Here is a 128492-nt window from a genome sequence, read left to right as displayed (position 1 = left end):
CAGGATCTTTCAAAAGTGCATGCAACTTGAACCTTAAAGAAGCTTTGTCTGAGTTCAGTTACACCTCCCTTGTAACGCAGGAGGAGAATTGCTATCATTTCCCATTTGGGTCATTCAAGAGTCATTAAGCACCATTCGAAGGTAACATAATCTTCTCTATTTGTACACAATGGCTGACTCTCAAAACGTTCCTGCGAGGCCTATTCACTCAAACTCTACTCTGTAATGTGCCTTTTAAAATTCTTGTTAACTGCATGACTGGCAAATACATGAAACAATGGCAGATGGCTTAGTCTTGGAAAGCATCCATGTAATGTTCACCTCTCAGATACACCCATTCAGATAAGACAGACAGAACGGTGTCACACCATGTCAATATGCAACAACATTTATTTTCCACAAGAAAAAAAATATATATACAAGATGGTCATAAGACAGCGACAAATCAAAGCTGGTTTCTGCTTTGGTGAGATATGATTGTGGGAAATACACCTGCACTTGGTTTGTTGTCAGCTGTGGGTAGTGTGATTCAGTTAAAAAGCACTCATGTTGGAAATCCAGGGCAGTGTGGAGTGGGAAAAAAAAAGTTTGCTTGGTAAATTCCCATGCCGAGTAACTTTTTCAAAATCCACCAGTTTCCCTTCCCCCACAAACTAGCCTTTGCAAACACAGAACATTTTTTTTCCCCAATGCATTTCAGGAAGAACATGATTTGCGTTTTTCTTTTTTCTTTTTATCAAGGACTGTTTTTGATGACTCATTTTCATACGTGGGCACCTAAGACCTCTCGGTCTCTCTTGGTCTCTCCGTCTTTCTGTCCGTCTGTCTCTTGTTCTCTCTGGCACACACAAAACACAATATGGTATGTTAAACCATAATTTATTACCTTATCTTATTCAATTTTATCCTAAAAGTGTCCCATTTCTACTTTATTCAGGACCAATATTCAGCTTCCACATAATTTCCTAATTCCCTCTCCATCATTATCATACATGCAGGATATTAGAAGTTTTTAAACATAATGGAACATAGAGCATTCTGCTGAACTCCTGATATTACATAAAAAGAGGCATACACACAATAACTAAATGACCACAGATAATATCTGGTAAATATACATGGAGCTGGTGGAATATGACCAAAGTTTTTGGCAAATATATTCACTTATAATAAAAAGGCCTTTTTCGGATGTATTTGCACCAGAGCACCCTGGCTTCCTGGGGACAAGCTCTTCATGCATCCCAAGGGCCTGGGAACAGAGAGAAACAGGCTTGATTTATGGATCAATGGACAGCTCAGGGATTAATGAGGGGTTTAATGGCTTGAGAAGGCTGGATGGAGGTAAACATGACAAGTGATAGGAGGAATACTCAAAGTATCCGTGTCGGGATTAAAGGACTCGATAGTGTGGAGATTAGACGTCCCACCCCAGCCTCCCACTGCAAGCAGCCTCCCACCCAACGGCATCCGCAACACCTAGCCGTCATCAAAATGACAGGGCGCAAGACACAGTGCTGTGTGAACCAGAGCCTCCACCTTTGGCTAACGTCTGTGTTCGAGGTGACAGCCCACTCTGAGCCAGCTTCTCTTCATCCCAGTATTCACAAATCGTGTGAACAATTGGTGCGTCCAAACGATTCAACCTCTGGTGATTAAAAGTCTTTTCAAACGGCATTAATATATTCTAACTGTAAGAACCTGCTGCAACTACAGGACTACACTGTTAGAGTGTTCTAATGGCTAAGACTCTAAAAGTGTAACACTCTATTTTAAGAGTATTTTCTAATTGTAAGAGTTTATTTGAAATGTAAGATTCTATTATGTCTGTAAGTGTATTTTCTAACTGTAACTATTTTAACCCTAAGACTATTTTCTAATTGTCAGAGTCTGTTCTGACTATAAGACCATGGTTTCTCCACTCGGATGTGGGTGAGGGAACTCAGAGAGGTGCACCACGGATGTTGCATGTGGGGCCACTGCTTCCCGGGGCTCTATACGGGGCCATACCTGTACATATCAACATGCTCAAACTTTAGCACAGTGCTGAGCACCAGGTACAGGGACAGCTCATCCTGGCTACCGGGGCCATATACAGGCAGACCAGGACGAAACAAGCAAGCAGCGCATGGGTGCATATGGGTGTCATGAACCCGGCTACAGGTCAAAGCACTCGACCACAGAGCGCAACAGCACAGGATGGGAGAAATGTTGCAAATGTTATGCTGGGGATTTGTTCATCTGTGCCATGTATGCTTACTGTGTGCTATGATTTTATTAGACATAGGGACTCAATATGGCATTAATGTTCAGCATTGCTATTTTTCATTTTACTGAAAACCATGTAACCATGCCTTAAGCATAGTTGTATTAAGGACCTGCTGAAAAGCTGCGTTGTCTGAACCCTGAAAACAGGGGAGAGAGGTCATGGGACCTTCCTGCAGATGGCCTTCTCACAGACAGAAATAAATGGCAACAGAATCATTTTTAAGCTTTTCTGGGAAGGTCCACTTATGAGATTGTGTGTGTGTATGTAGATTGCGTGGGTGGACACATGCCGTAAGCAGAACCACCACAACCCTTTATTGACTGATTCAAGACAGTTTATTTCAGTATACACAAACAATGGAAAACCATATTTTAAAACCAACTGTAAATCAGAACTCTCAAGTGTAGCTCCCAAAGCAAAAGGTTACTTCCCTCATGTAAAATGAGAAGGGCAGTTGGGCAGATGTTGGGCAACAGTGGGCCAGCTGTCTGCACGTGTCATTGCCCATCTGAACCTAAAGGGCATGTCCGTCTGTGCCCACACAGGACGTACAGGTAGCCATCCAGCACAGCAGCAGCTGCTCCTGAGTGAGGCTGGCATGTGGGGGACACTTTAGACCAGCCGTTCAGCTCTGGGTCATACCTGGGGACTGAACGGTATCAGAGAATGCACGAATGATGGTTCATTTCCAGCTGCACTTTCTCATTCAGTAACCTTATTTGGCAGCCGTCATGATTGTGTGAATCATTAGTTCTTTATTTGTTTGTTTTCTCTCTCTCTCTCTCTCTCTCTCTCTCTCTCTCTCTCTCTCTCTCTCTTTCTCTCTTTCTCTCTCTCTCTTTCTCTCCCTTGAGCTTGAACCTGTTGTTTTTTGGGAAAGACTGGCGCACAGTCCATGGCTAGACTGTAGAAAACATTTCTCTAGAACTCATTTCATCCATACACCATACACTGCTTCACTGCACAAAATCTTTCACACATTTCACCTTAATGGTTTTCGATTTTACCCTGCCTTTGTAATTCTGCTTATATTAATACACAGTGCCAATGTCAAAGTCCCCAGGGCTTCATCTGTTGTTAATAGTTATTGTGTCAGGAAATAAAATATTTGTGAGTGGCAGGTGTCAGCTAGGCACGCTACCTTTCCACCGTGCTGGTCCAGGAGCTGCCATGGTGACCCCCGAGGGCATATATGAACCCACCCATCACCACCACACGTGCCCTGTTGTGAGGGGAACGCAGTGGCGCCACCTGGCTAATAACATTCGTCCACGTCCGGGTCTGTAACTGAAAAAAAAGTGCAAAGAACACCATTGTTATGTTTCCGCCCCTCACTGATAAATATCTGGAAAGATTCGGGTTGTTTCCCACAAAGAAGTAAGGAGACTATAAGGGAGTGAGCAGAAAGTGGAACAGCATGCCATGTCTCTCTGATTTGTTGAATTTGAGTTTGAACTCAGTGCACACAATGTGGTCGTGAGAAACACCCACCACTACTGAAACCAGACTAGGGATAGCCAATATTTCTAACAGTCAGTGTAACATGTCTGCGAATGTATAGTCCAGTTACAAATGAGAACCTGTACTGTCAAATACTGTAAACACTTTTTTTGTTTTGTTTTGTTTTGTTTTGTATGTGACCACTTATTATCAGCTCTAAGAATAATACTGTATCAAAAACCAAGCATACAGTCAACAGGACAACAGTTGAATAATTGTTGACATTTCCAAAATTGAAAGTGACACACTAATAAATAAGAAGGTTGGGCTCTGTCGGTCAATACACTTCTTTTTCTTTTTTTCTGTTTTTTTTTTGGTTTTGCAGAATCAGAAAGAAATGATCCCTATATGTGGAGCAGTGCATCACGCCATTACTAGATTGGATTATTCTCTGATCAATTGCAGCCTGAGGAGTAGGAGGCAGAAAGCTTGTGTGTGTGTGTTTATGTGTGTGTGTGTGTGGGTGGGTGTGTCTCCTGTGGCTGTCATTTACTGTCAACAGTCCATCTACAGCTTCTGGTAGCTAATTGAAAGTCCATCATCCATGCCAGAGCATAATTTTCTCTCTCGTGCACACACACACACCCACAAACACACACACACAGATGCCTTTCAGCACAGCCTGACCAGCACAGCCCTCTGGCCAATCTATCCTTTTCCTCCCACCATGAGCAGCAAGTCCTCATCATCTGATTAAGCACTGTTATGTGCTTTGACCAACACAATCTCTTCTTACTATACCCACGGTTGGCATATACTCACAGCCGGCGTCTATTCAGAGATTTTATATATATATATATATATATATATATATATATATATATATATATATATATATATGCAAGAATCTCAAATAAAAGGGTCTGAAGTAATGATGTATAAACTTTTCATACCAGCTTTGTCGGATGACACTAATAAGTTCTCCTTTGGCTGAAAAAAAAAGGTTTTAGGTTGGGAGACAAAAAATAGGACACACTAATGCATCATAGCACAAAATATTTTCTCCACAGCCTTAATGAATAGTCCACTTATCCTACTGCCACAGTAAAGAACCTTGAAGTTGCTTTATCTGTTGAAACCGAGGTTGTAGTCCATATAATTGATATTTGCCATCAAACTGATGCCTATTTTGTGCTTTGCTTTTTAATGGCCACTGAGACTGTGGGTATAAAGCTCTGTATGATGATAAAAAAGGCCATGCCAGGGTACCATATATATCTTCCGATCTTATTCACAATTTGCGAGCTTGTTAATCAAGCTCTGACATTCCTTTCTAGAAGGAATGTGCTAGTGTGCTGGGTTCCTCTCTGAATTTGAGATTTGTGAAATCACGCCATGACAGATATGTGCTGCGTAGCAGTGGGGCGCTCGGTTGGTCGTGCAACTCCCAGAGGACATCACTCATGTTAATGGTGGGGGGAGGGAAGAGTGAAAATGTGTTGATATGATGAAATATCCTATTTGGGCCACAAGCTCACTAGGCTGTAATCCACGCCTAGAAACATCACAAATGTTCAAGTCATTACTTCTCCACGCTGCCAAAGGAGGTAACATAATCTTGCCCGCCCATGGCATATATCATCCTACCCAGGGCACAGACAGCCATGTCTCCACAGCAACTGACCACTGGAGTCATCAGCATCTATTCATTCTAAAATGGGTAAAGGCACTCGACTGGCCATGATGAGTCCTTCGGGGTCCAGCCTCTGACTGGCACCAAGCCAGGAGAGCAGGATGAACATTAGAATCGAGACCGCTGCTATAAAATCAAAGGTCTGTTATCCACAGGGATAAATTACAATAAAGACATGCAGGCAGCCAGCATAAACCAAGAGGAATGTTAAAAAGTGATAATCTCTTCAGATGAACCACATACTCCATAATGTGATGTGCGGCGGCAAAGCAGGATGCGGGGACGTGCCGTGTCTAACACACGAACATTTATTTAACACATAGACGCCAACGCGGTTAGCGAACTAACCTGGTTCAAACATGGACAACACCTATATTCAGACACAAGACTTAGATGCATGCAGACAAATGACACAAAAGATGGAGATTCCATTCAGGCACTAATTTGCTTGAAGCATGCACATACGCCCTGCACAGCAGACATCTTACGAGGAGAGCTAAAGATGATGGGAGTGGCCCTCGCACCAAAAACAATTAGTGAATCTTTTGATGTGGTTTCACAAATTGCTATGCTACCACAATTTGCTGGTCAACACAAATTTAACAAAGTCATATGGCTTCAGATGTCCTATGTTGTAAATGTGTGTCTACTACACACTGAATGGTAAGAATGTAATTTTGTCAGTCATTTCAAATTGAATCTATTTTAAATGTATGCAATTATCATTGTCAAAAAGGCATCCTCTGTTCCTATTGTTGCCGCGCTACAGTGTAATTACAGTGGGGCGAATGGCATGTACATCAGCCACACAATGTTGCATGAAAAGTAGCAACACATTCCCTCATCAAAGCCAGTCGCTGTACTGTTGTTGAGCAAACAGCGATATTTACCCCTTCTCACAATATATCCTTATCTGCATTCAGCAATGTGTTTCACAAATGTCCTCTTGCTGATCACTTGCTGCAAAGTGATTAAAAGTTTTCACCTCCCTCTTAAATGTGTGGACTAGCACCACTCCCTCTTCCCCATGATTACAGCCAGTATCTTCAAGTGTGTGTGTGTGTGTGTGTGTGTGTGTGTTTGTGTGTGTGTTTGTGTGTGTGAAGGACTATTAAGCCAGCATCTCCACTCTAGCTTCTGCCTACTGCTTGTCCCAGATACTGTGGGTCACAGATATAATGAATAAAACAGAATGAAGGGGATTCCTATAGTGCATCATTCCAGCAGGAACAAGCTAAAATAGTCGGGAGGGAAATAGTAGGCTGGGTGGGAGAGAGAGAGAGCGAGATTTAACGACAGAATGAGGTAAACGTGTGTGTGTGTGTGTGTGTGTGTGTGTGTGTGTGATGTTTTAATAAAGCACCCTAAGAACATTCTGTGCATGGTAAATGTCACAGATACATTTTACCTCATTCTGTGATTGTTTACTAAGCATGAGCACATTTCTAATGGTGATTGCTCTTTGTAAATGGACCCATGTGGATCCGCCTGCATTCTTTGATATTTGGCCAATTTACTTTACGTTTTGTTGAAATTCTATTTGAACTTTAATTTAGGAGAGAGAGAGAGAGAGAGAGAGAGAGAGAGAGAGAGAGAGAGAGAGAGAGAGAGAGAGGTAATGACAGAATGAGGTAAACGTGTGTGTGTGATGTTTTAATAAAGCACCCTAAGAACATTCTGTGTGTGGTAAATGTCACAGATACATTTTACCTCATTCTGTGATTGTTTACTAAGCATGAGTACATTTCTAATGGCACTTGCTCTTTGTAAATGGACCCATGTAGATCTGCCTGCATTCTTTGATATTTGGCCGATTTACTTAATATTACACAGAAATTTAAAATAAAAGATTTGCATATTCCATGTTTATATTAACAGTGTCTTAACAAAGTTTTACAGTATAATACTAGGCACAAGTTGAAAATGTTCTACCAGTTTTCCCAAGATTTGCTTACTGGAGTTCCTATGTATTACCATTCCAAAAGCCACACCCCTTTGTAAACATCCTTTCTGAATAACCCAACACTCAAATGACCTCTCCTGGTTATAATATTGTTTTTGTTTATAGTATGGTACAGGTATTTGCTGTAAGGAAACTTGCTAAACGTTATCATTATTATTACTGTTAAAATTATTAATACTTTCTTTTGACTAACTTTTTCTCCTCATATTAGAAACAGTGTAGAACACTGTCGTCTTTAGGCTGCATAACAGAATCTCCTGCAACCCACGGGTGATTACTGCCAAAATACTGCAAAGCAATAAATCTCCTTTAGCAGAGAATCCGACATGTGACTGGTTTATTGGTATGCCCAGCCAACAGGAGGAGCATCTGACAAAAAGCATCTTACCTGCTAAATGACATGTGATATAACAACTCTGTTAACAAAAGAGAGGAATCTGTCAACAAACAAGAAGCAGCTTTTGCCAAGAACTGGGCAAAAAAGTTAGAACTATTATCACTGGTCTGAAAGGTTTATTCCCTCAGTGTCCCTTCTAAAACAGTAAACCTCTCCACTGTTACCTCAGAATGTGTCATTAATTTAAGCGTTGTTAAATATACCACTGAAATTTGGCAACTCCTCTTTTAAGCATCACATCATCGTCTTGACTCATAAACACAGATCGTCGGAGCAAGAGTGAAGGTGCCTTTAACGCAGGGTTTACGTACACCATGCAAGGACTTCATTTGCTACTTCAGGATATCTCTCGAGTCCCTTTAAAGATGTGGCTAAAGTTTTCTTCACCTCCATATGTAGATGTGATTTCATTTCCTGAGCAAGTATGAAATAAAGCAACAGAAATCAGAAATCAGTTTCTCTCAGTCTTTTATTCGTTAGTAATAATAAACTAGTTTCCTTCACACAAATGTTTTTGTCTTTGTGAGCAAGAGCAGATGTGTTTAAGGTACAGTCTGGGACCGCTGTGCATCATAAACATATGTTTTGTGCGAACAAACACAGATCCACAATATGCTCGTCCGTGTCCATATAAACATATGAATACAGATATAAATAATGAATATTAAAGAAATATTAAATGTTACATATTAATACAGGAAGGTATCTCAAAAATAGGTAAAGGGAATATGGAGCAACACTTAAATTCCAAAGTCAGCAGTTTCAGTGTAGTGCTCTGATTTAACCTAATGGCTGATTGGATTTTGCCACAGTTCAAAATTTCAGTCTTGTTTCTAATCTTGTTTCTCCAGTGTAAAATACTTTTGGTCTATAGGCAGTAAACGCTGACTTCACTGACCCATGTCTTGTACATTCATTGGTCTTGCATACTTTGCTTATCTTTAAAAATGTTTCATTCTGATGATAGCTAGTGTCAAAAAGTAAAAAATGAGAAAACAAGCCATCAAAGACAATAATGAAAAAGACAAAGACAGTTCAAGCCCCACTGCTGCTAAATTGCTACTCTTGGACCCCTGAGCAAGACCCTTAAACCTCAATTGCTCAAGTTGTACACAGTCACAACTGCAAGTCGCTTTGGATAAAAGCATCAGCTAAATGCTGTAAATGTAAATGTAATGTATTCAGTCGTAATTGTAAGTTGCTTTGGATAAAACTGTCAGCTAAATGCCATAAATGTAAAATATAATAATATGATAGCTGCATAAAATACAGATTCATTGACACTGGATGCTAATGCATTAATATTTTTGGTTTCAACATATTTTATAGTTTTATTTTGTTAAGCTGCCATAAATGTTCAGTGATCGGGGTCTGCATTGTTAAAATACTTGGCGACATCTGATCTACTGCAACATAAGTATAGTTAGGGCATTATTTGCAGTGGCAGCACACCATCCTGTGATATGCGAGAAGTATGTCAGGGCATAGGCCTCACAGCACCACCCTAGGCCTCCACAGCTGACCCCAATCACTGCTTGATGTCTTGAGGGCATCTCATAACTGCACAAAGTCATATGAAAGGGGGCAGTAAATTGAATCAGGGCAGCAGTTACACCTTCCACATCTGTGTTTTTGGACGCTGTAGGGCATGTGGATTAATAGGAGCTGGCAACAATTTCACGCTCGGCTTAGGAGTCAAGCTAGTCACCTGCAGTGTTGATGACCGGTGCGTATGTTCAGGGTGTTTGGGGAACATCACGTAGTGTTTTCTGTGAGCAGTAGCAGAGACTCCTGTGGGGAAAGGGGGACATCATTTAAGAAAACCATCTCTATGAGGTTGTGTCCTGCCCTCGTGTCAGAAAGTGGCACAAAAAGCTAATTTTGTCCTGCTTAGCCAATGCTATAAAAGGAAATTAAGAGCCACTCTTTGGGTGGCTATTCTGACAGCATCTCATTATCAGACTAACTCATGCCAACATATTTAGCATGTCAACTGGGCAATGCCATTCTACATGATGGCTAAAGAACAGGATTTAAAAGGATTAACTGAGATCATACAGAAAAGCTGAGGAGACTTGGCTAGAACAAGCCACAGCATCTTAACACAGGCCTTACTGGGATATACAGCTGCTTGTAGCAACACAGACATGCCACTTCTGAGTTACACATGCTTTTCAATATGAAGTCCAAGGTCTCAGGCTGCTTCAAACAGGAACATTTCATTCAATTTTCCTTTGATAAGAAAGTGGGTCACTGAAGGGGATTTCCTCTATTTTTATAACGTTTTACACTTTAGTCCCTCACATCTATAATACTGAAGGTACACAAAGTTCTTTGGCATAAGATGGCCCAAAAATGCCAGCTGGGTGTGTATAGTCCCAAGAGGGGTGTGATTCCTGTGCTGTGATTGCAGGGACAAAATCAAAAAGGGAGTTCCACATTATAAACGCTTGCCTTCTCCACAGCATCAAGGCTTGACTTCAGGAACACTTTGCTCAGATCCCTGAATTCCCATGTTGACTCAGCCAGGTACTCTTGACTAACAAAGCGGCAGGTATGAAGGGGTGTTACATCATCTGCTGTAATAGGGTGGAAGACAGGGACCAGCACCATTTATCAATAATCCAAGCGTCATCGGGCAAACACGGGTGATGTAACCCCACCCCAGGAAAGAGCAAAACCCACTAATACAACAGATGTAACCCCACCCCAAAGGAACGACACCCACTAATGCTAACCAAATGAATGACGGGTCCCACACACTCTCCGCTGACTTTGCCCTCCAGCCTGAAGATGCCGGGCCAAATAATTGGGCCCTTGGGTGCTGATGACATTATAAATAACATAATTACAGTGAAATGCCTTTCAGCAAGTACATTTGGTGGCATGTCAGTCTCATGCATGTTCTTTGAGTTTGAAGGGCATGTTTCTACATACCAATAACTCCTGCTATTCCTGTGTGCAGCCTGGGCGTGATGTCACACTGACGCTAAAGAGGCCGTGGTCATGCTGGGTCAGGGGAACCTGGGCACTGCATTTTAGTCTCGATAACTGAGAGCTTGGGAACTGGTCTGGGAACAGCTATGGTGCAATGACCATGAGGAGGTAGTGTGTTCTCTTTGATAGGTCCTATTACTCATAGGCCTTTTGATATGCAGGCAGTATCACTGATAACTGGTAAAACAGTCTCGTCTTACCACATAGTGTCTAATTGAATTAACTGACCTTTGACATCCAGTAGTGATGGCTTGATTGTAGGGCCTTGACTAAATTTCTATAAATTTAGATGAAACGTTCCCCCTAAATTCACTTTGGTCATTGTGCAGCAGTTCTGTCTGTGTCTCTCCCTGTACGACTAAATCTAGAGCTCTGGCCAGCATTGCAGACTCTAGCTGGGCCTTAATTGGGTGGATTTTTTGTTTTGATAACAATAAGCCCCCATGGCTTATAACAGCAATGCGATGTTGGGCTGGCAGTTGCGGGAGCAGTGTGGCATATGCTGGGAGCAGCAGGACGATGAGGCTCGGAGCGCTCTCCTCCTGCAGTCCTGCAGCATAGGACGCTTAGCCACACTTCCCTCTTATCGGAGAGCACACACAGGCTGGATTCCACATTTGTCAGCCCCTTTAACTTTAACAGTCATTCTCCTTTGTTTGAGTTTTTTGTGGAGAGGAGGAGAGGGGAACCTTCTACAGTCATACGGAATGTGCGATTTATTCTCAGTCCTTTGTGGCAAAACTAGCAAATTACTTCATTTTATTATTGCCATGCATGCCAAAATAGATTCTGTGACGCACAGAGATTCTCTCTTCCACACTTACAACAAGCAGCCTGCAGGGTGAATATACCAATGATGACTCGCTATTTATTGTTTTATTTTTTTGCGCAACAAAATATGAGTCACTATCAAATATAGAAGTGTTCAGTGTTCTGTGGTGCTCCATGCAGCTCATAACATTAAAGGAATTTATATAAGGGAGTGGAGTGAGTGTTGTAGGGTGCACTGGGAGCCCAGTAGGACAAAGGTACTAAATCATGCTGCTTCTGTGGTTTGAAGTGTGAGAGAGACATTCCCAGTAACTGTCTCTGAGTTGCTGCACTTGGCAGAAAACAGAAGGAAGATGGTGCACAACAGTTTCCAGGGGGAAGGAGCATATGAGGCCATTAGGATGGGTGCTTGGAGAATGCTGCACCTCTAGCATCTCCTGCTGGTTCAAGTTAGTAATAACACTGTGTCTGTTAAATTATGCAAAAAAAATGTAAACTATCCAAGGCTCACTCTGCATATCCTTCTGACTCCTCACTGTTTTGTGCAATGCTTAGTTAAGATATTCATACATAAACTGTTCATGATATGATATATACATAGAGTATTAAAGTGCATTAGTTCTAAGCACGCATATTCTAATAGTTAGATTCTAATGTTTCTCTAAACTAAAAATTAGGATAAGTCCCAGGTACATGCTTCATACCCATCTTTAAAATCCACTCCACTGCCAAAGTGAATCAGAATCCCCCTACTCAAACAACCCAGACTGACTCTGTGACTCTCCACTACCGCCATGTAATGAATCACCGCCCTCTGCTCTTCCAGTGATTGACGAGCATCTTGCATGCGAGTGGCAGGAAGCGTGGCTGCTACTGCCAAGTACAATAAGAATCCAGGGACAAACTGGATGGGTGCAATGGGTCCCGCGGACAGCCAGAAGCTTTCCTGCAGCTAACAGAGTGTGTCCATTCCAACCAGGTACACTTGAGGTGGAGGAAGAGGCCCAGAAGTGGCCTACAGTGATAGCACTTACAGAGATCCTTGCAGGGAAGGGGCAAATGTGGAAGGAGCAATTGGAGCGAATGCCCCTGAAGGGACATGAGCCTACAGAGCTGCAGGGTTTATTGATTTCCCACTCCTACTGTAACACTTAACTCTTAACACATAACGCTCACACCGGAATATATACGTTGTTTCCTAAAGGCTACCCCGAAGTCAGCACCAAACAATGGGAAATACAGTGCAAGCAGTCGTTGCAACCACAAGCACCTAATGCATTATAGCAGAGCCAGGCCAGGTCTTCCCTTCTCTGAGAGGTCCTGCAGGAACCTGTTCGAGGTGTAGGCTGACGTCCATTATAGATTAATGAGAGGGCAGGGTAGAGTGAGCCCGGGCATCAAAGCTGTCAGCCTCTCGGATGTCACCTTGGCGCAGGACTGAAGCAGGGAGACAAGGATCAATTTGGAGATGAAAGATCGCATCATCACCACTCCACCTGCACGGACCATTTTGCTTTCTCACAAAGAGCGGCAGGTAAGACATTGTTTTTGATGTACAATTCGAGGAATCACATGTCCAGAGTACTTACACCTAAGATGAGATGCAGGCTGAAAAGAAGCATTGTTACTTGACACTGCATAGATTTTTCCTGGAATTAAGTCTAAAAGACAAGGTTGTTGTGGTTTTGTAACAGCTAGTCATATGTTCATCATAATGTGTATATATATATATATATATATATAGGCCTACTACACAATGGAGAAGAGTTATCTAAAGGTCAGACTTAGAAAGAAAATAACTAAAAACAAAAAAGCATATAATGTGGACAATAAAATGTGCAAATGTGATTAGTTAAACCATTTGATTACTGCAAAACTGAGTTTCACAAGCTGTAGCCACAATCAAGTTGTTTTCATTTATCTCTCACTAGTGAAGGAGCAGTCCTGAGTGCTCTGTGGTTGTACATGCATTATTTAATGCGTTTTTCAGGAGCATGGGGCCATTTCCCTGCCTTCCGCTGCTAGAGCTCCTTGGATACCATATGACATGACCTGGACTTTGGATGCTATTGTGTTATACAGACGTCTTATTCATTTGTCACGGCAGAGCTGATCTGGAGCAGAAAGGCTCCTAGTCAGTCCAAGCTACCACTGCGTTCATGATCCATTAACAGAAGTGATTGCATAAACAAATATAAGAGTATGCCATTTTTGTGGGCCTTTTTCCAGACTGACAGATGAGACAGAAGTGATGGAAACATATCATAAAGTGTCCAGTAAGCACATGCGAAGACACAGCCAGAGCATACTTCAGGACCTGGTTAATAAACGACTCCACTCCGAAGTAAAGGACGCATACGTATGTTTCAGCATCCAGTGAATAAGCTGAAGGGATTTTCTTTCTAAAAGAAGATAAAGCTAATGAAAAATGCATTATCTTTTTCTCGTGTTTGATCTCAGGCTCGTCCCCGAGTTAAGAAGGCCAAGGGCACTCACACACCTACGCTCTTGTGTCCCCTAGCCATGGGCAGCCTCATCACACGGCGAGGCAGTCTTGTTCTGACAGACAGACCCAATGCTGTTGAGGTCTACAGGGTAGGTTTCAATAATGGAACTGTACAAGACTTCAAAATTGGTTTGGCTTCATTTAAAATCATGGCATATATTTTTTAATACACATCTGATTTCTAAACCCCAGGAAACAAAGCCTGCAGCTTTCCAGAGCTGCACATGCTATGGATGTGTAATGAATAGTTTTCTGACAAAGTTCACTGTCTCTGTCTTTAATTCTCCTTTTTTATTACACTTCACTTCTGCCTGGTTTTCCACGGGACTCTCCATATTCTACCCAGCCTAGTGGAGTGAGCCAGCAGGTGAGCGGAGCGCGGCTGTCTGATATTTACCTGCCCATGATCACAGGGAAGATGTCAAACCTGCAGTCGGCCCGGCTGAACCTGAGCCATTCCTGTCCCTATCTGTACACCAGCAGACGCCGTGGGTCTACCTCCTCTGGCATCTCCCAGAGAGCTTCAGACGTCGGTGCAAAACAGGTGAGCAGCCTGGCAGACAGCAGTTCAGTTTCAGTGGCAAGTCTGGTACAGTACACAGTTAGTGATGACATGGGCAAGGTCAGTGCAGAGTTATAATATTTCATTCGCTTCATTCGGTGTAAAGCACTTTCCATTTCTCTGAATATCTTCATTTTCATTCAAGTCAGGTTTAATGTAATTTCTCCCTATAGTTTGTATACACTGTAATGAGATGATGTCGATGTCTTTTCATCTGGTTCGTGGTGCAACATACAACAACAGTGCAGCAGCACAGTACAACATGAATGTGTGTGCAAACACAACAGAGTGAGATGAATTGTTTAAAAAGCACAAAGCAGAAAATACAACAAATACATTATAATAAAAACACTGGACATTAGGAATATTGGACATCAACAAACACACAGGACAGGGCACACCGGTAAGTCAAGGCAACATTTGGTGGCTTATATGTCATCTGAAGAAGTCTGTAAACTGTAAAAACTGTACCCTCTCTGTCCAGAAAGACTGGATGAGGGAAACATCCCCTGTAGCAGCAACAGACTGGATTCTAAGTGTCTGTAGCATACTAAGTATTGCCTCCAAGGACATTACAGTCCAGATAATGTGGTGATTTAAAGTGTAGTGATGTACAAGGAAAGTTGCATGTCCACTTAGGATGGGTGGTAAGATTAGTCTTCATGGTCCTGGCGGTGATGGAAAAACTCTTGATTAGTCCAGGCAGGTTGGAGGGCAGCAATGTGTTACGTAGTCTGTCTGAAGCTTCTGTGGGGTCTGGCAATGGTGACATAGATGCTCTAGTACTTTCTGCTGGACAACAGGATGGCGTAGAGACTGTGAGAGGGGTGGGAGGGATCATCCGTAATGCCTGTGGCCTTGCAGACAAGCACTTGAAGTAGGAGGTGTTAATGGTGGGTACAGCTTTTCTCGCAATCTGCTATAGGGACTTGCAGTCTGAGACAGTACAGTTCCCATACCAGATGGTGAGATAGCTGGTCAATATGCTCTATAAGTCAAAGTCAAAGTCAAATTTAATTATGTAGTAGTTTTTACAGCACATGTTGCCACAAAGCAGCTTTAAAAATATTTAGGTCCACATCTAAAATGAGCAAGCCAGTGGAGACACTGACAGGAAAAAACTCTCTAGAGGGAAATTAGGAAGAATCCTTGGGAGGACCAAGACTCAAGAGGGAACCCATCCTCTCTACTGTCCCTCTGTAGAAGGTGCTTAGAATAAAAGGAGGTATGCTTGTTCTTCTTCCTGTCCACCACAGGTAGTGAAGGGATTTCTGGGTTGTCTTGATTAGGCAGGTGATGCTCAGGGTCCAGGTGAGGTCCTCCATGAAGGAACTTAGTGACTCTCTCCACAGTTGTGCCATTACTGTAGTGTCATCAGCAAACATGATGATGTGAACTGTGCTTTGCCACACAGTCATGGGTCAGTAACATGAACAGCAATGGACTGAGGACAATGCTGCCAATCCTGGGAAATAGAGGATGCTGCCAAGTCCACAATTCCATTGTAGATCCTAGCAGGCTCAACTTTTCTGTACATTGCTGGAAAAAATTGTGTTAAATGCTGAACTGAAGTCTATTAACAGTATTTACACATACATGTTCTTTTTATCCATGTGGATCAATGAAATGTGATGACAGAGGATACAGCACCTTTTGTTGAATGGTTGGAGTGATAGGTGAACTGAAATGGGTCCAGTGTGGTTGGGAAGCTGCTCTTTATTTGTTTCATGGCTAAGTACTTGAAGCACTTCATGATGGTTGGTGTGAGAGCTACAGGCTGATAGCTACTGAATCTGCATGGGTTCCAGTTCTTTCCTCCTTAAAGTATTTGTGTGTCTTTAAATAAATTGGTTTTGTGGCAGGGAGGACGTATAAATTCTGGGTGCGTTAATGTAAAATACAAGACTGGCAGTGGTTTTATCATTTAACTCCAGTTTTGCAATGTTAAGGCATCAGTTGCAAAACATTTTGTGTAAACAAATATTTTCTTGTTTCATGCAGTATTTATTACCCTCTCAGAGTTACCTTAAAGAACAAAAAGATTCAAGGAAGTCCAATGTGTTAGTGACAATGACCTACCTGGGTCAGGGCAAGCCTGGGCCCACCCAAGATGAGATGAGGGTTCTCCAGCAGATCTGTGGAGGAGAGAATGTCTGCGTCTTTAAAGGATCTGTCCAACCTGGAGGTAATAATAACCCCAGACGCCACACACATTGTGGAGCAGTGGAGTGGAAATACAATAATTCAAAAATAGTAACGGGGGACAGATCATTTTCTCATCTGGCCTCTATGATACAAACAGTCTCCTATGATATCAAATCTTTTCCAATGCAGTAGAAATTACTGTCTGGTCTGTTAGCCCACTGATACGCATAAACAGAATCTTTGCCATCCTCTGCAGACCAGTTCCAGTTCACGTCTCAGAGGCACCTCGGCTACCCCTTCAGTGCCACCTTCTATGTCAATGGCATAATGGCAGGCAGGATCAGCTCGTGCTGCGAGTATCGCTACATGCCCGGCTTCCAGCAAGGCCGCAAGGGCTATTTCCAGCTGTGCCGACTGAGTGGAGGGAAGCCCTGCTACAAGTGAGAGCCGCACATAGCTGTGATTGGCTTGAGATAAATATCTCTTTATAAAATCCCTACTAAATTAACGTGATGATTACTTTTCGATCAGATGCGTGAACTCCAGGCATGGCATTGGCCGCGAAGCAAAAAAACTCAAGGATGACAATTCCCAACCTGTCCAGTCTAATGAAGGTTGGAATAAGTGCCTTGTCAATGACAGCTATCAGTTTCCCAACTATGGTGAAAATAATAAGTATAGACATAAATAACCAATAAGCATTATTAAATATCTATAGGTGTACTGGAGTCCCGTTCTTCATCACCTTTATTCATCCCTCTTGGAATGGAAAGACCTGTACAGAGGACAAGGACACTTCACAAAGATGCCAGTGTGGTATCTACCGACAGCGAAGACATAAATGGCACTGTGAACGAGAAGAAGCGGCACAAGCATTGCAAGGGACGCCGCAACCGCCGGGGCCACTGCCAGGGCTCTGAGGAGTCTCAGGTCAAAAGAGACAGTAGAGATGATGATGCCAAGCCACCAGACTCCAATCACCAGTCACCCCTCCTGGAAAAACTGGGAACTGTCAAGAAACAAGGCAAGGAGAAACCAGGGACAGACAATCACGTCCGAGCGCCAGGTGAACACTCATGTTTTTTTGTGTTTTATCCGTTTACTGTGGCTGTGACAGAGGTTGGTTGGGTTTGCTTGGACCACGTTGCACTGCTTTGAAGTTATGAACACCTTTCTCTATCCTTGTAAATCTCAGGGCTGTATTTCATTCAAAAAAAGAAGTAAGTAACAAGAGATAAGGACAGTTGTATTTCTTCAAGATTCATTGCAGGACAGAGAAAGCCTGAGTAAGCAGAATAGAAAGAAAAGGCTTGATCATCTAGAGTCCAATGGCAAAAGCAGAAGCAGGGAAAGACTGAGAGACTTCTATGAAGAATGCATTGAAATGAGCGCTGGTCTGGAGTCGGGCCTAGACCAACAAAAGTGGTTCAAAGCAAGCAGTGAGTAAAGAACTGCCAACCATGGCTCACAGACAGGCTCCCCTTGAGTCTTTTAAACTGATTCTCAGCAATTCAATCATTTTAACATTAAGCATTTGACACTGCAAAAACTGAATTTATTTAATAAATTGACATGCTTAAGGTATCTGGAGAATAAATATAGCAAAAAAGAGATGACTATTAAAACTGCATTTGCATCTTCTAAACCTTCCACATAGCTCAAACCAAAAAAAACTTATTTTCTCATATGGGCTACTGTAATCTATGATACTGTTCTTTAAACTAACTCTTAAAAAAACAAATTGGGCAACTGGAAGAAAAGACAATACAGCTATACAGAGAATCTATTGTGACAGACTGTAGGGATAAAACAGCAACTAAAAAAAAAAATATATATATATCTATATATATATATATATATATATATATATATATATATATATATATAGTCTCTTTATTAAGAATACAGGAAATATGTACATAACATTAAAAAAAAAACAGAATAAATGGCTTGCACAGGCAAAAATCAGCATTTAGTGAGGCACTAAGCACATCTTGAACTCTTTTGGGGAAACTGCCCTGATGTTTTTCTGAAGTAATATTCTGGTTCTATTCCATTCAGGTTCCATTCCATTTAGCTTTAAGAGGGCCAGGTTCCTACTGTTACTCTAGTGTAAGGGGAGGTCACTCTTAATACTCTCCAGTGTATCCTATTGAAGCTAGGGGTACCTACCACATAGAAATTTCCTGGATTTTCTGGTTCTAATAAAGAGACTGAGAAATATTTATGTATGGTCATTGTACCACTGCTAAAATAACAAATATAATGTACAGAATACGAGAGAAATAAGATTAAAGAGCAGATCACCTTGGATCCTCATCTTAATGGCTCAGCCTCAGAGGTGGAACTCAGTGAAGAGAGTGACAACAGCCTCCATCAGTCAAAAAGAGGGAAGAGCCAGATGAACACAAACCAAGTTGATACACTTGGCCAAGGTTGGTGTAAGAAACCTGACATTTCATCCCATGGAAATGTTAGCCTTTAATGAACATGCTACAGTCCATTACATTGCTTTGTATGGTTCTGCTCAAGTGTCTTCATTCAGTTGTGCACTAATTTTTTAGACATCCCAGAGAACAATGCATCTGAGAAAGAACAAGAACTGCAAAAAAAGGTTGGTCCAGTCTTTAAAGCATTAAGCCTTATAACTGAAGCTGATGTCATTTGGAATCCATAGCCAGAGGTTTAACCTCCAGGTGCTACAGGAGCATTCTGCAGGCCACTGTGACCCAGACATTCTGCCCAACTTTGTCTACAAAGATAAATGAGGGAGGACCCAGTTTACACCTATAGGTTGTAAGCTGGAGTTGAAAAATTCCACACTTTTTATTAGAGGCACATTCACACCGACAGAAACATCAGTGCGTGTCTGCAGGACCTTGCTACAGTCCAAGACATACCTCACAAAAGTAAGGACTGTAAAACACTGTAAATGTTTCAGATCCCTAAATGGATATATGCTTGCACTAATGTTAAATGCTTACACTTATGCTCAGATTTTTAATTAGAGGGCACAGAATTCAGTGCATATATTTAAATTAAAATAATTTGAGATGCACAATTTTAATTCCTATATCAGAACCCAAATGCTTTTCCAGATTTTTTTTCCTTCATTGGTGAACAAGTTAAAATATGTTTAAAGTGTGACCTGGTTTATAAATAAAAAAAAGTCTTAACTAAATCTAAATACTTTCCAAAATATCTTATTGTTTAAATGAAACTTCTCTGTTGTTATACAGTAATCTAACAAGTTATGATTTTTAACTGTATTTTCAGCTGTGCATTATTTATTGACAGGACATTATTTATTACCATTCCTCCAAAAAGAAGCATATCAAGGCTGCAGATAATAAGTTACGATAAGGAATGATTTCACATGAAGATGGCAGAAGAATCATTCAAAGAATCATTCATTTACAGTTTTAATATCTAATTGGCTGCTGTTTTTCATAATTCATAATTTCCCAAGTTATGAATCTAAAAAAATGAATTTGAGAGAGTAACTAGCATTTAACTATCCAATTAATAGTTTCATTATTCAAAAAGCTGAAACTTGTTTGGTATTCTACCATACTATAGAACATGTTAGAGCTCTAGACCTATTCCATTTCATGCTTCAGAAATGTTCCTGTACATCTGATGTATAAATGTGATCCTGCATATTTGAATCCTCTTGCCCTCAGCTGGACGCTATGACAGAGGTGCTAAGCATATCAGATGAGGTGGAACAGCTGGTGCTGAGGAACACAGGGATAACAGATGAGCTCCTGAAGGGTTTAGCTGCAGCACTGAAGAACAGCCTGTCTGAGGTCACCATGATAAACCTTAATCTCAACCACATTGGACCTCCTGGGGTTCATGTTCTACTTGACCTTCTAGAGGCCAAGCTTGGAATCAAGGGATTACTGTAAGTCACCTCAGATGTTTGCCGGCCCTGTCACACTAACCTAAATTAGAGTTAGTCTGTGTCATTTGATAACATGAATGGTATCCTTTTTGACATGTTTGTAGAGCCCTCTTTAGATAAGAAATAATACTAATTTCTTTTATTTTTAGATTGTTTGGAAATCAGCTAGGTGATGCTGGAGTTCAGATTCTACTTAATGGAGTGGCTGACCTCCAAGACAAGACAGCATCACCTGGAGTGCCAGAACAATTCTACCTTCCTGCGCCTAACTTCACACTCGTAGAGCTGGACTTGGGTGGGAACAGGATTGGCAGTGAAGGACTGAGAGTACTAGGCACCTACATGAAATTTCACTCACATCTGCAGTATTTGGGCCTGGCCCAAACATCTTGTTCTAACATGGAGGTCTGGACTATCCTGTTTGAAAGCCTGAAGATGAACACTAATGTAGCTCATATTATTCTAGATGAGAACAATCTGGGAGACCAAGGAATCAAACTGTTTGCTGAGGCCCTGAGAGTTAACGGAAGCCTAAGAAAAGTAGACCTGGACAGTAATGGGTTTGGCGAGGCTGGAGGTAATGCTATACTTGAGGCACTTCTGTCTAGGAGGTTTTTTCTCAAGCACTTAAGCTTGGAAGATAACTACATCAGTACAACACTGATGAGCAAGATACAGCAGGCGATTAAATCTAATAGTGATGCCCCATAAAATATATATGTAAAAGTCATACATATATATTTACATTGTGCTTGTATCACCAAATATTTGACAGAAAACAGTAAATGAATCTGACCACCAACAGCAAACAGGAAGAAATCAAACTTTGTGAGTTGTATGTGAGTGGTTTCCAGTAATTCCAAGTCAATTGCTTTATTCATGTGTTTGGGAGTTTAACATAAACTTGGCCAGTAGAGGAAAAGATTCAGAGGAGTTTTTACCTCAGCTCTTGACCTGGCCTTTCAACCATGAGCTGACTGGTTTGCCCCTCAGCTGGATGTGGCTGTTACCATATCTTTGAAGTCAGTGACTTGTCTGTATACCCCACAAAAGCTGATACATTTAGTCATTGGCAATGAACTTGCAAATCAGAGACAGCCCTCACTGTAAAGTTTAAAGAGGTTCACCCAGAACACAGAAGTATTTATTTTTTATACGAGCATGAGCACAAATGTGACCACCATGTCTCTGATGTTTTTGTTTCTGGGGAGGGGGAAGTACACTATGGAGCATTTGATGTTGGTAATAACCCTCAGTTCCTAAATAACAATACACAAATGTGACCATTTATATAATAACTTGTTTTTCCTATAACTGACAACTGTTAAACATGATTGTGGAACCAGTGGTGTTGACAACCACCTTATGGGAATCATTAAGTCAGAAGGCTGCTCCACATGTGGCTGTGTAGTGACTTTAGAATATGTTGGGGGTTTTTTAGATTACCATGTGCCCCTTACAATATACACTTTTGTTATGATGAGCTCATATCCTAAAATAACAATGGCCCAATAGACATGAGTAAACTAATTACACTGGAAAAGAGGCAATGAAACTGCCTTGCTCTGCAGGTATGCTATGACAGGGCCCATAAATGTTATCATTGCCTGTCTTGTGATATTTCACATAATGTTCTTTGCTCAGCAAGCTTTGTAACTTTATATTATATACAATCTGAAAATAAGAGAATTGTTCATAAAAAAAATTTCTCCAGTCTTTCCAAAGTAAAAAATAAAGTTATATGATACAATTAATTCTCATACACTAGTAGTATTAGCAGAACTCAATTAAGGTTATAGGCAGTGCCCTGTAGGAATTTGGGGGGGGGGGGGGGGGGGGGGGGGGTTTGGACTGCTTTCAGTGGCTGATTTACAGGTTACCAGCTTCCTTTAAAAAAAAAAAAAGTTTAAACATGAATGGCTAAACTGAGCAAGTACAATTAATATCCATGTATGTTTCCAGTTAAAAATCATATTTTTAACTGTATTGGGGTTTTTGGGGTATGTTTTCCCATAACAAATTAAAGTGTAGTACACAAAGTGACCACTCTTGAGCACAAATCTAAATGGGAACAGAGGTAGGATTGGACCCTATTCCATGGGTCTCTTCAATGCCACTATTCTGTATGACTTTGGCCTTAGGAAGAAAAAAAAACCTATTTATGTGAATATACATGGAAACGGGCAAACCCTATAAAAATAATAGGCAAAAAGAACTCTATACAGAGTCCACATTAGGGTAAAGTATAGTGTTTTTTTATGCTATTGTGTAAGATTTCATATGAATCATGCTAATCAGATACTATATAATGAATCATTCAGAGTCCTGTTTTTGAAGTTACTTTAGCTGGCATTTGTGGAGAGGGACAAATAAAGCATTTTGTTCCAGAAATTTGAAATAGAGTTATAATATGCAAGAAAACTGGTAGAGCATCAGATATCACAACACAGGATTTCAACTTACGTTTTCCCCATAGAATTGTCAATAGAAATATCAAGGTATATTATTAAAGAATAGAATGCACTGATATACACATAAGTGATATTGTGTATTCTATAAAACCAAACATTATTTGATAGTAACCAGTGGGCTGGAAGGTGCGAATATGCAGTACAATACTTTCATTCACAGACTGGCAAATTTGTTCCATGCAACCCATGTTACCGCAGGGTATGGCATCATTCTATCATCAGTAACATTTGTGAAAATGCTGATCAAAGCTTTTCACAAAACTAATTTGTGCTGTGGGTTGTAACTGAGCCAGCCCAAATCTCCCAACCCTCTTTGGACTGTTCGGGTGATCTTTTCTCCCTTTCCTCTGATAGGGATCACTTCAGCACTCCAAGGATTGAGAGATGGTAAAGTACACCGTGTTTTTTGTCCCACAGAAGAACAGTGCAACATATACCATGTGCCTGGACACTGGCAAAGATCTATTTCCAGGAATTTAGGAATTTATAAATGTAGCTACATTAAAGTCATATTGGCTTTAATAAGGCAACTTCATAAGCACTGATTGCCCTCTTAGTTTTCCTTAAAAATGCAACAAATTTCAAGAATCTACTGACAAAAAATGCTTGTAGTGAAAGGACCTCTAGTCTTCTGAGGTATTCCTGGACTGAGATCAGTGACTTCTTGTCTTCACACAAATGAGATTTCAGTCTATGCTGAATAGAATGCTGTTGTAAGGTTCTTTCAACCTTGCAGCCCGGAGCCACCTGATAATAAACCTGGCATCTTCAAGGTGCTCCATACTTGAAAATGTATTTCGATCCACAGAGTTCAGAGTTTCACAACAGGACATTAATTTTTGGGCTGTGTACATAGAAAATTATGAAGTGAACTTTACCGCAGTGAAATGTTTTTTGGTGCAAACAAGCAAAAACATGTCACTAAATATAAACCAATGAATTCTACAATAAAAAAGTAGATATTTTTATTTATGTGTTTTCACAGTCCCTAACACAGGCTTAAATACACTGGGTAAGACCAAACCTCAAAACTAGACAAAAAGGCCATCTGTGTGTAAAAATATAAACAACTTTAATATCTGAGTTTCTTTCTGTCATCGTCTCCTAACAGCAGAGTGTGATGACATGGAATGGATGTCATCCACCTTTTTGGTCAATAGACTGTTGTATGTGTGAGATGCTTTAAGAGTTTTGTAAAAAAAAATCCACTCAGACAGAAGCAGGTAGCAGACAACTACAGTGCCCTAGTAGCAAGAGGCAGGGTGATTTTGGAGGGTGTGTTTGCAGAGACCACAACTAGTAGACTGGTGTCAGGACAGCAAAGCTTGTGTTTGCTCCTTTGGGTCAGAGCTTTTAGCCTAGGTAAAGCTCATTTGTTTTTGTCTGGTCAGTATGAATTAGATTCTGTCAGTAGTTCAGGCCTGAAGGAGGCTACAGTTCTCTTATTCAGCTCTAGATATTTACCTTAGGTGTATGTTAAATAGTGCAGGTGCCAGCAGTATGAGCAATGGTTAATCATTTAAATCATATTAGATTGCTCAAGTATGAATTAAAATATAAACTTAAAGATGTATTTGCTTACTTTCCTCCCAATATAGGCAACAGGTTGGTAGGTCAGTTTTCCTAGCAGATATAAATGCTAAAAAAGTAATTAATTCTTGAAAGCAAGTCTTAGATACTTAGCAAAAAGAAATGTATCTTGGAGAACTAATAAAGCTTAGGGAAATGCATTTTAGATGCAAATGGACCTGACTTGTAACTCACTCGCTCACTCACTCTCTCACATTTAGCATAAGGAATCACTGGTAGCACTGAAATAGTTTTGGTGCTTCTCATTAATGACTCTGTGTCCTTGTTTACTCAGCTTTGATTTTGTTACTTGCCATTGTAAACATTTACATGAAACTCTAAATCTGATATTTCTAGAAGTGCAACCACCCTAAAGAATGTCAGATTGCTGCTGTTTTGGCAGTGCACTGCTTTCTAGTAATTGTATATTAACTTGATCATTTTCTCACCACACATCTGATGTCATTTACAGTCCCAGAATGCAGAAAATGCAAACATAGGCCATAATTTCAGACAGAGTGAGTCCAAGATTCACCAGGGTCAAGTGAAATTTCTGAAGTGGTTTACTGTGAAAAGTTGTTGCCAAGTACAGACAAGCCATTTGTTGTTCAAGGTGGGTCACTTCCAAGCCTTATCTGAAGTTCTGAAATACTAAAGCACAGAGTGAAACACTTTAAGAAACACATATCTGACACAGCTGGCTTTTGTGATGTTAGTGTGCTAGTGAAATTATAGTTTCTAAGTATTTTAATGTGCTCAGTAGCAAAGTGATCAACAACCTCCAAAAAGAAAGTGAGAAGGCCTAAGACATTTAGAGACAAACGCACTGTTGTATCAGTAAAGTCATTACCTGGTTCACTGGTGATCTCAAATAGTTCTCTCAAAACCCAGGAACCTAACTAAAGATATGCACGGAGAGTTCCTCCTCTCAGGAAAGGATTCAAGGTGGGTTTGGGTGGGGATGAGAGAAGAACCAGGTAGCTGTGGCATGTGTCAGCCCAGTGAGATTCCCAGCGGCTGGGCTCTGAGGTTTCTGGAGGAGGAAGCAGAGTAATGATTTATGATTTATGGAGTTATCAGATAGGTAGCAGTAGCCAAATGATGGCATACTACTTCTGCCTCAGTGTGTGTCCAGTTTTCTAAAAAAGGAAACAAATCCAAAGCCAGTCTTTCTTACGTTACAGGCTTGCAGTGCTTGCAGCATACAGCATGAAATGACTATAATTCTCAAAACATTATACTTGGTAAGGTGATTTTTTAAATTGTGAAATATCTGCCAATAACTGTTTCTTTATTCTAGTGTGAGTGAATGAGTAAGATGAATTCAGTGTACTTGCAAAAGAATATCTCATGGACATTTGTCTGCTATCTGACATTTTGAAAAAAGACCATAATTTCCTATTTATTCGTCATGTTGTGTTCCCTCTGGGAAATGTCACAGCGCTGTCGCTCACAATTAACTGAAATTTGATTTGTGACTGATGGTGCTTAGAATAGACATATTCAATTCAACTTTTTAAAAAATATAAGTTGACTCTATGACACATGGATGTGAAGGCCATGAAAGACACATGTCAGATTTCTGTGAACAGGTTTATTAGCTAAGGACACTGACTTGCCCACATAAGTGACAGAATGTAAATATATATTTAAAAAACAACCCACGATTGCAGTGAAACATACAAATCATACAAAGGACCATTCTACTATCATCACAAAAAATACATTTAAGTACAGCCTTCATGAAACAGATGTTTGGACACTTTCAGCATACGTGATCGAGTCTTTCCCATCATGTCTTCTGGAGGCTGTTATGGGAAAGGCTCTCTCCTCTTCTCTAGCAGGCTCCTCAAACCCAAATCCTGGAGAGTCACAACACAGCAGAGTTTAGTGTTGTATGAGCTTCAATCCATCTGTCTCCTTGTCTATATGATTGTAGATGAAACAACTGCACTGTCAACTCTGTTGGAGCTGCCTATAATGCCATGAAGAGCTGCATAATGTTTTGTTTGTATGTCAATGCATAGCCCATCTTCATAAGCACAGGGTCAGCAGTTTTAAATGTGAGCTGATATGACTATACTAATATCACCATAGTAAAATATGTACCGTAAATTTTAGAGAAATGTATTTGCAGCAGATAAACAATTTATTATGCTTGATAGATACTTGTGCCTATACTAATACAGCAGTTGGGAATGCTTAAGTTTATGAATAGTTGGTTGCTTAAGGAATTACTTCATAGTGGTTGCATAGCGGTTGTGTTTTCTAAAACAGATAAGAAATTTCAGTAAACTAACTGTAAAATTTAGTCCAGTTGTCACAACCATAAGCAAATCCACTGCTATAAAATGAGCCACATTCATCGTATTTAATTTTGACAAACTTGTTTGAAAATGTTTTTGGTTTAATGGTAATTTTATATTTAACTGTAAACTACCAATTCCAATTTTCTTTTTACTTCCTTTCAAGCATGATACAGATTTCGTACCAAAGCAAAAAGACCAACCTCACACTAATTTTTCCATTCTCCAATTCTGACAGTAGGATATGTGCAAATACCTCTCACCTTTGTATGATCAATATGCTTCACTTGTAACTAGACCATCTTTACTGTTTGACAGCTTGAGCTTCACTACTGATGGTCAATGATGGCACACATATGAATGCAAAAAGAATCTTGAACATCTGTTTAAGTAATGTTGAGGTTTTTAGGCCTGAGGACAAGGGTAAATTTATGTCAGACCTGTAAATGCCTTAATCAGAAACACATTAATTTATGCTGGAGTTGATGATGAGTGGAACGATAATTAGTCGTGCTGATTATAAAATATAGAGTTCAGGTTTATGACTCATTGACAGAGTTTGTAAATTAAAGAGATGGTGAAGTTATGCCATGCCACAGCAAAACATTCATGTCCCTTGCAAAAGAAAATTTCTGTAATATGTGACATCCAAAAAATCCATGCATGCAATAGAATATTTCAATAACATATGATAACCGAATAAGAAATCAGGTGCTGGCTGGCATTTCCTCTCAATTTCCTGTTTGCATATGGATAACTTCTCATACTCGAATAGGAGCTGTGTTACCAAGCCCAGCTGGAGCTAAGACAGATATCTCCACTGTGTGGGAATTCTGAGTGCAGTCTTTTTTGACAGGCCAGGTTTCTATTGAAGCCAGAGCCTTGAGTAACCAAGTGCAGTTTTCCAGGAAAACATCTGGTATCATGAAGCTGATAAGGTTTACTAATGATGGGAGATACCAGATGGCAAAATCATGTCCTGGAGCTTAAGACTTCCTCACATATTAGCAAGCATACAGTAGTCATACCATTAATGGATGCCTTCTCATAGGGCTTTGATCTGTATGAGGTTCTGGTCACATCACATGCGTCTGTAGGAAAATTATCTAATTTCCGGGAGATTCTGAACTCGCGATAACTGCTGTGATAGCGGGTCATAAAGAGCATCTGAAGTTCATTAAGATTCACTACTTTGGAATATGACACAATCTGACTCAAATGAAAGCCTGTAAAGTGCCTCAAGTGCTTTATGTAGTACCTGTTGTTTTACTATATGTTTACTATATGTTTACTATATGTTGTTTTACTATATGCTGATCAGTGACATACCAGTGACCAGTGACATAATTTTTGCTGTTTCGGTATTAAAAATTGCCCATAATTGACCACATAATTGTGAAAACAATCAAATCCATAGATTTTGAACCCATAGATATTGAACATCAAAACCAACGTGGAATTAACCACTAATAGAGTTAAATATAGAGTCAGACAGCACAAACTCCAAGTGGAGGTGAGATGCAAGTGGCCTTCCAAAGTGTAGTGTGCACTCAGCTCTGGCTTGGGACAGAACTGTGAGGGCTCTCTGTGCACAGCGGAGGGATCTAGTTGCATTGGGCTGAATTGGTGCTCTGTTGGAGCTCGACTGGATACTGTCACTGGGTATTTGTTGAGGGCAGGTCAATGACGGCTCTATATGGAAGGAGGAATTTCACAGTGCACGACAGCACTAGTGAACCCGATTCAGAATGTACTTGTTATAGTGGTAATATGATGTTTGTTTTACTATAATATGTTCTCTATATGTTTTTTGTCTGTCACTGTTTATCATTCCCTTAAATCCAATAAAATACATTTAGGCTAATTTAATTCATTTGTAACATCTTTAATATCATTGGGAAAATTGAATTCATTTTTAATATCTGAACAGTAAGTAAGTTAACAACAATGGAGAATAAACTTTTAAGATTAGTATGGTATTTAAGTTAAAACGTACTAAAGCACATATAATTAGTGGTTGGTTTTTAAAGTATATAAGTGTTATTATATAAGTGTTATAATGATAACAGATGACTAGATACAACAGATTAATATAGCGAAACAGCAATTTCCTGTTGCCTATAACATACATATTTTACAAATTAGAAATCAATAGGCTTTCACAATGGTAGACAATGATTTGTTAAACGTGAACTTGTGGATTAAGTCGTAAATTGTCAGGGTAAATGTCGATGAAATATGAAAACCTTCTCTGGCTCAGATTTCCGTTTTGATACTTCTGAATCTGCATAAAAACCTGTTTTTATGGCATTTTCTGTTTTGAATGTCGAAGAGATACTGCGCGTGAATAAGCCAAAATCTGAGGGGAAAGTTGAATGGTTGTGCGTAAAAAAGACACACCTATGGAACAGCTTGTAGTCACAGAAGTCAGCGGTGTCTTTCTCGCAGTCAGTTGAGGGCGACAGAGGGAGGTGTGCTCTAGTGTCCTACAAATCCTCAGAATTCCTCTTTAGTTTGATTACAGACGGCGAGTTTGCAAGGAGTTTGTCTTAAATTAATGAACTCATGCATGTACCGGACTGGACTTAACTCTTTAGAGTTCATCATCGTCTACTGGTTGCAGACTGGTTTCTCACAAATGGAGTCCTTCATGTCACAGTTTGTTGGACATCCCCTCAAGAAAGATCTTGATTTGGTACTTGAAGGGGAGTACGACTTGTACTAACCTACCGTGTCGCACTTCACCGTCACCGCCTCGAGACACTCACCAAGCATTTTGGGATGATTTGCAATGGGAATAATTCGCATAACTCTGTCATGTCTTGACTATAGTAAACACTCTCAAGGAAGAATGAAGTAACCGCGATGGAGCCGGACAATGCCCCGTACTCCAAACTCAAACCAGCTGGAGTCGGGGGGTGAGTAAAAATCAGGACAAATAACATAATTTTATAGTTCTTGAGTGCAGTGAATTCTAACGAGTATAGTTGCCGTCGTATAACATGAATGAACGAAGTAAACGGTTTTGTCCAGTGTCGTGAACTGGAAACTAGCGTTCGCAATGAATGAATGGGATGTATCACAGTTACCCGAACTCCCACAGCGGAGTTCACATTGTGTCAAGGGGAATTTAGCGTTAACTTACAAAGATGTTGGACCTCCTTACTATGAACCATTTTCTCACTTTTATAAGTTTATTTCATAGAGCAATTTTATCTTCTGTTTCGTAGACTAATGTATGAATGAATCGAAATTTAACCCTAAAAGTGTCCGACTCCCCTCCCCAACTAGACGTTACAGAACTACTGGGGTATGTTAGACAACGAAATGGAATGGGGTTATACACGTCATGTCATGTCACCCTGCGTTATAGCTGATGCTGATAAAAAATGATCTAACCTCCGAATTTCTATTATAAAATTTTGCACAGATTTCAACGTCGGCAAAGTCTGTTTGCTCAAAATTTATCAACCCCCCCCCCCCCTTTGGTGATCAAAAAAGTAACTAATCTACTTTCAGACACTGAGTTACATATTCCGGAGATCAAAGCATCTTGTAAATTGTAGGATATGCCTTTTGGCTGTGTGCAAGGGGGCGTGGTGAAGGGAGAGAGTGAGGATGGAAGAGAGAGGCATACAACATGCATGAGGATATGGCAGTGTCAAAGCGATGATCCATACCGAGTTAGCCTGTCAGCTTACAGATAGGAATAGAAATGTAGTGTCACATTAGGGAGAGGCTTTTGAAATTCTTATGCTTCCTTGCTTGGATTAATTAATTTAGATGTGTGTGGGTGTATGTATGTATGTATGTATATATATGTGTGTGTGCGTGCATGTATGTATGTATATAATTACACACACACAATAGATTGACAGTAAATGCCGTCACGGACATTAATTCCAAATGTGTCAATGCTTAACGGTGTGTGAATTAAAAAAAAGAACTCGTAATTGTCACTGGTATGTGAGGTGCCTGGCCTCAGGTCAGTGGTATGCGAGGTTCCTGGCCTCAGGTCAGTGGTATGCGAGGTGCCTGGCCTCAGGTCAGTGGTATGCGAGGTGCCTGGCCTCAGGTCAGTGGTATGCGAGGTGCCTGGCCTCAAGTCCCCTCCTTTTGCCATTGCCCTGGACAGGAGCCACGCACTTCCTGCTTTGAACATCACAAGCTTTTGGATTCTGGGCAGCTTGTACAGATCTGCCTGCCCTGTGAGAAGCCACAGCTGAGTGTGCTTTAACCAGAGGGCTGGCTTGCGGGTGCCTAGCACTACAGACCCCGAGGCAGGTGCCCCAGCATTCTTGGCGAGGGCTCCTGGAGTGTGACTCCAGGGTAACTGAGATGAATGCGGACTGGAACAGTGTGTCCTCGGGACTTTGATGCAGCAGTCAGGATTGCTTGGTGGTGCTGCGACCTCCTTTCCGCAAACCATGGCCCATGTGACTTTCCATGGGTTTGATGAATCTTCATATAAAGTGCATTGGTTGCAAACATGAAAACATTGATGACACTTGCAGCAGGAATCCCAATACATTGTTTTTGCAGTCAGTCTCCAGCTCTGCGAAAGCATAGGAACAAAATGCCTCTGTTACTGCATGCAGGACTGCATGCAGTGTAGGTGAGCTGTAGTCAAAAGATACCACAACAAACAAAACAACAAAAACAATAATAAAGATGATGGTGATAATAATGGCCATATGATTATCATTTCATTAATTACATTTCTGCCTGACCCTGCACCAGTTTCCTATTGTTCATCTAGCCTTCCTCTACTGCAAAATGAGCACTATTTCAGTTTGCAGTTAGCTTTTATTTTCCTTATAAACAATTGACTAAAAACCAGCCCCCTGAATGTATGCACTACAACCCAAAACAAATCAGACTGTGTGATTTCTACTGTTTTGAAATTCTTGTTTTGTTTTCCTGGAGGCAGTAATGATTAGCAGCTTGATTGTAATATGTGTTATACCCCCTGCATGTGATGTTTATGATGTACTGCATTTGAGTGACTTTTTGTGCATTACATGAGGGTTTGGCAGTTGGTGAGGTAGACTGTAAAATGGGCACAGAGTTCATTTACATGAACATTTACATCAGTCTGACTAATTCAACGTCTTGTGTTTCAGAAAGGTCAAAGAATCTGGGGGAAAACAGTTCATATGTGTAGAAAGTTATCTTAAAACTTCAGTCACTTTTGCTTGTTGTTTGAGATGCTTGATTGAAATTGAGTATTTTAGTATGTCAAATCTTTGTCCTGTGTAAGTTATGCATCTGCAAGATAGGGACAATGATTGATTGTCTATGATTCATATCTTGAGATGCCAAAAGACCACACAGAAGGAATGTTCATTTAATGTTAAAGTTTTAGGGTTGATCCAGAATTGCTCTTGATCTATGAATAACTGATGTATTTGTTCTTACAGGAGAACACTATTTCTCTGCACTGTCCTCTACTGTACTTACTGTCTGGGGTTGGCACAAGAACAACTTGAAGGTAAAACTTTTTATACTATCTTTGAGTGCATTTTTATGCTGTATTCCTATTAGGTAATTTCAGCTTTGATCTAATACTAGTATTTACTGTGGAATTAGTGTTAACAAAAGACTTTTTGTGAAAGTGGAATCAGTTGGTACTGTATGAAAGAACTCTTTGGTTCACATATGATTGTCATCTTGCAGCAGTTTGATCACAATCATTTGATCAGTCTTATCATTATAATAGTTTAGTTTGAAAATATTTTGTGGATTTAGGACACAATGGTATACATGGTAGACATACCTTTCCAGATTGTTGTAAAATTTCTTTAACTGAAACTTGATCAGCAAATTGATCAGATTTTCTCTATTTATCTGTGAAACTGGCCCTTGTTCTTTGTCAAAATGTTACTTGACGGGAATTGCTGAGATCATTTAGGCAAGACTCTTAACGTTACAAGTCTATTGAATTTTGCCATGAATATGAGGTCAGCGAGGCGGCCAGTGCTACTGTTTAGCTGTGGACGGGTGCAGTCCGTATTTGCCAGAACTAACAGCTGTCTGATTTATGCCGAAGTCTCAGATCACTGAAATAGGTTTGTTCCCAGCCTATTTGTTCAGCTCTGGAGCTTAAAAAGCCATTGTGTCAGTACAGATATGCTATCCATCTATCGAAGGCTGGTCTTAAGCAGACTTGTGCTTAAGGTCTGATGATAAAGGTAGAGTTGGGTATTTGCAGCATCATCACTATATGTAGCAGAATACAAGGATTCTGGTACAATAATGATATAACAGCACAACAGACATATGCATTTAATTTTTTACATTTAATTTTTAAAATTGTAAATATGTGCTGTTATATATGTATGAAGTTATGCATGCTCCTCCATACATCTTTTAAAGAGGTATTTAATTTTGAAATGTTTTGGAAGGAAAAATTACCAGTTCATATGTTGTGAGGTTAGTGCACACCTCTGTGCAGAAATTGTCACTAGCTGTGGGAACAAAACCACTTGTGCCTGGTATGCAGACAAATTGTTTTGCTGTATTGATATATAGAACACAGCCCTTGTATTCTGTATTTGGGGATGAATACAAATAGGGAACTCAATTCCTTTGGGAACATTTTAAAAAAGATAGTTAATAAACAGATTGCTTTTCCAAATTGCAAATCTGTAACTTGACAGCAATCGGTCTAGTACAGACATGTGTTTACATATGGAGAGAGAAATATGAAGAGCCCACTTAAGATTTATACTGATGTCATTGCCATGATCTTTATTTTTCTGTAGTACTGCGGCCTGTCTAATGGACTAACCACCACTGGCCAAGCTGCTATCATCTCCTCATCTGTTGTTTGCACCATGTGTACAGTGTTGGGTCTTACCATTCATCAGAGTGAGCAATTAGTGTTGGAGAGCCCTTATTTTTCTCCATTTACTCATATGCAGTGCAAATGCAGATAGCAAAGCCGCTATTTATCAGCAGCGCTGTTCTTGACTAACCAAATGAAAATAAACTCCAAGGCTTACACATCTCTATTAATTTTATTTGTCATCATTGTAACATTCTGTACCAGCCACTATGCAGTTCAGTTAATTTTTTTTTAATATCACTGTCAGATCCAATGGAAAATTCAGCTCATTGCCCCTTTTAAACAATTAACAGAATTAAAGTGCTGTCACTGGAAGCTATTGTGTTTTAAGATGGGTTTCAACTCATGAAAGATGCTTTTGTTCTGCTTGGAGAGTAAGACTGATGGTTTTTCCATGTGTGGGACAGTCCATACAGGATGCTCTCTCACTACAGACTGGGATTTCTCCAGATTTCAAGTGCCCCCCACCCCCTCCTACTGCATAACTTATGAGCAGGTCATCTTAGTGAGTCACAGCCAGATATTTTCTAGAATTCTCTTATTATTGGGCTTATCTTTTGGTTCAACACCCAGTTTGCAACGTATGTTATTCCACCTTTGCTTTATACTATTTTCAGGAGCAATAATTGCTTAACTTGGACGGAAAACTCTTTTGCGTTTTCCCTGAAGACTCACAGGGTGTCTTTCTGTTTTGGATTTGATGTGGTTCTTGGAGTTAGTGCACTGAGCCAAGCAGTTCCAGTCCCTATTATTTTCTTTCAAGCGCATCTTGAGTCTAGCCTCTGTGGCTGCAAGTGGATCTGAAGGGTAGATGCTCCACCACCTCCTCCACAACCTTTGCTTAGTTTCCCAGCATTCCGTGTTGCCCATGACTCACTCACATGGTCCTCTCAGAGTAGGGCTATGAATGTAGCATGTCTGGCAGCTACTCATGTGTTTCCATTGCTGAGGGAGGTTTAACTCCTGGGCTGACAGTTTTGTTTAACAGTCTCATCTGATTAATTTGGTTATTCAATAATTTTTTAAATGGACATCAGATGTTGTTGATCTTTGTCACCCTTTCAGACGTCCCTTGATGATAGATCACCTATATAGTCAACTCCTGCTAGTATGTTTATATTATGCTTGCAGACATTCATATAGTCATTCTCTCTCTCTCTCTCTCTCTCTCTCTCTCACTCCTGCCTTTCCTTTTCTATCTCTTCTTTCCATAAACCTTGTTGCTGGAGACCAGTATATGAAAGGCCTTTGTCTGCCAGGGTAGGAGGTGTTGCGGTGGGTCTTATTTGACTCTGTCTCAGTCTCCGCTTTGCACACTCAGCAAAGCTCACTTCTTTTCCATGAACATGATTACTGTCTGTCTGGGGAACTGTTAAGCTCCCTTTTCCAAAAGGTTTTTGAACAAACACATGCATTTGATTTAACTCCATGACCATCTTCCGCAAGGTTGGACAATGATGAATGGCCTAAAGTCTATAACAGTTTGCCTGTCCATTGACATCATTTAACCATGTGCTTTTCATTTAGTCTCTTCAGAGTGCAGCGTGCCATCTTTAGCTAGATTGCATTTAGCCATAATATGTGTGAACAGTAGTGACAAATGCATCTCTTATATGATTGAATATGATCTCTTAGAACTGCTAAAGCAAAGATAAATGACACTCATCTGATTATCAAAACAAGTGTTCATACTTTTGCATGAGGGAATGGTATTGGGGAAAAGTAGAGCAAGCATTTCACAGTTTTCCCAAATTCTCACTGGTCAGTGCATAGTGTGGTCTTCAGAACACCTATATCATCTGGACATGACTGTGAGTGTCTGACTCTGAGATGCAGAACATGTAACATTGCTGTTATAATTTTTTTTTTACAGCCTTCTAAAAATGATGCTGTGATTGTGTAGTGGAATAAAGTGGGTTTTCACAAATCTGGTCTTTTGGAGACTAATTGGGAATCCACCTGCCCCAATATGACTCCCATCACAACAGCATATAGGAGTATTTGATGCTATGTAATGTTACTGTTATTATTACTGTTAAGTGTTACCTTTCCTTTGTTCAGATGTGGATATCCTCCAGAAGCTCGGCCTGGTCTGGAAGAGGCCCTCATCCGGGATGCGCTCCACTCTGCAGGGCGTCATCCCCTTCAAGTCCGGAGTTATCCTCACCCAGAGGGCACGGATCGAGGTGCCCTTGAGTTCTGTGGTCCCGTTGCCACTGGGCACGGAGTTTGCCCTCATCTTGAGCGTGTGTTCGCACCGCATCAACAACGCCTTTCTCTTCACCGTCATGTCAAAGAAGAAGAGACTGCAGCTAGGGGTGCAGTTCATCCCTGGCAAAATTATAGTTTATGTTGGCCAAAAGAACTCTGTATATTTTGATTATGATGTTCACAATGGCCAGTGGCACAATCTGGCCTTGGATATCCAACCCCAAAGGGTTACTTTATATACTTCTTGTGGGAAGACAAGTGTACATGCAAATTTGCATTTTAAAAATGAGGAAACTCTGGGTCCAGAAGGCTCCTTTCTTCTGGGCAAAATGAGCCAGAATTCAGTGCAGTTTGAAGGTGCCATTTGCCAGTTTGACATTCACCTCTCTGCCAAGGCAGCTCACAACTATTGTAAATACATTAAAAAACAGTGCAGGGAAGCTGACACCTTTCGGCCAAACCTCCCACCCCTTTTGCCACTGTTACCCCTGGATCCCAATATCTCTGTCACCCTTCGGACCCCTACTGCCATAAATGAGCTCATCAACAAAGGCTTTACCCCCAGCTTGTCACTGACACAGGATGAGATGAGGTTTACCTCAGGAGTGCCTAACACTTCTGTCCTAATGACAACACAGTCTGGTTCCGTGATCCTAAACATTCATGGAACAGTGCCTCCAAGGATGGCCAGACCAACTCTGGAGGTTCCTGCCCAAGCAAAAATCTCAGCTGTCACTGCTTCCCTTAGGATTGGAGGATCACCCACACAGCCCAAACCTACTCGGCAGAGCAGTTCCATAAACATCATTCAGGTGGTAACCGCGAAATCCCAGAAGTCAAAAGGGAACGGCGTTTCTGTAACATACAGGCCAGACAGACAGAAGCCAAGCATTCAGCCTTCTGCAGCCACCAAACCTAGTCGCTCTGGAACTTACAGCATATCAAACTTATCAGAGAGACCACTGACCACTGTAACTGTGAAGAGATCCATGCCAGAGGTCACCACCAAGCCCACCTCTTTTGTGCCTGTCATACATGCGGCCACAGATGGGTTTCAAACCTTTGAGCTGGAACCAATGCAGTTTTCCCTCCTGGCTGGCCCACCAGGACTCAAAGGAGAACCAGGACCACCGGTAAGAGGATACGGTGTCTTTAAAACAAAATAAAAGTCTCTGGACATTTTGTGATGAGATTAAGATTGTTTGGAGTTTTTTTATACTTCATTCTTAGGAAAGGAGTGAAAGGGTTTTCCCTGTGAGTAGCACATGTTTATGTTAAGTTTACTTTCTAGTATTCTGGTTAGAAATAATCTGGCAGGTAGTAAGTCTTGGTCAGCCTCTTGGCATCTGTGCTGGAGGACTGGCATCCAGGCGACAGGTTCTTCCAGAAGACTGTGGGAGTTTAGAGAGAATGGAGCTGTTTGGAGGCAGGGTCAAAGATCAAAGAAAAGGAAGTAGCTTGTAGTCTTTGAGAGCTTAGACATCATCAAACCAGCTGCGAAAAGCTTAAACTTTACTTTTTAGCCATCAGAACCATTCATTTTTACATATAAGGCATATGTTCTGCTAACGTGCGATCACATTTTCTTGCTTTGGGGAGCATGCCAAATCACTAAGTTCATGTGAATTATGTTCAGGAGACTAAAATCTAAAAGTATTCTTTGAACATTCTCCCTCAATACTCACAAAATTAACTGTCTAATTAGGGAAATTTGTTGTTGCAATCTTGAAGTCTTCTGTTGCTGAAGTCTAGAAATCTTAGTATGTTTGAGCTTTCTCTTGAAAATGCTAAATGTTGAAACAGCTTCCAAAACTTTATCAATATTTGCAATTGACCACTGACAGTTGTCCATGATATTTAGTCATTTTTTCCTAACCTACACTGTGTCTTTTGGTGGCCAGATGGCAGACTTAGCACTTTTGCTTATTTTTAGGAACCTGTAAAATGTGAATTATTAGCTTTTACCATGTGTTCTCAGGTCATAAGACATGTTCTGACTTTGGTATTTGCTTGGTAAGACATGTTGTGACCTTGTTAAGTGCTGAGTAGAACATAATGTTATTAGAGCCCTTGCTCAATTGGAATCGATTACTCCTTCAGTTTTTAATACCAGATATTAAGCATGGTATTTAGTTGTAAAAAAAAATCCTTGTCTGTATGAAAATCATGGCATTGGGATGGATGGAAACTCCAATGCTGTCATTTTTGGTGCCTGTGAACATTTGGTGGTCTTGGGTTTAAGCGCATTTATGTAATTGTGTGAAAGCTGGCTGGTGGAGTTTATGGCTATGCTTATGCTCATTTTCCCATTCTTAAACACATGGGTCACTGGGCAGAGGGCAAGGAGAGATTTGGGAGCTGTGATGAGCCCCTGATGTTACACAATCCCAATCTTCCATAAACTCTTTTTACTCTTGTTACTGTTAATACTGACATTGGTGAGGCTGGGAAAACCCTAAAAAAAAAAAAAAGACACGGGAAGCTATTTTTTATAGGACAATGTGTAACAGCTTGTTCACCCATAATACAGACCTTACTTCATAGTAGAAAATACAAACAGTACTGAGACCAGTGAAAATCTCTCATTGCAAGTAAAGCACCTCAGCTATGTGCAGTTCCATTACTCACATTATACACAACTCGTTCTCACTCTGCAGTATTTCTAGTCAAAAGTTAAGCAGATTTAGCACCATATGTGAAAAGCAAGTCATTGTCTTAGGTTTCGTCTACCCGTCGCTTCAACTGTGACCACATAAGTGAGCAACAGATGTCCTCACTATTAATGGCTAGCAATACACAACACAGAGTGTACACCCTCAGTGAAAAAGATTCCCAGAAGGAGTGGCTACTGTTGGCTGTAGGTTTCCCTCTGTCCTAATCTCTGCATTCTTTTATGGCGAGAGGGGGGGAGGGGGGGTCTTAATACTCAGCTTTTTATTCCAAAGAGGAAATGTGCCACGTGGAAGCGGTCGGGGGCTCAGAGGGGCTGTTCTCAGTTTCTCTCACTGTGTCTGCCTGCTACATGACAACCCTGCAGTGCATCCAAACATCTCTTAACTTTCGTCTTAGCTATGGCTCTTTGACTCGCGCATCATGCAGCATTTGTTCTGAGTTAAAGACTTGCAAGGGGAATGAGCAAACCCTTTTCCACTAATATAGCTCTTGTGTTTTAAGAGCTTATAGGAATGTGGCTGCCAATCATTGCTTTTTTGAAGTGCATCACATGGCTGTAATTGTTCTTTTTAAACAGAATATAAAATCAAAATATCTGCAAGCAACTTTCTCTGTTTGTTGAATATTAATACAGGGCCATTCCAAAGCTCTGCTACAAAACACTCAGTATTGCTTTGTTATACAGCTGGAAGGAAGGAGACTTTCCGAACCTTGTGGGACACGGTCCAGATGATGCGTTCAGCCCATGTGCATGGATGTTGGCTACATCTTAGCATTCAGCAGTAGGGCTGATTCTTCATGTGCCATTAGCCTCTACCTTAAACCCTCTCACCTGTATCTTTTACCAGTGGAGGAAATGAAACAATACACTGACATTTGGAATAAAAGAACAAATTGGAGTTTGAAAGCTGACCTCTTGTTAAAAGAGACCCCTCGGCACTCACTAAATTAAGGCTAGATGCTGGATTAAGGCTAGATGCTGCCGGTTATTAACAAGGGTGCCCGTAATCACACGCAGCACGGAGCCAGACTCCAATGAAAAGGTGGGGGTTTGGGGGATATTTAATGGCAACCAGGGAGAGTCCCATATTGGCTTTCCTACACTCTGCTTTATTAAATCTACCAATGACTTAATGCAAGGAGAAATGTCTCTAGTATGCCAGTGTACAAACAGCACTGTGTGCAACATATGACTCAAAAGGCCTGTTTCGTTACACTAGTTTATGTAGAACCCCTTTAATTACACCCTAACTACTTGGATATAGTTAGCGCTACGTGTTTGTTTCAGCAACCTTTAAGCCATGAAGTACCAGAGTGGGCCGACTTTCAAAGTACATCATTGGCTGTGCCTCATCACTTTCATTCAGTATAGGGTTAGTTGGACAGTGCAACTGGATGTCAGCAGGTATATTTAAGGATAAATCGTCTCACTCCTCATAATGCGACCTCTCATTGTCTTTTTCAGGGACCTCATGGACTTCCTGGAAAGTCAGGATTACCAGGGAAAAGAGGACCGCGGGTAAGCACTCCCACTCATCCACAAGGGATGATGCAGTTTGTGATCCATCCGCATATTCCAGCTAATTGCTGCGATCGAGTTTCAGAATCAACATTAACACACTTCACTTGTTTAGTCACAAAGGTCAGCGCCATTTCTCTATGTCTTCTCTTGGAAGGCAGAGTGAGAACCTGGTTCTAGTTTCACATATCATTCATATTAGAAAACCAGACACAACATGATATCTGATTTGGGCTGTTATTTTCTCTTTGAAGTGAAGGTGCCTAATTTTAGTGGTTTTGATGTTTCCCATTTGTAGCTGAGGAGTATAGCACAAAACATGGCCAAAAAAAGATCACAATGTTTCCTACACAATGTTTGCTTCCTTACCAAGCAAGATATTCTGTCACTTGAGATATAAGCATAGAGTTTGTTTTTCCATAAAGAGACCCATATTTGTCATGAAATAGTTTGTGTTCCAGCCTTTCTGGTCTTTTGTAATGGTTTAATGGAAAAGCCACTTTCCTTTGCCTAATGGGACCATGAAGTGCTTGTGTCTAATAAATGGAGCTCATCAGAAGAGCCAGCCTACCACAGATCCCCATCCTCAACCCCCTCAGCCCCACTGCCAAGTGCTACAGGAAGTGTTCTTACAGAGAAAGAGCAGAGGCTGAGATATAAGAGCAGGCCATAAAGTTTTGCTTTCTCCAGAGTATGTATTGGTTTGCTATTTATTTTTTATTGAATGTTCTATAATCATTTTGTGTTGTTGTTGTTTTTTTTTTAAAGCAGAGGCTTGTACGCTTATTGTGTAGAATAGGTGGGCATTGCTGTGGAACTGTGGGGAGCAGGAAATAGAATCTATTTATCGGCAGTTCAAAGAGGCGCGCACACGTGTGTGTGTGTGTGTGTGTGTGTGTGTGTGTGTGTGTGTGTGTGTGTGTGTGTGTGTGTGTGTGTGTGAGAGTGTGTGAGTGCTACCTGCACTGTGGGAAAACCATCTTGTCTAACTGAAGAAAGAGGCCTTTGTAGTGGGCTTATTAAAAACATTTAAAGCCTAGCATTCACCAGCTCTCTGGCACATGGCCAAGGGGCTTTTGGGCATCCCTGATTATAAGCCAGTAGTAATTTGTTCATTTGAAAACTTGTATTATATCTTCTGATAGTTTTTTTTATTTACAAAGCTCATTTATTGTATGTAAATATAATTTATCAGAAAAGAGCACAATTAAGTAAAAAATAAATGTGTCTAAGGCAATGCAGATCCACTTTCTGTGGTTTTCTGTATACGTGTCACCTTGCAGGCAGTATGCACTCAGGTGTAGCACTTATGTGGCACATATGCACATGGAAGCACCCTCACGAATTACAGTACAGCACTCTAATTAAGAACATCATTTGTTTAAATTAAACAATCTTTCTTTGAGAGTTCATGTTGCAGTTACGCCCAAAACCGAAAACTGTCCTAAAGCACAGATTTCCCTTCAGGCTATGCACTTCATTACAAAAGTAACAAATGAATTAGGTCTGTAGTTGGGGAGCTAATCTGTGTGCCATGTTGGGAGATCAGGTCAGAGGATTGTGCAAACCATAAATGCAGTAAAAGTTGGAAGTGTGTTTGTGTTCTGCTAATGGCACTTTGCAGGCGATGATGTTTTTAACATATGTAAGGAACATTGTTCCCCCGGGACCTCTCACCCGATCTTTACAGCTGAACTTTCACCTTGGGACTGTGGCAAAAGTGTTGCTTAAGGTGCCGTTGGAGATTGCCACTGATTTGATATCAGTGTGAGTGTAATTCTCTTACTGTACTAAGATCCATGCACTTGTACAGGGCTCTTTTTCATGAGCAGTGAAAATGGGAGCATAGCTATCCCTCTACAACTGCTGCCAAAACTGCCTGTAAAAAAAATGTTTATATTCTTACAAAATCACTTGCTGAAGTAAGACGGTCCAACAGATTGCTGACAAATATTTAGAATATCCCAAATGCATCCGTTGGTTTGAACTAAATATGGAAAGAGCCTGTTATTTCACCATACATGATTCTTGTCTTGAAAAACATTGGATATGCTGTTGCCCATCGAGTAACACATTGCTGGAGATGAGAATTTTTGCCTTCTTCACAAGTTTGGCAGACTCTGCAGCCTTCTGTAGCGTGAAACTTTGCTGAATTAGCATATCATTTTGCCATTTACTGTATTTTGCTTTTATATTCACTTTGTCTGTTTTTATTTGGGATCTTTTGGCTGTTCCCCTGGAGGTGAATGTTTATGAACAGAGTAGTGTCTGAAGAGCATTACGAAGGGACTGCATGAATGCGGTTTTCCACTCGGTCTTTCCCTAACCACTCTCTCAGCCTCAAACCCCAGAATCATTTTGAATAACCAAACCTCACATGGGCTTTGACACGGCACTGTGTCGGTCCGCCCCAGACTGTTGAGAAAAGATGTAAATCACAGTATTGGAAAAAAACCACATTGCTTTCGCCTATTTCTTTTCTGACGTTCTCTGACATGATTCCATATGTTACATATATTGTTAATGTCCCTGTAAAATCCTTCAAGCCCAATAGCTCATACTGGTCAAAGTTACCCATAAAGCTGTTTCCTAATCTATCTGAAGTCTTGATTTGTGCTTCTGTGTCATTGCTTGTCCACATTAAGTGCACAGCTTATGATAGGACAGCATTCTGCACATCATGCACAAGTGTAAATCTGTCCTTGAGTTGCCCGTCTCCTGGTGCCAGAGACTTCCCAAGCCATTTGAGGTCCTGCACCAGTAAAGAGAGGATTTCAGAAAATTGGTGCTTCCTCCAAAATGGACTGCAGAGATTAGGACACATGGGCTCACAAACTGAGGGAGTGGAAATAGTTTCCCTTTAACATCGCTTTTTATGTTGAAATCAAAGACACCAAACAGCAGCTTTCGGCAGATATCAGCAGGGGGGTTTTGTCATGCGGACAGCAGAGCAGCGCTCGTATGGAATGGATCAGACATTCTAGCTATGTAGGAACACGCAAGGCTCAATGAAATGGGCCATGTCTGACCAGCTGTTGACCCACAGCCATGCCCTACCCAGAGGGACGGTGGAACTGCTTCCCCACGGCCTTGTGGAACAATGCTACTCACGCTCCAACCATGCACTCCCTAGTGTTGTCATGCCCTGAAGGATCTATAATTTAATAGGCTCACCTTCTTTCACTCCAACTCTGGTGGCTAACCACAGCCACATGCACAGTATCCAGGCAAATTGCAGCATGCGCAGTAGCCTGGCCCAGTTGTTGCATAAAGAGGTGGAAATCTGTAGATGAGCTCCTGGTAAATGTCTCCATATGGCCAACATGTGCTGAGTCAGCAGGCTGGGCCAGGACAGATCATGTAACATTGCCACCAGGATGAGGGTGTTCAGCCGTCGCCTGCCTCTGTGGTTCGCCTCATCGCTCGCTAATGTCTCCTTTCTGCTTGTAATAAAACTAAATGCTAATGTCTCCTTTCTACGCAGAAGAAAAGGCCTCTACTATTATCTGGCCTGTTAATGTTTTGGACTGCAGCATCTTGGCCACAGTCCTCGCCACCTCTCTGAGCTCGGCCGCAAGTGACCACCGATTATGCTCATTTGTTCTCATTCTCTTTTTTTCTTGTTTCCTGTCTGCGCTGCTTACACAGGCCAGCTGATCATCAGCTGAGCTTTGAGCTCTCACTCCCTTGTGTATGTGTGTGTGTGTGTGCGTGGGCGCGTGGGTGAAGTGATGTGACAGGATGAAGAAAATCACATCCATATGCCGTATCTGAAACAGGGAGTCATTTTCCATATGGTCCACAGAAAAGGCCTGTACACACACAAGCACAGAGCTCGGGTCAGACCCAACCTCCCCTTAAGTTCAAGCTGAAAATTATGTGGGCTCTGACGTAACACGCACCCACAAGGGAAAGGGTGAAGGCTGCATATAAAACACAACCACTCACACGTTAGGTAAAATTCATCTTTAGAAGCTGTACCTTTTCATAATGCAGAAATCCTTAAAGCAGCCTTGAGAAATTAATGTTTGAAAAAAAAAACAAAAAAAACAAAGTACATAATCGATCAGTGACTTCTAATCACTTTCATTGAAAGGCAAAGATCCTCTGCAGAAGATTTTACATTACTTTTAAAAAATGTTGGACTCCTTCTGAATGTTCTGAATGCTCCAACTGTTCACCCTCTTAACTCTTCAGTCTCTAACTCTTTTGTAATGCTTAAATAATAACGGCATAACAAGGCACTAAAAGCCCAGACATTTACATACTGTCAGTACACTGGATCCATTAGACATGAGCGGTTCATACTGGCTAAGGATGGGTCCCAGTTAAACAAACCACGCTGCGGGTAACTATTCCCAGGCACTGTTGACACTCTTTACATCCCTCTCCTCTCTGTCTTTTCTCCTGTGGCTCCTCTCAAGGGAAAGACAATAGTGCAGGTCAGGGCCCGCAGCGATTGCATCGTAAATACGTAGGGGAGAAGACACACAAATAAAACGTAGACATGTGCTTGTGTTGCAGGGATCTCCAGGTCCACATGGAAGCCCAGGTCGCCCAGGGCCACCAGGACTCAAGGTTCGTACTGCTGCGTCATCCCCATGCTGTAAATAGGCCTCAGATGGCAGTTGCCCTTTGATGCTGATCTGCACAAAAAGGCGACCTTTTAATGTTCTGCATGCTTTTTGAATTTTATTGTTTCCATTCAAGAAAAAGATCATGAAGCTGTAGTCGGAAATGTGTTATAAAGCAAAGGAATTTTTTAGTTTTTCCATATAGCATATGACACGGAAACTGTGTGGGAATGCGAAGGCCACACACGCTTCCTCTGGGCCATGCGAGGACAGCAGTTGTGTCTGTCGGGGCCAGGAACCAAAGTAACGCAGAACTAATTGCTTGATGATGCCCAGCTGAGCTGTTGAGTCACTGCCTGTAGGACAGAGCGATGGACACCCTCTTCACTGCCCGTCACTTCCCTTCGCTTCCTGTCAGTTTCCTTCACTTCCCTTCACTGCAGCTGCGTTCCTCCTGCACCCCCCCCCAGCCACACGTGCCACGTGGTATGGACCAGGCTTGGCCCGGGCCACTGAGCACACCTCTGCTTTGAGGGCTTCTATTGGTGCACCACTGTGCAGCTTGAAAAGTCGAGCAATGACTTTAGGCATGCTGGTAAAATTTTAATCGCTGAAGAGCTTATTAACATTAAGCCTGACCTTGTTACTTAAAACCTTATTACAAACCAATAAAAAATCCTCAGAAATGTGCAGGGTTTTGATCTGTTCTGTATCTCTACATTATGAACAATATGCACACAGTGGGACCTACTTAACTAGACCTTTGTGACGCTTAAAAATCGGTTTTATTAAGAAAGACAAGGTCCAAATCAAATTACTAGTAAATACGAAAGCAGCAGAGCTGTGATATTATGCCCTAATTATAGTGCTACTCAACAGTTATTAACAGTTCAGTTGCTATAGTACTGGCCCTGGCTCTGTGGCATGCATGGCTGAAATGTTATTTGAACCAGAAAAAAATTTCAAACAATGTAATACTAAGCAGCATTGGCTAACCTCATTCATTGCATGTTCCCACACAATGCTGCTTTTCATTAACATTTATGGCTACCGTTTGATAAAATTCTTACAGTCTAATCTAGACTAATAACGTTGACTGCTGCTGACCTTTCCCAGGTTAAAGTGGTACTGAAGTCTAAACTTTCTTCTCTTTTCGTTCCTGTCAAATGGTATGGACAAGATACAGAAGACTGAAGGTCTTATTTTGGGATTGTTTGGGGGTTTTTTATATAACCCTCTGTTTTACAAGCCCGTTTTGGCAGTGATTGTGTTGTGCAATTGTCTAGATCAGGGAGATCTTCATTCTGATCATTAGTTGATTGACTAAAACGTGGAGACAAGCAGACCAGGTATTAAATACAAGGCATGCATGCTTACGGTTTAAATGGCAGTAGGCACTGAGGTACAACTACAAATCCCAACTGACTCCCATTGCCTGAAAAGGCAGAAGAATGTGTCTGGTGATCCCCAGTGTCTTTACAGGAGCTTACTGTAAACTCCTTCTTTGCAGGCGTACACGGGCCACTCTCTTGTGTAAATAACCCCACTTGGGCTTTGGAGCATTTATTAGCCTCAGCCACGTATACCGGCCTGGAGACTCTCAACACTAACAAAGTGCCATTACAGTATTCTGTCGCTGCAGTGGGGATTGGCGTTGTATTGGACTGTCCTTTTAGCGTATTCGTCACCTTTCCTAATGCACATAACGGGAGCTTGAGCGGAGGCAAAGCGATGTCAACCGCCTTTTCTGTTTTGCGTAATATTGTTTGATAACACGAGACATGTTGAGCTGGCGAAGCCAGCACACATGCATGCTGGGAGTGCATCTCCATATGTGGCAGGCATGTGCCGCGCATACACTCCCCTGGCATCTGGCCTCGCCGCGACGTTCTCCATGAGAATCAGTTGTTTCCTCTTTGTGTTTTGCAGGGAATAAAGGGAGACCCCGGACTCTCGCCTGGCCGAGCGCCAAGTGGAGCAAAAGTATGCGTTTCCCTTTGCCTCTTAAGACGTAGCAGCACATTTATTGCTGTGTGGCCTCTTACTTAAGGATCTGTGTACACATGGGTTTTTTTTCCCCTTCCTGTTCAGGATTAAGTGAATTTCCTTTGGACATGACATGCACAGTAGACTAAAAACAGAATGTGAGCTGCATCACGCAATGTTTACAATAGCTGAGACTTGCAGAATAATGAGCAATGACTGCTCCCAGATTATGTACGTACTTTTCCAGTGCTGTGAATACTGTAGTTGTAAGCCTCTTGTGTTTTCTTCTCAGCTGTTTATGCCATGAGGATTGAGAAATAATGTAATGCTATTTAATTCCATGGTTGTAGGGGGACCCTGGGATCTCGGGACCTCCTGGACTGTCTGGTCAAGTTGGCCGAAAGGTGAGACATCGCTGAAGAGCTGCGGTCAATGTGTAATTCATCCAAAAGTCCTGTTTAGCAGGTTCGAGAGGTGCATTTCCAGGTGCTTGGAACTGTTGATTGCATTTACTATGTGCTCACATTTTCCTTGTAAGCGTCATCTCTATGGCAGAAATCCAGGCATGCCTGAGTTCATGCATCTGTAACCTCACACCGCAGTGCAGTTCCTTGAACGCTTCTGTAAAGCAGCAAATAAATCTAAGCTATCAAATGTGCACCAGGTTTGTGGATGACCGATTGCATATTACACTGTGTTTGGGTTTCCCATAAGGAGAACCCCCACCTTAAATCAGCTCCGTGGAAAAGTGCTCCAGCAGGGAATAATCTGGGGAAAAGATCCCAGTGGAGGGCAGAGCATCCTGCCTTCACTCTGGATGTCTCCTCTCACTTTTTTGGCACCAGACTTAATAGGCTCCAGACATGCCTGCCCAACCTGGTGTCCACGATGATGTTCTCTAAATGGCTGGCCAGCTCATAACGACATTCCACTCCAAAAGACAAGAAAAAGCCTGTGGGAAAGTGTTTTTTTTTGTTTCAATGAGTGTTTCAGCATGCTATGAAAGAGGTCATCTGAGTCTGAATTAAGTCATCAATTACTTACCAGTAGGTTGAACAAGCACCCTTGGCATCAGTGACTGATGATGTCATCAGCTGCTTGCAGCTGTTCATGGTTGAATCCCACCACTTTACCATGAAACGGACGCATTAAGTTGCATCATTTTGAATGCCAACTCCTCCACAGCAATCTCCTACCCAACTGTGAGGGCCACACAATTCCCCATATGGCATCGAATAAGCAGAATAGTGCCATGACAGAGCCTGCGTCTGTTCTAAAGGGATCTGTAATGTTTTCAGAAAAACACATTTGCAGGACCACTCTGAAAAAGCTGAGAGGAAGCGGTTGGTTTTGGCCAGGGCTTTTTGCACAGCTGGCCCCAGTCCTGCTGCTCCTGCCGTAATGTCAGGCCTCAGTGAGCTCCTCACTCTCTTGACACAGAGAAAATGGGCTTTTCTGTTTCTAAGAATTTTCCGAGCTCATAGCAATGTGTCATATCCAGTCTGTCTTTTTAGAGCCTGGAGCACGTCCAGTGCTCTGTTTTGTTTTGTTTTTTTTGTTTTTTTTTTATAAATATTCTTTTGTGCTCTGTAATGCTGAGCAGTACATAATGACGCACATCACACTCTCACTCGCTCCCTTGCTCGTGCTCTCTCTCCCTCCCTCAAACCCATCCATACACCCGCCAAAACATCAGATTTCCTTTTATTTAAGCATGAGTAGGTTTGTAGTTAAAGGTATTTCTCTGAAGATTTAGAGGTAAAATGATTGCCTAAAACATTGTAAAGTAATGGAATTACCTGACTCTTTAGCCATTCACATGTGCTTTTAATCATAATGTTGTGCTTTAAAATATATATTAAAAACTGGTGGAAAAATACTTCAACACTGCTGTGCTAAATTGCTTTTGGCAGCAAACCACAAGGTTCCATACATGGTCTGTGTCCAGAGCAGAAAGCCTTCTAACAAAAAAAAAAGGAGCTGACTTGAACCAAACCTAAACATACTGTAAGTTATAACAAACCCATGGAGCAGAGATGTGCTTGGCCACTCAGCCAGGTGACAATTAGTGGGGAAACGAATGCCCCCACTGACCCGTCATGTTTAGCTGCACATAATCCTTCAGAACCCTCACGCACACATTCTCAGCAGATGTCACCGTTGGCAACAAGAGGTGCCGTTGTGTAACAGGACGGACACAGGCCACTCAGGCCCACCTTGGCACATCCCAGAGTACAGTATTCCATCCTCTCTTTTACGAAGGATTTTACGGAAGTGCGAGTGGCTAAGGTCACATGGAACTGCATGTGCCATGAAGTTACTGTTCAGTTGTATGCCAGGTAGCCTGTGCCGTAATCAGCTGGGAAAATTGCCTGTGACCAGAAGTGCATTAGTTGCACTGGACTGATGTGCACCTTAAAATGGGATTAGGTAGGGTAGCAAGTATGGGATGAGCTAGTTTCACTTGACTTTCAGAAATTGGGCATTAAGGGCATACATTAAAACATCAACTTCTAATTTTCCTTGCTGTAATTTACTCATAATCTGAAAGGTAGATCTCAAACCAGTCATTAAGTGTTGACTGCACTGGAAGATTTCTTTGTGTAGCTTATTTCCTGATCTGTTGCATTTCCCCAGACTAACCGAAGTTCTGGGCTATAATGGTGAGAGCTGATCTTGCACCAGCTGGGTTTAGGGTAAACACTGTAAGGGGGTCAGCGCCTCGTCACTGACTGAAACCGCACAGGCGGAGGAGATGAGAGAGACAGGCAAAGATGGTCTGCAGCCATGGTCCAGCTGAAAATGTGTGAAATTAACCGATGCATCTGGGATTTCAGATGGCAGAAGTCTTGAAGGTGGGTCAGCCTGCTGAGCTAATGATGGAGACAATCAAAACGGAATTGAACTTTTTAGGTTTAGGATCCTCTTCATTCGCTGATAGGACAGGGCTTTGTTCCTTGTGATTTTTCCAACTCCCACAGGGCGGCCCCTCTGTGAGGACTCTGAAACACATGCCGGAGACCTCTGTCGGTGTCCATCTAAACAGACAGAACACAGCTGTCAGCCGTCTGCAGCCAGCCCGTTTTAGCTTCGCTTAGCCTATCCCATGCCCTCAACCTCACCTTCTGCTGCCACCTCCCTGTGCTGCTTTTATGATCTTATGGTCCTCTCAGTCCCTATTCTGTATCACTCTGACCACGCACTCCACATGCCTGCACGAAGCATGAGTGGAGTTAAAAACTAGTGCTAGTTTTTATTGTTCGGAGGCAGGAAAAAGAAAACCTAAGCAAGCAGTGGGAAAGCACTGGCCTGAGTCAGCAAGCCCGAGTTGAATGCCCATGTGGGAGGAAGGAGGTACCACCCTTTTGGCACCGGAGAGCAATAGAACTAGAACAAGCTGCTATTTTGACATATGAGATATCCAGAGGAAGAAACATGAAAAGGAGTGAAAAATGGATTAACTGGAAATTATTTTTAGGTGGAGTCTTAGGTGTGAGAAAAATACCGGGCCCTGATGTCTGTGTGTGAAGTTACATGTCAAATATGGTAATAATTACTAGGTATTTAGTTTGGCAACAGAGAAGAGATTTCCTCCTGTGTGGTCATTGCAAGATTTATTCACTTTAGGTTTCTTATAGCTGGTGTTATTCATGGGTGCTGTACTATGCTTTTGACACTGACTTCACTTCAGAAGAGGTAATATATCATCCATAAAACCTATTACAAGCTTTCAAAGTTATTAACTGTTAAACTCAGTATTTGAGACCTTACAGCTGGGGGGAAAGAGAAGTTTAGTTTAGATTTTAGTGCAGAATGCATATTTCAGATCAAGCTAAATGCAGTTTAAGGTACAATTTGAATGGAGCAGATTGTTTAAAGTGTTGACAGGTTGTTTTAGCAGTTTGTATCAGGGCTGATAAAAGGGCAAATGTGAAAGAGTACGTCTCAGGTTGCCATCTTGTCTGTGTCAGCTGCACTCAGGACAACAGCATTCTAAGAATTCCAAGTCGTTAAGAGCATCAGTTCATCAGTTCATCAGACCCCAGACGCTCTGACTTCGAACACTAGGGGGCTGTTTTTCCTTATACATCTGCAAAGCAAAAAACCCACACCACTGGCAAGGCATGGTATAAAAACACTTGTGCAGTTTGGCCTGCCTGAGGTTTTCACTCTAGCTCTTCTCACGGGACCCCAGATGTGTTTCCATCTGACCTCTGTATTTCCATTTTCAGAGGGCTGGGTTGGAAATGGCCTCCGGGGCACCACAGTGAGTTAAAGTGTAGAGATCACAACCCTGTCAGTTTATTTTAAAACTGCAATATATGCCACACACGCTTCCCTTAAATCCTCTGCCTTTCCTATGTGCCAGCCTGTTATTAATGCCGTTATTCACTATGAAGAAATGCCACTGAAATTCAATAGTCCATCATGACCAGCAAGTGCAAAGTCAGTTGCAACAGGAACTTGGCCTCCCAGCCTGCTGTCATGTGCGTTAAATTGCTTTTAACTGAACAGTTGGCACTGTCGCTGTAACTGCAGCAGGGAGTGGGTTTATGCAGACGGTAATCCTCATAACTTTTGAAAGTCTGTAAAATACATTCAGCAGCTGCAACTATGAAGACCATGCCTGCTGTGCTGATTAGAACAGGAAGAACTCTGACCAACTCTGCTTCTATACTGCTGGCCTTCTTGCTAATTTAAGTGTAATCACTTTCCAGTCCATCCTCCATCGCATGTCAGGAGCAACAATCTGGAAAGCTTCCTGCTCCTGCTCTAAACGAATCACTATCAGAATGAATTAATCTACTGCATAGAGAGCTGCTGGAAGTAAGTTGCTGTAAAAGATTACATTGCTGGTTAAAGAGCAGGAAAGAGTCATGAGTCCTTACAAGAGAAGAAATAACTGAAACCACTGTTTGATTTATCCCAACAACCCAAAATGATGTCTTCCATAATTTATTTTAGGATGGTTGGATTAAAGGCATATTTCTTGGCACCGACCTTCTTGGGAGCAGCTGGGTAAATGTCGGTTGCGCCTCCATGACACCTACTGCACCATGGCGTCTTAATCAAAGTTATAACAGTTGAACATATTGAGATTCCACTTGTTCTCTGACTGGTTCTGTGCTACTATGCATTGCCAGTCTCTGCTTTTATAGTGACATTTTGTCAAGCACATTACGGAAACATTTTTATAATTCTCGGTTTATGTTTGTGTGGGAAGCATGACTGTTATTGAAAATGCTCCAAAATTATTTACATTTTTCTTGTTGCATTCTTGTTACTGTTCTTATAGAACCACAGTCATTTGTCTGCTATTACTCCTTAATGAGGCAAACTTGTATGATTCAGTAGTGTAATGTAATGTAATGGCAACAGAGATGTCCCTTAGGGTTCCTGAGAACATAAGGAGAACTAGCACCAGTTCCCAGGTGCTGGATGACATAATATGAAATTTGCCTTCCCCTAAAAGGTTTAAGGACCCACTCACCGCTTATTGATATTGGAAAGAGGAACCGGCTGCTTTGTGCTCTGAGAGCTATTAGGTTCTCCACCACTTATTGCTTTTCCATCGCTGGTTGTCTCCTTTGCTGAAAACATTTGTAACGTACTGGCATTGTACAGGTCACTTTCACATTTCTGCACATATGCCTTTTCCTAATGAAAGCCACACACCGTGCCCTGTAGGAAATCCTTTTATACATGATTATTTATTTTGTGGGGCTAAATTACCATCAACTGACTCAAGCCACTTAGTGGGCTTCGTGGGGATAACCAATACTACTGTAGAGCTTGCACATGGTAGACAGTCAAAGAAATGATGGCACACCGTGTAGGAAGTGAGTTTGCACGTGTCGTGTACTTGTTTGTGGTGACTTGCCATAGCACACAATCCTTGTAAGACATGACATGTTGCTTAAGTCGTTTTTCAATCCTACTATGACTCTGCTTCATGGGGGTTCACTGTTCATTGCTTCATTGCTGATGACAAGTGCGACATGCATAAATGATCTCTCTCCACCCCCCTAAATGATCTCTCTCCACCCACCCCCACCCCCCAAACACCAGGGGCAGAAAGGTCATCCTGGTCCGTCTGGCCATCCTGGAGACCCTGTGAGTGTTTACGCTTGGTTGTTCAACTTTCTAAGCACATTCTCGCTTCAGTAAAAACATCATATCACACCTTCCGCGTGCATGCAAAAGAGCCTCGAGGACACCAGAAAAAAGATCATTTCACCCAAACACCTTTAGCCTGCACGTGTCCTTAATCATATTTTCTGCTATAGCCCATGAATGACATCCTCCACTCAGCCATTACTCACCTTTCCCTTACTCACACCATTAAACACTGTTATATGACAGATCACTGGTCCATGTTTTACACTGGTTTTAAATCACCATCTTATACATCTTGGCCTGGTTTACGCAGTACTAGAACTATTACTCAGTGTGAAACATACAGACCACTGCTTTATAACGACCCTTCTTATGCAGTAATTTCATTAGGGATGCAAAATGTAGCTTTATTCTTTTAAAATGCCATTTTAATGCACAATGCATCTTAAACTCTATGATACTCATAGGGTTCAGCCTTGCGATAATTATTTCCATAAACTGAAATTGTAAAACCTACAACAACACACTTAATACACCTGAAAAGAATAAGCTATTGTTTTTGGCTTGTGACTCTTTCCAAGCCAATAAGCTCCTCATAATAAGCCAGGAGAATGACGTGTTATTTTACAGGAAAGATCTGTGTCCACATAGCTTGGCCCATAGTATCATTTCTGTGACTCTACAAGTTAATGCTAACTGATTGTGACACAGTAATCCTTTTTTTTTTCTTCTCCTTCCACCTCTCCCTCTTTCTCCACAATTCCACAGGGGGCGCGAGGGCCCGACGGAAGCCCGGGTGCCAAAGGTTATCCTGGCAGGCAGGTGCAGTAAATCTCCCCTTGAGCTGCTGACTTGTACAGCACTCCTAGAAGTGTGTGCCCAAAGGCAGCCTCATATGTCTGGGGGCTCTGTTAAACCACCTGTCTTTTTGATGCACTCCATCCTTGGATGCCTCCCAGTTAAATAAGACTATAAAATTCAGAAGTTCTTGGTGCTTTGCCGATTTAGCACTAGGCCACGACAGGTATGATCTCTTTCGTGGAGCCTTAGCCATGAATTAAGTCCTGAACCGTGAAAAGCGCTGAGTATAATCGCAGTGGCCGGCCCCTTCATCCTGGCCGACTCCACATCCCGCACATCTGGCGGTGCGGTTCAGGACCCTGACCATAGCTAAGATGTTTATAATAGCAGGCGACTGTAAGTCCAGACCTTCTGAAAGTCCTGTCTCCAAAGCCTGCTTCAGAGAGGTCAGCTGGACTGCTGGGTGATGACATCAACTGTGGATGGGGTCATCCCCAAGCATCTGCAGTGTTATCTCTAACAGCAGGGCTGGCGACTGCTACACTCTAGAAAACCAGCAAAACTTTTTGACACATTTAACATGAAGGCGTGATGAAGGCGTGACTCACTCCCTCTAGGATGCAATCAGGGACCTCACGTCCTGATGGCAAATTCAAAAGATCTATCATAGTTACCATCAAATCCAGTGTTTCACAACCTTTCTTTGTCTCAGAGCTCATGTTATTTACATATGGTTAGAATGCTCCAAATTGTCTTCCATTAGAAGGTCATTTCAATACTTGCTTCATCTAAATATTTACGATTTTGTGCGGAGCACCGCTGATGGGAAGTTCGAAGGGTGCGGGCTGTGACAGTTTGTTGATACTGGTCCATTCTCATTAAACCAAGCATGAGCCCAGTTGACACCAGTGGGTTGTCCAGTGGGTTGTCCAGTGGCAGCAGCGAGACTTCAGCAAGGGACAGTGTCTCCGCAGTGTGCCTACTCTGCTGGCTGGGTCACATTTGGCTTGTTCTCAGCATACTCTCCTAACTCCCTTAGCTCACTGTGATTCAGAGATAAGATACACTGCTGGAAGACGTGCCTTGTTTCAGACTAAATCTAAGTCTAAAACATAACATGCATTATCGATTATTTTGACGCCATTGGCCCCGTCATCAAGCCCTGTTTTGACATTGAATTTGCTATCCATGACCAGATTCCAGACTATATGACTTAATGAAATGACGATGTAATGTAGAAAACATTAAATTCAGATGTGGACCTCATGACATAGACATGGGAATGCTGCTGCCTAATTATGGGTGCGTGCGCACACACACACACACACACACACACACACACACACACACACACACACACACACAGCTATTATTGATCCAAGCTACAAGCACAAAAAGTGCCACTTCACAGTGTTGTCTTTTGTAGGGTTTGCCTGGGCCTATAGGAAATGCAGGACCACAAGGAGTTCGGGTGAGTGACTCTGAGGTGCCAATGCTTGTTCTGCTTGTCCTGGGCTCTGACTAATGTTAGTGCTTGCTAAAATGATATATTGTGATTGAATGTTCTAGATTCTGTGTGACACGAATTTTTACAATATGTCATGGTCAGCTGAACTGTAGCACAGAGAAATGCAGAATTGAATAGAATGCACATACCATTAAATGACAAAATGGTATTGGCACATACCATTAAATGACAAAAATCATTAAATCATTTAGCAGTGTATTACTGTACATTTAAGGTATACCTTAAATTAGGAAACCTTTGGAGACATATAGCTAGTAAGGAAAAGTTGTAGGCTGTTGGCAAATTAACAGTCTTTGTCTGATGTGACTTTAGCATTAGATATTACAGATCACTTCTCTTAATAATCTTAAACCAGACGTTACATTTCCTTCCACCCTAATGTAAATCCACGTTTTACAGAACTCGGCCCATTAAACCTTTATTTAAATCGTAAAACCGATGTTGCTCCAATCAGTAGACGTATGTCTTATAAAGTCTTATAAAGGAGGACAAGACTGTAAACACCATAAATTTGCTGTTCCTGGTGGTTAGTCATCTCTTGTAATGGTATACCATTTAATTAGATACACAGGAACATTTCCACTGTTTGAGGTTTTCAGTGAAGACTGTTTGGCACAAAGAGGTTTTATAGATCTTTCTTCTGGTATATGGGGCTGGTAAAGTTGATTTTGAGTGAACTGAGATTGAACCAAAATAGGATATTTTTGTATCAGTTGCATTTTAAATTCACTTTGTCATTATTTCTTTCTCTCCTCATGCAAAGTTAACTCTTGTTTTCTTTAGTCATTATGTCATCGTAACCATCATCCCAGTGTGTCTAAACCATTGCCATCAGCTTTAGCCACCCAGCTGGACGCCTCAGTGATCCCTGGTGTGAGGGTATGTGCCCTTGGACTACATCGTGGAAGCCAGCACCATGCAGTCCATGGGCATATACACTTGCCTCAAGGCCTAGCACTTCCTGGAGGGTCCCTCATCCACTGAGGCTATCTGCTGGACCTCTGTAGACTTCATCTTATGTTATAGTGTAGAGCAGGGCACTGGGACCATTATAAACTTCTCTTTCTCTCTCTCTCTCGCCCTCCATCATTCTCTCCTCTGGTAGGGTTTCATTGGAACTCCAGGGCTCTTTGGTCTCCCAGGACCCGAGGGAGAAAGAGTAAGTTTAGTGATCAGCTCTGACTGTCACAATCAGTAGTGTAACGATTAGCTCTTAAAAATGTCATTTTCCTTGGAGAAATTCTGAGTCTCTAGGCTACTGAGTTTCAGGTTAATGCAGAAACCTGAAGCTACGGAGTCCCCTTGGAAGGAAAGTGGAAGGCTCCACTGGGAAAAAAAAATGCCCCTCTGTCCCAATGGCTTGCATCAATCCCACAAGCACTTTGCACAGCAGAGCATAAAACCAAAGCTCTTGTGCTGATTGTGAGGCCTGTGGAAGGGGCATGCTCCCCAAAACCACAGCCTTCCTGCAAGGGGCGGTGGTCAGGCGCCACTCTGCTGTTGTTTGTGCAGTGTCAGGAACTGGAAGAAGGGACTATCGTGGCTTAACCAGATCAGGTCCCCCATTTCCAGGCCCAGAGGGAGTGAGTGTGTCATGCTCCCATGGTGCCCCTGTTCAGGAGAGATGAGAGAAAGGACGCAGTGCATTATAGCCACCATGATCGCTGATTCATTGGCTCTGCTTGCGCTTTTTTTCTCTGTGTCTTTTCTTTTTCTTATGATTTCTCTGTCTTGGTCTTTTTGGTCTCTCTCTCTCTCTGTCTCTCTTTCTGTCTCTCTTAATTTCCTTCTGTCCTCCTGTCTGCAGGGCACTCCTGGTGTTCCTGGGAAGAAGGGCAAGATGGGTAGGCCGGTAAAGTTTTCTCTCTCCATCCTCACTCAACAAACCTCTATGAATGTGTCAGTCAGTGTCAGTCTGTGTGAATCATTGCCTTCACTTTCTTAAACGGTAGCACTAAAAATTGCAGCTATGTGGAGTTCTGAGAATTAGTTCTTAGCTGGGATTTTATGGGCCATTCAAAGAGCATTCTGGGCTGTTTCACTGTGTGAAATGGCTACCCTGTGTTTAACTATAGCCCACATGTCTCCACAAGGCATCACTGTAAATGAATCACTGCTACTTCTGACTCAGCGGAGACTTGATGAGCCTTGGCCAAGCAGCGCGCTTTTGCAATACTGTCCTACAGTAGGCTTTGGGCATAGGACTTTCTGTGTGTGGGGTGAAAACACTTGGTTTTAAGGATCTACCTCTTGCAGCTACAATAATCTGGCCCTGAGTTGACCTCTAAAGGACATGCTAGGACATGCTAAACCTTTTCTAAATATTCACTTCCAAATTAACAATGCCATGTTTATGAATATTGTTGCATTTTCTGTCATTCTCATTTTCGGAGCAAACTAATAAAAGATCTGGTATTGAGTATAAAAAAGACAAAAAGAAAGGAAGAGAAATAGTTGGCTATTCTTACTCATGATGTGATCCTTGCGCGCTGACTTGGCAGCAATTAAGCCGTTCGCTTAGCTGTTCAGGTCTGCTTTTGGAAGCAGGATAAAGTCAGATGAACAGTATACTCCTCTCTGTTACAGCACTCATCCCAGACTTAAGGGAAAGAACTGCTGTACCATGAAGCTGCATGTTTTAGCTCAGAAGGAACTCCTCCAGTTTTTGGGGGTCTGTTCTCCCTGTGACAGCATATGACTTTTCACTTTTCAATCAAGCACAAGGCCCCCCCCCACACACACACACACACTTTATTGTGGCTTCTGGCACACTGCCATCCCCGTACAGGATCTAGGATATTCCTCTGCCTTGGGAAAATATTTGAGTTGGGTCCATGGAAAGGGAAGCTGCTTCACGCGAGTTGAGTTTGGCCCGTGAGCCGGCACACGGCCGCGCACGACGTCACTGCACCGATTTCCCTTATATAATGAAATAGTAGACAGAGGAGAAACAGTGCTGTCAGCAGATCTCCGGCGGTGCCTACCCCCTCGCCCCAGCACTGTCTCACTCCCTCTGTCTGTCTCTCTCCCTCTCTCTGTCCCTCCCCTCTTTCTCTCTGTCTCACTGCCAGCACGAGGAAACATTCAGCCATGGAATTTCCTGTGTAGCTGACAGAAATGAGCATCGCACTCATTACCGTGCCTTATATCAGCCTTGGTGTTTCACCCGGCTTGAAGCCCAGTACAGCATTCACTTTTTCGTTGTTACTTAAAGGTGCTGTCATAGCATGCCTTCACTACACTGCCACGTCATTACCAAGCTGAAAAAGCATAGCTGCGTATAAAACTTAATGAAATTTTAGTTTTAAAGAAGCAATAGATTCTCTGAAAAAATGCTTTGTGTAGTCACATTGCAACTCTAACTCGAACAGAAGAACGTCTGTAATACTGGTCATATCAGAACATGCTGTGTTTCTCCTCAGGTTGCACCTCAGGAACCACACTACGTCAGTCGAAGCCGTTTCCGTCATTAATTTTCAGTGTCCCGATTCTTGGATTCGAATGCAAGGACACTGCTGCATTACCATCAAGGGCTTAACCATATGAAAGGAAACGTCTCCTGTGGCCTGTGTGCTGTCTTAGAGAGGCTTTACAAGTCATACCTACACGCTGTTAACGAGCACTTCCATTACTGCCTCATTTCCATTGCCAGATTGACCTAATGGCAGAAGATAATGGTTGCCCATTTGATTTTAGTGCTTGTTATCCTACTGCTGCTTTCCTGAGGAAGGCTACCCTATAGGATGCTCTACATAGGATTTCCTATTCATGCTGTTTTGAGACCAGTTTTGCCAGTTCCCTTTAAACAGTCACATTGGGCCTTTCACTGCTCATAGATTAGAGTGAACAATACCACCTCTATTAGATGTCTGCCCAGCTGTAAATGTGTACCTGTTAACACTGGGTGCCTGTGCTAAGCTGTCGTCTGTGGTGTCTACATTTAGGGCTTTTCTGGGGATTTTGGTGAGAGAGGACCACCAGGGCCTGATGGAAACCCAGTGAGTATTAACGCTGCCACTATGTGACCCACAGCCACATTCAGTTGTAGTCTCAGCTGACTTAACTGTAGCCCATTTCCCACTTACAAACAAACTGTTTCAATTGCAGAACTATTTGACGTCAGATTTTAAAACTACGTTTTTATCTAAGTTAGGGCCGTTTTAAAGCACAGCTTTCCATACATCTTGTGAAATCTAACAATAACCGCTGTACTTTCCAAGGAAAAGCCTTTAGTCTAGGCCTGATCCGCCACTCCTATCACCACACTAGTGTCCCAGACCTCTGTTTGCCCCCTTCTTGCCCACCCAGCACCTTTTGTTACACAAGCCGCCCCGACCACCGGAACCACCCCTTGGCAATAAATAAATACTACCACTAACTGCCACCACGGTTGGCTGCACCTGGCTGATAGGTCGCCCAGCAACTGTAGTGTGTACAGCTCCACCCAGGACCCAGTAGCACCCGTAATGGGGAAGTCAGCTGCGGCTGCAGGAACGTGCCTCCAAGGGCTGCGTTACCCATCAGACGGATCACTTCACACCTAATGGTTTTTCCCTGTTCTCTCTCGTTATTCATACGTAATATATCCACTTCCCCCTGAGTTCCTTGTTTCAGCCCTTGTTTTTGACAGCTCATGTTTTGGATTTAAGCGTGTAGTCTGAGCCGTGTTTTCGGGGGGGGGTTGGTCTAAAATTATCCTCTTTATTTAACTCATTAGCCAAAATCCTTACAGATAATAACCTTATCAAAAAGGTACCTATATTGTCCAAACCCTCACAGATAGCTATATTATTTCTCCATTCATATGCTACACATGGACTTTGATTTTCTGAAGGCTTATTAACAATGTCAAGTTCTTACCACTTTTGAAAAATCTGCACTGCACAGAGATGTGGTGTACAAATTCAGTACGACACCACGTGTACTGGGCATCATAAAAACATTGTGCATCATGAAAGCTGTCGGAGGAAACCCTCCAGGAGTTGTCTTTGCCTGAGTGTGTCGCAGTGCTCTCTCTGGCAGCAGTGCGGTATTGTCCTGGTTGGCTGACCCTTCCGGGCCCCTTCCACCCTGTAACCCTAAGCGTTCCCATGGGAGGATGGGGATAAGTTCCTCTTTCCAACTCAGTTCTGCTCCTTCATTCGCCAGTTCCAAAACAAGGCCTGCCAGCCCTGTGTCATCTATCTCCCCTCTTTCAACTCACAGAAAGAGAGGAAGGGGGGCTGGGGGGGCAAACAGCAAACACACAGGGGATGTTTTTGTGCCGCCGGCGGCTGGCAGGAGAGGAAGCAGCCGTGGCGTCTTGCAGCACGTTAGGCACGCTGCACAACAAGCCCGTCTCTGTGCTCCACAGCGGGGCCTCTGTCACGGGGGATGTGAGCTGCAGATTAACCTGCTATCAGGGGACAGAGACCGGGCCCGTTCCACCCCTCCAACCCTTGCCTTCAGACCGCCTCTCAACTCTGGCCGGCCTCGGGAACAGTAAGCGGCCTCTTTGGAGAGCCAGTGTATGGTATAGAGGGTAATAAGCCTGGGTCTTCATTCTCTGCGCTTTCCTAGGGGGAGCTGGGGGCACCTGGTCCTAGCGGAGTACCTGGCTTTGTTGTGAGTATATCTGTGCATGTTAATAGGTTTTGTGTTAATCACTCGTGAGAGTCGTGTTTGTTCAGGTTATCTGTCTGGGACTATTAGTTCTGTATTGTATGTGGAAGCAGCTATGTCTTTAAATAAACATCTTGAATCTTTCCCAAAGCTACATTTTTTTGTGTGTGCACATTTTTGTTTGTGTGTGGTTTGGCAGGGAGACACGGGGCCTGTTGGAAACATGGGCCTTCCAGGACCTATTGGACTGAAGGTGATTAACTAAGTGTCATCTTAACTGCGTTTTTAAATGATTTTCAGGCCGCAATCATCTTCTACAATTACAATCAATGCAGTAATTTAGCAGAATGTATGTATTGAAGACCTTTGTACCTTTCTAACAGGAACAATAAGGCAGTGTTTCTACAATACTTTGATTCCCAACTTTTTTCAGAGGGGTTCACAAATGGCTCCTGATGAGGTGAAAGCAGACCACCTCCACCAGAGCACTCTCTGTTCACTAAATTGTTATTGGAGCTCAGACTAACACTAACTGCTTCTCAATCTAGGACCTTCTTACCCTGCACCTTCATCATAACTGTAACCAAGCCAGCATCCCGTGGATTCCGAGGGCAGGGTGGAATAGTGAATGCAAAGTCCTGTTTGTTCAGGAAACTGTTTCATGTGCTTCCATAGACCACCCCTGGACTCCTAACCAGTGTCTAAAAACCATAGGAGAAAAAAAAAAAACCTAACAATGATTCACACTGTTCTGCTCTTGCCTCAGAGCTCTGAGGTCTGATTGGATACAAGAGGTGTTGATTCGTCACTGTGATGTTTTGCAGGGCATCGCAGGGAATCCGGGTGAGCCAGGACTGAAAGGTGATAAGGTGACCTGAACACTCTTTATTAGCTTATATTCACTCCACAAACAACTGTGATCCACAGAACTGTACTGACCTCTGACCTAACACTGTAGCCCTCCTAGTTCAGTGTTAGTGACTGAGCTGGCACGTGAAGGGCCGAGCTCAGCCCGTACAAAGCGACGCCTGGCATCCTGGCGCTCTTGTGAAAACATGGCTGTAATGGCACCCTCCCAGAGGCCTTTTGAAAGGCGGCGCAGAGGTGGCGTAGTCAGCGGCGCAGAGGTGGCATAGTCGGCAACGTGCCACTTGACCATTCCGTGTCTGCCGTCCTGGTGCTCTGCCGAATGGCACTGGTGGAGTCGCCGTCTGCCCTAAAGATGGAGCGTTTCATAACACTGAGCTGTCGACACTGTCGCTGCTCTCTTAGCCAGCAGGGCTATGTTCTTTCTGCTGTTTTGGGGACAGATTACTTTTTTGGCTCTCAGCGTGTATGAAGCATAGCTTTCCTTAATTTGTCCACTGACCTTACTTAGGACCCCAAGCGCTCGGAGTGGGGGGAGTAGAGAGTAACTAATGGATCTTTGCTTTGTCAGGGTGAAGTTGGTTTGCCAGGGGAGCAAGGGGAGCCTGGATTCCAAGGCGATAAGGTATCTACATTTAACCCCATTGATACTTTGACCTTTCTTGTTCATCTGGGGGTGTGTGTAGAATTTTGTATAGAATTGAAATAATCAGCTGAATATTTCAGGGCTTTCTGGGCTTACCAGGCATGCCCGGTGTCCGTGGAAAGCCAGGGCCACGGGTAAGTTGAGCCATTGGGCATTACCAGGCTTTACAGGTTACAGGTTCAGATAAGAGGGGAAAAGCAGACATAAATCCTGGACTTTCTGCATCCTACTAGGGGAAACCAGGAGATTGCGGCCCAGACGGTCAGCCCGGGCCCCCTGGCCCAGAAGTAAGTTCATTCATGTCTCAATTCCACAGTTGATGCCCATTTTACAAGGGGTTTTCCAGTCCTCTGCTAGCTGACTCACTGGTGACTCAGAAAGCATTTATCAGAGAGAATGAAAGGCCATGAGGTTAATCTAATATATTTCTGTTTTGTCTGTTTGTTTGTTTGTTTGTTTGTTTGTTTGTTTGTTTGTTTGTTTGTTTTGGGGGCGGTGTTTGTTTTGATTTGATTTATTTGTAGGGATTTCCAGGGGATATTGGACCACCAGGACAGAATGGCCCAGAAGGCCCAAAGGTGTTTCACCTACTGTCACCAACCTTTCACCCACATTTCTCCCTATTAAAGTCTTAGGAACAGTTAGGACTTTCTACAATTCAGAATCATCAAATATTGTACGGATAAAAGAAGACTAGCTCCTGCTGAATGCCTGAAAGAGGCCTAATAATTTTCAACTGTAGAAAGAACAATAGCTGGCTATGAGTGTCACTATGGCTATGCATTAAATCTGTGAAATTGCATCTAACTCAGCAGGTAATTTCTTCATTCTTTATTATATACTTCACTTTAACCATACAGAGGTTTCAGCCCTGCCATTTGGTTCATTTATTCTTACTGGCCACTTTTTAACTGTAGAAAGCTGTGTACAGCTTTTACCAAAGTGGAGGTAGGTGTATAATGTATAATGTATTCTCCAGGGGAAGCCAGGAGCCAGAGGCATGCCTGGTCCATGCGGAGCTGTTGGACTTGAGGTTCAGCCTGATCCACACATACAAAATCAATTACACATCACAGTTTTGTTCTGGTATTGTTCTGGTGCCGGTGGACTTGCATGATCATGGTTTGTCAAACCTGCTGGACACCACGACACCATGTTCCAATATCCTGCATATGCAGGGATGCTTTAGGGGGGTGCATTATAAATCTTTCACAAATGCATGTTTAAGAGGGAATTCCACTGATTCTTCAAGACTTCAGTATAATTAATTCAACAATAAGTAAACAAAGTTTTGATTTAAAATGCCTGTAAAAGCATACAGAAGCTCAGACACACATGCATGTAGCTGGGGGGACACTGGAACATTAGATAACAAACACAGCACATGCCTTTGCTTTGCAGAAGTTGGTGGGAACTTGTACCTATCTCAAGTGTTGTAAAAAAAAATCTAAGTTGATAAATATACCAAGAATGCAACATTTTCTTTTAAAAATGCGTGGTTTTGGTTACTTTTCAAAATGCTAATTATGCAGACCTTTTGAAACTTTAGTTGAATTCCACTTTAAAATGAATGACAGGGTCAGGCTTGGTTGGAATCTGGTCTTATAATCTTTTGGTCTTTAGAATCTTTTGTCACAATAGCTGTTAATTCTTGTGTCTTAAGTAAACCAGGCCTTTGATTGGCTTTTCTGTGGCCCCTTAGGGTGATGAAGGAGCATCTGGACCAGCTGGGGACTCTGGACAGGAGGTGAGTCTGCTTCAACAACAAAACAGAACATAAACACAAAGTGTAGCAATAGCATGTTCAAGTTAGATAATTTATAGCCAAGCTCAACCAAGCAAACCCAGAACATGGGGTGGAATTTCAATGTTAAAGCACTATAATTCATGGTATACAATTTGCATATGCATTTTTAATGTAAGCATGGGTCTTGTTGTTTGTACTAAATAAAATACAGATTTAATGAGTCATTCCAATGAATTTCAAAGATGACTCCAAAACATATTGATTCCCTGTGGCTTCTGGAGAGCACCTGTACAGTCAAATGGAGAATGTAGCAAAAGAAGAAACAGCTCTTTGTTTTTGCCACCTTCTTTTTACATGGTCTGAATTAGGTCTGGTCACCTCATGCATCATCACCTGTTTTAGGGAATCTGATTGGTTGGGGAATAACTATTGCAAAAATGTTCAACCTTGATATAAAAATGTACTTCCATCAGTTTGTCATAAAGGGTATCTTAGTGTTTAAAATAAAATAAACATAGTATTTATTTTTTAGGTAGCATTTTAGACATGAAAGTAGCTAGATCTGAATCAGTGTCTTGAAAGGGGTTGATTAAAACATGGATTTTTTTTATTGTTAGTTTTGTAAGCATGTAAGCATGACTTACATTGATGTATGTAAAAGTGGAGTCATTTTTCTAAACACGATTGTTTTTTTATTTCTTTTTTTTTTTTTACTTCTGTAGTCTGCAATCAGAAAGTAGACGTTTTGGTGCCCTGTTGATGTATTTCATGATTTCATGATCAAACACAGGGAACAATTTGGCACACTTTAACTCTAGACTTGATTCAGCTTTGCCCTTTTATGCTCCTCTGCCATGCTATCTACCATTTTACAGTTCTTAGATTTTGGACTCTCCCCAACTTCAGCACATGTCTAAAAATATCCTGGTCTCAGTCCAGACCCAGACACTTCCACACCCTCCACACAACAGCAAGACATCCCGGCTATGACTAGTAATGATTCATTAAAATAAACACTCTGGCTCTTTGCGTCTCCATTTCAGTTCCCACCAAGCAGACCACAGCTTAAGATGAACCAGAGGCCTTGATGGCATGGATCATTTAGCTAATGAGGGAGGAAAGTTTCACAGTGAACACAGAGCTCATCAGCAGAGCTCCAACATAAGCACAGCTGATGAGAGTTCATTGATAACGCAGCGGCCCTGTTCCGATGTGATTCTTTCATTAAACCCAGCTGATGTATCTGTAGATGGTGAAGGCTGGTGTCAGTCACAGCAGCTAATACCATACCACAGGTACCTGGAAGGGCTTGGCAAGGTGTGAGTGCAGTACTATCAGTTATTTCTGCTTTCTGTTCAGGGCAGGCCTGGGAGGAAGGGGTTCTCTGGAAAACCAGGAGCAGAGGGGCCCAAGGTAAGGCCAGCACACCAACAAACGTGTTAGAATTTGTATGTTTCACATGCTCAAGTTCAAGTTCAAGTTTGGTTTATTTGTCACATACATAGTCATACACAGTATAACTCGCAGTGAAATGGTTGAGAGTGCATGTTTCATTTAGTTTGGCCTTTATGGATGACCAGCAGACCTTTTGGCACTATGTTGAACACTAAATCACTATGTACTCTATTGAGTTCCATTCTGATCCAAGATAATGCTTCCTAAATAAGGTCATTTTTAAATATGTTTATGGAATGCTAAGTAAGCCTTCTGCTGTAGGGTGAACCTGGGATACCTGGAAATGCTGGGATGCTTGGTGAAAGGGTAAAAGATATTTCTTTCCACACATTTCTTTGTTCAGATGTTTTTGCTGCTTAATTATGTTTACAGTACTTGCAGTGGGTCTAGATTTATGATTTTAAAAAAAGTCCTGTTATACAGGGTCCTGTCGGTTTCATTGGGCCTGTTGGTGAAACTGGGCTTCTTGGGGAGAAGGTCAGTATACTTTTTAAAAGTTTAGAACTCTTATTCTTGTGATACAGTCTAACTTTAAGCACCATTGCAAAATATTTGTATGGCATGTTTTTTATAGGTTTATCTTCATGGCACCTTGCATTATTGTATAGCAGGATTTCTATTGTGATGTTCTAGCTCATTTGGTTTGTTCATGCCATCAGGGAGACCGTGGAGAGATGGGTCAACCCGGGCCGCCAGGAGAAAATGGAGCGATGGTAAGGAGTAAGTCTGGATCGCCTCTCTGCTTTCAGGGTATTTTCTTTCCCATACATAACTCGCTCAGGTACTGTAGTGCAGCCAATACTCACCAAACAACAAAGATGATCGGAAAACGGCTGCAGGTTTCGCTGTGCGAAAATGCTGGTTCAGCCACTTTCCATTTTACAGACCACTGAGTCATTTCCTTTATATGACACAAGGAAATTCTAAATGTTCTTACGTGCTGTGAGGAAAAGGGTTTGGGATCAGAATTAAAAGCAAGACCAAGAGCAACAGTTAAAGTGCTCCAAAGTCAAACCCAAGGGCAATATTTGAGGTGTTCCAAGAAAGTTTGACATCATCTGAATGCAACACTTGAAGGATCACCACTTAATGTTTGGTGCCCATAGCAATCAGAAAACATCAGTATTCATTTGACAAACTGCCTAGTCTGACACCATTTGTACATTTAGTTTTTGGTTTTGGCTGATTTCACATATGTTGGAGAGTTCAAATAACAGTTTCATTTTGTTTTCTTCAAAATTATATTTTTTTCTTATGATGATGATGGCTGAGCTATTTCCTGGGATCACGTGACTTAACACTTCATTTGGGTCATTCTGGCAGTACTTTTACCCTAATCTGTGCTTGAAAGCAGGCTATGAAGTATGCCTCATTTCACAGTGATGAATGTGGAACAGACTGCAAAGATAAGACCGCTAGACTGATGAAGTGCGCACCACAGCCAAAGTTAATAATTCATCTTAATGTTACATAAGTTTGATGAGCTGAAAGGAAATATGATCATTATATATGGGCTTGTGGAGTATACCTGTTGGCTCAGTGCATTTTGATTTGATATTGTTTCTTTTCAGTAGCTGACTAGTGGTTTTGGTTTAAACTTGTATTACTAACTTTTTTTCTGCATTCTATAAAAAAAACTTAATTCTTAAGTATTTGGTGTCACTTAAAAATAGACTAAATTGATCAGCCTCCCAAAGTCTATACAAAGTATCAGCTAGACATTGTAAATTAAGTTTTTAAAGGAAATACTGTCAGCATTTTCTTTTGTTTTTATTACTAGGGACACCCTGGACTACCTGGTGAAGGAGGAGCACCTGGACTGCCAGGAATACCTGTAAGTTGTATATAAAAATGTATCACATAAATCATTCATAAAATTTGTATAATGTATATATTTCAAGTTTGAGATTGTCATGATTGTCTTAAAATGAATTCTACTCATTTTGTCTTATCAACCTAAACAAAATGGTCCACAATAACAAAAGAATAATTTGTTTGCCTGACTTCTATCAGGGGTCATTGAAATGTCTCTACAACCACATTAGTGTCCACCTGTGCATTGAATTGATCATTTCGGAAATATCTATCTAATGTCTCACAGTTGTTAGAGTGAAAACCAAGCCTGGTATATCACCTGCTGGACATACACACACCACTGTTATACTCCTTTTGACAACACCTGATAGGCGTAAATACCACTACTATCCCCACGCTCTTTGAATCAAATGCAAAGCACCACTGACAAACTCCTCTGCCCCCGTTGGCGTTTTATGCTTCCCTGCCCAAGCCGTCTGAAATATCATACTAGCTACTACAAGAAATTACTTTCGGGGTCCCATTGCATAGATCAGCCCTGGCCAGGCCAGGGGAGCAACAGGAGTAACGCAGTTAGCCACCAACACCCACACAAGCCTCTAGGGGACAGGTTCTTTGGGACCCCTGCCCATGGTTGGCTTGAGGGTCATTCACGCCTGTGCCTGAGGAACTCTTACTCGGCCTGACTGCTGTGTTCCAAGATCAGGTCCTTCTGCTGCCTATGTCCTGTCCTCTGCTGTCTGTTCTCCAGGGCCCTCCTGGTTCCAGAGGACTCAGTGGCACCAGAGGACCCAAAGGCAGAAGGGTAAGAAGTGCTCAGGCAGGTCCACTTCACACACTTCCAATGCTGACCAAGTACACACGTTTAGCACACGAAACTCACTCAGGATAAGCACCATAAATGCCATAAACTAGCTGTAAGCTATGAATGAAATGTTTGTTCAGAATCTTGGTAAATATTTTTACTCACCAATAATGTTAACGTTTGTTTTTTACTGGCCTTTGGAGAAGACTGTCACCGTGCACAGCATGCATATGAGCTTTTTTTGGAAGTGTTGTCTGGAGCTGAGGTCCTCCAGCTGAGTTGTTGAGTTGTCATTAGATTGTCTTTATTATTGTATTACTTATTTCTTGAAGTGGTTGGCTAGTGGCAGTGTGTATTTGGGGACATTTAAGCATTGAGTCAGTAGTTTGAACCATTCTTTAAAATAAACATTTCTTTATATTACCTGTCTATGCAAATATCTATAGAGGGACATTTTTGTAGATCACTTACATTTGACATTTAGCAGATGCTCTTATCCAGAGTGACTTACAATTATGTCTGAATACAATTTGAGCATTTGAGGGTTAAGGGTCTTGCTTAGGAGCCCAACAGTGGCAATCTGGCAGTGGTGAGGCTTGAACTGGCAACATTCTAATCGAGTACCTTAACCACTGAGCTACCACTACCCACTACCAGATTACTACAGGGGAACGCTGTAGGTCCTGAATAATGACGTCATCATTGTAGCTGTGACCTGATTGCCACATAAAGTATTTACTATCTAATAGTAAGAGATATGTAGTAAGAGATATGATCACCTCTTTGACAATATGTAGTAAATGAGCTCCTTTTGAATTAGTTTCGGAGAGAGAAATATAAACTCTACATACAGTGTATTAATCACTAGCTCTGGAATACTGTGCTATAATAACTGTTAACATCTTTTAAAGTATGTCACAAATAATGGTAATGACCACACAGATATAATTATAAATCTAAAAAGGCTGTTGAGGTTCCATTGCGTTAATTGTAGAAAGTATTACTTTGCCATTGGGGGCACAGCCAAACTCCCTGCATACCCCATTCATAGAAAGAGATTGCCTCCAGATGCAGTTTGATTCAGGGATTGCTTCAAAGTGAAACAGTGTGATCATGTTGAATGATACAATGCCACCATCTCAGATCTGGCCAGAACAGAACAAGCAACAGCAGCTGAGGACAGGGAGAGGGCAGAGTGACGAAAGCCTTCAGGTCAGAGGTCACCAGGGGGGGTCTTTGGCCGACCATTTAGACTGTTGGTAGCCATTTCAGTGCGAGAGTTGCTGATGGGTGCTCTAAGCTTGAGAACTTCCCGAGCACTTGGAAGGAAAATGTGTTAACTAGAAAAGGGATAATAGTGTGAAGTTTATGTGAGAAACAAATGGAGTTCTAAATAATATTTTCTTTCTCTCTCTGTGTGTGTGTGTGTGTGTCTATGTATGTATGGATAGATAGATAGATAGATAGATAGATAGATATTTTAAAAAAAATGTTAAAAAAATTAAGTTTTATTTGTTTTAAATGTATGTAAATAAAACTTAATTTTTTAAATCTCCCTCCTGTCTAGATGCACACAAATGCACATAAACTATTGATGCACTGTCATGTTGGTTACATTCACTGATTATTCACTGGACTATTTATTTCCAGTCCACATTCACCGCTCCGAGCTTTGCCACCTTCCACACCAGGCCAAAGCCACAGCTCATTAATTGATTGTTCCAAAATGAATCCTGGAGGCCTTTCAGCAATCACATGATTAAATGCAAGTGAGGCTGAACAACCACTACCTTTGCCGCCAGACATGTGGGTTGAATGAAGCGTGCAGTCTCTCTTTTTTTTTTCCCAAACCCATCTGTGGGATTGCTCTTGCTCCAGCTCAAGGAGGCACTGTTCTGGCTTGGCACGAGCCCCTCAGCATTTTGCTCGTGCCTCTCGACAGCTAGTGCCATGTGTTGTACCACACACTACGCATTTTTGCCTTTGCAGGCCTCTTTGACGTTCGCTTTGTCACAAATGTGCAACTTGAGCTGCAACCAGCAAGTTTTCAGCATCACACTAGATTTAGCATTTTTTTCTTTTCTCTATAGGCCACACTGAAGTTGTCACATCAGAAACTGGAAATCACTGTCCTCAAGCCTACCAATAAGCAGGCATTCTGAGTTCATTCCTCATTGCTTGGATAAAGGTTTCCCCCTTTTCATACGCTGAGTCAACTCAATTCGGATCAGTGCAAATGTTGTGAATGGCACAGTGAAAGGTCAGAGGTCCCCACCAAAAACATCACATCACAGAGAACCAAAAAGAACAGAGGAGGCTGTGTGCGCCGGTCAGCAGAACCCAAGGCTTTCAGGAGTATGCCACATGTCTGTTCTTCTGCAGGATCTACAGTGGCTGGAGCTATAATATCTCCATTCCTCATTCTTTCCACCTCCTAGAGCAAAGTCGTAAGAAATCACCAGGCCCGTGCTTATTGAGATCATAAAGCTTATGAATCATTACAATGTTAATATAATGGCAAGAATCCATTAAAACTGAAATTCCATGATGTCAAATGCCTAATGCTTCACAGCTCTTGAGCATCTTGAATATGACATTCATCCCATATGTCTGGGTTCTGGACCAAGTACTGATTACTTGCAGGATCAGAAATGCTGTGTAATTGCTTCAGAGGACTTGTATGCACACTCTACAAAGCACATCTGAGTGTGTCGAGCTCTGACAAATAGTCATAACATGAGCGTTTCTCCAAATAACTGCATCCTCTAGAGTAGAGTGTAGTGGTTCATTTCCATGACCCAATGCCCTCAATAACCACTATCTGTGTCATATATGCACAGAGTGAGCCCTCTGCTGTTCACCTAATTCTGTTTCCTTCCTCTCACTCCCTCGCTCACCCCCCCCCCCCAAAAAAAAAAATCCATTGCTCTCTTTCCTCCCATTCTCCCATTTTCTCACAGGGAACAAGGGGTCCTGATGGACCAGCTGGAGAGAAAGGATCAGAGGGAAGCAAGGTAAACATTGTCTATGTGGAGATCCAGCCACTTCCCTCAGTGTCTACTGCAAGTGATCCCAGACATTGAAGGCTTGCAGGCTTTTACATCCACTTTGGCCAGTCTTCCTCCTTTATTTTTGGTTAGGCAGCCCAAATCAAAACAAGTTCAGCATTTATCTTGTGTCTGGAATCATGCAAGCTGATTGGTTTAAAAAAAAAAAAGTGTAAAAAAAAAATAATTGAACAACATTAAAAGTGCACATTTTAAATGTGGTTTTGTTTGTTTTGTGAGACAAGAGAATTAGCTTCGAGGCAGAATGTCATCATTGTCCATTGTTCAAAGGGCCTCTAGTCCTAGTTCTACATGAGCTCCACATTTAAGGCCCCTTTAAAGCTGTATTTGTAACAATAGCATTGACAGATTAGAGGAAGGATCCAGATCTCTCTCTCTCTCTACCCCTCTCAGAACCATTAAAGTTAAAACAAAAATTGTCACCCTCTAGCAACAAAAACTGACAATACTGTTGGGGAAATCTCCCTCCTCTCCTCAGGGTCCAGATGGCCACCTGGGAGCATTTGGTTTGCCAGGACCGATGGTATGAAGGCACATTTCTAATTTCTTTTTGTTGTTTGCTTGCTGATTGAGCATTTCTTTACAAGCCTGTTTTAAATCATTTGATTTCTGCATAGATTATTTGATCCCCAAAGTCACCTAAGGGGACTTTTTTTTTTTCATTGGCCCAAAGATTTTGCGACTAAGATTAGCATTTCTTTTGCATTATCCAAATACAGTATTTTCCCCTCATATATTATTTATGCTCTCAGACAGTGTAGACAATGGCCCTAACTTGAGCCCTAAGTACTTACATATATTAGCAAGTTTATGAATTTGGATTATATTATACTAACACTGTTGTTGGTTGTGTGGTTTTCTATTGCAAATAGTATCCTTGAATGACGACTTTGTCTCTTGTCTCGTATCAGGGAAGAATAGGAGACACGGGGGAAACAGGAATGCCTGGATTCCCAGTGAGTAATATTGATATTAAAGCAAGCACATAGACATGGAGTGTTTTGAACTGCTGAAGTATTACTGTGCACCCTTCAAGAGTTTTTTACATTTTAAGGGCATTCAAGGACCCATTGGACCACCAGGAGCAAAAGGAATCCCAGGAGAACCTGTAAGTCTCCTCTGTGGAAAAGACGAAGGCTGAACCTTGTTTCTGTGCCAATATATAACATTAGTTGCATCAAGATCTCTTGATTAACCAGTAGCTCCAAAGTAAAGATAACAATAGTTTTGTTTAGATTGATTTCTAGGAACTTATGATATTTGGATTTACCTGTATATTGCTCACTGTTCTTGCTCACTTCTTGCAAAATGAATAGGATCATATAAATAAGTAGGATCATATAACATTTTCTAATGAAGTATGGTCTTTCCAAGGTCCTTTGTACTGAAGCTTAGCACCTGTTATCAGATATTATTAATATTATCTATCTGCTTAATCATATGACCATTTACACTGGGCTATCTTCAACCATTTCTTAATTTGTTGGCCATTTGAAAGGGACCTCTAGGGCCGCCAGGAACAATGGGTCCACTGGGAGAGATTGGGTTAAAGGTAATTTTCCTTACACTACTCTGTTTAAACATTTTAGCTGAGTGCCAGTCATCAAGACATCAAGAAAGACAGTGCAAGAATCAAAATATGGTCTAGAATATGGCACACAAGTCATGTTCAGCAAGCAACAATTCACAGTGAAAATGCTCCAATACCCCATTATGACACACCTCCCATCACTTGTTCGCTAACTCACTCGGTTCTCAAAGAAACCATTGATGTCTTTATGTAGTAGAATGTAGTAGAATAATCTTATGTATAATAGAATAATGGTCCAATTTTAAAAAGGTGACAGGCAGGTTTTTAGCCACACTGACCCTCTGCTTTTGATTATCTACTACATCCCATGCGGAAGCTGAGTAGAAGGCCTTTTACATGCGATCAACTAATGGCTGGTACATCACACCAAGGTTTAGAGGATGTTCTCTTAATGCTGTTAACTGTTCTGTGTAACAGGGGCCATCGGGAAAAGTCGGAGAATGGGGCTTACCAGGCGAACCAGGAGAGAAGGTAAACCATCTGTTTGTATTTTGCCCTTTCATATTCATTCAGTCCTGATAAGTTCTATGAACCTCTATCAACATAGTGTTCAAGGCCATGTGCATCAAAATAAAGATTTCATGATTCCTCCTAATTTGTTAACAGTTGTTTCTGTTTGAGAGTATTTGGGTGACATGTGGTCACCACTCATAGATGCAAACATCTCTTGCGCTATCTTCTGAGCACACTTGGATTCATATGATCAGTCAAACCATGTTGGCAAGTTCACTTTCACCCTTCTAGGGAGCTGCTGGGCCTCCAGGGAACATCGGTGAACCCGGCTTGATTGGACAAAGAGTAGGTCAATTGTTTGTTAATAACTCTGCCAAGCCCAGTTGAATATTAATGCTCACCAGACCAATCAGATCAGAGGTATTTAAAAAGCTTGTCCTTTTAGGGCGAACCTGGGCTCGACGGGGAAGCTGGGCTCAGCAGCCCTGATGGAGCCAAGGTCAGAGAACTCGCACAAGCATGTGCTCAAAATGAGCACGACCGCATGGTGACTGCTCCGCGGACCAGTGTAGCCTCTCACGGGTCTGTGGCATTGTACGCAGGGTGAAAAGGGGGACATGGGAGAGGAGGGTGAGCAAGGAGAAAAGGGAGAGATGGGCCAGAAAGGAAAGGAAGGTCATGCTGGGTGATCCGGCCTGGTCGGCGTCAGAGTGAGTGCTTCCCACTGCTACTCATACTGGCATCTGTCTTCTGTCTTTTGCCTTGGTCTCCATTGTCCTTTACTTGACTTCAGCGAGTTTAATAGGAAGCATTTCAGCAAATGAAATGTGAGCACCCTGTCCAGTGACCCTCCTCCACCACAAATGTACAAATTGTTATAACGTTTGTAATCTTGTGCATCTGTGATCAGGTTTTGTATTTTGCTTAGGGTCCTGAAGGCAAACCTGGCAAAATTGGTGAGCGAGGCAGACCAGGAGAGAAGGCAGGCCCTTACTTTCATTATTTTGACACAATAATGCTTCTTATTCAGGGCACCTCATCTGCAGTTTGTATTAAGACACTTTGTTTCCTTTGAAGAAAACAGTATTTTTGTTTTGCTCCAGGGTAGCAAGGGACACCAGGGTTACCTCGGCGAGGACTGGGCCAATTGGCAAGCAGGGTCCCATGGGGTTTCCCAGGGCCAAAGGGAAACAGAGGAACCATTGGATTTATGGTAATATACTGTACTTGCTTCAAGGCCTAGATTATATGCAGAACAATGCAGCTGCTCTTTTATTTTAATGAGATTAACCAGGTTTTCATGGTGCTGTGGTTTTTAGGGTGCACCTGGAAAATGGGCCAACCAGGAGATCCAGGCCCACAAGGATATGAAGTAAGTAGTACACAGCATTAATGAAGCTCAAAATGGATCTGAATAGATAATGCATGTCAGAGATTTCTGCTTGTTTTTTTTTTTAATAATGCACTGGTGATGTTCCACATGACTTTCAAGGAGTCCTTACTATATCTTATCTTGTATTTCTTCAATTTGACACTAGGGTCACCAAGGACCTCAAGGTCCATTAGGCCCCCAAGGACCAAAAGGGGCAAAGGTAACATTAAACCTATGGCTGTTTATATTTCAAAGAAAAAAAGAACAGATGTTTTATTTCACTTTCAATAACTTTAATACTGCACACAATTTCTGTCTTATTTGATGTCGCTTGCATAACTAGCCATATGCTAACCACATGAGGCCTTAGACACCCCCCCTCCCAACCACCACCAATTATGGTTAGAATAGCAAGTTGTTATTTACACGTTCTTCTTACGTCCTGTCTCTAAAATAAGGCCATATTTAGTCAAATACAATGTCATTCTTGTTGCATTGTGCTTCAGCTGTTTCTGGGTAACTATTCAGCTACACTACTGTCACTTTTATTGTCACTGTTTTGTGTTACATATCAGTTTTAATATGATGAGCTTTGTGGCATTCTATGATTAAAGTAAATGAATGGGGTTTTCTAACCTCTGCAGGGTGAGCAAGGAGATGACGGGAAGATTGACGGTCCCGCTGGTCCTCCAGGCGACATTGTGAGTCAGTCTGCTGAGTTTTGCTGTTAATGATGGGTCATGATGTTGATGATGATGTTGAAGTGCTGGTCATAGTGATGCAGTATAGCAGTCAAATCAATGTATTGTGTTCTCATTTTGTTTCAGGGTTCTGTTGGAGTTAGGGGAGATAGAGGAGAACCTGGTGACCATGGCTACCCAGTAAGCATAGCCCTTGTCTTTTAGCCTTAGTTTTACAGTTTGAGGTTTCATGGCGTAAGTGTTGTCTGACAATTTTTTTTGTTTGTTTGTTTTCAGGGGCAGCCAGGTGTGAATGGAGAGAGGGGGAAACTGGGAGCTCCAGGATTACCTGTAAGTGCATTTGTGTTAGATGTAAACAGAATCAGATCATCTGTTGCTAAATTATTTCTAATGATGGTGGCACTGTCACAGGGACGTTCTGGTCCAACAGGCCTACCAGGGCCCAAAGGATCCAAAGGCAGTCAAGTAAGAATTAAAGCAATTAAGCATGAGCATGTACACATAACCTGTATGGTTTTTATAAAGTGATGTTCTCATGCCCTGTTTAATGTTTATAGGGTCCAAAAGGCAGAAAAGGTGCCCAAAGTGAACCTGGCAGCAGAGGGGCTCCTGTAAGTGCAAGTCTGATTCTTTCTTTAAGGCTTGAATTGTCTTTCAGTCAAGGAGACACCTCTTACACTGACAGTGATTATGACCTAATTGGAAAAACCAGCAGAAAAGTGGTGATGAGTTATTCAAGAATAGCCTTTGTGTACCCACAGGGTCCTGTTGGTCCTTCTGGCCCAAGAGGCATTGTTGGCCGACAGGGGCTCGAGGGCAGTCCTGGCATTGAGGGACCTCCTGGAAAAGATGGGCCCAAGGGAATGCCTGTAAGAGGGCTCCTGTAGTCCCTGGAAGGCTTAAAACCACACTTTACTCTTCCCTAAGCCACCTGCTTCTTTAAACATTCAGGCAGAGAAGTTTCACGTCACCTCACTCATTTCTTCTGTATTAGGGCGAGCAGGGAAGTGACGGAGAAGTGGGCATACCTGGAAACATGGGTCCACAAGGCAAAACTGGGCCACCAGGCTTAGAAGGGAACACAGGGTCCTTTGGAGCAAAGGTACTTCACTACAGCATGTGATTTAATATTATTATTTATTATTTTCATCAAATGGAATATAATTAATTTATGAGGACGTGTCACATGAAAAGTGTGACATCAGCTAGTAAACGTGTTTCTGGTTCATGTAAATGTGCTGTCTCTACCTCCTCGTATCTTGTACAGGGTGAGCAGGGTCTCACAGGTGAGACTGGGCCCACAGGGAAGCGTGGAGTTACTGGAAGCATAGGGATGCCAGGCAAACTGGGCAATCTGGGGGTCAAAGGCCAACCAGTGAGTAGGGCTTTTCATACCACCTTTTCTTTAATCGGTAAATTCCGTTTATTTTGTTAACCTCTGGCCTGAATTTTGAGTTCTTTATGAATTAGTTTTCAGGAATAGTCTGTTTCTTATTCCCTCGACTCAGGGCGATTCTGGAGCGCAGGGATTCCCCGGATTTCTTGGATTGTTTGGACCTAAGGTGAGCCCCCTTACCAGTCTTTTAACTTTCTGCTTACTTCAAAAAGATATATAAGTAATGCCAATAAAATATGAGTTCCATTTCAGAGTCTATGCTAACAGCATTCACCTGCATTCTGAAATACAAAAAATGAATAAACACTAAATTCTGTTGTAAGGATATTTTACATGCTCCTGTTTGAATGGTTGCTCTCATTGCCTGTGTTTTGAAGTGTAATCATTAATGTTTATATTTTCTGTTCATGTCGACTAAGTAGTATAAATGCCAGATTTAGGTCACGCTACTCCCAGTAGTAGATCAGGCTGACCCTGACTGATACAGCATGCTTCATTTTCATTTTAGCAGTCATCTTGTTTTGCTCTAAGACATTATGACAGTGCTTATGTAGTGGTGAAGAGTGCCTAGGTGAAGGCCAGCTGAGCAAACACAGTCCAGCATATGGACACAACACACCTGCACATGATGAATCACACACAGCAGCCAGACGTGGTGATTATTTGATCACTGAATACTGGAGTTATGAATTATCTGCCACAAGTTTCTTTTAAATATTTACATTTCCGATAAGTAGGTGTGACTACTGTGTGTATCATAATTTAATTATAAGGGATCTTTGGGTGAAACACTGCTCATGTGCCTAGCAACAAATAAGGTTAATGTTGCAGTTAGCATGATGTCGTGCTAACTGGCAGCATTAACCTGCATTAATTATTAGTCACATTAGCATTTATTTGAACCCTTAAAATGTTCTGCAGCAGTAATATAACATAAATGAATAATGCACATTTTGAAATATATATAATCTTGTAGGGTCCACCGGGTGATGTTGGTCCTGTTGGTATACAGGGACCAAAAGGACCTCAGGGCATGATGGTAGGCACCACTTGAGCACAGTTATTACAGACTATAATGAGATGGCCTAAGATTGCTGGATCAGCAACTACTGTAGGTGTTTCTTTTTTCAGGGAAGGGAGGGAGCCATCGGGCCAGCCGGGATCGTCGGCCCCAGCGGTTATCCGGTACATGCCACACAAACAACATCCCTTCTGTTTCTGCAGTACGTCTAGAACCTTTCGTGTGAGCTCTCTGATCTGAAGTCTGAAATGGCACTTCTTTCTCCATCAGGGACCCCAGGGGGACAAAGGAAGCCGAGGGGAGACGGTGAGTGAACCATCCCTGAGTGCTTTCCTGTGCATGCAGGTGTGTTGTCACTTTGTGATGAGTGTAGGAGGAGTTTGAGCTCAGAGGTTACTTAAGGTAGCCAATTCCTCTCCCACTGGCCTCCTTAATATATTCTTAATACATTCTTCATGGTTGGGTCACCATTAGTCTGTAACACTTAGAGTATCGATTCCCTGATGCATAGCAATGAAATTTTTGTTTGTATAGCATATGTAATGCATTATAAAATTATTTTAATCACACATAATGTTTTTTCTCCTCTTATGTATTGGATAGGGTGTACCAGGACCAAGGGTATGTTTCTTTCTGTGCTTAAAATACCTTAATGCTAATAGAGAAAGACCAAGTTTACAGTTAAATAATGGAACTCTCTTTTTGGTTAGTGAACAAGTAAACATAATTATAATTTGATTAGTGAACAAGTAAACATATAAAATACTAAACAAAGGAAATAAATGTTGTTGTTGTTGTTGTTGTTGTTGTTGTTTTTTCTTATTTAGGGACCTCCAGGTCCTCGTGGCTCACCAGGACCCCCAGTATGTACCTTTACAATTCACATATGTTAATCTATTGTGGAAAAACTCCATGAATAATAAAGATGTCCTTAACCATTATGACTTGTTTTCATTGCCTTCTAGGGCCTCCCTGGTGGTCCTGTGTCACTTGTAAGTACATTTTAATCAATATGATAATGTTGTGTAATTGGCAGATCCCTGTAAAGTGCCATGCAAACATTCTGGCCCAGTGTGTGAAAGGGGACGAGATGTTGATGATAAGTGGGGTAAAGAGTTGAGAGATTGATTGATTAATCTCTTCTCTCCATTGTCATCATTCTGATATAGAATAATGAGGCACTTGGAGCTACTTTACAAATTATAATTGAGTCCTACTCTGCACTGAGGTCTGAGGTGAGTGCTGCAATAAAGAGCACAACACTAAAATGAACTGAAGTGTAAACTGGGTGCAAGACAAATCACATTATTGTAATTGCATATGTAAATTGAGGCAAAGTTACTAATCTTTTCTTCATGTCCCTCCCCCTTTTCCCCTTCCTCCCTCTCTCTCTCTCTCTCTCTCTCTCTCTCTATGTTCAGACATACTCAGACGTGGAGTTCCCCATGCTGGACCAGGGAACCGAGATCTTTAAGACCCTTCACTACCTCAGTAACCTGATTTACAGTATCAAGAACCCACTGGGAACCCAAGAGAACCCAGCTAGGATGTGCCGGGATCTGATGGACTGTGAGCAGAGGGTGAAAGATGGTGAGGAAGCACCTGCCACATCGGCCTGCCGCAGAGCGGGTTACACGGACTCAGCATTACGTGAAAAACACTGTACCTGCATGGAAAATGTTCCTGTTACTTCAAGGCCTGTCTTTTTCATGAGTTATCACCACATTAGCTGTCAACATCCATGCTATCAGTTTTTGTAGTTGGTACTGTTGTATTGTCATTGTCATGTTAGTATTCAAGTATTTGATCTGTGTCTTCTGCCAGGTCTGTAGACTATGATGAACATTGTGCCATAATCCCTTTGTGTCATTTGTTGAAAGGCACTTATTGGATTGACCCAAACCTAGGGTGCTCAACAGACACGATTGAGGTGACCTGCAACTTCACTGGAGGAGGCCAGACCTGCCTGAAGCCAGTCACTGCATCCAAGGTAATGGCATTTAAGCGTATGTGAAGCTTATGCTAAAATTTTAGTCTATATTTCTTAATGTTTAAAAATGAACTTGCACTTTACTCTACAGAACTTACTGCATTGTTGTCACCCAGCCAACTAAAAGTTCGGATTTAATTTACTGAGTTTTTGTTACAGTGTATTATTTTTTTTATCTTTTTCTTTTTTAAGACATTAAAAATGGCAAACTTGTATGTGTCTACTGGCTTAATAAAGCATTATGTGAAAACATGCCCAATAAATCATCATATAATCTTTGGATATTACTTATAGGCTTTTTCATTCTCACTAAAAGCCCTTTCTATGTGACGTTGTAGTTGGAGATGGGCGTGGGCCTCGTTCAGATGAACTTCATCCACCTGCTGAGTTCAGAAGCGGTGCAGCTCCTCACCATCCACTGCCTGAACATGCCAGTGTGGGCAGCAGGACCCTCCAGAGCTCCGTCACCAAGCGCCATGCACTTCAAAGCCTGGAACGGGCAGATGATTGAAGCCAGGGGGCTTATCCAGCCTGACCTGCTCAAGGATGAGTGCTGGGTGAGTGCATGGGGCTAAAGATGGGAGACGGGTTGTAATTGTGGGATAGCACAGATGTTTTTAAAAAAAAAAGCTTTGTTCCTTTGGTTACCAGTACCAACCATTTTAGCTTCCTTTTTTTGGGGGGGGGGGATTCTACCCAGTGTTTTAGTATTGTGTGTTATTACACAGACTTGTGGATCGTTCCAGTAGCGTCTTATTCTCTGCATGTGTGGCCGGGTGCCACCCCACCTTTCCTCAGATGACAGACGGCCGGTGGCATCAGACGCAGTTCCGCTTCCAGACGCAGGAGCCCGGCCTGTTGCCCATAGTGGACGTGCTCAACCTCCCCAGCGCCAAGCCCGGCTCCAGCTACCACCTGGAGGTGGGTCCTGTGTGCTTCCTGTAGAGCACGCTGGCGACAGCTGCGAAGCCCTCTCCTCCCCAAAGAGCTGCACGCGCAGGAGCGAGCACTGCAGTCGCTGTGCACTCTGGATGCCGGGTCCAGAAGGCCCTGCTCTCCCTGCTCAAAGTCTGACTGCAGACTCCAAACATGTGGAAGGCGACATCCAGAGCATCCTGGGAGAAAACAGGACTTCTCATGCCGGGGGCTCTGCAGACAAAATGGCCTTTAAATAATGGGAAATGTTGAGCAGTCTGTCTTGAACTGTCTGAACAGTTAATTTATTCATGCAGTTGGGCTTTTGCACATGGTGTGAAAGCCAAGTCACAGGCAAAGAACAGGAAATCGTGCATATATTGGCATTTACAGTACTTATTTTGTATCATTTTGTTACACGTGGGTTTATGTATTTATATATGTATGTATATTTTCTGTAAAGTGCAATAGAAAATGGGGAGATTTTGTTATATAAAGATGAATCCTATATTTGGCTGGTCTAGGGTAGTGAGGTTTACTGTCACTCATATTGACCTTTTCAGGTTTGGTGCATGACTTTGAGTGTGCGTGTGCACATGCGTGCATGCATGTGTGTATATGTGTGTGTGGATTAATGGTCTGCAGCTCTCATTCTGGAGCAGGACCTTTGAACAGGATACATGCAAACATACACACACACACACACACACACACACACTCCAACAACTAACTCATCAGGTTTAGTTCACAGTTCCGGAGGTGGATTCAGGCTTGAAAATGTCATTATATGTCTACCTCCAATCTCACATTTTTATGGTGCTTTAGGAAAATCAGCTCCAAAGAAATACATATGTGTCCTGTGGTTAAATTACTTTTGAGAGCAGGTCTGTGCTTACTTCCAACAAATGTCTATAAATTAAATGCCTTTTATATTTTAAAATGGAATATTTTTGTATAAATAGAAAAACAAATGGTGACCTTTTTATGCTGCCATATTTTAGCAAACATTGAGATGTATGCCTCATTTGTGCATATCTTTCAATTCTGCAAAAAGTCTGAAAGCTGACAGCTTTGTTCTTCTAGATGCAGACAAACTAAGCTCCTGTCTAACTATTCTCATTTAAACAGGCTGGGTTCCTTCTCATACTACTAAACGTGGTCCACATATAAGCCCTGTTGCCTTGAAAATCAAAAAGGGTCCAAAACTCAAAGACTCCTGTTAGCATTTACTACCATTAGCCCTGTCTGACTGCACATATGATCATTTGATCTTTGGCTTTCTCAACTGCTCTGAAAACAACTGTTTTTACAAAGATGCATACATGAAACAATAGTGTTACAATCCGGAATCAACAATAAACATGTTACCATGGAACTTTCTTTTTGAATAGAAGGGCAAACCCTACCCACTACAAGAACATATCCTTTACAGCTAGCTGGCCAAGGTGCCTCCATGGCCCTGATTCTTGTATGGTATTCAGTTCCATTTTCTTTGACCTTTTTTCCTTACAGATGCACAAAAAAAAAAAACATTTGTTTTGCAAATAGTTTTGGGTAGAACTATCAAGAGCCAATTTGTTTTACCAAATAAGCATATTCAAAAAAAAAATTGTGCATTTTGGTGTACATTTTAGGTTTCTCTGACTGTGTGTAGCTTACTATCCTTTTAGGGTAATTAAAATATTCTCTTCTGTGATGGTGTTGTTTTGGGTGTTTGTGAGTGTTCTGCTTTTTTGTTTGTTTCTCCAATTCCTACTGTTTTTATTTTATTTTTATTTTATGGTCAGAATACCTCACATGTAAATCATAAACCAAAATGTTTCTCTCCAATATGAATTTGTGAACAAATGTTGAAATCAAAGCCAAAATGAAGGATTATATTTCTAAATATTTCTCTGTCCTTTCACAATGTTATTGTTATTACCTCTGAATAAACAGTTGGGCCTTCAGTAAATCAGTTGAATCACATTGTTTTTCCAGCGAGGGCTGATTGGTTTCTTTAGTTGGTATTGTTACTAATAAACGTTTTTTAGCCTTATTTCTGATAAGTAGCCAGCAGAGGGCACTATTGCATCATCTTAATAAATTATGCGCCTCATAAATCAATTCTCCTGTGGTAAGATTTATACTACATTTGTACGAGCTAGCAGCTGTTTGCTTTTTGTTTTTTACGTCGCCATGAGTGAGTGACTCCCTGAGTTCCTATCTCCAGAGGTATTGTACAGATCAAGTGCTTAAGGAAGATTCGAGAGGCCCAACAGAACTGCAGTACTCCCACCAGGATTAATTGCGGCTACTTCACGACCTGCTCCCACGTTCACATACGATCTGTGAATCTGAGCTCGCACCCGCACAAGAGAAGTGTAGCTGTTAAAGCCGGACACGGTAGTCAACGCTCTGACAGCAGTGTTCATATTGAGATATGGGAAACACGAGAAGATATTGTTTAGCACTAAATTATTTTAGTCTACAAGGTAGACATTTAGATACCCGTGTGAAAAATTCCTTTTGATATGGGAGTCCTGGCAAGATTACATTTTAGATCTTGGGTTTATAAGTCTTTTGCTATTTGTGATTTTTGCAAGCTTTATACCAGAAGACCTGTCCACAGTAAGCCTTTGAAGCGTAATACTTCTATCCTAGAATCAGCGCTGCCCTTACCAAACTGTCAAAAAGAAGCGGAAAGCGACAGGTCCCGGGCTAGATATCCGTATAAGAAGACTGATTCGAATAGCTTCGAGCCCCCTCAACTCAACATCAGGGAAACCATGGACACCGTCACAGTCTGGAAAAACACACCATTATCCAATAACTCGTTCGGCAGGCATTATTGGGTACTGTGCTTCCTTTCCTGAACCCTTTTTTTAAATGAAATGCACCATCCCGAGCGACGCCACTGCTGCATATCCTGGCCTCCGGTGTGCGCGACTGTGGGCGAGCACGACCATCTGTCTGTGGGTCGCCCCTCCAGCGCTGCGCAACGTGATGGGAATACGCAATGCCTAGAGCCTATGCCGTAACGGTGGCCAAAGCACACGGAACACGCTGCCACACTTGGAGCTTGGATTTTTGTCAGATAAGAATAATGACCTTCACGTGTCCTCTGTCAAGCCGCTTTATTGAGTCGATCAATTATACCCTGTTTGTGGCGGCTGTACTGCTGCATGTTTAATCAAAGAGAATTATGTTTATTAGTCATTAAAATATGTAAAGCGCAGCTGGAACTATTGCGCTGACTGTAAATCTATACCAACATTTTTAGAAAATGTGCTGCGAGCAGATATTCCAGCAGGAGGCACGCAGGCGACAGAGCAGGAAGCGGAGATCCGGCCAGTTCTGCTCTCAACGTGGCCGCGTCCCAGATCCGAGTGACGTTTACACCATCTACAAGTACTGGTTTGAAAGGTTGTTTCGCATTGCCTGTGGCGCCGACGTGTATGCAGCTGATACCGACAATCCGGTCGGCGGAGGTTTTTTGGTTTGGTTTGGGGTTTTTTTACAATTTTTATTGTATCAATTATCTTCAAAAGCTTTTCACGAGGCGGACGCATTTTATCTATTTTCAACAGGACGCTGAAGTTTTAAAACAAGCCGCATATTAATGGATCTCTAGAAGCCTCGCCATGATGTTTTCGTTTCTTTCTGAAGCATTATGGTCAATTTGATTTTTACAGATTCGTGCTGCCCGCTTTACGGAATCTTACACTACGTCTTACGTCCACTGCCATTCCGCTCTACCTAAAACTTTAAGACCTCACACACCCGGCAAAGCTCATGCATCACACTTCCTGAATAGAGCTCCGGCTGGCGACCCAGACACATAGTGCCCGATGTAGAAAAGAAATTAGATGTGATGTCACTTAGGTGCCTTCACAATGGGATGAAGCTGATGTTCCCTGCAGGTGTCTTTCTGATGAAAAACGTGCCCTCTTAGATGCCCTACCGAGAGTAGAAAACACATCAAAACGCACTTGCATCAGAGAGAAATGAATCCCAGTGAAGAAAATGAAATACGGAGCCTTACGGTCTCCCCTACAACATGCCCTCTAGGGTAGACAGTCTCAAAGTGGCAGCTGTAACAACAGTCCAGGGAGTCCTGCCAAATCATTTTGAAGATTTTGAATTTACCTCTCAACCCCTGCTTAGATACAGGTGTGGCCATTTCAGCATGCACGATGCATCATAGCTTTTGCAGGCTGGTGGGGGGGCCCCCTTTTTATTTTGTCACCACCACCCTTCAAACAACATGAGTCTGCCATTGGCTCCAGATCTTTCAGTGAGGGGAAGAGGTACTGCTAACCTCCTAAAAGCACCTGACACAGCCACACTAGGGCAAACTCGAGGCAAGATTAAATCAGAACAAATGCCAAAACTAATGCGGAGGCTGAAAATTTAATTGCATTAAATAATCGTCATCATATAGTCAGTTACAGGTGCATAAATAGCAACATACACCAATGCACATTACATAACTTGTATTCCTATTATTTCAACATCATAGGAAAACAAATGTGTAAGGTTATCATAAAAATGCTGTAATATGTGTATAGCGGTTTTCTTTTACAATAACTTTAGCTTATAGTATGGTGTCGGTTCATCTATGTGTAGCAGTATGGAGGAATATGCCAACAAATTACACTGTCCTCATCCCTGGTCTATTTACTAGCATCTGTTCCTGGTATAAATACAGTATGATTCTAAAACATTCTGAATACAAATATACAAATATACATTCACTTGCCGCCTCCAATGCCAGCAGCATTAGGGAATATTGTCCCCTTTTTTTAACCACCATTGCACATGATTATTGCTAACAGGAGTCCTGATATATTGCTTACTGTGCATCTATTTCGGTAGGTACATCTGTTTGCAAAGGAACACGTAAATTCAGGGAGATTGAAAACCTCCTTTATTTCTCCTCATTTCCTGATGGCAAATGTGCACTCTTGAGCTTGACAGATGACGAACTCTATGGTGAGAGTTTTCTGAGCACCAGCATCATCAACCAGAAGTAAAAGAGATGTCCGGCTTGGTCAGAGCGTGTGCCACCCCGAGCCGACACCCACACCCACACCCAGCCCTATGGGCCAGACCAGACGGAACGTTAAACGTAAAAATCGGAACAGAAGTCTTGCGGGCCAAGGTGAAGAAAAACTGGAGCGATGGTCTGCGGAGGGCAAAGGGCACTGTCAAAGTACAGACCACCTAGAAGAGAGACATGGCGGGAAACAGGTAAGACGCATGTCTGAGGGTTAGAGTTCAGGAGATGGCATGAGACACATACTGCACGGATGAGGAAGAGGATGCCGGGTGGATGCTATGTGTGTAACTAATAATAAAGCTTACATTACAAATACTGAGTGGTACAAAATACCTGATCTACACTGCAAGACAAACTCAACCTCTCTAGCTCATATTGTTTAAATGGAGCCCTTGTGTAGTGCAAAAGAACCTAGTCATGAACCAAGACTTGGAAAAATAAACATTTTATTCTTTCCTTTGAAACAGTGCAACTGTTTACAGTGCACACCAGCACACAGCCAGGGGAACAGCCAACAGCCAAAAAAAATTAAATCACAGTCTGTCTGTCTGTCTGTCTTTTACCCTTATAATGTATAGCGAGGACAAGGGAAGTAGAGAGGGAGGGGGAGGGGTCGAATGGAGAACATGCAGGGTAGAAGTCTATCCCCTAAAAAAAAAAGAAACAAAGCCTTAGAAAAAGGCTGCATGTAGAAAATGGAGAATTATGATGAGCAAATAAAAATACAACAGTGACTTAAGGATTAAGAAATGATGGTTCAGCATTTTGGGACATTTTTCACTGGACTCTAGTGAATTTACCGATATTTTCTTTTCGTCATTCTCCGTCTATACCTCTCTGCATGCAATTTAAAGATATTGAATAGGAGATCGTAGTTTTAGCATAGCGTAATGATGAAGTCAACGGGAATGCCTAATTTTGCCCAATTGTTATTAACAACTCTTGGTTGTTTTTACTTTGCAGTATTCTAAAATTGTAAGCTCTATAGATCACTTTATAAACTCTATAAATTTATAGACTTTAAAGGCGAGATCGTAGGGGACACTCCATCAGCTTTGTTAAACGTTGCTTTCTATTGTTTCCTATTCAATTCCATTTTGTGCCAAACAAAGTAAACCAATCAGAGAGGGGAGAAAACAAGAAGGAATATGGTACTGATGAATTCACCTCAGTCTGGGCAAGAGGGCAAAAAAGGAATTATCTGCCCAAATGAGTAATGAACACACTATAAGATGAATAGATGTGATGCATACCGTATGGTGGTGGCACTACTGGACCATAACCATAAGGGGCATAGCCTGCAAGTGTGTGGGCACACACAAAATATATGTACATAAATTTCAAATTATTTTTATTATACATCAAAATTCATCTTCAATGCATACAAATACAGGGAACCTATATTGGTTCTAGGCTGTTTGACACAAAGGTACTGAAGAGCTTTACCTGGACTAAAGTAAGCAGGAGTAGTAGGTAGAAGGGGAACTAGTGGCCTTGGTATTGTCACACTTCTCTTCCCTCTAGAAAACCCATTTGCTGTGGTTGGATTCACCTAACAGTGAACACAGATGCACATGTAATGTTTACAACATGCTACATTTTGAAGAGTGCTTGGATAGGGGGTAGGACCCATATATGCTGGGTCAGTTACCTTCATGTAGGGCCTTTTCCTTTTGTTGCTGGTAGCACTGTTTGCTGAGAAGAGCCTTTCTATCGCTGCCAGAGCTGCGTTTGCCTTTGCGACCTTTTTACTAGGTCCGCATCCTCGGAACCTCTGTCCATCCACTTCCACCTGCCACAGGAAGACAGCAGGCGTAAAGTGCAGCACCTCAGAGCAGGTGGCTCATTGTACATACGATCATGCATTCATTTGAACACTCGGTCAGAAAATTAAATACCCCTCAGAGTGTCAAATATAAGCAAGCCATGCCCACCACATATGGAGAATATAGATGTTATGGTCTCATTTGGTCTCTTGTTTTTAAATGGTATTCTGTGCATTAGCATTGGAGATGCAGTGAAAATGCCCAGATAGTGTGTCAGATCCCAATGTGCTAAACCATAGAGTTACAGGATACAGCCTTTCAAATCAGTATTCAGCTGAGAAAACCTTTCATTCAATGTACACCAAAGTATGATAACATTAGAACCTTTTGTTAGAAGTTTCATTCCGGATATACTGCATTTAGAGATAGGTTTGTGGAGAAATGTGGGGTGTGGAGAATCATTGTACCTCGATGATGAAGCGCCTCTGTTGGCTCTCACCATTCTCTGTGATGAGGTCATACGACAGACCTCTCCTTCTCTCATTCAGTTCCATTACTGGGTTTTTACCCCTGGCTGTAAGGACAGGACCCTGACTCTTAACCTGAAAACCCAATAATACTATAAATACGAATATAAACCATTAATGTAAAATGTTATATACTTGTCCAAGTGTGTACAATGTTCATGAAGTCCTAAGATTCCGCGTTTCCTGATTAAGCGTTTATGCTAGATTATATACACAGCTCAATGGTCTAAATTGTTCAATTTAACGATTAGTTAACTCATTAGCTATTCGGGTTTATAACACATCCTAATTATTGTTCCTGCTGTTGTGCAGCTCGAAGAGGGAGACAGTTTACCAGAGATGCCAAACATGAACAGAACAGAAAGTAGGAGTATGTGAAACCAGTAATCATTTTGACTAAACTACTTACGTAAACTGTTCTGGATATGGCCAGAGGTCATTTGAAGGCAAATATTGCACACTGGCCATGCTAACTTGCTGAAAGTGAAATTTAAGAACTTATGAAAGTTAACATTAGCGAATCTCTGTTACCTTGGTAGAAGGGCTATTTGTAGAGTTATTAGTAGAGCTTGTGGACAGAGCCTGCCCCTTGTCCAAACAATCCGATTTGTCCTCAGCAGTCACTGAGCCAACATTAGTACCTGAGACTCCAAACGTTATTATTATCATGTAGATGTTATATGAATAGATTAAACTGTTATCTATATAAGTAGTGAAGGCTCATTAAAAAGGCAAGGGATAATAAAGATATGCATACTGTTGATAACTTTAATCTTCTTGCTTCTGGATTCTTCTAGCGTCTCCTCCTCACAGTGTCTTTTCTGAGATGTCCCTGCTACAACCCACATTTTCAAATAGAAATAAGTTCTATAAACCACACATATCAATAAATATAAATAAATAAATAAATAAATAAATAAATAAATAAATAAATAAATACACCAACCTTCTCCATCTGCTGATTTTGGCTCCATTAGGGATTTAGGTGGAGAAAGACGATCCATCTGTAGGAACTTGTGAATCTGGCCAAAAGCAACTAGCCTTAACGCATGCTAAAAAGTACATTATATTCGGTTACAGTTATTTGCTGACTTTACCTACCACAATTACATTCAATTTTTCCACATAGCATGTTTTCCAGAACAAGAGATTTACAACCTGTGCGGTCTGGGTAAGAAGCTCTGCTTGATCGTTCATCATGGCCGTCAAAGTGTCCTTCTGCTCTTTTTCACACGGATCATGCAGTCCAGGACCACCTGAAAACAGAAGAAACTGCAATACCTGCAAGACACAATTCTTAGCTTACTAATGATCTTGTGTTAGCCTGATAGCACTTACCTGGAAGCAAGATGCCTGATGAAATGCACCCCAAGACCCTTCGGAGAGCCTCGCTCGGACCCACCGGCCTGTAACTTGTGGCGATGGCTTTCTCGCAAATCAGCTCAAGTGGCTGGCAGGAGACAGAATGCATAGTGTAGCACCAATGATGATACATGAAAGAGCTCCTCTGAGGCAAAAACGAAGGTCTTAATACCCACGCCACAAAGTAAGGAATAACTCAAGAGAAACTGAAAACCAGGGAAAACCAACTCGAGTAGCTCATTTTTTCATAATCTGCAGCAATAGTTCCAAGGTCTTTGTTGTGACTCCTTAAGACTGAACCATGAGCTAATTATAAGAGTATAAGAATATATTCTGCATAACCCATTTCCTTTCTAGTTACAAGACCTTTGCACAACATTAACAAAGTGTCAAACTTGTATTTTTTTAAATTTTCTTACAATATCATGTAGCTTTATTTATCCACTGCATTAACTTGATAAGTATCGTGAGAAAATTCTTGAAAGCATCGCAGCCATAACTGTCCAGAGAATATAACAGTGCAGCTCCCATGACTTACCCATCCTTTGAGAGGTTCCCAGGCTGGCCTTTTGTTGCATATATCCCTGAGAATTCGCAGAACTATGAGACAGGACTTCTTACCGCTTACCCTGACCTGAAGAAGCCAGACCAACACCTCAGTGGAAAGATTTACAGTTATCAAGCAAAAACCTTATTCCAAAGTTGGAGGACATGCAGTTCACAAGCAGGAAGAGAAGATGAAGGCTAGAGAAACAATAAAGAGTGTTTCAGCGATGAGTGCCTTAGTCATTTTGGGTCATTCAGAGGAGAGATGAAAGTTGTCAAATTTTGCAGCCCAGTGATGTGCCTATTTCTTCAAATCTAATATCAAATTGTTCCAAGCTGTGAATGGGTTCTAAACTTTATTTGCCTGTGTCAAAAATAACAAATTGTGCAAACTGATGGCCGACCTGGAACCATTTGGCATGTCGCAGAGAGGCCAGTGCAAGCAGGCATCTCTGCGGGTCCAGCAGATCAGATGGATCTTTCACTTTTGTGTTTTCCACTGGTGAGAAGAACAGAACAGGACAGACACAGACAACAGATTTGCCATGAGCTTTTCTGTCAGAACATGCTGGCAGAAAAGTAGAACACTACAGTTAGGACCCCACTGATCTGACTGAGTTAAAAGGAAGTGAATAGATTATTTCAAGCCAGTTAAATTTAAAAAAAAGCCTCATGGGAACATTAGGATGTTATTTTTACCAACTCAAGATGCAGATCAGCGGTTTGGGCAGTGAGCAGACCAAACGTGTTAAAATGGGGAAGAACTAAAAATACTAGCATGAGCCAGGGCCAGACGCGAGAGCGCAGTGCACCTCAATCAGCATATGGTTCATCCAACCAAGCGTCTATAGCACTGCTGGAAGCACAGAGATTTGACCTTTCCCTTTTCTGTTGTTGCTGTTAAGCTCCATGCTAGTATTTTTTGTCATGTTGGTCAGATGTTTGTCATCCCAGGAAGCTCTCCTGAGAAAACCAACATTCTAACCAGCCTGACGGTGTGATCATTAGAGACGCGTGCTGAAGGTGCCGGGGTATTTGTTACAGTGACCATCATAACATGGCAGTACAGACCAAATGTATTAACACTGCCCTCCAGAAATATATAAAGATACCCTTATAGCATGTGTGCAACATTCACAAACAAAAAGCTATTATAGGCAAAATGATGGGGAATTCAACAGCGAGAGAAAATAAAATATCACACTGCAACTTTCGATTTCCTTTGTTTTAGAAATTCCAAGCACAGAGAAGGATAGAGAAGGGAGACTAGGACAGCAGAGGGGCCCGGATTCCACACAACCCCTACACACACCAGCTGCTGTAGCAAAGCAAGCAAGAATCCGGTAGCAACGGGCAAGGCGCCAACAATGGGCTCGGATGTTGAGGTGACTTATCCAGAAGCAGTGTGAACTTCCATTCCTTGGTTGACTAGAAAAAAAAGGTTAAAGGCACCAAAAACACTTTATGTATTCGTGAGCAGGGAGAAACCACCGAATGATGGTTTCAAAGTGCAACACTGCATGCGGTCCTTATTGCAACCTCAGAAAAGAGGCCCGTTCATGATGCGCCAACTCCGTGGCTGTTACCTTGGCCTTTCTCTGGCTCCTTGTTTTTCATCTGCATTGAGGTGAGAGTGACCCTGAGAAGCACATCAGGTCTGCTGCTTTTGAATACGAGAATAGCTGCCTCTGGAATGCATGGCTGCACCGTGTGTCTGTCCTCCGTCAGTTTCTGCAAAGGGAGAAAGAGAAGACGCCACCACATGTAGCACATGGACACGCAACAATCTCATGTGCCAAAGTTCCAATGTTACCTCTACCACCTGCACATTCTTTAAATATGCATTGGTTATACAATGAACAGCACTATGTAACATAATATATTATGAAGTAAACCTTGTTGGTGAGTTAATACAAGTAGCTTAGCTATCAGTTTAAGCTTTTTAAACTTAATACTAAATGGCTTGTGGCTTTAGCTTCTAAAATGGGATAAAATAAAGTATTGCAGATAGCAAAGTTACCATCTGTTAAATTTGCCTAGTTTAAATGAGCTGGTAAGTTTGTAATAAGCTCATTTTGCTATAGTTTAACTACTTCCAGTGAAGAGTAGCTGATAACTTAGTTAATTACATTTTTGGAGCAGCTTCCTTCAGCACTGACTGTGAAAATCATTACTGGAGCATTTCAGACATGTAGGCTATTTTGAGAGGGGCCATACCACACTTCAGTTTCAGTCTAGCTTTAAAGCAGCCAAAAGCCCATGAACACCTAATCAGAAATGTTCTACATAACGTTATCCAACCTGCAGCTGTAGGGGCAGGTTGGTACAGATGGTTAGAAGCAGCTTTCTGGTGGGCTTCTCTCGACACAGCAACACCAGCTCCAAGTCCATCATCCCCTTGATGAGGAGGCCCTTGGACACTGATCCAACACGTACCACACCAACCAGTGGCCCACCACACCTGCACAAATGCCATTGGCACCACATGGACAACCAACAGTGCAGCTATATCCAGTCCAAGAAAACTGATCACATCTGATGTCATCCAAAGACATTTCTGATCGCTGAGTACATATAACTTGGCAAACCTTCTGGAGGATTATTGTGAAAAACTGTAAATTTACAGCCTTGTGATCAAATAAGGACTGGATACACATGATTGAAATGTGTGTGTAAGACAGCCTGAAGAACTTACTTTGGGCTGGGTTCTGCAGGGTCTGCAGGTATAACGGAACTGGCTTTGGCGGAATTACTTAGCCAGTCAGACACATGCTTAAGTCCGCCCTCCACAACTGACACCAGGGATTGGACAGCCTCCAGCTCTTCAGCTGATGGGTAGACAGCTGTGTGTTTCGCCAACATATAACGGTCATCGCTAGCCAACGATCCAGGAGAATTCTAAAGGAAATACAGTAACACACAGATCATGTGGCACAGGCACAATATTATGCAATTTAATGAGACATGAAGGTCTCTTAATGAATGAAAGCATATTTCATGGTACTATACAATGGATCTGTACATTCTGTAGATTGTGTACATATATACTCAACCATATACATTGTACATTGTGTATATAATCATAATATACATATATATTGTACATACATTATTAATATATTTTGTACATACATAGAATATATATATTCATCTGTATATATATTTTTTTCTCTATGCACCCCTGGTTCTCTTCCTGAGTTTGGACAGAGCACTCTCCACCATTTCACTGCGTGTTGTACTGTGTATGACTATGTATGTGACAAATAAACCAAACTTGAAACTTGAAACATATGTGCATATGTGTGCATTAAACAGCAGATGTACACAACAGCTTACATCAGAGGTCTCTTCCATTGCAAATTAGACAGTGGCGATCAGGTCTGTACCACAATACAGTTGATCCAGTCTTCATTTATCAACTGTTCACCTCCACTTCAAAACTTCCTCATGCACTTTTGATCCATTTAGAGAACTGGAAAAATCGAACTCGCAGTAATTAGGAATAAAACACTTCATGCAGAACATCACCCCCCACACACACAATATGGCACAAAGTTCCTAGATCTATACTGAGACTGGTGAATTGTCTGAGATAATCAACTCTCAATTAAGGCTTGACGTACTAAGGTTTTTCGTAGCTACAGTTAATAAACGACTATGGCTCATAGTCACAAAATATGTCAACAGTTCACGCTTAAAAAGGAGGCAAGGTGAGATCAAATTGCTTATCATAATGTCAGAAAAGCTTACGTTATCCTGTACTATAACAAACAGCCTTTGCTGTATTTTCTCCAAAAAAATACAAAAGTATTTCTGTTAAATGTACAAGTAAAAAGTTCAATTCGTAATTACACTGCCCTAATGGATTTGGAAGCATCATTTAGCTAGATACGTTTGTTCCTAGTGTATCTGCTCGAGCTAACGCTCCTAACCAGCCATCTCTAGCTGCTGTAGTTGACGTTCGACACGGACAAACTCCAGCGTACACGGGCAAATGTTGGGTTATTCAACAAACCACACATTTTTTCCTGTGGTCAAGAGGCGTACATTGATATGACCGGAGCAAGTTTAAAAACGTAAAGTGGTGGTTGTTTGATTTATAAATCACGCGCTTTGACGGAATGCTGCAGCGTTGACTCACAATAATTAGGAGTTGGCAAGTCGACTAGCCAGGTTTTGCAAATCGCTACCGAACTACCGTTAACCCGTGGCCGCATACGGAAGGTCTGTGTCATACATTTAGGTCTGCTAAACACTTACCGGTTTAGTACAAAGGAATAAATGCGCAAAAGCTGAAAATGTCTCTTTATCGGCGCAGGTGACCAAGCGAAACATGTAATAAATATGCTACATTATCGCAGACTGGTGCAGTGGGCTGCTTGGTATTGCGCTCCCTCACAGTTGAAGAAGACGACAATACTGGCGCAGGCGTATGGGCTACCGCAGCAAGTGCGATCTTTGCAGCAGCACTTGATATCCAGTTGAAGTCGGAGCCGACAACTTCATATGGTGTGAGCCTCAAATTCTTGTGCTAAAAAGTGATGATAAAATAAACGTTTTCAGCTGTCGGGTATTTGGGTTTTAAGAGTGGTATTTAGCTTGGCAAAATACCTAAATTTACCTTTCATGGTTGGGCTAGGGAATAAAAATACCGGGCTATTTTAATCGGGCATTTTCTCTGCCTTTTAAGTCTGCTACCCAGTGCAGAACATACCTATACAGCCACAGAACAGCCTCCACGCTTTGTATAAAAGCTGATGACAAGGGAAACGTAATGGCCTACCAAATATAGCCTGGATCATGCATTTTTGATGACTTTCCAAAAGGGTCTTATATCGAATTTAAGTTTGAGAAGAACGTATCCATATCCATTATTTTAAAGTTAGGGAAGTATACTAGAACAAATATGTTACATCATTCCTAATAGCTTGTTCAAACTGTGCTTTCCTCTGAATGTTATCTTTATGGACTTTATGGACTATACCATTTACATTTCAAATGGATAATGGCAATTACGGACTTAGAATGAAGATAATGCAGCATGGTTATCAAAAACAAAAAAAAAAAACATAATGCAAATTAAGCATTGGACAGGATGTGTGTATGTCTGTATGTGTGTTTGCATGTTTTAGAATTCTTTTCTTATGGCCGCTTACAGTAACATACATTGCCAATATAGTATTCATATACTATATCTGTAGGACTGGGTTGGAATTTTAATGCATGTTTCAATGCAAAGTTCATCACCAATTTGCACTTTAAAAAACAAAATGTACTTATAAGACACCATGCTGCCATCTACTGACAAAACATCAAAACACAACGTGGTGTGCTATTACAAGCAGCAAAATTTAATGGGGCCTGGGTTTTGTTTTTTCTTAATTAAATAATTCACTTAGTAATCTTTACAGTAGGTACCCATTGTCTTTAAACAGTGAAATACACAAATAATTTAATACAGAGTAGTCAATATTGTGCATTTGTGGACCTAGATGGGGCTTCCTTTGTTTTGCCATCTAAGCAATGCCGTTTTACCTCTTCTGAAAGGTTCAGGCTTCAGGCTTTAAGGTACACATTTCACCCTCAGCTAAGGCTTTAAAGGGCTTAGTCCTTTTCTGGCTTTGCTGTTTCCTGTTCAAATAACAGAACAGAGCATTATAGTTTCTCTTATGGCTGCATTTGTGAATTATTATATATTAACATGAACACTTAGTACATTTTATTTACCTTTGCAGATAAAGCTGTGTGCCTTTGGTGAGAGGTCCTGTCTTGGACAGGACAGTGCTGCATGTGTGTGTTTGCCGCGGGACCAGCCCCAGGTCTCCGGTTTTGAAGTGCGAGAGCTGTGAGGAAGGCTTTGGCATTGGGGCCAGCAGATCCAGTGTTACGCTTTAAACAGAAAGATATGAGGAGACACTGCAGACATGGCACAAAACATATGTTACATAACACCTCTCAAACTGTGTCCATCTACTGCTTTTTTCAGTGAATGTTTAAGCCTAATTTACCAGGAAAAATGTGGAAAAACTGCCATCGGGTCTGTGTACCTTTCCATGCGTGGCTTTATTGTGGGCTTTTGAGTGAGGTCTGCTGTGGGGATGAAGTCAGAGGGGGCGGGACCATTGCCAATAGCCACGGCACTGTCCAGAATGTCCAGAAGCTTCTGCATCATGTGACCTCGCCGGGCAAGGGCCTGTGCTTCTGAATCCTCTTCTTTAGGAACTTCCTGTGACGTCCAAACCTCAGTGATTAAAACCACTGCTCATTCAGTTCAGTAGTTTTATGCATTGTGTAGCTGCCTGGTCAGGTGCAGCATTACCCTCAAGGCGTCCACTAAAGCAGTGGCCGCCTCCTGAAGAACTGCCTCGACTCTTCCTCGCTGAGCCTTCTCCTCTTGGAGCTCTTTCTGCAGTCTCTCAGCTTCAGCTCGCTTTCGGTCGAGTTCGTCCATAACTGAATTGTGTTTCTGACTGAGTATATCATCAAACAAGTAAGTTCATTTCAAGTAATGACCTTCAAATGGTAATAAAATACTGATATTACTGTGACTCCCTATTCAGATGGATGCCAAAAGCACCCTATAAAGATGGACCAACCTGAGAGCGTCGTGGCCTTTCTGAAGAGCAGAGTGGGTATCCAGCAGCTGCTGGTGCGCCTCTTTACGCCTATTACAGTTCTCAACCTCCGCAATCATCTGCTTGCACTTCTCCGTCAGCTGCTGCACCACCTTCCAGGAAGAGAAGAGAAGGCCTGAATATAAATTCCCACATCCTTGTGTGCATTGTCGTACTGTCCATGCCCAAGCAGAAGATAACCGGTAAATATGGGTTTAGACTAGGAATGAATGTGAATTTTGTCACTAACCTTTTGATTCCCAAGGTTCTTCCTGGTCATCTCATTCAGCAGGGGCTCCATGATCTCCATTTCTCTTTTGAGCTGCTTCTCTCTGGCCTTCAGGGCATCGTTCTCTTCCAGCATCTCTTTTTGTTTGTCAGTCAGCTGCCTGAGCTGGGCTGTCACCCACACGTTCTCGTGGATGGCTCTCATGGTCGTCTCTGGCATCTTCCGGTCCGAGACTCGGCGGAATTCGGCAGCTACAGCAGCCACATGCTGCTGCATCTCTTTCTTCAGTCTGTACAAGGGGAAACATGACATACATCACACTTCTAATCCCTAAGGACTCAGTCATTGCTTGGGATGCCTGAATGCAAACTGTCCATGAAGGAGTGCTGGAGGCTGACAGTAAGGGCTCCTCTCTAGACCTATATCCTGAGGAATACCTGCTTGTGAGGACCCAAAAGAAGCTTTTGCCTAGCACTGAAAAGTTGAGCCCACATGGGTTGGATATTCATTTACGAATGTATCATTTCATTATGAACATGGCCACAGCAACCTGTCATTGTCCAGGATGGCCTTCCTCTCCAGATTGTAGATGGTTGTTTGGTGCTCCTGCTTCTGTTGTGCCAGCTGTTCTTTTAGAGACACCAGCAGAGACATTAGCTCATCTCTCTGCACACTGAATTCCTCCAGAGCAGCTAACTTCCCCGCTGGCAACAAAAGACAAGAGTTAGGCCTGAGTGAGCCCATTGACTTCAGTAAGATCAAACATTGTATCCCACTACAGTAAAGTTACACTAATGTTAAAATTATTTGCTAGCTAATTAACAGCACTAACTAAAAGCAAGGGGGTATTACATAGAGCAGCATCTCTTAGAAAGCGGAATAACCTAAACCAAAAGTGAGAAATGTACATTCTCTTCATAACTCTTCTCCTATTATACACTCTTGACTTTTGCCTTAAGTTATTTGTTGAATTTTAGGAAAGCCCCCTTTATGAAATTGCCCCCAAAGATAAGAAGGCACCAGTCATTATCCAGCAGCAATTTTAGCATTTATTTGAAGTGGGACCAAGAATTGCCAGACTCAGACTGCATGATGGTTCAGTGTTTTTTACCTAGGGCCATATTCTCTGAAGTGAGCTTGTCTTTATTCTCCTGAAGCTCATGGCGAAGAATGCTCAGCTGCATCTCAAACGACTCCTTCTCGGCATCTTTGGCTACTTGTAATGCCTGAAGCTTATTTGACAGATCAGTGAACTCTTCCTCTTTTTGGGTCAAGGAGCGTTTCAGATAGAGCACTATGTCCTTCTTCTCTCTCTCTACAATGTTGTAGCTGGTGGAAAAATCTTTCTCCCGAACTTCCAGCTCGTCACATTTCTGTTGATATCTGGATTCAGAAGAATTAAGATAGGTTGAGACAGTATAATTGTTTCCTGTGTCATAGAATGATTTTGCTGTTTTATAGGGGCGAAGTATAATGTCTGGTTAATCATTTACAATATTCTATGATCTTAGAGTACTGGTTTCATTTTGACTTCCATATGAGCACTGTCATGATGCTGACAAGTTTAAAATACAGCTTGACCATTCAAAAGTCAAACAAACCTTACAGATGTTGAAACTTTAGTCTTCTAACTACTTCAACTTGCCAGGTAAATCTAAATTCCTGTGTTATTATGAAAAACATGACACATCTGTATCACACTGGGCTACGTTATTTTAAATATTCTCGGTCTAAATTGCAACCACCGACAAGAATAGGCTGTAGTTTATACGCGGAGTAACATTTGGCAACAGGTTTCTCACTTTTCTAGTCGCTCTTCCAAGTCTCGTATTTGAGCCCGGTAAAATTCTTTGCCTTCCTCGGATAACTCATCATCAGGAACGCCTTTTTCTCCAGATCCCATGCCTTCTTTCTTGGTTGGCTTGTCTACACCCTTCTTTCCATTCTTTTTAGGGGGCATAGCTAGCGAGCTAGCACGATCTCCGACTAGTAAAGTTTGGGGAAGCTAAGCAACAGAACAAATGCCGAGGTTTCTTAGTGTTTCCAAGGACGTGACGTCCGCGCAATAGAACGAACTGGAAGCAGCCTACAGATTTACAACCCAGTGTTGTATTATTACTTTTATAGTTATATTATGAGTTATGTTCCTTAGATGAGGCATGTAAATCAACATAAAATAACATTTATTGAGATTTTATTATGTTTTTCAACTTTCCTGTCTGTGCTACAAATACCACTACATTCAACTGGTCTCTGACAGAGGCACTGTTATGGTTAGTCGAAGCAAGAGAGAGAACAAGAGAACTATGAATGGTATTCTGGAGACCTATAGACTCTTTTCTGCTTCATGACTAGCCTGGACAAAGACCACGCTGTACGTTAGCTAAAGGTTCTATTTAACAGTTCTGTCATGCGAAAAATATGCAAGAAATGTTCCATTTCCTCTGTGTTATTGCCTCATGGTGCCAAGAACGGCTTAGAGTATAAACTAGGCCGTTTAAAAAAAAAAAAAAAAGTGATCATTACGTTCTTCTGCGAACTTAACATTTAGACTGTATCTAGTATATCGCTTATATGTCCTGTACAAGCTAAACATGTTCTCCCCAAAAGGGAAAGATTCGCGGTTTTTGTTTTCACATTTTGTAAACATTTTAATTGTGACTACTTAGGCAACACGCATAAGGGGATTTCTCTCTCTCTCTCTCTCTCACACACACACACACTCAGATCATCATCGAAATGACAATGGACTTGTGACAAGCAGGACTTTTGAGGCAAACTATGCATCAAAAAGCCATTCATTTTCTGCATTCAAAAATCCGACTGTCAATACACGCAGCTTCGTAGTTGTTCTGGCACATTTAAACTGAGTTTTTGCTGTTCAAGTACAGTTATTGGCTAATAATGTAAAATTTTGTAACTGTTAAAGAAAACCCACAATAACAGCGTACTAAAACAAGTGCACTGTTATCGCGTAGTGTTAACCCCGCCCCCTGTCGGCGCTGAGAAAGTGCGTCTTCATCTGCGAATTTAAGTATATTGCGCAAGTGTCAACTTTGACAACACCAAACTGCGGGTTCTCTTAACCATGGAGTTATTGGCATGGAATCTTATTAGTGGATTGGTGTTTTAGATAAATCCTTAAGGTAAGCTCCTGAAATCTAAACGTTGTAATCACATGATTACTTAGGTTATCATAATATTTGCTACGCAACAAAACGTACGGTTTCTTAAGTTATCTCTGCCGTCAGAGAATGAGTAGATTAAGGAATATTCAGATCTTGTAGACGACAGAGGGCATGAGGCGAGAAATCTGAACATAATGTAACCGTGGATCTTAAAACTTGTTGTGCACCGAATCTTTGGACAGAATCGGTGCAGATGTTGTTAAATTATACAGTGAGCAGTAAGCAGAACCTTTGCATTTGATACTAGACGTTAATCCCATTTTTGCCAAAACATTTTCATATTGACTTAAAGTTTTCTGCGTGCCTATGTGGTTTCCGGGTTTTTTGTTTGTTTGTTTGTTTGTTTTTGTTTTTGTTTGTTTTATTTTGAAGGAAGGCCTTGTTGAAAAGTCCAACCTGTTAGTTTAATTATACAACTTGTATACATGCTTTTGCCTATGACCGACTTGAGGACAAATATAATTCAGTCAGTAACAGGATATTGCTGTAATTTTTTTTTCATCCTGGCATGTCATGTCAGGCTTTGATTGCTCATGTATTTATTGAAGGACTGAGTATATATAATGTAAAACACATCTATATTTTTTTTTCAATGCCATAAATCAAATACATTCTTCATCTATAAAAACAAGATATGCTGATTTAGTTCTAAGCTCTATAAAAAATCTAAATTGTTGAGCCAGTGTCCTAGTAAGAAAGTATTATTATTATTATTATTATTATTATTATTATTATTATTATTATTATTTGTCCAAGAGCAAAAAAAAAAGTTGTGCTTGGGAAAGATCATGGCTGTAACTGGGTGGTGTCACATATGTCTGTTTCTGTGCCTAACATTACTGGCCCAAACTATAAATGTGCTGGGTTGCGTAACGCCACCCCCTGATGCACGGAGGATCCAAGTGGTCCTGGGAAAGAGCAGCACAGTTTGTCCCTCTGTTCATTTCCTGTCTTACAGCCTGGCATGCACACACACTGTACAGTACATTCACAAGGCTGCACATAGTCCTTTGCATGTGCAAGACTCAATACATAATGTTTATAATAACAATTTTTTTTTATTATTAACTTATGACAATGTGTGGTATTAATCTGCATTGTATATTAAAATCTAATTATGGGATTTTTCCATTTATAGTTATTCAGAGTCCATGGAAAATAGAGGCGAATATGTGATGGTGAGCTTTATTATTTTTCTCATAGAAAGCTTTGATGAGGTCTGACGTTCAGTTTTCAGGCTTCTGAGATAAAATGTCGAGCTCATAAGACTCAAGGAATGTAAATTTCAGTTTTAAATGTGTTGTTTTTTCCTGTATTTGTTATACTGAAATTCTTTCAGAGAATCCCAGGCACAGGGAAGAATCTAAGCACTGGGCAGTAAAGCTCTAATTGAATTAAGATGGGTGACACAAAAGGGCTTGGCCAACTGCCAGTGTCTTCAGAATGCAAGCAGTCAGCCTGGGTTTCTATAGGCAACCAACCGTTCTCAGTGGGACTGCTTACTTTATTGTAACAAAAAGGGAGATACTTTTATTTTTGGTGCCTTCGTCTTATTGGAACACTAATTGTTGTAGCTTTCTTGTTGTTGTTGTCTTTGTACTATGTCAAAACACATAATGCTTCATCAGCTTTTAGGATATGATCCCACAACCTAAATTCTCACAAATCAAGTTCACAGTTGTGAATAAACATTAATAAATATGCACTTCTTTGGTTTAAAGCATGGGGCTTGCATTCATTCCTCTTTTGTGGTCCTTGCACGTGTCCTTATAATGATGTCAAGCTAACCTACTTCTGTGATATATTATCCAATTAAGCATTGTAACACAATGATGTCACCATAACAACTGGCTAAAACTGTAGATTTTTAATGTGAAAACTGTCCCATGGGATGGGTAGCTTTGTGTCGGAGAGCAGAAACATGTACAGATGTTGCTTGTTTCTTGTGGAAAAATGATGGCAGCGATTTCAAGACGGGATCCTTCTTTTTTCTGCTTTTGGAAGTTTTCAAAAGAGACATGCCTGTTGGATGCACCAGCGGAGAAATTGAGGAAAGAGCTGGAAGAAGAGCTGAGACTCAGCAACAGCAATTTACAAAGTCATGGCTGGTACCATGGCCGCATACCTTGGGAGGTGAGTGAGACCATTAGACTGGAATCAAATTGCTTAGTCTTTATCACAGCTGTATCTGTGCTAAAGCAATGAATCATGCCATCCTGAATGGTTAACTCATTGCTCCCAAAATAAATTCAAACGAGGAATGTTTCTGGCCAGTTTAAGTATTATCTTAGACACACCTTTTAGGCATTTTGGAGAATCCTTGTTCCAAGAATAAAGGTAATAGACCAGGATGTTCAGAAACATGCCCTCCTACTGTGATTGAATGGAAGGACATGTGGAGACCTAAGCCACTGACTGTGTTTCCCACACCACAGGTATCAGACTCTCTGGTGCTACAGGATGGGGATTTCCTGATTCGGGATTCTCTTACCAGTTTAGGAGACTATGTCTTAACCTGCCGCTGGAATCAGCAGGTTCTCCACTTCTTAATCAGCAAAGTTCTCCTAAGATCCAGTGATACATATGTACGGGCACAGTATATTCTGGAGGGAGAAGCATTTGACTCCATTCCGACCTTGGTCCATTTCTATGTGGGCAATCCGACTCCCCTAACCAAGCAAAGTGGGGCACATATCTATACCCCAGTAAACAGGACTCTGCCAGTGCATTACCTGGAGACAATGTTTGGCCAGGCTCAAGCTAGTCCAGAGAGGACTCCACTGAACTCACCTGTGCACGGGAAGGTAAACCTGAAGAAAAGAGGTAGCATTGCTGTAACAGAGGCTCTGGAAATAGAGCTAATTAATCCTGAGAGGTGAGATTAACCTTAATATGTTCCTCAGTTATATATTGACTAACAATGGTTTTTGGTTGGTTTCAGTTTTTAAAATGTTACAACTTTTGCTATTTGAATAAGCACAAAGGTTTGCGTGATTTTGTAGTGTTCTTTCACCATCTTACCACAGGGAGGCAATCAAGAGCTTTGTTGGAAACCTCGAACAGCAAGTTGTACTGACTTCATCGACCACTCCACTGAACACACGTAAGAGCTGTTATTTTGTCTGCATATCAGGTTGCACTGTACAAAACACGTTAAACAATTAAAATCCTTGTGTTGAATTCAGCATAATGCAAACTGCAAAGTATGACCTTTATTTGTAGTCTGCAGACGTAGAAGGAGTTCATCATGCAACAGGAAGTTTGTTGTGGTCCCATCATCACCCGTTCTGGAAAGACCCAGTGAAACACAGCTGTATCCCTCTGCCACAGCAAATAGTGCAGTGATTTGTTTGGAGCCTACACTCAACATCTGGCCTACCATGAAACAGTCCGATCACAGTACTACAGCAGAGTCCAGCACCCTACTGTCCAACCCAGCCATCTCACCACTGAGCCATAGTCACATAGAGCCTCCCCACAGTGGACAAGAGAACCAAACTGTGACCGGCCTAATGGGGGAGGACAATGAGGATTATTTAATGCCTCTCGTAGTTGAAACAGCCTCTAGTTTCAGACCCAGCATGTACCAGTCACCCCTGCTGCCCACAGAGAACAAACCCCTAGAGACAGGAGTGCTGAAGAGAGTTAAGAAAGTGCTAACAGATGCTGATACAAAGGCAATTGCCATGCACATCACAAAAGTCGACTGCATGGTAGGACTCATTATTATTATGAGGGAAATTCAGTTGTCTTTATATAAAGATCTGTGGGGGTACTATGCATATAATCTTACTAAAAATAGCAATTAGGGAAAACTGGGTGTTCTTTGTTAACCCACAATGTATGGCAAAACACAATAACATACAATAATACAAAAATCCTTGTCTGTTGTCTGCTATCTGTATTTTCTCATATAAGTTAATTTTCATTTAATCCCAAAAAAAAATTAAGTTTTTTGTTTGTTTGTTTGTTTGTTTGTTTGTAAAAGGATAGAGCAAATGGATATGGAAATAGCTTTGGAACAGATTTGGAGATCGAAATGTTTGCGTATATATTTACACATACTAGGCTTTTCAAATCTTTTTATTCACAGGTTTCTCAAATATTTGACATACCCAATGAGAGAACACGAGGAATGGGAGTGAGTTCTGGAATGGAGTTACTTACTCTCCCTCATGGACATCATCTCAGACAAGACCTGCTAGAAAGGTGTCTTTAGTCACACTCTTTACCAGATAGCATACTGCTTCTGTCTGCTTCCTTTATAGCACTTTACGACACCTCTTATAACACAAGAAACAGGACCTTATAGGCAGTTTTTCCTTCCCCCAGGTTCCACACCATGTCCATCATGCTGGCGGTAGAGATGTTGGGTTGCACAGGTAGTGTGGATGAAAGGGGGGCCCTATTGCACAGAGCTATCTCTCTGGCTTTTGAGCTGAAGAGTAACCTGGCCAACATGTACGGCTTTGCTGCAGTTATGAGAGTCTTGGAACTACCACAGGTACAGTAAAACCTAACAAGTTAGGTGCAGGGAGAAGAGTCATAACTCAGTAGGATAATATATCAGTGAACATGGCTTTAATGTAATGTTCTAGATATTCTCAAACAATTCTTCAACCACACTCCCCCTCATCTAGATTGCTCGGTTGCAGAAGACGTGGATGGTTTTACGCCAGAAATACACAGAAAGCGCTGTCCTGTATGAGAAAACCCTCAGGCCCTCTTTGAAGAGAATGAATGATGGAAAGGGTATGCTGACACTTTTTAAATCAGTCTAAAGCATAAACATAAAAAAGTATACCAGTATCTGCCATTTTGTCATTTAGTATCACTTCTGTGATCATTGCTACTTCCACTCAGTCACTCTCTTGATATTTTATTTGAAGAGGTCTGCAATCTTTTGGAGACAACTATTCCTCATATGCTCCCTCTGCTGGTCCTACTGGAGAAGACTGCAGTCACTCTTGAAGGGTCTGAGTCATGGGAAAGTCTTGACACAGGGATGGACTCTGTACTGTGGCATTTAGACACTGCACGTTCCATTGCATCCCATGGGGACACCTTCTGCTCCAATGCAAAGGCAAAGCTACAAGGTATGAGGTGTTTCAATCCATTTTTTTTTCAAATGATTTTACATTTATTTCAATTCAGCATGTGATACTGTCTCATGTTTTTTTTCTTTGTGTTCATAACATATAAATAAGCTCAATAGGAATAAATGTCTACTGCCTACAGGATTCCAGGAGCACCCAGACATTCTAGAAGTTTTCTTGACAGAGTTCCAAATGCGACTTCTGTGGGGCAGCCAGGGAGCAGAGAAGAGCCGAGAAGAGCGCTACGAGAAGTTTGACAAAGTGCTAACAGCTCTGTCCAACAGGCTGGAACCTCCTCAGTCAGCACAATAACTTAGGGAAATATCATTCTACATTTCTGACTCCAAACCATATATTTATTTCCTCTTTTTGATGTCATTCTGTTTAAATGACTTAGGGAAGATAATATGCAACTTACTGAACAACAGGGCTGAACAAGTCTAAATTAAGAATTTGTAAATAGTGTAGCTAAAAATATTTCTAAATGATTAACATTTAGTTTGGTTTGCTCCTATTAAAAAATCAGTAATAAATGTCTTTGTAAATTACACCTATATTATTAGAAACTATATTATTTTATATTAACTATTTTGGGGTGTCAGAACTTTTCCCTGAACTTCTCAGATTAAACCATTTCTAGACTGACTTCCCATTTGTGCTTTATTGTATTTTTATTACTATACAAGAATTATTAAACAATATTAACAATGGATAAGATTTATTTATCCTTAGCATTTATGCTGTCATGTTCCCAAGTTGGCAAAGCTATAGGACTCATCAGAGCCTAGGTATTTAACGGCTAATATTTTCAAATTGCAAGCTAAAACAACTAGAACGCATTCGATGTTGAATAATTATGTGTTCTGTGGTATGCGAAGCGCGTTCATTAAACATCATTGCGTCGTGCTGGAGCCTTCTGTAATGGTTTCTGCATAAATTACTCTGAAACTTTATCAAGTGACTTCTTACCTTAGACTTTGTAGCTAGTTGAGTTCCACCGTGTAGCCTGTCGTATGACGTGAACTTGTTACTAATTAACTGAATTGGATAAAATCATAATAATTACGCTAATTTTTGTCCGTCATGCCTATTACGACAACAATAGTTATCGCACACATTAATATTTGAATATTAACAGTTATTTGAAAATGCAAATAAATGTTAATTTTAGAAATACAACTAGTGCCTCTAGTGGCTGAATCAAGCACCGACTGCTACACCTCTGCCATCCAGCTGAATATGGAGCTGTGGTCTGAGGGAGAAACTATGATTTTATTGTCATTGTTGGTTTATTTTATGTCCACGGTTAAATGTTTTGAGATGAAAACGATATATTGCACAATATCGGATAGTTGTGACTGTGACTTCAAACCGAACATACAGGGTAAGAAAACAATGAACCTTTGGCTTCTAGCACCAAGCTATCTTATATGCTAGTTAGATTAGCTGGTTAGCTGCTACAGTGTTCAGTAATATTAGTTAGATACTTAGGTACTCGTTTTATGTGAGTTAGATACTTAGATACTCGTTTTATGCGAGCTGGTTCTGTTGCGGTATGGCGACGTAGATGATAAATAAAGTTAAGTTTTCAAGGCTGATCATTTTTGATTTGGCCAAAACTGCCCGAATTTTCCGCTTTCGTTTCGAAAAACTACCTATCTTGGGTAGCTAACCTACGTTACCCAGCTGGCTAGCTGTGTTGCCAGCATTAAAGTTGTATGACCAATCTTTATTGCTAATAAAGCAATTGGTAGGCGAATTATCTAGCTTAGTATCTTTAACATAATGGCTAAATAAATAACTTAATGGCTAACATTAGCTAGCTAGCTAGCTGGAATGCCGGCCACAGTCACTCCCATTAAGTAGCTAGCTAGCTAGCTAACTAGTAGATTTTATAGTCTACGTTAAATTGATTTATGGTTTAACGTTGACTAAATGTTAGCAATATCAAGACAAAGTTCACAGTCTGTTGTTTTGTTAGTTACCTAGATAAGTGGTAGTTAACTTAATGCTTATGTTAGTTAAGTTATTGCTTATGTCCCAATTCAACTGTGTTTTTTCCTCCTTACGAAGGTCTGGAGTGGGACCTTTATAAAAATGTATATGGGCAACATCTGGCACAAGATATAGTCTCAGAGTCAGTAGCGAGGTTCCTGCAGAACGAGAACCCAGACAGACCATTGGTGTTGTCATTCCATGGAGCATCAGGGACTGGTAAAAGTATGGTCAGCACAATGCTGGGCCGCTACCTGTATGGAACAGCCATGGGAAGCACATACATCCATCAGTATGTTCCCACGCTGCACTTTCCCTTAGCTGACCGAGTGAGGCAATATAGGGTATGGTATCTTTTTTTTTATCATATTTTTTGCTGTAATACTTTCCCCAGGATGTCTGCAGAAACAGAGAACCAAGCTATTAGAGACATGATAATTAGTAACAAATGAGTAATTACTCACCCTTAAGTACATTGGTGTTGAAGCTTTGAAAATGCTCTGAGGTGGTACAGCTGGTGAAGATGGTTTTACAATCTGTTGCATTTTACAGCATATATGCCTGTTTCTCTTGTACACAGTCAGAACTGAAGCGCTGGGTGCTGGGTAACCTTACAGCCTGTGCTCGCTCAATTTTTATCTTTGATGAGATGGAGAAGATGCCTCCAGGAGTGATTGATGTGCTTGAACCATTCCTTGGACCTTCACATGTTGTTTTCCAGACCAACTACCGCAAGGCCATTTATGTTTTTATCAGGTATGTCTAATTGAGCAGTGTTCACTTCAGCTTATTACATGTTCATATATGATATGATATTCATGTAATACTTTGTTGTTGTAGCACTGTAGGTAAAGAAGTCATTAATAAAGTGGCACTGGAGAGCCGACAGGCAGAACGAGACCGAGAGGAAATCCAGCCAGAGGAGCTGGAGGAGGCTATTGCTGATGCTGTGTACAACAATAAGAATAGTAAGTGTCTGACATGCTAAACCTTTCTTTCAAAGTTTGCAGTTTTGCGCGTAACTGTGTAAAATAACATTATATTGTAGTCTGTTAAAATCATGTTTATGACTAATGTATCCTGGCCAGAAGTCATGATTTTTGCAGTAGACATTGCTTTCAGAGGCAAGATCTGATGTCTATCAGTTTTGTCCAGACCAATTAAAAACCTTGTACATGAACTTTGTTTCCCAGGCGGATTCTACAATTCCAAAATCATTTCAGAAAAGCGAATAGCTCATTTTGTGCCCTTCCTGCCCTTGCTACGGCGCCACGTGGAACGTTGTGCCCAGCGGGAGCTGTGCCAGCGGGGTGTGTGCCAGCGCAGAGATGTGGCCACAGCAGTAGGGGGCGCCATGTCATACATGCCACAGGTTGGCCAACACTTCTCAAGCACCGGGTGCAAACTAGTACCTGCCAAAGTCAATCTTTTCCTCTGAGGACTGGGGCACAATATCTGTGGGTACACATGAGCGTCGGGCCGAGGTTCCTCTCTGCTAGTCAGCAGGGCTGACAGTAACTGATGTAATGTGTGAACCAGACTAAAAATCACACTTGGAGCTCTGCCTTAAAAGCTGAGTTTACTGTTGAGAGGGGATCTTTGTATCCTTATACAGATACAGGCTGAGACCTTGCTGGCAAGGTCCACCTCCAGGAAACAAGCAGGGTGTCCAGAGTTGCTCCGTATGTCCTAAATTACTGCACAGGTTTGGAGCACATGGAGCGTTTTCATCAGCATGGGAGATTAAGTCAGAAAGGCGTAAGCAACTTTGTGGCATCAAGATTTTATCTGACTCAGTATGATCCTTTGAGTGTGTTTGGAATGTTTACACAATTTATAAATCGGGAATCATTTTTTGTGCAAAAGGTAGCTGAGGAATGAAGTACTGTATTCTATGTCTTTACCAATAGGTGGCAACATTGTCATATTTGGACAGTCCAAAGACTTCAGTTGAAGGAAATGTTTTTTGTTTGTTTGTTTGTTTGTTTGTTGTTTGTTTTTTGTGTTGTTGTTTTTTTTGAATGAGCTTTTTTTTCTTGATGTATAATTTAACTGTAAGGTGTGTAGGAATCTTATTTCATATATCATGTATGTTTTGATGTGTAGGAAGCTTGCCTTTGTTAAAGCACATCTGGTTCATTCAATTTTAAATTCAAAATCTTTTGAAATTACATGCATTATTCTTTTCAGAGACAGATTTTGAAAACTTGCAGCATAGTCCATCCACAGAGTCAAGTATTCAGCTGGGGTGATGGCTGCATGACATGAAGTGAAGAAGGGAATTATTTGCCTGAAATAAATTAAAAGACCCATTTCATTGTCAATTGTGAGGACTTTGAGTTTTTCAGTCTTCAAAAGTCTCCTTTCATCTGTTCAGATCATATGTGATTGTTTGCCTTTAGCAAATGTGTGCGAAAACAAATCTCAACTAGGAACTGAGTCAGATTTGCTCTACATATATGGAGTATGTATCCCACTGGTCCTAGAACAGCTGTAAGATGCTTGATATGTAAAGTCTCTTTGTCATCTTCTGAAATCCTCTCAACACAATGCTTCTTGATCAGTTTAACTTGATCTGGCAGTTTCTTGATAATCAGTTTTTTGATTTGGCATTTAATGAATAAGGAACACAGACAGAAGGTCTGATATTGTTGAATATGAACCCATCTTATTCATGGGAAAATTCTGCTAGATTTCTCCATTTGCCTTCTCTCACAGGAAATTAGCTGTTTTTCAACAGGAAATGAAGAGGTATCAGATGGAGTGTTCCTAGAAGAAGAACAGTCATGCTCAGGGGGGTAGACTTGGAAGGTTTTTTGGTTGTTTTTTATATATATATTATATCATTATATATATATATATATATATATATATTATATATATATATATATATATATATATATATATATATATATATATATATATATATATATATTATATAGACGAGCCAAACAAAGATTTTTCAGTGGAGGATAAAGTTCTTACAAGTCATCTTTACTCTCTGTTACACCTGAACACAAAGCCCTTGTATAATACCCACTTTGACGACTTCATCAGTCCTCGTCTTTATGTGCATAGAGAGACTGAAGAGAAACGCCTCACTCTCAGTGCCCTTTCACCTATGGGTAGCATTTAAGGAAGGATTTTCTAATGTTGCAATGCCTTTGCAAAATGTTGGCCAGGGTGATCCCCTTTTTCACCTCTGCTCTCAAGCTTGACCTCCGTGCCCCAGTTCACACGCTCTCCAGGACGGCTGTCCTCGCTCGGCCTCTGGCCCTTCCATTCGGACAAGTCTCCCTTCCATCCCGAATCAGGTTGAGAAAAGGCACCTCACCACCTCCCCGCAGCGACAATGGCCTGCAATCCCCTCCCTTCCCAACATCTGTGAGCTCCCCTCTGTCTCCTCATTTTCTCCCTAACCGCTCCATTATTGGCTCCCTTTCACTTGTAAATGTGGCTAGTCACAGCCCTGATGGGGCTTTCATGTGCGTGGCCGAGGTCAGGGGAGAGCCAGCGGCCGGCTGGAGGGTTGGAAGAGGGGCTGGAGAAGGCCATGTGTGGGCCGGGGACGAGGGACAATCACCACAAAGAGGGAAATCCTTTTGGGGTGCAGTCATTCGGGACGGTCGGCGAAGCCAACTTTTGCTTCCCCCTGGTCAAAGCTCCACTAAAGTACAAAAGTGTACTGCAATGATGCAAGACAACTATTGATGTCCAATTTCTCCCATGTATGTACCAAATGTTTTGTGTACTTTTGTTATTAGGCTGCTGTCAGACTATTTATTCCAAGCTGAAACATTTTTGCCCAATCAGATATAGAATGTGAAGTTTAAGCCCATCTCTCAACACTAATATTCGCTTAGTCTTACATTAAAATGTATCCTCTATATCAGTCTCTTGTGCAATCACTGGGAGATTGTATGCTATTTCATCTCTATTCTCATCACAACAATGAGTGGTCTTTGTGGTGGTGGAGTCTCCAGGACAACAGGTGAACAAAGGGTGAAGGGAGGAGGGAATGTGAGGAGGGAGCTGGAGGGGGCAGTCTACATGCCCTTGGCCTCTATGTGGTCAGTAGGGGACATGGGCCTCTCAAGGACATGGGAGAAAACGACTGTCAAAACGGGTGCCTCTTCCCTCAGCCTAAAATGATTGATAAGCCTCTGCCTTTAGGGGAATCCCTAACTCAAAAAAGCTGTTGTCATATTGTCACATATTTCTCTCCAGATGATATATTGCCACATTTGTTCTCAGAAGATGTAGTCACAATGATACAGGCATATTCTATTTGCACAGCAGTATAGGAGTATAGCTTGTCAGTTTGGTCCTCTGGCTCCTTCAAGGCTGTTAAAACGTTCCAGTCAGTGCTTTAAGGGCTTTAAGGGCTTACGTATGTAAGAAATGTATTTTTATTTTCATTCATTCTGGCTTTTGTCATTGTTTATTTCATAGAGGGAAAAATAGCATGGATGGAAATGAATACAATTTTGCAGAAAGTTTAAGAAGATGAAAATAAATGCAATATAACATTATGTGATCTGTGAAGTTAAATTTGCTCCAGCTTTGTTTGTAACCAACCTGGTAGAGCAGGTAGAGAAGACATCAATCCCAAGATCATGGGGTTGATTCTGACATAATATACTGACATGTGTAAGTTGCACTCAATAAGAGTATCTGCCAAATTTTAAAGTGTAAACTAGGCTTTATAATTGTCAGATTTCAGAATTGTTACCTAGAGAGCCAGTCATGATTAGCTGCAACTGCCAGGATCATTTTTGGCACTACAAATAACAAGAGTCCTTCGTATATAACTTATATAACTATACTTTAACTACATTATAACTCTAAAGGATGAACTTTAGAATGATATATGTAAACTGAACCAAGTCAGTCTAATTAAAATATAAACACTTCTAGGAGGTTGGGGGAGAACAGAGATGGTCCAAGTGTTATTGGGAGTGCTTATGTTTACTTTGACTTCATACTTCCACAAATAAAGAAATATACAGTTTATTTAAGGCTAGGAACCAGTGTATTTTGGGAAACTGTAGCAAGTATTTTAGAGGACCAAAAAGAAAGTAGGACACAGGAAGCAATGCTGTAACTTTCAAAATGTAAGGTCTATGGATTTATTTCTGTGCCAAATTTGATTCTGGGTCACATTCATTTGATTATGCTTGTTCTTAAAAGTAACAGGTTTTAGAATTAATTTATATAAACATTATGAATGTAAATATACTCTATAAGAGGTTTAAATGCTAAACTAAGTTATTCCAATTGTTATTATAACAAGGTAGTCTACTCTCACAATGATGCACCTACATTTAAAGATTAAGTATGCAGCCGCCAGATGAAAATAAAATAGCAATTTACAAAACAGTGAAGTGTGGATATAATATAAATTGTAATAATACAATATACGAGGCCTTTTGGACAATGCTTAGTTGCATAAGATTCCTGTTATCTATTAATTAACCAAATATTCTTTTATACTTCCTCACAAATTAAGACAAGTTCAAAAACTCCGAACAGTTCATTCCTGTTTTTTTTTAAAATTATTATTATTTAATTCCTGATTTTGCTTCAACACAGATAAATGATTTGAGAAAAATAACGTTTTATTCTGGAGGAATATATTTTGCAAAACTAAGACGAATCGTCTTTTGTTCGTTTTAATTAATGTGACCCCAGCAACGATATAATATATATATATATATGCTACTGTGATATTTCAAAGGTGAGCAGAGCTATCGAAAGTGCATTTTCTCATTCACCAATAATGTCTACTTTATTACTGGTTCATGTAATAGTCCTACCTAAAGTAAACGGAAGTAAGTATAATAAACGACGTTAATAAACGAAGTAAGTATAATAAACATTCACTGCACCATATTGCAGTTAAATATGATATCTCTTTGAATATTCAGTTTGGTCTATCTGAAGCGTTACGCCTGTGATCAGCAAACGTAAAGACGAATTTTCTTTAAAGTTTCAACAATTAATATAATACCAAACATCTGCATATTTTAAAAACTCACATTTATTTTCATGAAAATCGACTTAGCATTTCTGCAAAATATAGCCAAACGCCCATGGTGTGAATATCAAAATATGTTCAAACCTCGTGTACAAGTTTGTTTAAAAAAGATCTAGCAAGTGTATAGACCTAATCTGATTTAATCCGATTGGATTAGCACACCATGTCATTGTTAATCTACGTTACAATCTGGGGCTCTATTCAATGGCAATAAATATGACAAAATCGTTAAAATGACACGTAGTGAAAATCTTACACAATATGATTCGTAGATAATACATTTGATGAATTAAAAAAAAAAAAAATATATATATATATATATATATATATATATATATATATATATATATATATATATATATATATATATATATATATATATATAATATAGCTATTGATGTAATTTTTATTCTTTATATTTTCTGAATCCTGAATTCACACTGCAGTAAAATCTAACATAATTGAACAATTATTTTGATAAAAGGTTTATTTGTTTAATAAATAATTGTGGGACATGCCCCTTCCCATACACACAGAAATAAGAAAGGAAGGAAAGAATTAATTAAAGAAAGCACGTGCACATAAAACTTTAATTAGTTTCATATCATTCCATTTTCCTTTATGCCGGTTTCCTGTCTAACACTAATTTCTTACGTCATTCGAGTTTTGTGCACGTTTTCTGATGCCGAAAAACTAAAACCTGTGGTGATAGTGATAAAAAGTAAACCCCCCCATAACAGGCCTTTATGTATCCAAACCCAGAACTTTAGAGAATTTGCCTTGTGCATTTTAAACAATTAATAAAAAAAAAAAGAATTTTATTGTACACAACAGTCAATCGTATGGATAATGTAAACTGAAAAACGAATTCCAGGTTATTGTGAACACAAATAGCTTGCAGAGCAGTGTGTGCAGAGACGCGTGGGAACCAGCAGCAACAGATGTCCATGCACAATTCTCGATTTAACGTTTGACATTTCACAAGAATTGCGTTTGGACAATCAGTAGCTTGGGCTCATATAAACAGCACACACTTCAGCTACAAGTACTCCTAAATAGTCCTTAACAAGGACTATTAAAAATATGTGTTTTCGGCTTGGGGTCTTTGAAATATATCCTTGACAAAATAGGCCTATATGGACACACGCTGCTAAAATGCTGTCTGATATATATTGGAAAAACGAAATTCTGGTTCTTAATGATATAAAATTTTATATAATATTGTACTACTTTTCGTTTCACAGAAATATGCTAAAATATCTGGAAACTCAAATTACTTTATTAATGCCTGTCTGAGCCCTGTGCCGTATCTTAATAAGACACTGTTCTTTCACAGACAAATGGCATTTTACAAGTTAGCAATCAGTAGCTGTAAGCTTTAAATCTTTAACCACTATTCAAGATTGTTCTTCATTCGTTCTGTGACACAATAAGTGAGTAGATCAATTTCACTCTGCAATGCAATTCAGTAATACGTCTTTGTTTAACCAAAATTAATTACATTTAATTCGTCCTAACGTATTTAATTTCTCCGAAATAAAACACAACAAATAGGACAGTATCCGTGACGTGAACGAAATTCCTAAAGCGCTGTAGGGATAATTACAAGCATTTATGGTGCCGCATCACGAGACAGTTTGGATAAGCGTACGGGCTAACTGCTAGCATAGCTCCGGATAGCGGTTCGCCATTTCTGCACCTGTAAGACGCTCTCTCACCACGGAGGACCGAAAAGCCAATTCCCACGTGCATCAAAATCCTTGCAGTGTCGAGACCAAAGACAATATTCCCCGTTGGTATGAATCTGATGTTTCCAACTTAAAATAGGCTGAGTGCTCTGGTGCTGGGGCTTGGCGCATAATGGAGATGGCAGGAATTCTAAAGTTCTTCAGCGCATTCCAGGTAAATTGTGCTACGTTTACAGCTTCGGTGCTTATATTATTAGGGAGCGCAGAGTTAGACATGCGAGGCCATGTATCCAAGAAAGCACTATTAGACGACCAAGCAACAGGAGAAAAACCTCAGGACGCCGAGCTATTCCGTCCAAAGAATGCGTAGAGTCTTCTGTGACAACTAAGCTGCTTCCGATGCTGACGACGAGGGCGAAAAGTGGGGTTGGTGGTCGCTTGGTACGAGATTTGAATAACACCACGGGGTGATAAATGGTCATTGTGATGAAGGGGTGATGAAACTCCACTGTCTCATTCAACGCGTTGACCAGCAGCTGCGATAGGACCAGCATCCCCTTAAAGACACAGTCTAATTCTGTTCAAAACGATTACAATCCAACACTGTATACTCTGCACCAGCACGCATTGTGCACCCAGTGACGTTACTCTCTATTTCTGTGCTCAGAAAAGACTCGTACCAAGGGATTACCTGGCACTTAACTACAAAGGGGTTGTTCATTAATAGTTTGTAAAGGGAGTGTTTTTAGAGGCGCACGTTAGGGGCTTTATATGGGAATGAAAGAGTAATTCGTTAAGGATTCTGAAGTGAAGTGGGTAAAACATGCTTGAGTAAAATCAACTTAACAGATGACCAGTGCTGATTGGACAGATCAGTGCCAAAGTTCTTTTTGTAAAACGTTTAAAACCATAAAGCTTTTCCCATCTGTTTCTTTATCTCTTATGAAAATGTATTTCACATATAGAGCTGGAATAAGTACATCGGGCTAGATTAAAATGATGGGTTGCAATGATTAGATATATGACATTACTCAGAACTAGAAAATAGTATGTACAATATTATGCAAAATATTATCAAATATAATAGTTCATTTCTCTTTAGGAATTAAGCATTTAAATTAGGCTACGTAGTCTAAATTTGGTATGTGAGCTTTGAAAGTTTTTGCAAATGCAAATCCTTAGTTAAACTGTGTAGACCCCCAGAGGAGCCAGGGAGACTCATTGTTGAATAAATTAGCAGTTTTCTATTAGCCCAGTGTCCAGCCAGACCCATGACCTCTGACCTCCTTAGGAAGAATTGGTGGAAGTATGATTGAACTAAACAGCACTGCTCACACTCAGTAAAGTAGTTCAAGGGAGTATATTTTAAGTGCTTATAGCAAGGGAGCATGATTTTTTTTTTCAGGAGCAAGATTAGTCTTTTCTTACTCCACTACTGTGTATTTTAGGGAAGGAAGAGTTTCACATGTGTGATCTTGAGGCTATACTTTATTACACCACACCATTTTGGTAGTCTTTATGCAGGACCAAATAATTCAGATTATTTACTTAATTACTTGCTGAAACACAAAATTCTAATGTGCCACCATAGTGCTAGAGGTATTATGGATTTGGGTGACAATGAAATTGGGAAAAAAACAAACTTTGGCCATTTAAACAAGTAGCTACAGTGGTATCAATAGAAGGACAGGCAGAAAAATATTGTAAAAAACAGTAGTCATTTTTATGAAATGGTTGTGCTTTACTGCCAAAGCCATGGACATCATGAAGCATCATGTCTGGACAAAAATTCAGTTAACTATGCCGTAGTCTGTCTTTTTTGTTCGCTCCTGTAATTGTAGAATAATCAAATGCATACATTTTTCTCAAATCTATGCCATGTACATAATTATCTATGCTGTAAGTTTTAGTTGTTTTCATTAAGTGATTGGCTCAAGGCATTGTCACTTGGTAGTGGATTATATGAGGCAAAAACATCTTGCTGTTCTCTCATGGCTTTCTTATGTCCCCCATTAACAAAACCCAACTTAAATTGTCAAACATATCTGAGAGTAGATTCATGAACATCAAGATGAAGTTAAAACACTTTCCTTGGCCTTTCCAGTCATATTTAACCATCAAGGAACCTTTATGGATTTAAAGTGCAGAGTACAAAGCAGATTTACACCTTTACCTCTCAATGAGCTGGAAGAATTTCTCCTTGAAAAACAGTCCCAATATTTCGACCATACAGTGCAGGAATTGAATGGCAGCCTTCCAAGAAAATGGAAGTTGTAAATGCACAAGATGACTAAGTTATTTTATCTACCTCAGATTCTTGATATTGATTCAAGTATGACGCTGACTCGATAACCCACACAAGAAGTGCTATTTGAAATTAACGTTAAAACCCTATCATGTTAGTGTAAAGGCAAAGAAAGAGCAAATATTCAGTGCAGTAATTGTATCTTCTACTACATTAAGGCACTGACAGTAATAACTATTCTAAAACTCATCAAAAAGTTTATTATAGTCATTAGATATCTCATAGTTCTCAAAACATGAAACGCTTTTTTCACACTGGTGGGAACAACTGCAAACTGTTATTGTCCACCTGTACAATAAAAGTATGTACACTCATCAAGTTAAAACGTTTATTATGAAATCATTGGCAAGTCAGTTCATTTCTGGCGCTGCCCTTCAATAGCCTCCTGAACTAAAGGAGTCCTCTCTTTACTCCTGCATGTTGCACTCCTGCCCCCCGGTGGAGATGTTTGGAGTTGTGGTGCTGTAAGATGTGTCAGCAAAAGGTCCACACACTGTTCCAGCACAGAGCTCAGAATGTCCTGCTCTTCCTTAGAAAACCTTCCTAAAACATGTCTGTCCACTGCAGTGTTCTCTGAGGGTCGGCCAATGCCAATTCGTAATCGTGACATAACCTGTCAAAATGATAAAGCATGTAAGACCATTAAAATAGCTTTGCTAAACATTGATTTACCAAATAAATGTGACTTACATCAGTATGAAGGCAATCGACACAGGAACGGACACCATTGTGACCCCTGTCAGAAAAGAAATGATTGAAGCCCAGATGAAAAGAACAACTGTCATATTAACCAACATATTCTAATATGCATAATATGAGAGTTAAAAAAAAAACACTGCAATCATATGGATCAAATCACGTCTTATACAGAAACCATCAATTAATTGGCTAAACGAAAATGTGTCATCAAAAAGAATTAAATGAACCAGCCTGGACTATATTTTGCAAAATGGGAATTCATAACTTCATTGTTCCAATCTAGTAGATGAGCTCCAGAAAGCACCCAAATATGATCTCTGTTATAAAAGCATAACACTGGGCATAAATACCTACTTTTCTCACTGAGTAAACCCAAATTTTAGCTTGGCCTCTTAAATGGACAGTCTTTTTAAAATTTACAATGAAACACAGGAATATTATACACAGGAATCCAATATGGGACCTTATGCATACAATGTTGCATGAAAAGCTGGTCTGTTTTATTCTGGATAGGAAAATAAGGCTTTCCCAAATTGAGCATGACCTGAAAGTGTCTGACCTTGCACTTCCGCCATTTTTGATGCCAAGCTTCCCAAGTGGCTTGTCAAGTTCATCATGAACTAGGACAATGTGCTCAGGTTGAACAGAAAATTTGCTGGCTGGGGAAATGAAGAAAAAACAATTAAATGTACGGACCACTATCTTTAAATAACAATAAATATTTGCTCTAATTATCTCCTCCTAAGATATAAACATTTATTTCAAATTATAATATATATATATATATATATATATATATATATATATATATATATTTTTTTTTTTTTTTTTTAATTTTATTTTTTTTTTTTTACAGAAATGATCAATTAAGAACACGGAGAGAAAAGGGACAAAAGCTCAAAGAAAATAAAGAACAATAAAGTAAAACAATAAATAAACCTAGACAAAAGCAATACTAAACATGTTTTGAGATTCTTTAAAAGTGCTAACTTTAACGATCACTTCACAAAGGCTGTGAGCATGACCATGAAGCTATATAGAAATTACTACAATAATATTTAAATTATTTAAATTAATACAGTTAAACAATGACTAGATCTGGTTTAATAATGTAATGCTTCATTGTGGTACAAGATGGGATTAGATATGAGATGTGGCTTTTTGCTTTCAGAAATTAGTCAAAATATCCTATATCTTTTCTCTGTGCCTCGCTTCTGATAGCAAGAAAGTCAGTTATATAGCATAAATTGAGGCAGACATGTGAAAGTATGCGTTCCAGTGAAAAGCATAATGCTTTCCAGTGAAAGCATATATTAAAAAAAATAAAGAGCTCAGTACCAAAAATTCCAGACTCAACAAGATGGAAACTTATGTACTCAGTACAACAATGTATTTACACGTAAGTAGGAGCGGAACTATTTAAGCCTGATAGCAGTTGGTTAAGTACAATATTGTGGTCAGCTCTGTTAGGTAAGAGGAACAAGACTGGGACAGATTACCTGAGTATCTTAAATCCAATTCATCTGAAGACTTGAGAAATGCCATATTAGTACTACAGTATACTCAAAAAAACAGATTTAAATATTAAAATTGTGTCAATCCTTTAACACCTTACACTCCAGTGAAGCACTGTTGCTTTCAGACTCTCAAACTTTACTACAGAGTTTCACTAAAAATAATCAGTGTAATGAATAATTTTCTGTAATTAAGAAACAGACTGACTTACTAAATAAAGAGCATGTAATTTTAGAGGTTCAACTGATGGACACTACCTCAATGTTTTGCAAAGAAACATAAGCAGGTGTAAAATTCATGTTTGCTCAGTACAGAGGTGTCAATGATTCCTTTCTTCAGCGGATGCCTGACAATAGCTGTTTAACCGATTTGCACACAGTAAAAAGCCAAGTGCTGAATTACCACCAACACCAGAGTTTTTGCTGTGTGCACCACACTATTGTGTGGGAGAGATCGATTCTTTTTGCAACAAACAATATACCCCCAATAACCCATCAACACATAATCCCGTCTCACTCACCCGCTTTAACCACACTCACTCCATTTACATTCATGAGCAACTTGGGCCGCAGTAACACAAGCTGGGTGTCTTGGTAGACTGAAACGATGATGTCTCCTAACACCTGTCTGTCTGTCCTCCATTGGTCAGCCACTCTTAGACGTTCCGCTAGTGCTGCAATTGCGGCCATGCCGACGCTGTGCCGTGAGCCGTCCATGCCAGGATTACCAAGTCCTACAACCTGAAAGAAGACATCTCGTGATCAGTTAGGGGAGGTACAGCAGCACTAGGTGCTGCTTTAAAACCACTTTCCTTCAATAGGATCTTTTTTTAAAAACAACAGAACTCTAAATATACCTTAGTTAAATGTCTCAGTGCCAAAGCACAATAAATAAGTTAATTCAAAAGGTTACGAATTAAAATGTAATATCACAAAATTTACCTACCAATTTCCGTCTAGAACTACCAGCTGCTGCTACATCATTAGTCATCTTCTCAAAAGAAACTGTACCCAAAAGCGCTCTGTTTATGAACTTTGTTATCATTCTCCTCATGATTGCCATTGGTAACCTGAACAACGATAACACAATCGCCAAGAATTTGCCTGCCAATGTGTCGTTTCGTATTAACATATAGTTAATGTAAGTGACCTAGCGTTTCAACTACAGCTGGTTGGATAGATTATATCACGACAGATAGCTACAAAAGCGGCTTTAGTCCTAACGAGACTTATTCAACGCCCTACATTACACAATGAATTCTAAATAAAGCTATATATCTACATTTCATCACTATTCATAAACTATCCTTTGTATCCTTGTTCTGAGACTTGGTTTTAAATCGAGAACTCAACCAAACTGCGAGTGTTATTTTTGCAGCACATGGCAGCTCAGACATCAGACGTGACCCAAAGAAAATTGGGTGGTAGTACCGCCATCTATCGGTGGCGGACTGACAAAAAAAGAAACCCTGACTGTTAAAAAAAAGATTCTTGTTAAAATAGAGTATGTCATATCATAGATAAAACAATATCCACATTTATTAGTGTGTTTTGGCCATCCAAAGACTTCAAGCGTAGACACAGGAGGCTACCGGGAATAAACACCAGTACTTTGCACATAATTATCCATGGAGTTATCACCCCCATTTTCTGCAACGTCTTTTTAAATCTTTAAAGCCACAATTTCCATTACAGCCACCAAGATCAATAACAAGAACAGCCACAATCTCAACAACCACAACCGTTTATTTACTCACTTATTGTAACCATATTCTTCTTCTTCTTCTTCTTCTTCTTCTTCTTCTTCTTCTTCTTCTTCTTATTCCTCCTCCTCCTCCTCCTGACCGGGGAGTAGACAGATGATCTGACGTAAAACTTTAAGCAGGTTCAGGAATTCTCGCCTGTCATAACCTCGCATTATTAAGACAGCAACACCGCAAGGAATTTACCGAAGTGTAAATTTAGCTTTTAACTATAATTAAGGGGTCAGTTCAGTCTATAGAGGGGTTCGCTATTTTTAGATTGTAAACATGTAGTTCTAAAATCGTATTAGAAGACTATATAGCGTAATATATTGAAATATATATCGTAATATATTTAAATATTTTTATTCCCGCAAATATCGATAATGTATGACTTTTTATGACAAGATTATTTAAATCGTATTCGAGTCGGCTCTATGCTAAATACTGCCCTACTTTTCAAGTAATAAATAAATAAACTAAATTTATTACGGTGTTCTGTAAATTATGCCTAACATATTGTGACTATAATTTCAGACTTACACTACTCAGCTTCCATAGTTCATAAATGGCATCGTTGCATTGTCTATCAACACCAATCAGAAACAGGTCCATACAGCCTGAACCTTCACTCCACACCAACTCAGAGATTGCTGGGATTTCAGATGTGAGAAGTTATGGGCAACCTATAACCTACTTCCAATCAATTAATGATGACAGCCCCCATAATAGTTGGCAAGATCCTGTGACTGTTGCTTCTCCTTCTATTGTTGCTGCTCAAAATCAAGCCTTTACTGAACAGGTAGCCTGCTCTTTTGAAGCAGAACATGTTCTTGTCCCTGATGCTACTCCACCTTTCTTCTCTCCACAAACACCTTCACCTGTTCATTCCTGCCTTGCATCAAGATGTGACTCTTTGCCTGTGACAGAAAGTCATGTCATAAAAGGAATGTCATTCATCACCTCCTGCACCCCGAGCACTGGAAACTCCTTCTCAAAATCTCCTGATCTTGGCACTCCTTCCTCTTCTCCCATTACAACATCTTTAGCCCCTCTGTATACCAATGCAGCTCCTAAAACATCCTCTCCCCAATTTCTTTTATCGACACTAGAAGCTGTTTCATCTCCACATAATACTGAGTCCTCTCAAATCCAGCTTGGCCAGACCACTGAGCATCCATCATCTGGTCTATGTTCAGATTTGCTGTCTGAGGATGTCAAGGTGACTTCTTGGGTCTCCCATCATCAAGGGACTGATTTAAAACTTGCTTGTGGATTTTCTCTGCAGGCTGCAGACCAAGCTAACAAGATTGAATGCATTCAACAAGATGAAGATAAACTGGGAAAGGTTTCTAAAGAGAGCAAAATGAATTGGATCTCAGATGAAGGGCTGACAACAGGGGCTAGTTTTCTTGAGCCATACACTAACATTTCTGACTTGCATTCAACTCTCAGTGTTAGCATAAACCCAAAGCTTCCAGTAGACATGATGTCAGAGGAAAATGTCAAAACATGTCCCTCAAAAGCACCAGTGCGTTACCTGCTTTTATATCTGCTGAAGCATCCCTTGAGATGCCATCAGTTGCTGAGGAGCCAACACCAGTCTCAGACATTAGCATGAATCAGGTTGAGTACTACCAATCTGACCAATTATATCTTAGCCCCCACGTGCCGACAAATCCATCTGAAGCTAAATCAGGAGAGTTAGTGGATTACATGTCTGTTTTATATCTGCAAGTCACCAAAACAGTGCAAGAAGAAATGCAAAGACCCAGTGAACCTAACCAGTCTAATCAGCCAGTTGTCTCATCAACATTAATCCCAAATGTTGATGAGATTTCAGGCATTTCCCCTCTTGTGCTGGGGGATCTTAAAAATAATGATGTCCAGAATCAGAATGGAGACATAAACACTTGGGCAAATGTCAGAGGAACACACCTGTGGTGTCAGATTCCATACCCGGAGAGAAGGAGAACTTCCTTTGTAAGGATCCAAGGAATATCTGTCAACCTATATCACATGGTCCAGTGGAGTCTGGCAGCAGTGGTGCAGATCCACAGCACTGAGGTCATTTAGTGATATTTTTACTGTTTTTTTAATATTCACTTGTACAATATTGACATTGTGTATTCTTTTTGAGGAAATTTGTACAATTGGAAATGCGCATTTTATTTTGTCATGTCAATTTAATACTCAACAGATATTGTTGCAAGGACTCTGGGACCAGCTAGACCTCAAAACCTTCCCAGGGCCTCTCACAAAGTATGTTGGATTTACATCTAACCAGTTCAAATCAATGCCTAATTTAAACTGGTCACCTGACACATTAATGTGATTTATTCTACAACCACAGAGTATAAAATTGGTTGACACATTTATATTTTTAGTGATTCCTGATTCCAATTTGTCTCCTAGAGATAAGACTGATAAGACAGAGGCCCTGGGATATATCAAAAATAAATTACTGGAATGCCTACAGAATGTCACTCAGACAGATGAAGAGGTATCTTGCCTAATATGGGAGCTCATGAGGTTAATATGCAGAAAGAATGGTGTAAGTTTCCAGCAGATTTAGCTTTAAATCTGTTACATGCATTCTGCCTTAAATTAATGATTATCTGCATGTAAGTACTGTCATGTGTTTCATATGTTAGTGTGACTTGTGTTACAGAAACTGGTGGGCACTGATGTATCTCATCTCTTGCTAAGAAATCAGAGATCACACTGCTCATTTAAGAAAGCTACTACTGATCTTATTGATTTTACACGAGCCCCTCAGTAGAGCAATGGAAAATCAGATGGGTAATGCAGAATCAACAACTGAAGACACTGAAAGAGACATACAGCACTTCAGGGAGCTGCTAATCTTAGGCAAGAAAAAAGTGAGTTCAGTCCATGATTGTTAACAACCGCTAACACACTACATTCTGACAACCAATGGAGTTAAACTTTGTATACCTGCTTTTGTTCTCAAAAATGTGAGCCAACAGGATGCTTTGAAGACAGCAGTGAGTAAAGGCTTGTGGGGACATGCTTTTATGCTTGCCAGTAAAATGGATACAAGGGCCTATTCTCAAGTAATGAGCAAGTAAGTTGTAAAAGGTTACAGTATTCATCAATTTCATGTTTCACTAAATTACCCTTTTAGGTTAATTAGTTCATCATGCTTTTGTAACTCAAACTCGTTTAGGTTTATTGATAGTATACCTGAGAGTGATGCATTACAGATCTTTTATCAGCTTATGTCTGGAAGGATACTGGTATCTGCATCTGTGAATATATGTCATATATGTCATTCATTTATGATGAAGTGATTTTTGTACAATTCCTATATGTTGATATTCTAAAAATCCAGTTGTTACCTATGTGTTCCAGACACTGAAACTGAGCAATCAACTAATTTCAATAACTGACATACAAATCAGATTAATAGAAAGAACGATGTAGGCCATGGTGTTTGTAAATATCCATTTATATTTTTCTCTACTCATCATCTGTAGAGCCTATGTTAATTTAATGTGAGACTACCCACAAATGTAATGGTAATTAGCAGATGTTTACATGTTTTAACTAGTGTTTTCTCTAGAATTGCAGGATTAAAGAGGAGGAAGACTGGCGCATCCATCTGGCCATAATTTTATCAAATCATACATGTTTTAAACATCTACACAAGAAAACCATCACTAAATTTCTAAATTTAGAGACACATTAGGTAAGGTATGGGCATATCCAGTGCACATTTATGTGCCACTGAATTAATGAATTTATGTCTTTAAGGGAATCATTTCACTTTCATTCCATTCTCAGCTTCCAAGGGATGTTCTGATGCTGCTAGTTTCTGTTACATGGTGGTTCAGCTAGATGTGGACACACAAAGTGGTAAGTCAGATATTTTCCTGTTTGGGCTCAGCTGCAAGTAAGTTATAAATTTATAGTTTATATGAAATCTACATTTATATGAAATGACTGAACCGAATAATGTGTCATATGATTACCTTTCCTCTGTGTTTACTAACAGTGTGCCCCATTTGAAATATGCCACCAATGAAGTAATCCAACGGACTGAATTATTTGAATATTCTCTGTGTCTCAGTACTGATTCCATCTACCTTCCAAACTTCCAGGTTTTTTTCTGCTTTCAACAAATCCACCCATGACTGACATGTATTAATATTTAAAAAGGAGAATATTTGCACTTCTGAAGCACGGCTTTTGTGCTCCTCAGCTCTTCAAGTTCATTTATGCATGTCGTTTAGCTGAAGCTGGGCTTTGCACACAAGCCTTCCAGTACTGTGAAGTAATAGGCAAGGCACTTCTAACCACAGATGCAGGAAACTCTCTGACCTTAATAAGCCAGCTTTTAGAGGTAAAGATCTCAAAATATACTTAAGTAGTTACAAAACTGGAGTGAATATTTGATCATATCAAAGTAAAACTTCAGTGATGCTAAGCAAATACTGTCATTGAATGGTGGCAGTTTAGTGTCATGCTAATTGTGCTGTTCCTAATGATTGTGTAACTATCTGCAAAAATTTGACACTTTGACCAGCAGTTGAAAGACCTCCCAGAGTTTAAATTACAGTTTGAGCCCAAATGGCTGGTCAATCTTAAGATACTTCGCTCCCAAATTATTGTAAGCTTGTATTGTATTAGGTCTAATTCTTAAATGCTTAGTGACATTCTCTAACAGACAAGAAATCTTAAAGTATTGTCAAATTTATGTTGGAGGAACAACTGAACTTAACTCTCTGCAAAGAGCAGCACACAGATCTTCTGCCCACAGAGAAGACAGAGATCAACAACACAGATATAGCAGAGTGTGATTCCTCTTATGAAGTCGTCAGTCTGACTACTGAGATGCCAAAGCAAGAAGAGAGCCCTCCATAGGTACAGCTAGCACTTCCAGGTATGCTTAGGTCTTAGATGTTTTCTACTTCATCCTAATAAGCACTATATTTGTCCCTATATGCAGCGAATGTGCATACCTTTTTTGTTACTGGTGACTGTTCATATCTTATTTCTAGAGGGATTGTGTTGGGGTTGCCCGAATCATAGCAGTTAAAAATGCAAGGTTTCTTTCACCTGATTTTGACATTGATTTAATGACTGGAAATTTTTAATATTCACATGTTTGTTCCATGGATTCAGTGACAATTCATTTTAAAATGCAGTTGAATCCCTTTGAAATCTTCTGTTTATTAATGTAATGAGTTTGAAAACTTTTTCAGTCTTATAATTACTGCAATAAGAGAAAACTTTGAGTAATGGCCCATGTTAATTTGTTACTCTTCCATCACACAGTTATGCAGACAGTACTTTTTCAGCTATTACTCTTGAAACACTTTACAGAAATTCTGTCACTCCTGAAATGTTTTTGCTCCCAATTTAAACAAGTTTGCAGCTTATTGTCAACTGATGTCCTAAATATTTTTTAATTAACCAATAGCAAATGGAATTGAATGTACCAAAACAGCTACTGGCAGACCTCATTAAAAACCAGACCTAAGGATAAAATAAAATTAAATAAATAATATAAACTTTGTAAAGCTGTATTATCTTGATCCTCTTAGATCTAAGAGCTGTAGTTGACACAGTTAGCCATGAATTTTTTATTGACTAGCTAGTGGACTGGGTTTGCCTCTTTATCTTGGACTTCAGTCCTACTTATGTGACAATGGATGTTCCACTGGCTGTTTGTGTTTCCAGATGTCACACACATTGTCTTAACCCCAAAGGCTTGAATTTATCTCTGTGTGCTTCTTCTGGCAAGTATAATTCATACATATACTATGTTTAAAATATAACGCTCATAACAGTATGCAAATGATACAAATGTCTCATATACTGAGACAGTTAGACTCATAGGGCCAGACTCATAAAACTTAACAGTAATTGCATTATGCCATGCAAAATGTGAAATGGTATTTAATACCTATACATAAATTTACCATAGCAATAATAAGTGCACCATTGTCAGCATACTGCTGTGATAAATCCACCTGTGCCCAAGATGAAAGCCAATCAGAATTGACATGTAAATGAGGCCATACATATTAAGGACCCATGCCAAGAGACGGATGAGTGATTTAACCCCAGTTGTCCTTTATTACAAATTTAGAGTCCAGGATGCTATTAAGGGATCTTTATTGCTTAACTTTATTTATCCAGCACTTTTACCTGTGGCATTTACAATGCATTTTTTAAAACATTGCATTGGTCCTGCCCTTCCCAGCATCTGCAAAGATGATTGTGAATTACAATACATAAAGATCACTCGGATCATTAAGCAACAGTATTTGGATTACCCCTAAATTCTGACAAAAGAGAAGGGAATAATCTTTTAGTTACTATGGCCCCAAAGTCTGGCATTCACTCTATGAATGCACAGGAAATATTGACATATTGTGACGGGACGCCCCCGCCCCCGCCCCCCAACCCCCCCCCCCCCCCCCCCCGAGTCACGTGGTACTGTCTGCCGTGTGCAGGGGGGTTCACCGTCATTTGTAGCCACGCCCTCCATGATTGCACGCACCTGCACGGGGTTACCGTCATGTGTATTTAAACCTCTGCTAGTGTGTGTTTCGTGTTGGTCATTGTTTGCTGAAGTCTGTTAAAACGTTTGTGTAGCCTGTGTTCAGTTAAATCTATACTCATGTCCGTCGTTAATGCTGTGTGTGAGTGCCATCATTATAGTATGTGTTCTATGTTAATAAATGTATGTCACTGTCGAGGGAGTCTGTGCGTCCTGCTCCACGCCCATCGTCACTCGGGCCAGCAGCAACATGACACATACCAAGAAGAAATCATTTTAACCCATGTTTGTTTAATGTTACATTTAACTTTTATGTAAAGTTCTTTGCCAACATATTCTAAAAAGTACTGTATAAAATTGAATAATGATAATGTTGATGATGATTAACTATTGTTGTTTGATTACAGCATCCCAAGACATAATTGAAATTAGAACAAAAGCTGCACCTGTAGAATCTAGGCTAGTTCTGGACTCAGGCTCTTCTGAATCAGATAAGGTGTGAAGAGCATTAATTTCTTTTCTTTCTTTTTTTTAATTTAATTTTACTTTCTTGCCTTTTACATATCACAGAAAAAACAGATCTTCAATCTTGCTGAACTCGTCTTTTTCAGCCACTTCAATTGCCTATATGTCCAGTTTCGCAAAAGCCAGCTTATCCAGCAAATGCAAACTCCAAACCAGAAGAGAATCCCGCTCTTGCTATGGAGCCCAAAGTAGTGTGTGAGCCACAGCTGCTGACTGTGCTTCCCTCTGTAGACCTGCTACCTGAGAGACTAGTTCACACTGAAGCAACAAACTCTTTGTCAGAGATCCAGCCCAACCTGACCATAGAGACATCAACTTTACTTCTACCTCTGTTGGCACCACCGACTCTCTCACAGATGCATCCAATCATGTTGGACTCAACCTCAGTGCAGTC

At 40.9% G+C, this 128492-nt stretch overlaps 6 protein-coding genes across 7 annotated transcripts; 3 read left to right on the top strand and 3 right to left on the bottom strand.

Annotated features, from left to right (window-relative positions):
* Positions 1-29465: 29465 nt before the first annotated feature.
* col27a1b (collagen, type XXVII, alpha 1b) lies at positions 29466-82646 on the top strand. Its single transcript, XM_035530244.1, is given in 64 exon segments — positions 29466-29911; positions 32414-32484; positions 35902-37184; positions 40190-40243; positions 44768-44821; positions 46747-46800; positions 47154-47207; positions 52873-52917; positions 53689-53742; positions 55148-55192; positions 56355-56408; positions 57057-57101; positions 59194-59247; positions 60809-60853; positions 61050-61103; positions 61675-61719; positions 62289-62342; positions 62444-62497; positions 62597-62650; positions 62888-62941; positions 63343-63396; positions 64066-64110; positions 65470-65523; positions 65827-65871; positions 65989-66042; positions 66225-66278; positions 67346-67399; positions 68132-68185; positions 71146-71199; positions 71732-71776; positions 72165-72209; positions 72308-72361; positions 72752-72805; positions 73262-73315; positions 73589-73642; positions 73743-73796; positions 73900-74007; positions 74226-74279; positions 74401-74433; positions 74435-74464; positions 74466-74510; positions 74617-74626; positions 74629-74669; positions 74836-74889; positions 75314-75370; positions 75497-75550; positions 75647-75700; positions 75782-75835; positions 75928-75981; positions 76132-76239; positions 76365-76472; positions 76638-76745; positions 76879-76932; positions 77743-77805; positions 77898-77951; positions 78058-78093; positions 78391-78408; positions 78615-78650; positions 78753-78779; positions 78957-79022; positions 79209-79377; positions 79668-79777; positions 80116-80334; positions 80576-82646. Coding segments are annotated over 64 exon segments (5079 nt in total). The 5' UTR covers positions 29466-29858; the 3' UTR covers positions 80723-82646.
* Positions 82647-85065: 2419 nt separating this feature from the next.
* LOC113572941 (spermatid perinuclear RNA-binding protein-like) lies at positions 85066-94445 on the bottom strand. 2 transcript variants are annotated; one of them, XM_027002913.2, is made up of 17 exons: positions 94195-94445; positions 93271-93406; positions 92630-92832; positions 92236-92395; positions 91521-91665; positions 90339-90433; positions 89927-90022; positions 89365-89476; positions 89185-89282; positions 88973-89078; positions 88784-88861; positions 88558-88673; positions 87967-88101; positions 87385-87525; positions 87180-87285; positions 86987-87031; positions 85066-85897 (listed from the first exon to the last, which is right to left on the bottom strand). In XM_027002913.2, the coding sequence occupies exons 2-17, from the start codon at positions 93286-93288 to the stop codon at positions 85797-85799; spliced, it is 1755 nt and encodes a 584-aa protein (XP_026858714.1). In that variant the 5' UTR covers positions 93289-93406; positions 94195-94445; the 3' UTR covers positions 85066-85796. The 2 variants fall into 2 exon arrangements, with proteins under 2 accessions (XP_026858714.1, XP_026858715.1); XM_027002914.2 differs by having other exon boundaries at positions 88558-88667.
* An 817-nt stretch (positions 94446-95262) lies between these two features.
* Positions 95263-98785, bottom strand: cfap157 (cilia and flagella associated protein 157). Its single transcript, XM_027002904.2, has 9 exons — positions 98580-98785; positions 97889-98160; positions 97328-97481; positions 96799-97066; positions 96531-96661; positions 96254-96404; positions 95982-96160; positions 95662-95823; positions 95263-95565 (listed from the first exon to the last, which is right to left on the bottom strand). Exons 1-9 carry the CDS (start codon positions 98735-98737, stop codon positions 95484-95486), a joined length of 1557 nt encoding a protein of 518 aa, XP_026858705.1. The 5' UTR covers positions 98738-98785; the 3' UTR covers positions 95263-95483.
* A 1019-nt stretch (positions 98786-99804) lies between these two features.
* Positions 99805-105769, top strand: sh2d3cb (SH2 domain containing 3Cb). The gene is made up of 11 exons (XM_035529805.1): positions 99805-99923; positions 101104-101143; positions 101970-102098; positions 102401-102840; positions 102992-103068; positions 103188-103678; positions 104059-104174; positions 104298-104469; positions 104606-104717; positions 104855-105061; positions 105204-105769. Exons 2-11 carry the CDS (start codon positions 101117-101119, stop codon positions 105371-105373), a joined length of 1941 nt encoding a protein of 646 aa, XP_035385698.1. The 5' UTR covers positions 99805-99923; positions 101104-101116; the 3' UTR covers positions 105374-105769.
* A 283-nt stretch (positions 105770-106052) lies between these two features.
* tor2a (torsin family 2, member A) lies at positions 106053-109380 on the top strand. Its single transcript, XM_027002856.2, has 5 exons — positions 106053-106445; positions 107135-107400; positions 107637-107812; positions 107897-108024; positions 108250-109380. The coding sequence occupies exons 1-5, from the start codon at positions 106220-106222 to the stop codon at positions 108492-108494; spliced, it is 1041 nt and encodes a 346-aa protein (XP_026858657.2). The 5' UTR covers positions 106053-106219; the 3' UTR covers positions 108495-109380.
* Positions 109381-117400: 8020 nt separating this feature from the next.
* On the bottom strand, positions 117401-120706 carry ptrh1 (peptidyl-tRNA hydrolase 1 homolog). The gene is made up of 5 exons (XM_027002825.2): positions 120246-120706; positions 119821-120040; positions 118345-118444; positions 117777-117822; positions 117401-117699 (listed from the first exon to the last, which is right to left on the bottom strand). The coding sequence occupies exons 1-5, from the start codon at positions 120429-120431 to the stop codon at positions 117442-117444; spliced, it is 810 nt and encodes a 269-aa protein (XP_026858626.2). The 5' UTR covers positions 120432-120706; the 3' UTR covers positions 117401-117441.
* Positions 120707-128492: the final 7786 nt, after the last annotated feature.

Source organism: Electrophorus electricus, chromosome 9, assembly GCF_013358815.1.
Source record: "Electrophorus electricus isolate fEleEle1 chromosome 9, fEleEle1.pri, whole genome shotgun sequence".
NCBI classification, from domain to species: Eukaryota; Metazoa; Chordata; class Actinopteri; order Gymnotiformes; family Gymnotidae; genus Electrophorus; species Electrophorus electricus.
Note: the sequence above shows the minus strand (reverse complement) of the source record. Positions and strands in the feature narration are given on the sequence as shown.

Bases quoted from the DNA above. Each gene is read 5' to 3' on its own strand.
- LOC113572941 (XM_027002913.2), bottom strand. The intron at 92,396-92,629 runs GTAAGTTCTTCA...GCATTTGTGCAG, and splicing joins CCTGCAGAACCCAGCCCAAA to GTGTGGTGGGCCACTGGTTG. The intron at 88,674-88,783 runs GTATGCATATCT...TAACGTTTGGAG, and splicing joins GAAGATTAAAGTTATCAACA to TCTCAGGTACTAATGTTGGC.
- tor2a (XM_027002856.2), top strand. From the start codon at position 106,220: ATGTTAATTTTAGAAATACAACTAGTGCCTCTAGTGGCTGAATCAAGC. The intron at 106,446-107,134 runs GTAAGAAAACAA...CTCCTTACGAAG, and splicing joins CTTCAAACCGAACATACAGG to GTCTGGAGTGGGACCTTTAT. The intron at 108,025-108,249 runs GTAAGTGTCTGA...TTTGTTTCCCAG, and splicing joins TGTGTACAACAATAAGAATA to GCGGATTCTACAATTCCAAA.
- cfap157 (XM_027002904.2), bottom strand. From the start codon at position 98,737: ATGCCCCCTAAAAAGAATGGAAAGAAGGGTGTAGACAAGCCAACCAAG. The intron at 98,161-98,579 runs GTGAGAAACCTG...TTCTGAATCCAG, and splicing joins TTGGAAGAGCGACTAGAAAA to ATATCAACAGAAATGTGACG. The intron at 95,824-95,981 runs GTACACAGACCC...TTCTGTTTAAAG, and splicing joins ATAAAGCCACGCATGGAAAG to CGTAACACTGGATCTGCTGG.
- ptrh1 (XM_027002825.2), bottom strand. From the start codon at position 120,431: ATGTTAATACGAAACGACACATTGGCAGGCAAATTCTTGGCGATTGTG. The intron at 120,041-120,245 runs GTAGGTAAATTT...GTCTTCTTTCAG, and splicing joins GTAGTTCTAGACGGAAATTG to GTTGTAGGACTTGGTAATCC. The intron at 117,700-117,776 runs GTAAGTCACATT...TCATTTTGACAG, and splicing joins TCGATTGCCTTCATACTGAT to GTTATGTCACGATTACGAAT.
- sh2d3cb (XM_035529805.1), top strand. From the start codon at position 101,117: ATGGAAAATAGAGGCGAATATGTGATG. The intron at 101,144-101,969 runs GTGAGCTTTATT...TGCTTTTGGAAG, and splicing joins ATAGAGGCGAATATGTGATG to TTTTCAAAAGAGACATGCCT. The intron at 102,099-102,400 runs GTGAGTGAGACC...CCCACACCACAG, and splicing joins ATGGCCGCATACCTTGGGAG to GTATCAGACTCTCTGGTGCT.